This window comes from Lissotriton vulgaris, chromosome 10 (genome assembly GCF_964263255.1).
Source record: "Lissotriton vulgaris chromosome 10, aLisVul1.2, whole genome shotgun sequence".
Classification (NCBI taxonomy): Eukaryota; Metazoa; Chordata; class Amphibia; order Caudata; family Salamandridae; genus Lissotriton; species Lissotriton vulgaris.
In genome coordinates this window covers 694,026,126-694,170,304 of record NC_141698.1, presented here as the reverse complement: position 1 = coordinate 694,170,304, position 144,179 = coordinate 694,026,126, and positions in this window count along the sequence as shown.

Below are 144,179 nucleotides of genomic sequence, written 5' to 3'. Positions count from 1 at the left end.
CGCAGGAAAGTTGAGATATGATGTCATGTTGCCTTTGTTTGTTTTCCTTTAGGGTAAAGGAGGAATGTAGTGTTGTGCTAGGTGGGCGCAACCACCCTGGCCCACAAGCAGTGTTACTGTAATGTTATCTCCCTCCAAGCGTAAGTTAAATGGTTCTGCCCGATGTAGAGACGGAGGGCACGTTCTAAAAGATAATAAAAAGCCTAGGGCCCTGGGCATGGCAGGCATTGCACTGACCACTACTGTGACACTGTGTGGTCTCCTTCTGTGTAGCTAGTAGGCCCAACCAGAACACGACAGCTGCTATCTCCTGCCTCCTTCACGCAGTGAATAACCCCTATGTTGTACATCTTGCAAGTACGCAAGCACAAGACGTACACCGTAGGGGTTATTCAATGCGAGGAGGAGGCAGGAGAGAACAGCCATTGCGGGGAGGAGGCAGCCGAGGCAGACACAGCAGGTAAGTGCTTTTTAATTATTTTTAATTACTTTGGGAGGAGGGAGGGCGCAAAGCAGAGTGGAGCTCCACTGAGTTTTTTTAAAACTCTGTGGAACTACGCAGAGCACCACTCTGCATACTCCGCCCAGGTTACTTTATACCCACCTAGTAAAACTAAAAACTAGAGGTTTCAGTTTCTGCTAATACAACTCAATTCCTACATGGTATTACATAAAGCAACAACTCTCTGTGTCATAAAAATCAAATAATATTGGAATTATTGCTGAATTTTATTCATGGTCCACTTCTCAGCACATTTACAAAGGATGTGTGCATACTTCTATAGAATTAGGTCAACACTGTCAGGAATATATTTTTATTCATGTGCTCCTAATATTTTAACTCAGAGTAAGCTTGTGGGTATTGAACTCCTGATCTGCAGCCCATATTAGCAACATTGTGGGTAGGGCTCTGCTGAAGTTATACACTTTTGAATGTGCACTCTTACTTGCTGAGACTTTTCAGGAAAAGAACTATATAATCAATTTATATAATCTGTAGCAGCAAAGGACTGACTCTTTCTCGATTATTTAACAGGGACCATACCTCATATATTTTCCCCACTACAGAAGTGACAGATAAGTAGGAAAAAGGTACTGTTCATACTTACGTATCTATGCCAACCACAAACCAAGACTGTTTTTGAAGGCCCATGGTCACCACTCATGTTGTCTGCCACTCTCCCCAGATCCCCCGGTTTAATTGTAATCAACACGCTAGAAAAGAAAGGGAGGAAGAGGAGCAAATATGAAAGTGAGAAAAAGAGAGCAGGAATAAAGAAATGACAAAGGGTGATCAGAGGGGGCAAGAGAGCGGACTAGTTTGGCCATTTTTCACCTGGCTGCTTTTGTTTCCCAGGTCAGCCCTGCCACAGATTGTCACTCCCTGCCACATTCAGGCTTCAAGAACATGTCCTATATGTTACATTTAAGGCATTTTGTTGGAAACAACAGCAAATAGACTGTGGGATTGCACTCGATCCAAGATGGTGGACACACTTTAAGCTCCATCAAAGCATGCAATTTTCGCAAAAATAAGATGACGAATTGCAGTTCCAGTCCTCACTGGCTGCTTATATATTGGGATATTATTGCCTTTGTGGCGTACCTGATGCATTTTTCATGGTTGTTATCGCCTCGGTGCGCTCTTTTCTGCTCCTTCAGTGTTCCAGTCAGAGGCCTACATTGCTAGAGACTACATGAGAGAGACTATCTGAAAGAGGGTGGTCTCATCTAGCCCACTGCTGTTATTAAAGATACTCTTTCTGCCTTTTTCTTAAATCTTAAATGCAAGGAATGCAATTATTGAAGCTTGGCAACTATTAAACCTTGCTTTCTGCTCACTAAAATTTAGCTTGCCTGTTGCCTGTTTTCTCTGCGTTTTTTCCACCTAGTAGAGGATTTTGGTCCATGCTTTCATATTTTACTCAATTTTACCAACCTTTGAGAGATTTGTCTTAATAATGATGTAAAATTGATATTACAAATGCACAATATCCTCATAGTAACAAAAACAAGCAACTTCCCCACCCCCTGCCAAAACAAAAATGGTGGATTCACATGGCAAAACCTCCAGAAGAAATACAAGCCATACATAACAATACAGACATCATCTGCTCAGATATTAAGCATTTGCAGAGAGATAAGGCAGCACTCACAATTCAGGTATCTGACAATGGCACTAAAATAAAAGACAATAAGGCTGCGATTGACCGAATGTCTCATCATGTTAGTATTTTTGAGCCTACAAAGAAAGAGCTTTTGAACCTAGAAAACAGAAATTGCCAATATAAATTGAGTATTTTCAATCTGCCAGAGAATATTGAGGGACAAAATTGCAGATCTTTCTTGGAGAATCTCAATACTTCACTACTGAAAATGAAATTCTGTGGAAAATTTGAACTCAACAAGGCTCATTGAATTCCCTCTTATCATAACTCAATCAAACCAAGAAACATGATTTGTAAACTACTGCAACATCATCACCTCATACATGTTGGAAAGGCTAACATAGAAATTCTAATACTTATGGTTGGTGGACATAAATAATATATCCATCAAGACTTTGCAAAACAGACTGTAGTCATGCACAAACAATTCACTGACATGTGCCCTAAAGTGAGAGAAGCTGGATATAAATATGGTTTATTTGACCCTGCAGTGATGCGAATCTGGAAAAATGACATCACCAAGTCCTTCACCTCCCCTTCTGACTTAACTGCAAATCTTGATCTTCACACTCTAGTAACAATGGGATCTCAGTCTTCTACAAATGCTACTTGATATTTGTTACTTCAAAGCTAATATTATTTGTTTCTCTCATTAGAAGGCAGTATGCTCTTCAATGGATTCCTGAATTGTACCTTTGTAGTTTCAATAGTTCATTCCATGTGTTTTGTATTTCAATGTTATTAATGGTTATTTGTTCTGTTTGTGTGTCTGTACGTATTCACGAGCTACTTGCTTGTTCTATTCCTTTCTAGTTTTTCTGTATCCTATATGTATATCCCACTTTTTTCACTTCACCTTTCTGTCCTCTTTAAATTGTTATGGCTAGGAGTTGTAAGTTAAAAATTGCTTCACTCACTGTTAAAGGCCTATGCCATCCAGTAAAATCAGTGAAAATTCTAGATTACTTACGCAAATTAAATATGACATCTTTTTTATTCAATGAACCCATATTGATGATAACATTCTAGCACCTATGACTAAATGGTGGGTGGGTGTAAAAATTTCCTTACCAGCTTCTTGTCGTAAAAATGGTGTTGCTACCCTTTTCCATAGCAAATTACAATTTACCATTTTAAACTGCAAAGCTAATTTAGATGCCTGTTATATTCATGCCCATACCCAAATTGATAAGTCTTCTCTCCATTTAGCCAATATTTATGCTCCCACTCAAGATGACCCCCACTTTTGGGAAACAATTACATCTGAAATGCATTGAAATTGAGCATTGAGGCATTGAGGATTGTGTTACATCTTATTGACTGTAATCAGATGATGGAAGATGATGTTTGGATTGTATCTGAGACGGACAACAACATGTTGTTCAACAGATGTCTTAAATTTAAACTATCCCAGCATCAATCCATGTAGACCAATAAGAGATAGAAGCATGTATTTTGTTCTCGGAATTATACCATAGTGATGCATTTTAAGAATTGATGCATTTTATTATGAAATAATGCATCAACATTAGTGGGAGCATTTGTTGTTATATTTAGGATTGACAAATTGGACTCTAGTTTATGAAGATTTTTGGTAAGGATTGCAAGTAGAGAAAAAGGAGTAGCAACATTTCTCTCAACTAGGACACAATTTGGTGTATGACTAATGTCTATGTTTGTAAACCAATCATCCTCACTTTGTGCAGCTAAAAAATAGAAATGATATTTGTGAAAATGAGGAAGACCACAACCACTGTCTATTTATTTGAGAGTAGTAATGTTTCCTTGCAGGTCTGTTATTCCAAATGAATTTTGTGAGAATTGTATTGAGGGTCTTATAAAAAAAGATGTGGAAAATGGCAGAGGTAGCATCGATTGTATCTATAATATTTGCGGTGAAATTACCATTTCCATTTTCCCCCTCCAGGATCAGTGCCAGGAAGACCATTTGTCTAATTTCTCGTAATACAAGAAATTACTTTTTTTTACAATTTATGCCAACAGTGCCCTTAATTGAATTTTTATTATAAATTCCTAAGTATTTAAGACTAGATGAATATTGGTATCGCTAAGCATATCTATTGTACAATACAAATTCAGTGGAAAAAAATCAGTTTTATTAATATTCAATGTGTATCCTAAGAGTGAAGCATAATCTTGTATAAGTTTGGAGGAATTGGATTTTTTACCTAAGAAAAGGAATTCTTTTTTCTTAAAACCAAACAAAAAAACTCCTTTAATCCAAGCTCTTATATCATTCAATGAATATATTTAAACTTGATAAGATATGAAAACACATTCTTGTTAATATTCTTATATCAATCAATCAATCAAGCATTTGTTAAGCGCGGTTACTCACCTGTAAGGGTCTCAAGGTGCTGGGGGTGGGAGGGGTGCAGGTTCTGGTCCATCAAGGAGGGGGTTTGTCGAAGAGCCAGGTCTTGAGTTCTCTTACGAAGATGGGAAGTGATGTTATCTGTCTTAGGTGGTGCGGAAGGGCGTGCCTTGGCCGCGAGGAAGAAGAAGGAGCGGCCTCCCGATCTGGTTTTTCTGGTGCGTGGGACCACAGTGTAGGAGAGCAGGGCAGATCCTAGGGTCCTTTGGGGTGCATTGAACTTGAGTTGGCTGTTAAAGTATGCTGGTCCGGTGTCGCGGAGGGCCTTGAGTGCATGGGTGAGCTTCTTGAAGGTGACTCTTACCTCGATGGGGTGCCAGTGGAGTATGCGAAGGTGCTGGGAGATGTGACAGTGCTTTGGCAGGTTGAGGACCAGTCTTGCAGCAGCGTTTTGGATGTTCTGTAGCTTGTGGGTTAGATTTTTGTTTATTCCGGGGTAGAGTACATTGCCATAGTCAAGTCTACTTGTGACGAGGGCATGAGTGATGGTCTCGAGGGGGATTCATTTGAAAGCCTTATGTAGGAGGTGGAGGGTGTGGAAACATGAGGACAATACTGAGTTGATGCGGTGGTCCATTTTAAGCTCAGAGTCCAGGATGATTCCCAGGTTGTGTGCACATTCCGTGGGGGAGGGCTGTTTTCCGAGGGCCGGCGGCCATCAGGTATCATTCCAGGCATCGGGGTTTGGGCCCATGATGAGTACATCTGTCTTGTTGGTGTTAAGTTGTAGGCAACTGTTTTTCATCCATTTAGCGATGGCTTCCATGCCTGCTCAAAAGTTGTGTCTGGCGGTGTTGGGTTTGTTGGGTAGGAGGAGGATGAGTTGGGTGTTGTCTGCGAATGACACAATGTTGTGTCTGTTGGTATTGACGATGGGGGCGAGTGGAGCCATGTAGACGTTGAAGAGCGTCGGGCAGAGGGAGGATCCCTGATGGACTCTGCAGGTAGTTGGCATAGGGTCCGAGATGAAAAGGGAGAGTCTGACCTGCTGTGTTCTGCTGGAGAGTAAGGAGCTGATCCAGTCCAGGGCATTGTCTTGGATCCCTGCATAATAGGGTTTGTTGGGCGACTGTGTTGAATGCCGCCGAGAGGTCAAGGAGGATGAGGGCTACTGTTTCTCCTTTGTCCAGTAGGGTGTGGATGTCATCTGTTGCAGCGAGGAGGGTGGTTTCCAGAGTCGAGGATGTTGTGTTCTTCGACGAATGTGGCGAGTTGGCTGTTGATGGCTTTCTTGATAACTTTCACAGGGAATGGGAGCAGGGAGATGGGTCTGTAGTTTTTAAGCTTGGTGGGGTCTGCCGAGGGATTCTTCAGGAGGGGGTTGACCTCAGCGTGTTTCCAGTCATCGGGGAATGAGGCGGTCTCCAGGGATTGGTTGATGGTGTGGCGGAGCATGGGTGCGATAGTGTTGGAGGCTCTGTTGAAGATGTGGTGGGGGCAGGGGTCCGTGGGGGCCCTGGAGTGGATTGACTTCATCGTCTTCAGTGTGTCTTCAGTGGTGAGGGCTGCCCAGCTGTCGATCGTTGGCTTCAGGGTGTCGGGGTTTGTTGGTGGGGGTTCTGTGTGTTTGTTGTCTTCGTCAAAGTTGTCGTAGATGCTCTTGATTTTGTGATGAAAGAAGGTGCTCTGAGTTTGTCGCAGAGGTCTTGTGAGGGATGGATGTCAGTCGACTCGCTGGTGGGTTGGGCAAACTCCTTGATGATGTTGAAGAGCTCTTTGCTGTTGTGTGCGTGTGTGGAGATTCTGTCTTCAATCGCTTTTATTCTCGTTTCGCTGACGAGTTGGTGGTGGGCGTTGGTAGCGGCTTTAAAGTTGTTGTGGGCTTTTGTGGATTTAGTGTTCCTCCAGGTCTTTTCGAGGTGACGGCATGTGCTTCTGGACTCTTGAAGTTCGGAGGTGAACCATCTGGCTTTCTTGGTGTGGGTGTTGTTGTTTTTCTAGAGGGGGGCTATGGTGTTGCTGCTGTCGGAGATCCATCTGTGCAGGGTCCGAGTTGATGTGTTGGGGTCATCTTTTTCCACGATGGTTGGGATGAAGTTGCTGAGTGAAGAGGTAAGCTGGTCATCGGTGATTCCCATCCAGTTTCTTCGTGGAAGTAGGTACTGGTGTCTTTGAATGATGGGCTTTCTGAAGGTGAAGTGGACACAAAGGTGGTCAGTCCATGGGAGTTCGCTGCTGTGGCTGAGGTTGATGGAGTTTCCTGTAGTGAAGAAGGAGTCGAGGATGTGTCCTACTGATTGTGTGGGCTTGATCACGATCTTTCCAATGTTGTGTAGGTAGTAAAGGAGAGATGCCGTGTTGTGGTCCAGTTGGTTGTCGATGTGGAAGTTGAGGTCTCTCAGCAGGGTGTAGTTGGTGGATGCGATGGCATGCGGGGAGATGATGTCCGAAATGGAGTTGGTGAATGGTCCGCGGGAACCAGGGGGTCGGTAGTTGAGGGTTCCTCGGAGGGTGGTGATAGGGTTGGTCTGTATCTTGAAGTGTAGATGTTCCATCATATCTGTGGGCTCATAGGGGAGTGCGCTCAGGCGGAGTGTGGATTGGTGAACAATGGCGATTCCTCCTCCCGGGCAGGTGGGGTGGTCCTTTCTGGAGATCTTGTACCCTTGTGCAATGGCAATGGCCATGTCCGGTCCCGAGGTGGTGTTGGTCCAGGTTTTGGTGAAGAATGCTATGTCCGGGATGGTGCTGTCGAGGAGGTCCCAGATTTCCGTGCGTGTTTGTGGAGGGATCGGACGTTGAGGAGGATGCATTGCAGGGAGTTTGGTTCGGTTGTGTTCTTGTGGGCGGGTTGCGCAGGGTCCATGGTCTTGGCAGTGCTGCAGGTGTGCCGGCAGCAGTGACAGCTGAAGGGTCCATGGGTGTCGGCCGGTGAAGCTAGCTTACAGTTGTTTTTGTGGTCTGCGTTGAGTTTTTGAAGTGTTGCTGATCCATAGCGGTGCAGAGTTCCAGGGTTCCTGGCACTGGTGGCAGTCGGGTCGCAGACAGGCTTGCCTTTGGCGGGCCAGCAGCCTGCATTAAGTAGGGGAGGGGGAGAGAAAGAGCAGCTGGTAGGCGGGAAGGGCGGGAATCAGTAAGCGGGAGGTGGGCGGGGCCTGAGAGCAAGGGAAAAAACAAGAGAGAGCAAAGAAAATCAGGGGCATAAAATGAAGAAATTAAGTCAACACAAAGAAATTAGACCAGATTACACCAATGCAAGGCAAACGCTTACACCAATGCTTGGCTAAAACGTACACCATATGGCAGAAAAAAGGGCAGGCATGGAGAGTGGGTCAAGAGTGGTCTCGAACCCAGCTCTTCTGGCTCAGAGGCAGTGACGGCCAGGTGGAGCTTCCTGGAGGGGAAAGCGGTTCCCAGCCCAGAAGGTCAGGGCACTTGCTTATATTAGTATTCCATATGTAGCCCTGTATATGTGTATAATTTATATTCCTTTTTAATGCTGTTATTAATTTCAATACATTTCTTAGTGCACAAATAGATATCACATATATATATATAGTGGGATTGTTCACTACATTTTGCTGATATTTTTTGCATGTTTTCTTGTTAATGTATTTATAAAACTTGATAGCATTTTTAGGTCGAACATCAGCAATGACCTGTTGTATCTCTCTGTGGGGCTTTTGGTAAACCCACCCATTGCTATTGGCTGTTAGCTGCAGTGTTCACAAATGCTGGTTTCTTATTGGTGCATTTATTTTAAAGTCCCTCCTTTGTGTCTTTAGCTCTCTTTCCGGCGATTTCACGCAGAGAGCATTTTGGTTGGCCATCACACAGTACAACGTGTGATGGCCTCTCTTCCCTCCTCCCATCTGGCTATTGCAGGTCAGAGTATGTTTTTTTTGTAGTTTTATATAGCGCGAACCAGACCCGAAGGTCACCAGTTAAGGACACATTCATTATTTATTAGGCACAGGAAGATTAAGTGATTTGCCCAGAATCACAGTACAATCACTTATTTTATGGTGCTTGGTCCGACCGCAGCTCTGCAGTACAGTGATTTTCGCACTCACAGCTGGTTGTTTCTTTGGGTCTGAATGTGCTTTTAATGCAAAACACATTTGTTTAATGTATTTATCTTGTTTGTTTTTGTTTTTTATTGACCATGGCACCTGGTTCATGGTGCCTGCTTCATCTCTCTCGAAATGACCCTATCCTTTACTCAGAACTGGTTAATTGAGAACCAACACCTCCAAAACGGAATTCATGGTCATCTCCCCTCTGAACCACACCCCTAAGCATGACCTTTGGGTGAATCCCCTCACTGCCATCAACTGCACTCCTCTTATCATAGACTATGCCAAGTCTCTCAGAGTCACCCTAGACAAGCACCTCAACATAAAAAAATCAAATCAGTAATGTCTGTAAGGGAGCAAATCACATGATGAGGACACTCAGGAAGATCAAACCTTTTCTTCCACAAAATGATTTCAAGCAGGTGGTCCAAGCCCTTGTTCTGCAGAGACTTAACTACGGCAGTGCGACCCTCTGCGGCCTACCCAAATACCTCTGGCTCCTCTAAGAGTTTCGCTGAACTCCCCGGCTAGACTGGTTACAGGCTCAAAGCGAAATGAGCACATGTCCCCAGTCCTAAAATCTCTCAAATGGCTGCCCTATGAAGCACGTATTCAGTGAAACATTGCTGTTCTGAATCACAAAGCTCTTCACTTAAATACTCCCAGGTAACTAGCGCAAAAACTTGAGCTTTCTTGTGTGGCAAAAGCCTTAAGGAGCGCCAATACTTTCCTTTCGAAACCACTCATCCCTAAGAAAAAGTGAACCTGTCACAGAGCCTTCTCTGGCATCGCCCCAAAGATTTGGAACTCTTCCTCCAGAAGTAAGCAGAATCTCTGCAACGACTGCGTTCAATTCTTAATGAATACATTCTTACACTGATTGGGCTGGGCTCATCTACTTGAAGGCATTATTCCTACTTCCATTATACCATCAACCATTACTGCTCCTCTTTTCCATGCACAACTCTCCCCTCTGGGCCCGCGCAAACGTGTTTATTGTATGACTCTCCATGGTGCAACTGTCCCTGAATTTGTAACAATTGATCCTTTTTTTTTTATTACTACTTTTTGTCGACTTTGCAGTTATGTCCTCCTTCCATCCTAATGTAATGTGCTCTGATATCCCCCTGGATATTGTTTGCGCTACATAAAACGTTATAAATAAATAAATGGGCCACAATGTACAGATTGGTAACGTAATTCTGTCAGCATTGTGCCTAGACCAGCACCCAGTTACATGTTTTTTTTATTTTTTCAATGACCATGGCGCATGCTTCCCGGGTCACCATGCACAGATTGGAAACGTATGTTTTTTCCAACTCCTTTGTGCTTGCGAACCCAGACCTTGTGAACCTAGCGCTTTGCCTCCCAGTGTTGGTGCTAATACCTGGGCCCGGGGCTTTGGTTCAGTCACAAGAATCTTAGTTCGGGCGCCCAGGTGTTAAGCCTCTGGACTCTCCCAGCGTGGCAAATCCCCATACTGTTTGATGTTTCTGCACCAATGGACCCTCCTGTTCACTGCTAGCGGTAGTTGTTGTGGGAAATAATTTTACTAATCAAGGTGCCTGCCCGGACTTGTTTATGCGTGGGTGGTCATTAAAAGTTACCAACGCCTTTACATGCGAAATGAATAGCACCATTACCAGTTTGTCTTCAGTCTCCATTAGATCTATTGGCTTTGTCCATACTTGATTTTAATTTTTCTTATAACAGTTAAATCTTTCCTAAAATACCTCTGGCATGGTAGTGATTTGCCTCCTGGTTCTGGTGCTGATACTGGGGCCCGACGAGCTGGTTCAGTCACAAGAATCTTGGTTCGGGCCCTGGGTGTTAAACCTGTGCACTCTCCCAGCACAGCGGATCCCCACACTGTTGGATGTTTCCCCACCCTCCGAGCTTTCCAACATAGCCTTTCCATGCAAAATGAATATCGGCATTACCTGTTAGTCTGCAGTCTGCGCCTGATCTATTGGCTTTGCCCATACCTGTTTTTTTTAGGTCTCGGCTGGCGAACGCAGCGTGCATGCGCTGCTCTCGTCATATGAGAGCTTCTTGCAATCAATACAGATTCCAATGCTCTCGGAGGTGGAGTTGAAGCCCCGCCCACTTTGTAACTGGCTCAGGTAATCTTGCATTGTAAAGAAGGCTTCTTAGTACCTCCTTGTTGCCACCTTATCTCCTTTTGGCCCACTCCACCGTGATTTGATTTTTTACCGGCGGCAGTACGCACACTCCTTCATTAGTTGGTGTGCACTTTTTTCTTCACATTCGGATCCCTGTAAGAGTGTCGGCGCCGCCTGCGCTCTTTGCAGTCAGTCTCCTCTCTGGCTGCTGCAGTGGCTCTCCCTCACCCCCTCTCCATCCCTCCCTCCTCCTTGTTCTCCATTATTGCCCGCACAGCCGTATTACAGCTCCGAGTTGCACCTCCAGCGCGGGAGCCAGCAGCCCGGCTCCGCATCAACAACAGTAATGCCACCTAGGGCCGGGCAGAGGGGAGGGGGCAGGCACGGGTTGAGGGTGTGTGAGCTTGTGTCACACTGGCTGAGAGTGTGTGAGCTTGTGCCACCTGGCTGACGGGTTTGTGAGTGTGTGCCACACTGGCTGAGGGTGTGTGAGCTTGTGCCACTCTGGCTGAGGGGGTGTGTGAGCTTGTGTCACACTGGCTGAGGGGGTGGGGGGGCTTGTGGCACACTGGCTGAGGGGGTGTGAGCTTGTGCCACACTGGCTGAGGGGGTGTGAGCTTGTGCCACACTGGCTGAGGGTGAGGGGGGAGCTTGTGCCACACTGGCTGCGGGTGTAGGGAGAGCTTGTGCCACACTGGCTGAGGGCATGGAAGCTTGTGCCACACTGGCTGAAAGCTCTTTTGGGGCAGTTCCGGTTTTCCACCAGCTGTCCCTTTAGATTTCGGCAAATATCACTAATATCCCGGTTGTTTAACAAGGGTTGACTACACTGCTGCATAAAAATTAGTATAATAATATGACTTTTGCTGTATTGGACTCTCTTTTCTTAAAAAACATCAAAGGTAACTCGTGATTGGATCCCAATGTGACCCGGGCAAATGTAGACAGACATCACCACCACGACATTCTCACCCTCACATTCATGAGAGAATCGCATGCTCTGGTGTTGATCCGTTAACCTTTACTTCTGATCCTTCTGGTTCTGGCAAGTGATGAGTGGGTTTTCACGCTTGTGCGACAGGGCACATTACCTCTTTGAGTTAGAACTAGTGGTCCTTTGGAACAGTTACGTTAACATTGTTAAAAATAGAATAAACGATTTTAAATTGTTTACTCTGATTTTTAGAAAATTTTTAACAACAAAGATCAAATGAAATTGCATATGCGATCACACAATTGGGTGAAGATTAACACATTTTACATAAGCCATGCACGTTGTCACAGAAGGTATGTCATATAGGAGCTGACAATGGCATCAAGTGCATTATTTGTAGTGTGCACTAAATGCATATTTATGCTCCACTGAAGGTAAAGATGTAGAGGGACATAAGCTCCCGGTGGTGTTAGAAAAATACATTTGTGTGGTACAAAATGTTCCTGGTATAATCATAGGCTGGATATGAAACAAGCATTAACATTGTAATTATTATCGCCTTTCATTAAGTTAAAGCCATTTGCTATGCTATACAATACCATTAGCAAAGCAAATGGCTTTAACTTAATCAAAGGCGATACCTATTGCATTTTCAATGCTTGTTTTTCTTTTAACTGTTCTTTCCTAAAATACATCCGGCATGGTCAGTCTCTGGCTGGCAGCAGCATTTTCTGCATGATTGTGGCTTTGCTGTGCCTGCCACATTCCACCGCCTGTTGCCCAATTTGCAGAGGTCAACCCCAAGAAAATCTTTGTCAAACCGATTAAGTCACTAACTTATGTTCACACATAATTACAAAACTGTCAAAACGCTGCAAAAATGAGCTTGTCAACCCATTGCTTTAAGCAAGACATACGTTCTGAAGAGGTAAACACGCTGTCCATGTAATCAGGGTTTGCATACACAAGGGGTTCCGTCTGTAAATTGCTCATCATAAAAACTTTTTCAAGCTCATTTTTATTAGTGTGGCATGATGCCAGAGCCAGTAGTGTGAGCACGGCATCCTGAGGACCTGTTAATTTCTCCCTGATGTCCTAGGAAGAACATCATTGTTAACACGAGTACAGCAGAGCTGCCGCTTGAAGATTGCCTCTTCATGATAAACAACTAATGATAAACCGATATGACCATGTCATGTCAGTAATGGTGCCAAATCCTTGGCGCATGGCACGGTAGGCCGGGGTACCTCCAGCAAGTCTTGTTTTTATTCCCTGACCAGAGTCCAGTCTGTCGCCCACAGCGCAGCCCTCGTGACTCTCATTTTGTGCAGAAACACATTCGAATGAAGCTCCATAAACAGTGTATTTACACAATTTAAGGTGCCTAATGGATCTGTTTTACTCTATTTTGAAAACACTATCCAGCATGTAAAATACACACAAAACACCAGGCTGAGGTGGCAGAAGTAGGAAAATAGTAAGCAAGTCAAAGGAAAAAGCATTTACTGGAACACACACGCAGCCTCGCCAATTTCCTTACTTTCAACAGGAGTAATTGTATTTATATATTCGGTAATCTGTGGTGATTGCCAACTACACTACTCAGTCTCCATTGGCTGTCGAGAGGCATTGTTGTGCCAGTGGTGAGAACGCCCGCACAACTCACATCGGTAGAAGAGACTTCGGTAGTGATACAAATGTTATATTACCTGAACACCTCAATAAAACCATCTATCTGAGTTTTAGTTTTTTTGACATGTAATAATACAAACTTGTTCATATTGCGCTCACTGAAAGAGGTGTGTACTCTGAATGCTCAACAAACAAGAAGCCTTGTTAGATTTCATCAAAACGGTTCCTATGTTCCCATCCTCTGAAAGATGAAAGGCTGAGTAATTTGAAGTGATAAAAATGTGCTGCAGACAGGTTTCAACGGTAGATGGGAGCTTTACATTTAAAAGTAGCATCCTATCTAATGAACAGTCTAGTGGTGCTATAATACCCAGATCAAGTGGTGTAATAACGTCACTAGAACACCCTGTGTACGTTATAGGACCAGAATATTTGGGGGTTATTTACAAGCCATTTGCACCACTTTTGCGTGAATTTTAAACATGGGAAACGTGATGTAAGGGTGGCGCAAGGAGCTTGAAAATAAGCCCCTTGGTTTCAACTTTTACATCTTTATATTAAACAAAGAGGATTTTAAAGCAGTCGTTCTGTTTCCATTTGGTTGGAAATAAAGGTATCGTCATCAAGCTTCACCGAAGGTAATATCCGTACGGCAAATTTGCGGGACTAGATTATATGGTATAAAAGTTTACCCATTTTAACTTTCTCACATCTCCCGAACACATCTTTTGTATACATTTTTAAATTCAAATCTGCACGCATATATTTATACTATGTTCATATTTCTACAAAAGTTCAGGGATTTAGAAACAAAGCATCCCTCCTGCTTTTTTAATTATTGTATTATTCTTATTAAATTAGTAAGATGCTAGCAAAATGGTCCGTAGACTGCAACCCTGGCATGGGCGGTGATAAAGAGGGTAGTTTTTATGTTTTCTGCAGAGATATAGAGCTGTCCCCTCTAAATGTGAGGAACTTACCCAGTGCTGCCTTTTCCTTCCCTTTCGCACACTCTTGCCCTACATTTATAATGAAAAAAAATGCAAGCATCAGAACCCAAGAATGATAATTGGTCTGGAAGAGATGCTCCAATCCGATTTTGTAGTTAATTGGGCACGTTTGTGCATATATCTATGTAGCGCTAAAGGCTGGCTGTGCAAATGCAGCGAGGTGCTAAGTGGTCTTTGTAAATTAATCTGGGTAAAAACTGACCACTCCTCAATCTGCTCATCTGCAAGGAGAGCACTCCTGAAAAACTGTTGTGGTCTAGTGCAGTTTTCCAAAGCCCAAAAATGCTTCTTTGATGCCCTCTAGGCACTAAAAGATTTTGAAGCTGGTGTAGCTCTGTTTTCCAAAACAGAAAGCGAAGCATCTCTGTTAGAATTACTTTAGCTAGGCTCTTACCAGGGACTGAAGGCTGAAGCATCCAGTTAACCACAACATGTTTAAGTTGACATATCTGAAGAGGCATTAAAAATGTATGTGTACTCTTGGGTAAATAGATGACACTCGCTCAGACTCCTTGAACTGGAGAGGCTCGGATCACAAGTGAAGTAATTGCACTAGCGGCCCATCTTGGACCCAGTTCTAATTCAAACTTTCGCACTTGTCCAAAGTGTTGGATTCTGGACAAATCAAGGTATCCCCCAGAGTCACAAATCCCTTATCTGCAAACACTGAGAGAACTGTAGACTGGTAGGACTGGAGACACCCAAAACGACTACATGAAGCACAATGTAAAGTCGGCCGGACATTTCAAAATAAATTTGGTACCAACGCAGCACCACTTTAGCATCAGCACAGCACCACCTCAGCATCAGAGCACCATCACCTCAGCACAGCACCACCTCAGCATCACTCAACACCACCTGAGCATCACTCAGCACCACCTCAGTATCACTCAGGATCACCTGAGCATCGCCTCCACATGAGCACACCACCACCTCAGTACCACCTGAGCATCTCTCAGAACCACTTGAGTATAATTCAGCACCACCTAAGCATCACCTCCGCACCAACACACCATCACCTCAGCATCACTCAGCACAACCTCGGTCTGCCCTCGAAATCTAGCATCTGTTGATTCTCCGCTATTCCGCGCACACTGCCTGTGTTGTGATTCAGATACTATTTCCCAACCTCCACCCCCCATAACACAAGAAAAGCTATAACAATCAACCATTAGAACAGGCAGGAAGAAGTTGCTAGCATTGCAAGGACAAAAAAACTAGAAGATAATTCTATATTTTTTAATAAGGTTGTTCCATTGTACGTAATTTCTTTATGCTTATATATAGGATAACAAACATGCTATGACACTTTTTTGTTATAACTTTTCAACATGCAGCCACACTCGTCTACAACATAGCTTAAATATATTGGCAAAGCCAATAGCTCTGGCTATACACTTATAGGACCCAAAGGCACGACATATTGGCTATGCCAATGCTTGTTTGAACTGTAACCCATAGAAGGATAGAGCAGATCTGCTGTAGGCAGCCTTTTATATGGTTGTCTAGGCAGTAGACAAACAGGTGCATATGATAGAAGACAATAGTGGACTCTTAAAGAAAAGTGTCAGTAATAATAATGTGTAACACCCATAGGAAGATGTGCACCATCACTCAAATATAATACTTAAAAGAAAGCCCTACTATGAACAACCGACAGTTATGTAATTTGAGATGTCTTCAGTGATGTCATCCATTACGTGAGTGATGTAATGCGCAAGGCCATAAGCAGTGCATTGCGTGTGAGAGATTTATAGTTAACTCAGCTAACTATAACGGCTGAATTTTTCTGGTTTTGTATGAGTAAAATATAACCCTAACTATAAGGTCCCTGTAACCTTTGTTTTTTTGGTGAATTTCTAAGATTTTTTTAAATGCCAATTCCTAACTATAACGACCCTGTAACCATTGTTTTTTTTGTTTTTTTAAAAAGAGAAGTCGCGTTTGCAGTGTGGTGGAGAAAAGGGGCTGGGCCTCCGACCAGCTCTAAGGAATTCTGCTGTGTAGGGCATACAGGAGATACCAGGAGGGCTTCTTGTCTGCCAAGGTCCCTCTGGAGCAAAGGGGACTTTATCCCCAACAAGTAATGTTCCAAGATGCATGTTCGCAGAGTGGTGGAGAAAGGGGGATGGCCTCTGACAACTTCTCACCAATCCTGCAGTGTGGGACTTACTGGAGGTAAAACGAGGGCTACTTGGCCCATAAGTCCCATACAGTAGGATTGCTGAGTTCTGAAAGCAGGCCATGCCCCCTTTCTCCACCACTCTTCAAACGCACTTTCTTGTAAGCTCCTGGTTGGGGGATGAAGTGCCCTTCGCTGCTAAGGGTTCTTAGGGCCCAACTAGCCCACCTGTTACAAGGTGCGTTTGCAGAGTGGTGGAAAAAGGGGCATGGTCTCCGACCATCTCGCAGCAATCCCACTGTGTGGGGCTTACTGCAGGTAACAGGTCAGCTGGTTGGTCCCTAAAGACCCTCAGTGGTGAAGGGGACTTCATCCCTCAGCCAAGAGCGCACCAGGAGGCTTGTTTGAAGAGTAGTGGAGAAATGGAGCGGGCCTCCGTCGAGTTGCCGGCTTCTCATGTATTTCTTATTTTAGGAAAGAGGGCTGTGTGGCCCCCTTTGCTTGATCCTTTTGGGCCCCATTGACCTCATCCCCCCTGCCTCGGGGGCAGTCATCTGGCTGCCCCCGAGGCTGATTTCAGCCTAAGTATCCCTAACCCCCGGGGCTAGGCCTATCATTACATTTTAAATGTAAACGGAGGCTGGACATGCGCCCCCCGCTTCAGGATGATTGTAGCCCTGGGAACCCCGTAAACTCTGCTCTTAAATCTTTGTTTCAGATGACTTAGCTCTTTTTAGGTCTCCCTTTGGCAGCGCATGCGCTGCCTCTCCGAGGCATCACATAATCAGTATTAGTGGTGAAACTCCACCCATTGCGTTTCTATTTGTTTTGTCGCTTGCCATTGGTTATATCTGGCATTGCTCTTCTTATTTCGCTCATTGATTGGCTGGTGGTCTGATACGTCACTTCTGTTTTGCTTCCGTTTTGCAGGAAGCAGCACCGACCAACTACAGTTTAGTTCCACTACTGGGCTGTTATCGCTTTATTTAGGGACTACTTCCTTGTTTTGTACTGCTGCTCTTCCCTGCAGTACAAGCCTGTCTCATGTGTTGGGTGCCCCTGCTCATCAGCACCTAATTGCGCCATCGCTGCTCCGATCGACATGGCTGCAGCTGCGTGATTCGTGTCCTTTTTTGTCTCTACCCCTTTTCCGTGCAGTGCACTCCCCCACCATCTCCTGTCACTGCGCCTATCTCTATCCGCTGTGCGCTGCACTCACTGCTGGTTTATATGGTCTATCATTATGGCGAAGGAAGTAACTTTAGAATAGCGTCAATTTCAGCTCAATCAAACATAGCTTACCATTAATAAAGGCCTATTGGACGGACACAACATTTTCGTAGCTGTTTTATTAATGGGTCCTGTAGCGTAGATCGTAGGTGAGTTGCTGTCACTTTAATGCTGTTATCTCCATTGTTGGAGGATGTGCGATACCCAGTGGCTGTTGCTAACTTTTATGGAATGCTAGTGTTCACTAAACACAGGGCCTTGATAATATTGAAAAGAAACCGATTTTTGCACAGTCATGTTGATCATGGCATTTAAATAATATTGTTGTAAAAGAATACTGAGGACCTGGTTCTTTCAATGAGATATAGTGGTGCCCGAACAGAATGCCAAACATACATTTTTCGTGGTAACAGTCCCCCCCCCCCCCGCCCCCCACCCCCCACCCCCCGGGCACTTGGTCTTAGTCATGCGAAGGCTGCAGTGAGTCCCTGAGATGCTCCACGCAGGTACCGTGCACTGGTACGCAGGATTTTATGGAAAGAAATGCCAGTGCCTGCTCCGTGGAGAGGTGACAAGACTGTTGCACACTGCATGGCCTGTCCTCTTTGCATGTGTTCTATAGTGCTCATACTCTCTCCCTGCGCACCTCGTGTCTGGGTACTTGGCAGACTCTGCTTCAGGGTGTGTGGTATGGTGGCTTATCTTCTGGCCCCCATGATCCTTCTTTGTCTTTGGCTATGCTGTCTGAGGTTACTCGCGGCCTCTGCTAGTGTGCTTTCTTACCACCTCACATCTTTTGCTCTGTCTCGTGCCAGTAGCTATATTGAAATAGGCCATGGGTTTTCTGCATTGTTCTAATTCATTCCACTCCATGCATGCATCCTAAAATGACCAGGCCGCCAGCATCAGTCGCTTTATCAGGATTTTCTTTTTGGTCAGTGCTGTAAAGCATTGACAAAAAACTCTAACATAACCAATGGGGGGTGGGGTAAAACACATCTATTAGTCTTTCCACTGCTTGCTTATCTTTGTTCCAGTGCACAATGCCATATGCCCTGCTGCCTTGCTGTGAAAATAGGCTTTGTAAAATTGCTAAATAAAAAAAAGAAAATAGGATTCCTTTGAAACTGTGGATTGCAATTTTAAGTGCTGCTAAAATTAGTGATGAACAAGAGCAGAATATCTCAGCTCTGGATCCCCTCATTCCTAACTAACCATCACTACCAATTTAAAATGCCTGTATTTCGCTGACATAAGTAAAGATAGTATATGGGTAACTTAGGGATCAGTCTGTCACCCTGTTTTGTAATGCATGCTGAGGCTTTTGAAAAACTCTGTGCTGATTCTTTCCATCCTACCACAATCTATGTCTTTGGAACTTGCAAACAGATACATAGTTTATTTTACTGTTTGAATTGTTCTATAGGCTTCATTGTCAGCCGCCTAACAAGGTTAAGTTCCTCTGAAGAGACTAATGAATGTGAAACGGCATGATGTCAGGAAATAACCTCAGTGTTTCAAAGGTTTCAATAAAAGGAGACGTCTCTATTGAAAATTGATCAGCATTTTACTATGAAATGAAGACTGCCTATAACAAGCATTTGCAATGCAATAGGTCTCGCTTTCACGAGAGTTTAAGATATTGGCATTGTAAATGATGATGCCTTTTATTTACATTTTAAAACCAAAACATAAAAAATAAAAGTAATTGTCACTTACAATGCCAATAGCTAAAACTCATATAAATGTGAGACCTATTGCTTTGCAAATGCTTGTTTAGTTTCTCCTTCCTCACTGCAATTACAACTTGTTCTTAGACACTCACCGTAGGGGATACTTCAGTTGGGTGGAAGCTTGTGGCATGAAACAATGTGTTCCCAGATGTTGGTTTCCTATATAGTTTTGTTTCCAATTTTCCTTCTCTATGTGTGTACTGTGAGGTCCAAGAAATTAATGTTTCACACTGATGTCGCTCTTGAGTTTTAAATTTGACTCATTGACTTGAATTCTCTTCAGGAAGATTTCTGCCTCTTCTTTTGAGCCCTTCCATACTAAAAACAATCAATGAAACAACTCCAGTACATAATGTGGTTCTCCTATTCCTCTTGGAACTGTGTCCGGACCACCTGCTCCTCCCACCAGCCCATATGTATATTTGCGTAGTAAGGACAAAGCAGGGGCCCATCGCAGTCCCACATTCCTGATGGAAGAGCTCCTCATTGAACAGGAAGAAGTTGCTTGTTGTTAGACACTTTTTAACCATTTGCAATAGCAGTTGGGTGTGTGCCCATAATCTGAAAGGCCTTGCTCCTAAAAAGTGTTCGATGGCCCTCAGGCGATCTGCATGCCTGATACTAGTTTATAATATGGGTACGTCTATTGTAATCAACAGAAAATCTTCATTCCGCGGAAGATCATGAATCATCCGGAGAAAGTCTCCTGTGTCCTGTATGTAGGACGACAAAGATTCTACCACATTACATAAAAAAGAATCAACATATTTCGAAGTATGATCAAATGCGCTCCCTATAGCTGAAATAATGGGGCCCTGTGGGGGGGGTTTCTAAGTCCTTGTGGAATTTCAGAATTAGATACAACACTGGTGTCACAGATTTTTCTATTTTTAAGTACATGTACTCATCATGTTTCATTAGGCATTGGTCATACCATCGCTTTAGATACTTGTTATAACTCTGATGATTTAACAGAATTTCTTCTTTCTTGAACTTACTATAGCATGGCCTATTGTTTTGTTGTTTATATGCCTCCAACATGTATTTACTTTTGTCCCAAAGGACAATTTTGCCCCTCCTTATCAGCAATTCGCACCATACATTTATCGTTGGCATCAAGTTTGTTAATTATAGTAAAGTACATTTGTTGTTTCTGCATGTTAATTCTTTGTTTATTATTGCCAATCTGCGAGCAAAAGTTCTTAAATTTGTTGATTACTAGCTCATTATAGATATCTGCTGTGTCTCTTGTTGTAACTAGGATCAACCGTGAGGTAGGTCAAAAAACGTGTTAGTGCATCTTCAGAAATACCGGCACGACTATGACAGAGGGCAGATATTTACTTTTGCCAAAAAGGTTCGCATAGATAGGAATCGCTATTTGAAAGAGAGGGAAAGGGTTAAAAGATACTAACAATTCACAAGTGGGGATATTGTAGTATAAAATGAAAGACATGATTTCATTTGCTGTGTTTTTCATGATCACAGAGTGCAAAGTTGTAGAGTTTGCCATTTTATGGTTGCTTAGTTTTCACAAATCCTAACAGTGTCAAAACTATCCACAAGGAGCTAAAACAACAATATAGGGCCTCATTACGATGTCGGTCAAAAAGGCTCAGAATGGCATTCGATTTGTCCGAATCTGATTCGCTACTCTCCTTTTAAACCAACTCGGAAGCCCATTCAACTGACTGATTATGATAGTCAGAAACCGTTCTGAATTTCTGAGCCAGTTCTGACTCGGTTCTGAGCGGCATTCGAATGAACCAGTTCGGTCGGAGCTGACTCATGCAGGTCTAAGAGCCACGTTTCTGACCAATGAAATACGATGTCGGATTCGGACAGCCTTTCCAAATCAGTTGTTCTGACACAGATCGGCTGTCGGAAACTGACTTTGGGGGTCCATTGCAGGCCCCCCTTCACCTGGGGGCCTCGAATGAAGCCTCTGGGGTACCCATGGACAATACCATGCACAGTCCACAGGCTGCACAGTTTTCTGCAACCACGCTTTTCTTCAATGGGAGCATGTGTTGTGAAATTCAGGCTCCCATTAAAGTGAATGGAAGTCCAACTGAAAGGTGTTCAGTAGCTTCGTAATCAGTCAGTCGGACTTGTTGAATCCAAATCGGTCGTAAACCATTCCGACAAGTAGTTGGTCCGAATGCTTACTGACCAACATCGTAATGAGGCCCATAGTCCACAAACTGAATTCACTGGTATGCGCATAAACTTTAAATTTTTTATAAAAATTACATTTGAAATGAAGATGTATATGGTAGTTTGATAAAAAAGAGTATTACAGTGATATGAAAACATATATCAGATGAACTGTATCTATTAGAGGGTATGTGTTTAAGAGGTTAGTGGGGAATGTTTTGGAAAGTAGCAAAAACATGAATCAGTGCCTCTTTATTATATTGTACACTTAATTTAAAAATCCTTAGACATTCACAGAAAAAAAGCAATAGTTACAGGGACCTTATAGTTATCAAATAGAATTAAAAAAAATAGGAAATTTACTGAAAAAGCCATAGGTTAAAGGGACATTATAGTTAGGCTGACATTTCACTTATACATAGCCAGAGAAATTCAGCAGCTATAGTTAGCTGAGCTAAGTATAACCACACCCCTGCATTGTACTGCTTATGACCTCACATATTACATAACTCATGAAATGGTCAGTGACATCACTGATGACATAACTTATGACATCTCAAATTACATCATTGATGACATCACTGATGACATCATCCACAGAATCCCTGCTGCACCCACACACCCCCAATATAACTTTTCATACACCCACTCCATCTTCCACACTACCATTCTCAAAACCATTGACACACCCATAACCATACTTACACACCCACTCACTGATTCCTAGGTCTATACACACATCCACTCAGTCGCTCATACAGACACACATTCACCTGAGTCACTCACTAATACAGCCACTAATATATCCACTCATACACCCATACAGCAACTCACACACTGTCAGTCACCCATAGAACAACTCACACCCTTACCCACTCACATATAGAGTCGCTCAGACAGCCATTTATTCACCCACTCAATTATTCATATAGATACTAACACATACTCACTCACCCATACACTCCCTCACACACACACCCACTAACCCATATAGCCACTATCACAATCCTTAACTCACACATACAGTCACTCATATACTCCAACACTCACCTATACTGCCTTTCACTTATAATAATAATAATATACACATGTGCAAAGCGTGAACAATCACCCGTAAGGGTCTCCAGGCGCTGGGGGCCGCTGGGAAGATTAAGCAAGCTATTGCCCAGAGTAACATGGTGCTGGGCTAAACTGCCGCCGGCGCCGGGGATCGAACCGTGATACCCAGATTCCAGCATCAGTTGCCCTGGAAGCGGCGCCCCACCTCTCCCCTTACTCACCCATATACCACTGATACATCCATTCATGCACCGACACAGCCGTACACACACTCAGTCACTTATACAGCCCTTCTCTTATACACTGACTAACCCATACACCCACTGACTTACCCACTCACTCACCAATTAGAATACAGCTTGTGGTCTAGGAGGGCCACGGAGCTGCGTTGCAGAGTGTTGTAAAAAGAGGCGTGGCCTCTGAACACCTCTCTGCAACACAGCTCTCTGGCGCATACAGGAGATACCTGGTGGGCTAGTTGGCCCGCAGGGACCCTCAGGATTGAAGAGGAATTAATTCCCCAAATTAAAAAGCGCCACAGGGCGTGTTTGCAGACATGTCACCTCAGGCCCCGCCCCCTTCCTTCACCATTGTGCAAAAGGGTCCCGTGGCGAGTTGTAAGTTGGTGAATTAATTTTCTTTCAATACTGAGGGTTCCTGAGGGCCAACTAGCCCACTAGGTATCTCCAGTATGCGCCAGGGAGCTGTGTTGCATAGAGGTGTTCATAAGCCACGCCCCTTTTATACCTCTCTGCATCTCAGCTCTCTGGCGCTTACTGGAAGTACCTAGTGGGCTAGTTGGACCTTAGGGACCCTCAGGATTCAAGGGGACTTAATCCCCCAACTTAAAACGGCCACAGGGCGCGTTTACACGGTGGTGATGGGAGAGAATGGGGTGGGGCCTGAGGTGATGTAATAAAACATGCCCTGTGGCGCGTTTTAAATTGGGGGAAATAATTCCTCTCCAATCCTGAGAGCCCCAGGGGGCCAACTAGCTCACCAGGTGCTTCAAGTAATTGCCACTGCGCTGTGTTTTCAGAGAGGTGGTCCAGGCTGTGCCCCTTTTTACACCTCTCTACAAAGCAGGTCTGTGGCGCTTACTCGAGGTACCTAGTGGGCTAGTTGGACCCAAGGGACACTCAGGATTCAAGGGAACTTTATCCCCCAAATTAAAACGGCCACAGTGCATGTTTTCACACATTATTATTATATATTATTATTATTATTATTAACTCATTTGTAAGGCGCACAAATCATCCAAGGGGATCTCTGGGCGCACGAGGAACGAGGCACATGCACATACATGACACGGCCCAGGGCTAGACAGCCCCCGACCCCAAAATAGGACGGACGGCCCCCACCTAGCTGCGCCAATGAAGGAAAAGCAGAAGGAAACCCAAAACTTATATCAGTTCTACCTACCCTGTTTGTGACATCTCACTCATAACATCACAGCTTGTGCAGGACCCTTGTACCCTATCTGCCCCGTCCATTACCTCAGCAATGTCTGCAGACCGGTCCACCACACTGGGTTTGACCACAATTCTCCTGGCAACACCTTCAGGATACTGCAGATCGGTGCAATCCCTCACTACACCGGCCTGCAGGGGGATCAAATATTCGTAATACAGCACACTGTCCCAGTTTGTGCACAGACTGGAGTGTGTGCTGCGCCACAGACTGGGACAGTACTACAAATCCATAATATAATCCTATGGGTTTTGCATGTTTCAGTTACATTCTTTAGGTAACTGGCACCTCCATTCAATGGAAAAAAAGGGTGGATTCTGTGGTATGTTGTGGCAGATGCACTCGAAAAACAAGCATTGAAAATGCAACAGGTCTCGCCTTTGATTAAGTTAAAGCCATTTGCTTGGCTAATGGTATTGGCTAATAAAAGCAAATGGCTTTAACGTAATGAAAGGCGAAACCTATTGCATTTTCCCCCTCTGCATTCTATCCCAGTCTTTGGCCTCTTCCACTCCCCAGACTCTCCCTACCTAGAATCTTCACTTGCAGCCTCTTCCAGTTCCCAAACACTCCCCTCACCCTCTTCCATGTTCCACTCCTCAGACTCTCCCAGTCCCCAGTCTCTTCCACTCCACAGACTCGTCCTACAAACTCCTCGCACAGACGGCTGCATTCAGTGGGCTCTTCTATTCCGCAAATCACCTAGATTTTCAGGACTCTCCTCCCCTTCTCCTCTCTCCAGAATCTAAATCCCAACCCTCTTCCATCTTCGCGCTCTTTTAAGGAGGCGGCCCTCTTGCAAGGGAAGCAGACAAAGTCTCCAGTGCCCCCATATTCACATCAGAGCGCTTAGTGGCCTTGTCATGAGTATGAAGCACTACATAACGTACGATACAACCTTCCAAGTTTTGCGCTGTATAAGGGCAGACGCTACAAAAAATGCATATCTTCAGTTAGCTATCTCTCAAGAGGTAGCATTACCTTGCTCAGCCATCACAAACATGCGAAGAATGAGTTCATGAGCGCCCTCCTGGATCACTTTGCCCCTCAGTGCACTCTGAATAGGTGGAGCTGTTGCACTTCGAGGAGCCGATCCCCCAGCTCAGCAGTGTGTGCCTTGAAGACGTATAGTGCTTCCTATCTAGTCTAGTCTCTTCTGGTTGTAGGAGTAATTATGAAGTTTATTAGGACAAATGTCCATAAAACATGAAAAGCGGCATCATTAAAAACATGTAACAATCATATAAACCATCATCCTGACATGCACCATCATTAAAAAGTAACCCCTGGTCTTTAATAAACATTAAAAAAGTGCTTCTCTGCACTGTCTGGCCCGGCTCTGCTCTGTCCAGTTGGGCTTCCAGGACTGGTACCCGAGCTCCCTACAGCACCATGACGCTACCGGGCCCTGACTCGGGCTTTTCAGAACCTACAACTCCTTCACTACTGAAAGACACTGGCAAACTAAGCTTCGCAATCACGACCACAGGCCTGGCGCGGGCAGCTCTATGAAGCGCCTAGAAGCAATTAATTTACGCAGTACCCCCTACACAAGCAGAAGGATACAAATAAGTGAGCACTTGTCTAGACAAGTGAAATGTGAACCTAGCTTTGTGTGCCCAGCAATGTTAGAGCCCTCGGCCAGCAGCAACTTAAAAGCGATTTATTTGTCGTGGCACGGAATAGAAATACCTCTACTACTTTTAATAATACATGGCTTTATAGCGCCTGCTCCTACAGGTCGACCGATTGGAAATGCTATAAATGAGTGTTGTTTAGGCACCTGCCCGATGGTGCTCAATTTAAGCTCACCATGAATGAGGGAAGGCTGAGCGGGCACTGGTGCCAAGATTTCAAGTTGTGTGGGACTGCAGCATGGCCGAGTGCCCGCGGGAATCAAACAGGTGGCTCGGGTGCCGGCCTCGCCCTCTGGCCTGCCAGGCGACAAGTACAGGCCAGGGCAGGACTTTCTGCTTTTTTGCCAACACTGTGGGCAGCGCTGCCACAAGGATGCCCTCACCTTGCAGGCTCGAGCGCGTTTGAGCAGCACAGGGACTGGAGGCAGAGCTGAAGAACTCGGGAGCTTCCATAGTTAACTAACGCGCGTTGAAACTCTGGCCCAAGTCACGTTGGGGTCAGGAGAGCTCAAGGGCTCCTGCTCTGATGTGCGGTACGGTGCTGCAGAGAACAGCATGATTGCAGCAGAAGCCCTCAAGCATGCTGGAGCAGTGCTTGCAAACGGTGTGGCACTCGCCTGTTGCGGCGGCCTTGATAATTTATTTGAGGACACTGACTGACAGAAGTCAATGTCTCCAAATAAATTATAAAGGCCGCCGCAACGGGCCAGTGCCGCGCGGTTGCCACCCTCAAAATAGCGCCGCCTGGGGCGGACCGCCCACCCCGTCCCCCCCTAGCTACGCCAGTGCTCTTTAGAATAGCCAGGTCTTGAGCAACTTTTTAAATTGTGCAAAGTTTGGGCAGGCATGAAGAGATTCTGGGACCTCATTCCAATATTTGGGGGCCAGATAAGAGAACGCACGACCCCCCATTTAAACTTTCCTTATTCTCCTGCCACAGAGCAGGCTGCGATTACTGGATCTAAGTTGTCGTCGCCCAAGTTGGTAGCGTTCGATTTTGTTCGTCAAATAGGCCGGGCCCAGCCCGTGCAGAGACTTATAGACCATGCAGAGTAACTTGAAGATGGCACGCTTTCTTACGGGAAGCCAGTGTCGAAGGCGCAAGAGAGGGTGGGAGGAAGTTTGTGCTGGTTTGTTAGGAGCCAGACGGGCTGCGGTATTCTGCACCACCTGCAGCTTAGATAGCAGGTCTTCCTAATTCCTACCAACAAGGAATTGCCATAATCGAGGCAGCTCATAAGGAGCGACTGGATAAGGGTCTTTCTATCATTCAATGGGATCCAGGAAAAGATCTTTCTGAGTAACTGCATGGTCCCATAGCAGGTACCTGTGGGGGTTTTTAGCTGATCTTCCATTGAAAGTTTATTATCGACGTCTGGATATTTATGTATATAAAAAATGAAACTTAACTAAAAAACCTAGTGAAAAATTCTGGTTTACTAAAATAAGTAACCTTATCCAATTTCTTGTGTGTGAATTTCTTATATGAGTGTAAATTTTGTTTGTATGTTTGTTGATAGCGAGTAGATGAACAAAGAATATGAGTTGGTAGATTTATTCTGTTTGTAAATTAGTACACTTGGACAGATAATTTGTAGTATCTGTCTTTTGACTAGAAGGTTCCTTAGAAGAAATACCAGAGGCATCACTGTATTTATTTCTTTGTTACGTCCCAGATGCCTTTTGGCTTATTGGGTTTCCCCTGATATATATATAGCGTTTTGTAGGCGCGGCAGTTTTGCCAGATGCTAGACCTGAATCCCTGCATATAGAGCATTCCCATAAACCAGCCTCGATAAGGACAGAGCATGGGAAATAAATGGCAGGAGTTTCCTTATCATTTTCAGGATGTACCAGATAATGGATGCTAATTTGTTTGACTGAGCATCAAATGACAATTTATTGTCCAGTAGCACTTACTAACTGGGGATGGGCAATCGCCTAAACTATCTGGCCCATTCCGGGGACCAGATTTTCATGTCTGTCCCCAACAGCATGACTTCGCTTTTGTCTCTGTTTAACCACAATTTGGGTGTCGTCAGCATAGGAAACCGGTAGGAAGCCACAGTTCCTAATTATTGCCACCTAAGGTGCCACGTACAAATTAAAAAGAGTGGGACTTAACGAGGACCCCTGGGGTACACCACACGGAGAGTTAAATGGTTTTGATTTTGCCTTTCCTAGTTCCACTGTGAACGTTCTGTTAGACAGATATGAAGCTAACAGTGTTCGAGCTGATGCATGGACTCCTGCTTCGGCTAATCGGATCAGGAGTGTATCATGGTTTACCGCGTTGAAGGCCGCCGAGAGATCCAAAAGGATCAAGGTGGCCTTTCCTCCGGCATCTAGGACACACCTGAGTTCCTCAGTTGCCATGAACTGGACTGTTTCCGTTCCATGTCCCTCTCGGACGCCAAATTGCGAGTAGTCTAAGGCATTTATCTCGGAGAGAAATTGAGACAACTGTCTATTCAGTAATTTCTCCAGTACTTTAGCAGCGAACTGAATTCTCGCAATGGGTCTGTAATTACAGGGTTCCTGTGGGTCTAAACTTGGGTTCTTTAGTAGCGGCAACACTGAGGCTGTTTTTCATGCTTTTAGAAAGCAACCAGAATTAACTATTTCTGTGAATAGCAGAACTAATTGCTCGCTCAGTAGTTCAGGAAATAAATGCATCTCCTTCGGTAGGCAAGGGTCCATTTGGCCCCCAGATCTGGTTGACCTAACCACCTGAAGAATCTGTTCTACTGATTGTGGCAAAAAGTGAAATAAGAGGTTCTTCTTTAGTGGGAGTGTTACCTCTTTAGGTTCTGTGTTAGGCAGTGTGGGAATAGGTTTGGCTGTCATTTTAAAGGACTCATGTACTGCGGTGACTTTATCGACAAAATATTGGCCCAAATTGTTGCAAAATACAGAAGTAATTACTGTCTGTTTGAAGCTATCCATTTTCGAAAAGAGTTCTTTGATAGAATGTTTTGCCTCATTTATTTTTTTCGAGTGAAATATTTGCTTTTTTCTTCTAAAATTAATTTTTCATAGATGGCCAGGGAAGTTTTATAATAATCTTTCAACCGTTGATCATAGTTAGTCCTCCTTCTCTTTTCTAACTTTCTGCCGTTTTGCTTTTGCGCCTTTAGATAGTCAGTGAACCATGGTTGGGAAGGAGTTTTCCTCCTAGAGGTAACTTTTTTTTGAGGCACTGCTACTTTAATGGCTGAATTTATTTGGTTTATTGCTACATTACTGTCCCGTTCTAGTTCAGGAATTGACATTGCGAGCTGCTCCTTTAATTTAGGGGAGTCAGACTTTGACCAGTTAAGGTATGTGGCGTGCCTAAGTGGCAGGCAAGATACCACCACATCCTTTTTCATGTTTATGGTAAATGTTATTAACTTGTGGTCTGCCCAGGAAACCGGTAGGATTTCTAGTATCTTGATGTTATTATTGGAAGTAAAAATCCTGTCGAGCGTGTTCCCTGCCTTGTGCGTGTTATGCTTGACAATCTGTTCAATGTCTAGGTTGGACAGTGCATCGATCAATGTTACTGCACCTGTATCAGAACTCTTTTCTAGGTGCAAGTTGAAATCGCCCAGAACAGTAAAATCTGAGTTCTTCACGCTAGATTCCAGAAACGGGCTAAGCAATTGTGTCAGTGGTTTTTAGCCCTAGGCGGTCTGTATATCAGAAGGACTTTGAACGTATAGTTGTTGGTGGCGTTTATCTGAAAAAGTAAGATCTTGCAATCTGGGTTACTGCCCTGATCTAAGCCCTTAGTCCTCAGTTCATTTCTAGAGATGAAGGCCAGGCCCCCCCACGTTTCCCTTTTCTGTCTGCACTGATGATTGAGTATCCTTCCAGAATTGCTAATGCTGAATCTATATCTGAGGCATCGTCAGCCCACGTCTCGGTAATGAAGATGAGGTAGAGATTTTGTGTTTCTATCAGTTCAGCCATTTCTGAATTGTGCTTGACTAATGACTGAGAGTTAATTAGCCCAGCCTTAATAATCTTGTCATTCGACCTGTCTGGTTAGGTCTGAAAGGAACTCAGCCTTCTGCTCTGTGTGAAATTGAAGGATAGCTGACAGATCGGGCATTGTTTAACTTGGTTCCACATTATCAATGTGGGACAACAAGATTTAGGCCTGAGTGTAAGCAACTCATATCTAGAGTAGCTTATCCTCTCTGGGCCTGTCTCAATTTGTGTAGGGGTCCTCGCCCTGGGCCGGACCAGGGGCAGACGGGCTTGCCTTTCGGCGCGCCGTCGGCGTGCATGCTGCATGTGCCCCGTGACATTGGCTTAAATGTGCAAGTAACGGCGATCAACTAGATCGCTCTGTGCTGGAGATGCCCGTAAGTGTGCCACTCTATCACCCTCGGCACCCTACCTTCAACCAGCACTTGCCGTGACGGACCGGGGTGACTCGGGCACAGCTTCGGCCAAGCTTGCAGGAGTAATCTGGACTGTGCAAAATAGGAAGGTAAACGAAAATATTTTCCTTTTTTAAAAAGTATTAAAAACACTTAAAACTGGCAGGGATATCACTGTGTTTAAGAAAATAGATTAAGTGCAGCCTTCTTGTCTTGGCCGAGCCGCGTAGTCTCTTATTTCCTCCTGGAGGTTGATACACTAGGGCTCCTGTCTATTCAGTTTTAAGTCCTTGCTGTAATTTGAAAATCAACAGCTCTAAGTTGGGGTTAGATACAGAATCACGAGTCTTAATGTGATAAGGGGGACGCGTGGCGATCGCCAGCCCTCCACCCCTCTTTCCAGGGGTCTAATCGCACAACTGAGTAGTCCACTGGAAAGGCTATTGCCAGTGCCGGGGTGGCATCATTATTCATCCATGTTTCGCTGAAGAGAAAGATATCCGGCTTTGCATCATCTAACAGATCCCACATTTCGGCCACATGTCTTGGAATAGATCTGACATTAAGATAGATCCCATGAAAGGATGCTGCTAAATCACCTGCAGACTGAGTCATTACCCTAGAAGACTCTCTTCCCCCTAAATGGTACCTCTTCAGGGTGGTCTGAATGGTGCCTGACTTATATTCCGTGTACCTTGTTGACCAGCTGCAGTGAGGGCAATCCCAGTCTGAGAGGCTCTCGACTAATTGGGGGACATATCTTCCCCCAGAACAGGATGTAACAGATCCCCATTGCAACAAACTGTCTCGGATAACATATCCTAGGCATAGGACAAACCTGCAGATGAACGGGCAGCATTTCCTGGCAGCTGGCAATGACCAGGCGCGGATGGGCGCAGATGGGATTGGCCTTAGGCACGCCTTCGGTGTGCCAGTGGAGCGCGCGCTGCGTGCGTACGCTGCACGGCCGTAGGCACGGTGATCTTTATGCGCCCAAGTGAGTAGAAAGATTAGAGCGCTGACCATAACTAATGGCGCCCAGCACTTCCACCCACTGCAAAAAGCCGACTCTGTCCCCACAAACAATCAACTGTCTGATTACGGAGGACCAGAGAGCAGCAAGGAAGCTACAACAATACTCGGTAGGTGTTTCAAATACCCCCATCGTCCCCACAGTGCAAGATTGAAACAAATAATATTTCAGCTAAAAGCACTCAAATTGACTTTAATTTAAATAGCGGTGCGATTACAGGCTACAATTGTCTAAAATGTAGATATCTGCTTCTTCACCTCAGACCCCCCCTTCACCAGTGTGCAAACGTGCCCTTTGGTGCGTTTAAGAGGTGGTAATCTACAGAGGAGGCCATTGTAATCACAGGGGTACCCCAAGGCATAGTGCTCCCTAGTGTATGTAGGCATTTTCACCGTATTATAAGTGTGTTTTAGCATAGGACTGGCTCCAGGACTGCTTAGTCAGAGTCAGTTACAACCATTACCAATCTGAAAAAGTTGAAGGTACCGGATGCAACAAGGCCTCTTTCTGCTCCTCTGTTTGTTCTTTCTGCACGTCTTCCTTCTTCCTGCATTTTTGTCGTCTTTCAGGACTTCTGTTGTTTCTTTCTTCATTTCTTTTTTTCTTTCTGTGAGTCTTTTCTTCTTTCTTCACATGTCCTACCTCTGTAGGCATAGTTAGAAACTAGCATTTAAAAAACCTTTGAAATTCACTTAAAAAACCATAGGTTTCAGTCACGTTATAGTTAGAAATTAGCATTTAAAAAACCATTGAAATTCATTTATAAAAACATGGGTTTCAGTCACGTTATAGTTAGAAATTAGCATTTAAAAATCTTAGAAATTCACTGAAAAAACATAGATTTCAGGGGCGTTATAGTTAGTTGGACATTTCACTCGTTCAAAACCATAGAAATTCCCCCGTTATAGTTAGTTCAGCTAACTATAACCTGCGTGCCCGCAATGCACTGCTGATGACGTCACATATTACATCACTCATGACATCACTCATGACATCACTCATGACATCTCAAATGACATCACTGATAACATCATCCTTGTGATACAGTGGCAGACCTCCTCTGTCCCTAATATAACACACTCAAAAATAGAAACAAACATTTTCAAAACAATGGACATACCAATACCACTTACAACACACCTATTCAGTAATTCCAAGATCTACACACACCTCCACTCATTCACTAACAGTCCTATACAGTCACTCATACATGTACTCACTCATCATATGTACTCATACACCTAAATGTAAATGTAAATGTATTGGCATTTATATAGCGCACTACTTACCCGTAGGGTCCCAAGGCGCTTCGACCGCTGCGAAACCCTTCCTGGCTTCCCTGAGAGATGGTCCTTTAATGGGTATCTCCAGGGTGAGACCAGGCATCCCCGGCGGTCTGGTGGGGCCGTTAGTGAAGATGAGGCAAGCTAGTGCCCAGAGTTGCCGAGTGTGATCGCTGATCAGAGTGGGCACCGAGGCGAGAGAATTATCGAGTCCGCTGACCCTGGTCCAGAAACCTGCCGCGCCGGGAATCGAACCCTGGTCCCGGGCCGTCCTCTGCTCTCGGGTCTGCCGCCTCTAACCAGTGAGCCACACTACTTCACTCCTATACATTCTGTTACACACTGACACTCATCCATAGAGTCACTCACTCACATAGCCACACATGCAAACAAAGTATGAAACATCCATATACTTGCATATACAGTTATACACACACCACCACACTTACTTCTACAGAAACGTACACGTACTTACTCTCTTAAGAAACCACTTATAGATACACATACTAATTTATATAGGAACTCTTCCAATCTCTCACTCTCACATATACTGACTTATATATAGGGGTAGGCGGAATTTGCGAAATTGCCTTTCGCAAAATGTCACGAAACGGCAAAAAATCTCTGTGAACACGCGGAATTTTGCATGGTCGCGGAGATTTCGGGGGCGGGGCTTCTTTGCGAGTTCATATGCCTCTCTTGTGTTTATAAAAGGTCAGGGACCAATCAGAGCAGCAGATGAGGAGAAAAAAGCTAGTGGTAACAGGAACTGCACAGGGATTGCACTCGTGAAAGTCAAGGATGCAAAGGCCTCCGTCAAGTATCACAGCTAATTTTCGACTGTAGATATGCGGAGAAAGCACACATGCCCAACCTTGACAAAGCTCACGATTTTTTTTGACTGATTAATGAGTTACTGAATTTGAGCTTAACCTCGGGCACCTGCTTTATTTATATCTGCAAGTGCTTCCTGTTGAGCTTTAATTTTTGTGATAGGACCATCATCGTGCCAGAATGAATCCTGCCCTGCACATTTATCTAAGAATACGCCATCGTTTTGTGCGATACCTCTACTAAACTGGAGTACTTTCTACTGGCTAATCAGTAAGTGCTACCTCGTTGGGTAAATGTATAGTGCTTTACTGCTTTTCCCACACTACAGCTGCGTAAAGGGCCAGAAGAGTTGTCTCCAGTGACCATGTGTGTGTAACTCCGCCATCACGCCGAAGGGCGCCAGGGTCCCTTGAGTGAGCTGTCCATCATAGTGGGTAAAGGGAGGGAAGACTGTGCACACCGCTAGTGTGTGTGGCGAGGCCAACCGGGCGGGGCTTCTATGCGAGTTCACATGCCCCTCGTGTTTATAAAACGTTAGAGACCGATCAGAGCAGCAGATGAGGAGAAAGAAGCTCCTGGTCACAGGAACTGCACGGGGATTGTGCTTGTGAAAGTCAAGGATGCAAAGGCCTCCATCAAGCATCACAACTAATTTTTGAGGGTAGATATGGGGAGAAAGCACACCTGCCCAGCCTCGACAAAGCTCACAATTTTTTGGGGCTGATTAATGAGTTACTAAATTTAAGCTTAACCTCTGGCACCTGCTTTAATTATATCTGGACTGTAAGTGCTTCCTGTTGAGCTTTTTTGTGAAAGGAGCATCGAGCCAGAATGAATCCTGCCCTGCATATTTATCCAAGAAGACGCCACCGATTTGTTCGATACCTTTACTCAACTGGAGTACTTTCAACTGGCTAATCAGTAAGTGCTACCTCGTTGGGTAAATGTATAGTGCTTTTTTACTACACTGCAGCTGCGTAAAGGGCCAGAAGAGTAGTCTCCAGTGACCATGTGTATGTAAGTTTGCCATCGTGCCGAAGGGCGCCAGGGTCTCTTGAGTTAGCTGTCCATCATAGTGGGTAAAGGGCGGGAAGACGGTGCACACTGCTACTGTGTGGGGTGGGCTTCTATGCGAGTTCACATGCCTCTCGTGTTTATAAAAGGTCAGAGACCGATCAGAGCAGCAGATGAGGAGAAAGAAGCGCCTGGTCACAGGAACTGCACGGGGATTGCGCTCATGAAAGTCAAGGATCCAAAGGCCTCGATAAAGCATCACAGCTAATTATCGAGGGTAGATATGTGGAGAAAGCACACCTGCCCAGCCTCAATAAACCTCACAATTTATTTGGGCTGATTAATGAGTTACTGAATTTGAGCTTAAACTCGGGCACCTGCTTTATTTATATCTGTAAGTGCTTCCTGTTGAGCTTTAATTTTTGTGACAGGAGCACTGTGCCAGAAAGAATCTTGCCCTGCATATTATCAACAAAGATGCTTCCGTTCTGCCGCGGATTGCGGAAGTTTTGACATTTTGCACGTTCCGCAAGCGGAATAGAATTTCCTGCCCAACCCTCTTTATATACACCAATACTCACAAATACTAGTTTAAAACATATGTAGTTACTCATAAAGACACTATTGAGACAGTCAATCACTCACTAACACACCCATAGACACACTCATCCACCCATACAGTCCTACACACATGCTGTCTTCAACACATACAAACAGTAAGTCACTCATTCATGCATCTATGCACTAAGTAATATCCCCCACAAACTATACAGACACTCAAACACTTATACTGATACTCAAAAAACCAACTAATAACTAAGCATAAGCGGAAAATCTGTTCCGCTTGCGGATTTTGCGGATTTTCGGTAAATTCGCAATCCGCAAGATTCGCGAATTTCCCGCAAAATCCGCGAACGAAAATCCGCGAACGGAACGGATTGGATCAAAAGTTCAAGCTGACTTTTGTAACTCTTTTAGAATGGCGCCGGCAAGCTGCCAGAGCAGTTCTAAAATAGTTACATAAGTCAGCTTCAACAGAAAGCTCTAATAGATAAAGTAAAGCAGGTGCTGCTCATATTCAGTTACACAATCGTTAATCACCCCAAACTTGGGGTGATTAATGATTGTGTAACTTAATTCGACCTTCAACTGGAGCACCTGCTTTACTTTATCTATTAGTGCTTCCTGTTGAGGCTATTTCTAGCTATTTTAGAATGGCGCTGGCAGCTTGCCGGTGCCATTCTAAGTGGGGCCAAAGGCAGAAGGGCACAAAAGTGGGACAGAGGGCAGAAGGGGACAAAAAATGAGTGGGGCAGAGGGCAGAAGGGCACAGAAACAAGTGGTACAGAGGGCAGATGGGCATAAAAAACGAGAGGGTGGCAGTGATTAAGCAGGCAAAATAAAAACCTGCGAAATTGCGAAGCGCCTCGTGAAAACCGCGAACACGCAAAGCGCCTCGCGAACACCCGCGAACACGCAAAAATAAAAAAATCTGCAAATTCGCGAATTTTGCGGATTGCCAATTCGCAAATCCGCAAATTCACGAATTGCCAATTCGCAAAATTCGCCTATGCTTACTAATAACCTAGATAGACACTCATGTAGCTACTCACCAACCCATGCAGCCACTTATACACAAAGAGAGATACTAGTACAGATATTTACATGTTATACATTATTCCGTAACCCATGTATTCACAAAGATACACTTAATCAGTCTGTTATACAATCAATTTTACAAACAAAAAAACCCATCCATTTAGACACTTATATACCAATTTATTCTTCCTTTGACCTTGAGATATACATATATAAAACATATTTAGTTTTCAGAAAAACACACATTCACTGGATGATGTCATCAGTAATGTCATTTGAGATTTCATCAGTGATGTCATGAGTGATGTCACTGACCATTTCATGAATGATGTAATATGTGACGTCATCAGCAGTGCATTGCGGGCGCAGGAGTTATAGTTCGCTGAACTAACTATAATAGGGGAATTTCTATGGTTTTGAACGAGTAAAAATGTCCAACTAACTATAACGCCCCTGAAACCTATAGTTTTTGGCATAGAAGATGGTATTTATTAGCTGCAGCTAGTACAGTGGTCCTAGAAGTCGTCAGTACAATGAGATTCAAAAGAGACTGCCACTTAACTCCGTGGCGCACACGTTTATATATCATACAGCTTAATGCAAAAATGCAATCACACACGAGCATGAGCTACAAGCAAATGTTACAGACAATGTTTTAAAGCCAAAGCAACTCAAGTTCCCTGTTCTGTTTGTCATTCGACCCTTTAAGTAAATCAAAAGTGAATCCACACAATTCGGTTTACTAGCAGAGAAAACACAGCTGTGTGTCGCAGTAGGACAGTCGAGAAACAGGAGAATGCATGAGATGTATAGCGAAGGACAGCAGTTAAGATAACTTAAGGGAAACAATGGTGTGAAATGGCATGTCGTCCGGAAGGGGATTAATCAGCTCAGACAGGAATTAGTGTACTCGGCCAGACCCTGACACTCGTTAGTAAACATAGGCGAGGAAGCCACCTGACACGCAAAGCAGAAACAATAAAAAACATTGCGTTCGCCGAGCTGCCTGAGTGAGGGCAACATAAAATGGTGGCGATCTCAAAATGGAGGCTGAGCACGAACGAATTCATAAATTACAGAACTTCAGACCTTCCTTTTGCCATTACTCAGGCAAAAACAAACCAACTCATGCTAATCTGAGTCAGAGTCAACACTGATATTCATGAGATCTTCAAGTTGTTGCTGCACCATCATTCTAATATTCTCTGTCTTCTGAGCAGCAGATCGTGAAACACACAAGGTAGCCAACAGGCCACAAACTGCAGGACCACACTGAATGCACAAACAACAAGAGGATATGACAGCTAGAATTGCTCCAAGGAACGTTAAGATCTTCCATCCCCAAGTTGACAATATTCCCCAAAACCATCCCATAAAAGACCAATCTCCTTCATCCTGATGTATCGACTCGGAGACTGTGTGCAATTTGGAAATAGCTTGGTATACTGTTGGAGCGCCATCTGGAATATAAAGGCAGCAACTAGATCCGATCAATCTACAGACACCTCCTCGATCTGCTAGAATCACGTCTAGCGCAGTTCGGTTCTGAAGCGTCATAAGATGGTCCGTTTGAAGCTCTGCTGTAATGTTACCTATCGCACCTGCGGTAACATTAACAGTGGTCTCAACCACTCGAACCAATTGCCTAATGTGTCTACTGTTAACCATTGGACCCCAAAAGGGAAGGAATCCCTTAAGGAAATCTCCTCCCTCTTGCTCTGCCGTGTATTTGGCATCGAATACGCCTCTGCTATGTCTAACTTTGTGATGGTCTGACGAAGCCGTATATGTAGGGGGAAGGAGAAAAGCTATGTAGCAAGTTCCAGAAAAGTTAGAAGGTAACCAAGTGTAGGCTCGATCGTTACAAACAAAATACTTTCCTTGAGACGGAACTAGCGGAGGGAAATCAAGAGATGAAAGAACATATGTATATGTACATTTCTGGATATCATCAATTTTCTTGCTGTTAATCTGGAGACAAAGATTTCGTTTATGGGGCACAGTCCACACTGGGGAAGACTCACCTTTTCTAGTTTTATCGCTGAGAATGGAGACATAGTGGGTAACATTCCATCCATCATAAGCTTTCTTTTCATCCAATGGAATCTTACTCTTCTCCACAATCTTGGCCATTACCACTATGCTTTTTATCAAGGAGCTATGACTAAAATCTAATCCATTCCCAGGAGTTCTCACAGGGCTTCTAAGTCTGTTGTGGTATGCAGCCGAAAACATTGTCAAATAGGCCCAAGCTGAACCTTCGTATGAAAAAGGAAGAACCAGATATGGCATTCCCTTTTGTGTATTATGTGGTGTGAGTCCGCACACCCAACAGTCAGTCATATTAATGGCCTACTGATGTTGGTGCAACAACTGAATAAACATATTATTCATATACTCGGCTTTCCTTATCTGTTCATGTGGGGGTAAAGTTTGCATTTTGTGTGAAAAGACAGAAAGTCGAGAAGGCAAAGAAGTCGTAGTATTAGCAACATTTCTTGATTGAAAGATATGAACAATCCATCCTGTGCAGGCTAATAAAATACACAAAAACATAAGAACACACAAAGCTACGCCAAATCGACTACGTAATAATTTACAATATTTTGATCTCATTTCTTGCTTCCTATTTTCCCTATCTACAATTATTGTACCATCCATCTTTATCAAAAAAAAAATGTCGCTAACGGCACTCTTCTCCGATCACTCAGCAAATCACTTCTGTATACCTGAGGCACTAGCCGCTTATTAAAGAACAGAATCAGGTTACAGTCTGAGCCTCCTACCGTGACCCTGCGACGGAGACAGATGGCACATCTAATACTAATGTCACACAAAAAGGCAAAAAGGACAAAAGAATGTCTTTAATAAATAAAAAGTGTTCAAGAGTTCAGTTTGTTGGGTCTTTGTCTTAAATTGTAGTGTGTTTTGCTCGGCACGGTCTGATCTTTAAACAGTATTTCTGAGTTGGTGGCGTCTATTCGACGATGCACAGGCACAGCAGCTTGAAGAATATCGTCATCCGCTTTTTCAGACTGAGACCCATAAATCTGAGCATCACTGAACGGGACAAAACAAGGAACAGCTGCAGTGTCCGATTCTCTTACACCACTGCGAGTCCACTGATCAAAGGGTAATGGAAGTGGCACATTTCTGCAGTGCACTCCATGCACCCAGTTGCGCTTTCCCACCACCTTGACAGCCGTGCGAGTAGCGAGCAACACCTGCGTAGGCGGGGACCACCAAGGCTCCAAATTCTTGGTCCGTTGAAAATTCTTCACACAGACCCAGTCGCCGGGCACGATGATGTGACCTGGGTCTGTGAAGGCCTCTGGCAAAACCTGTTGACGAATAACACTTAATTTAGTAGTCAAATCGTGCACATAGTCAATTAACAGAGGATATGGTATGTCTGAGTATATTTTGGGACGAGGGACTCCCCAAACATTAGCTGGACGTCCAAATACCACCTCATATGGGCTAAGTCCCATACGAGAGTGTACAGTAGTTCTGGTTGACAAAAGAGCTAGGGGCAAAGCATCAGGCTAAGCAAGACCTGTACTGGCTTGAATCTTTGCCAGCTTAAGCTTGAGCGTACCATTGTAACACTCAACCAAACCCGCTGACTGTGGATGGTTTGCCGCATGGAATTTTTGTTTGATTCCGAGACCAGAACATACTCTCTGCATTATCTGGCCTACGAATTCACTTCCATTGTCACTCCAGACAATGCGCGGCAAACCAAACCTAGGGAAAAATTCCTTAATTAGTATTTTAGCAGTTGACAAAGCAGTGTTATCTTTCAAGGGGTAGGCCTCTATCCAGCGGAAAAAGGCACATACCACCACCAGAACATACTTGAGGTTGTTACAGCGATCCATATGAATGTAATCAATCTGCAACACCTCAAAGGGAGATTACGGGGGAGCAAAATGGCCTGCTGGAGTTGGGGTTATGCATTAAGCAAACAATGCAATGTTTAACCACATTTTCTGCACATTTCGGAATTCCTTCATTCTGCCATACCGGAGCCAAAAGCTTACATATGCCTTTTGCACTAATGTGAGCTGGGCCATGAGCCATAGTCACGACCGGCAACACATAAGCGTCCAGTAACAACCATCGCTGATGTTCTGACAACTCTGTCTATCATTCCTGTCCTTTCTTTCCACATACTCAATTCTTTCTCAGTAGCTTCTCCCTGAATCGTTTTCACACTCTCAATCGTGTCTTCACACATTCCAATTTCCCTCACCCAATTTGCAGGGCCTGTCACATACATTCGACTAGTGGTGTTTCTAGCTGTAGTTTTCGCTATCTCGTCTGCAAACGCATTCAACGACCCACATCATCTGTGATTTTCTTATGTGCGCTGCACTTTATGATCGCTATCTGTGCTGGCAAAGTAAGTGACTCAAGAAGATCAGTTACCAACTGACCATGCTGAATCTTTGTCCCGTGAGAGATGAAAAATCCTCTCTCCCTCCATAACTTTCCAAAACTATGCGCAACACCGAACGCATACTGACTATCTGTATACACAGTCACTCTCTTTCCCTTCGACAGTACACATGCTCTTGTCAAAGCTATCAATTCAGCTGCTTGGGCTGAATTATGTCCAATACGTGCCGTCTCAACAATAGTGCATAAGGTGGTAACAGCATAGGCAGAAGTGGTTTTTCCATTTGGAAGTTTAAAAACAAGAACCGTCCACCCATAGGATCCCGTCCGGGTCCTTGAGCGGAGTGTCCTTTAAATCAATCCTCTCCTTCGTTTCTTCTTCTGTTCGAAGAAAACAATCATGCTTTTCCTGATCGTCTTCTTCACCTGGGAGTGGCAACAATGTAGCTGGATTTAGCGTGTTACATCTTTTGATATGTATATGGCTCGTAACCAGACAAACGAGCACTCGTGAGATGCTGCGTCTTGGTTCTATTTAACAAGGTATCCACTGCATGTGGAACCATAACAATGAGTGTGTTATCTAATACTAATCCGGCAGACTGTCTAATAGAAATTGCGGCAGCTGCTGTAGCTCTAAGACAACTGGGCAAAGCTTTAGCTACTGGGTCTAATGTAGCGGAGAAATAGGCACATGGCCTTTGCTTATCTCCGAATTGATGTGTCAAGACTGACAACGCGCAACCTTCTCTCTCATGAACGTATAATGTAAAAGCCTTACTATAATCCTGGGTACCCAACACTGGAGCGGAACACAGGGCAGTACGTAAATCAACAAAACTTTTCTGACATTCATCCGTCCAAGGGAGCTGATGGGGCATATCATTCAGCATTAATGCCACCAATGGTTTCGCAAAGAGATAAAAATTGGGAATCCATTGTGTACAGTAGGAAGTGATACCCAAAAAGGGACGTACTTCTCTCTGTGTGGTGGGTACAGACATCTGTGAAATAGCATGAATACGTTCTGGGGTCAATCGCCTTCCCTCCTTTGACAAGAGATGACCTAAATAGGTCACTTCTTGTCGGACATACTGTAACTTGGAGGGCGATACTTTATGATTCAGAACAGCCAAATGATGCAACAACACAACAGTCACACTCCTACACACATCTTCCGTATCAGCAGCCACCAGCAAATCAACCACATACTGAACAAGCGTAGCACCTAGAGGCAAAGGAAAAGTATCAAGTTGACATTTAAGAGCTTTACTGTAAATAGAGGGACTTTCACAATAGCCTTGAGGAGCTCTCTTAAAGCGAAAACTTCTGCCACCTAAAGAGAAACCAAAAATATCCCTACTCTCCTCAGCAATGGGGATACTAAAGAAAGCATTCTTAAGATCGATCACTGAGAACCAAACTGCCGAAGCAGGAATCATCATCAATAAGGCTGTAATGTCCGGAACAACAGGAAACTGTGGTACCACTATTTTGTTGACTTCCCTTAAATCAATAACAAATCTATAGACAGGAGGCTGTGAAGGATCCGTCCTTTTAAGGATCTGAAGAACAGGGCTAATACAGACATTGCCTCTAGTCTCTTCGACCACACATTTCAGAATGAAGTAATCAACAATGGCCAATAATGCTCTCTCTCCATCACTAGAAATACGATATTGAGGAATGCGTGGCATTCGAACATTATCTTTAACTGTGACGACGTACGTGGGATCGCAAGACGAACCACGTCATTCGGACCCGTGGCCCAAAGACTTTCTGGGAGAGAACGTAATTTAGGTGGAAACTTGTCCCGAGATAAATACATAGGGGACATTAATCTTTTTCCCAATGTGAGATGCACATCAGAAGGGGAACAATACAATGTCGTATGCAACCTTTTTAACAAATCTAAACCCAATAAGTTCTCATTACAACCAGTTGTCAATATCAGTGGAGATTCCAAATCATAAGGACCAATCGAAACAGGCAGGGGGCAAGAAACCGTATTACAAACTGGAGCACCAGAAAATCCCACAAAAGTATTTATTAAGCCAGACAAAGGGGCCCCAGGGAGTTTAGAATGAATAATCAAACTTTTCATCGCACCAGTATCCAAAAGAAACGGTTCTGAGACACCCATTGTATTAACAGTGACATATGGCCCATCTTGATCTATTGGAGTCGACACAACTCCCTCACTTCGTCCTTGGCTGTCCTATTCGGTCTAAAAATTATCAGCCCTTTCTTCAACGTAATAATCATCATTGTAATACTGCGTAGACGGAACTGCCTGCTGGTCAAAGTAATTCGATGTAGATGGGACACAAGAACGCTGCTCTGAGAGGGCACACCTCGTCCTCTTCCCCTAGATCCCGTCTGAAAATTACCATGACCTTGAGAAGCAGACGACCCATTATTACGCTGTAATAAGACTGGACAACTACTTTTGAAATGTCCTTCCTCCCTACAATATGCACATTGATTAGGACCTAATGAAGGTCTCGGCGCAAAATACTCAGGTTTTTGCAACAGTCTCTGAAACTATGGAGGCTGCTGAAACTGAGTGTTTTGCTGATGATGATTCAAACGAGGCGGATACGCCTGCTGTAAAAGAACTTTAGTTTTCAAATCCTTATTTTTCTTCTCTTGCTTCTCCTTCTCTTCCTTATCCCTATTCTCATAATACTGTGCAGTAGCCAATATTTTGGCAGGAGAAGAGACAGCCCATGCACTTTCAGAACTCTTTAATTTATTCGATAATTCGGGGAGCAAATTATATACAAACTTGTCCACAAACAATCGCTGGCCACCCTCTGCACTCAAATCCTGACCGCTATGGTCTATGATCGTTTCTTCGAAACAAGTGAAAAAGTCTGAGACATTTTCATCTTTCTTTTACTTACACGTGGCCAACTTATCCCAATTTACTCGTACCGCCGGCATCATTGTCTTCATTAACTCGATTATTCTACCTGGAAGAGCCGTAATCAAATCCTCGGGTTTTGCACCACCCACCTGATTCGCATCCGCAGCTCTAATAGCAGCCCAATCACCACCTAATTCGGCTAAATGATCTTCCCTACGAATCTGTGCCCATATACCTTGCGAAACAACATTCCCAAATAACATATCAATGTCAGCCAAATTCATAATACAAGCATCAACTGTTTGGGACAATTCTTTATAATATCATGCAGGATTTTTACGGGGGTCGGGAAGACTTTGCTTAAGCGCCAATACTTCAGACCTCTTCCAGGGTTCGTGAACCCATATACGCTGGAAATGAGCAGGGACAGCAGGTGGACCAATCACTGTGTCTCTCCATACGGGAGGGACTTCACGCATCGGATAATTCTTGCTACCCTTTTTATTGACAGAATCAACCTCGGAAAAGGACAGGGATAGAAACATTGTTCGAAATGCAATGAGTCTAGTTACCGCCTCCTCAACTCGGTGTCCTACAATAAAACCCTTGTCAAAATCACCTTGTAATTTCAGGAGGCCCGAAGGGTCTGTATCTAACTCCATATCTTCCAAACCTCTGATAAGAGTTTGACACATGATGTTGAAAACATATCTCTGTGTGGGCTCCCCCCATTGATGAAAACAACTCATAATATCATCGGTACTATATTCTGGTCCATGCTCAATCCATTTACGATTGAGAGAACCCAGAGCTGCTTTCTCATCCGCAAAAGGAAGCTGACAGCGAGATTGTCGTCTAGAAAAAGCTGGAGACATTTTCAGAGACCTAACAAAAGGAGAGAAGAAATTTGTAACATCATCTGCTATCCTCCTCTGTGAAACAGGAGAATCCCTCGAAAGAGTAGGGTGTATTACAGATGTAGAAGGCAATGGAGACTTAGACGTAGCATGTTGAAGAATAGGAGCGGGAGAAGGCGGGGGCTGAAGTACAAGCTGCGAAGGCAGAGCAGAAGTAGACGAGGAAGCATTAAGGGGCTGAGCTGGTTGCTGGACAATTGGTAACTGAGCAACCGCTTGTTGAGCAACAGGAGAGGGTAACGGAGGTGCAGTCGCATTCTGAACATAGGGAGGAGGTGAATTCAATAAACAAGTCATTAGGGAATCTTCTTCTAATTCCTTACTCTTATCGGAAGAGGAAGTAGGCAACATCGGATAGCATCTATCTATCGCCATACAATGTTGTCTCTCTGATATCTCCTTCGCATCATTTACTTCGTTATCTTTAAACTGCTGGGCAGCCTGAAGGACTGGCATGTCTTGTGCTTTCTTATCATTTTTCGCTTGTTTAATTTCTTTCTGTTTGGCTACTTTACGCCAGAGGCGAAAGGAGTCAAACATAGCCGGCCGGGCTTTTCTTCTGAACAGAATTGTTTCCAAATTATCCAATATAGCTGGATCGAAGCGACCATTCTGGTGCCAACTCAAAACTCCACTATTTTTCGTATATCGGACCCATGTTTCGTTAAAGGTAATGGGACAATACCATGTTTCGAATAGAGCTCATAAGTCGGAGTTCCAACCGGAGGAATCGGACATGACTCCTCCAGCTGGAAATCCCTTGAACAACCCAAACAACGAAATCTTTTGAACTTACTCAGCCCAGGCATCGTCACTTCTCTAGACTGATCACAAACAACAAGGGGTATAGATCAGTGAAACAGTAGAATCGTACTTACCCCTTGGCTTCAGCTATTGCAATATCCGAACAGAGACTAAGAACAAAAACAAAACAAAGGTCTGTGGGAGCGACCCACCAAATACTTAACTAAAAATCGTTTTGCGCCAGGGAAGGTCCGTCTATTGTCTTGCTCTACCAAAACTTCAGAAGGGTCCAAGGCAGGGCGACAGTCAGGGCAGCAGTCATCAGCAGCGGTCGGAGAGGAGTAGCTGCGCCGTCAAAGACCTTCGGTCCACTTCCGACATGCAGGGGTCGATTACGTGGTGCGCTTCCTCCGGAGTTTTCTTGCGGGGCTCCTCACGACCCTCGGGCTCAACCGCTACTGCTGAAGTCGCCCCACGTTGGGCGCCAGTTGGAGAACCGCAGCCTTAGGGCCCGGTGGCGCAGGGTACGCCTAAATCCCTGGGATTCACCTGCCTTGTCAAAACAGAGACACAGACTCTTCGTCTGGCGTAGAAGATGGTCTTAGAAGTCGTCAGTACAACGAGGTTCAAAAGAGACTGCCACTTAACTCCGTGGCGCACAGGTTTATATATCATACAGCTCAATGCAAAAATGCAATCACACACGAGCATGAGCTATAAGCAAATGTTACAGACAATGTTTTAAAGCCAAAGCAACTCAAGTTCCTGGTTCTGTTTGTCATTCGATCCTTTAGGTAAATCACAAGTGAATCCACACATATCGGTTTACTAGCAGAGAAAACACAGCTGTGTGTCGCAGAAGGACAGTCGAGAAACAGGAGAATGCATGAGATGTGTAGCGAAGGACAGCAGATAAGATAACTTAAGGGAAACAATGGTGTGAAATGACATGTAGTCCGGACGGGGATTAATCAGCTCAGACAGGAATTAGTGTACTCGGCCAGACCCTGACACTCGTTAGTAAACATAGGCGAGGAAGCCACCTGACACGCAAAGCAGAAACAAAAAAAAACATTGCGTTCGCCGAGCTGCCTGAGTGAGGGCAACATAAAATGGCGGCGATCTCAAAATGGAGGCTGAGCACGAACAAATTCGTAATTTACAGAACTTCAGGGTTAGCTGGACATTGCACTTGTACAAAACCATTGAACATCCTTCGATATAGTTAGTTGCACTAACTATATCTCGCGCGCCCGCAATCCACTGCTGATGATGTCACATATTACATCATTCATGACATGGTCAGTGACATCACTGATGACATCTCAAATGACATCAACGATGACATCACTGATGACATCATCCAGTGAATGTGGTTTGCTTCGTTATTTAAATATGTATTATATATATAGCAATTTGCATTGAAGAATGAGTGGATATATAAATATAAATATCTGGATGGAGGATTTAGTAGCAGTGTGATTGACTATTTACTTGACTGATTTAAAGTGTCTCTCTAAATATATTGGATAGTGACTAAACTGTGTGAACATCTGTATCACTTTGTCAGTTGTTGTAAAAACTACTTCTCCAATTGGTTACTAGCTATTTGAAAGTCTATATTAGTTATTGATTAGTTAACTGAGTAGTTGTATGGGAGAGTGGATGTGTATGTGGTTCGGTGGGAGGTGTGTGACTGCCCAAAGATGTGCGAATAGTTGATTTAGTAGGTATATGATGTTAAGACTACATGTTATAACAATTGTTTGGGTGAGTGAATATCTTTATGGGTGTGGTGATGAGCAAATATCTCTCTTAATGGTACATGCCCAACAAAGTAGAAAAATAAAAGGCAATGTATGTGTCAGTTGCTGTTTATAAATAAGTATAAATAAGACTCAGTGATTGTAAGCGTGACTGTATGGATAACTGTATACTTGTAATAGTGATTTTATAACACACTAAGCATAATTTACTATCTATATGAATAGATAAAGTAGTGTTTGTATAGATGTATAGCTAAGTAAATGTAGGTATGATCCATTGTTTGCATAAGTGAATAGAATGACTTTACAACTGAATAGGATGTGTGCTGGTGTGTAATGTCGATATAGGTGGATAAGTATATTTGATAGTGTTCTATTGCTCATTGACTGCATGTATGAGTGAATCTGTAGGTAAGTGATTAGATGTGTGTATAGATCTAGGAATCACTGAGTGGGTTTTTAGAAACTTGTATTGGTGTGTCAATGAATTCAAATATGGTACTCCGTATTTTAAAGTGAGTGATGAAAGGATATACTAGTGTATGATGAGGTGTATCGTCGCATGGATGATGTCATTAGTGATGTCATCAGTGATGTCATCAGTGATGTCACTGACCATGTCATGAATGATGTAATATGTGACATCATCAGCTGTGGTTTGCGGACACGCAAGATATAGTTAGTACAACTAACTATATCGGAGGAATTTCAATGGTTTTGTACGAGTGAAATGTCCAGCTAACTATAACACCCCTAAAACCTACAGTTTATTCAGTGAATTTCTAAGGTTTTTTAAATGCTAATTCCTAACTATATCAGGCCTGAAAACAGTGTTTTTTTCAGTGGATTTCAAAGGTTTTTAAAATGCTAATTCCTAACTATATCAGGCCTGAAACCTATGTTTTTTTCAGTGAATTTCAAAGTTTTTTTAAATGCTAATTCCTAACTATATCAGGCCTGAAACCTTTGGTTTTTTCAGTGAATTTCGAAGGGTTTGTAAATGACAATTTTTAAATGTATTAATTGTTATATTTTTTTGTATACTGATTTACTACATTTTTTAAACTATTTATTTTTAGATGTTTCTATTTTTTAAATTACATTATACATTACATTACAAAATATACTTTCTCAGAATGAATTACTTTAGTTTAAATACTTTGCAAATAGGTAATAGACTTTTAAGTACAATAGTTACAGTTGTTGCAATGGGCAACACAATTTCAAACACAATGCAACATTGACCTCAATGTGTTTTTCTAGTTAAATGCAATTAGTTACTTTATGGATTACTTTTCTAACCACTGGACTGGATCCTAGATTCAGTCCTTGTACATCTCATTAAACGGTTAAGTAAAAGTGCTTTAGTTACAGTAGTGATTTTTATGGAATATTATTCTATTCTAAAAGTTGACACTTAAAAATGTTATCCTATGGGAGGAAATTCACTTAGCAGGTAAGTAGTGTTATCATTACTTTTTCTTACTCAGTGGTGGATTCTGGTACCAGCACTGGTGCATCTCCTGTAAACAGTTGAAAGAATGTGTTTAAGTAAATCAGGTGATTTTTAGGAATATTTTTACTTTGTGAAAATAGACACAGAAACTTTTCTGGTGAAAACCAAACAATGGATTCCTATGGAAGGAAATTCAAGTTACTGGTAAGTATAGTTAGAATTACTTTTCAGGATCAGTACTGGGCTCAAAGATGCAGCACTGAGGTCTCTCCTGATAACAGGTGAGTAATTCGGAATTCGTCGTTCGGCTGCTTTTAGAGGAATTTTTTAAAGTTACAAAACTCCACACTTACATAATTTTCAAGTGAAACCAGCCAATGTTAGCCTATGGAAGGAAATTCAAGTTACTGTAAGTATGGTTGGAATTACTTTTCAGTATCAGTAGTGGGCTGAAAGATGCAGCACTGAAGTCTCTCCTGATAACAGGTGAGTAAATCGGAATTCGTAGTTCAGCTGATTTTAGAAGAATTTTTTAAAGTTCCAAAACTCCACACTTAGGGCGATATGTAGGTGGCCGAATACCGGTCGGTAACTCCGAAAATTGGCCTTTTTCGGTGTTACCGACCGATATCCAGCCATGTGAGATGTACGTAATACCGAATGCAATCGTTATTAACGAATCAGAGAAAAATTACCGATTCCTTATTTACCGATTCGGAAATACCGAAACAATAATTACCGAATCGGAATTAACGATTCGGTAAAACCCCCAAGACTGCGATGTAGCAAACGTCGGTAACACCGAAAACAAGCAGAATCGGAAATAACGATTCGGTGTTTACCACGTTTCAAGAGCATGTGGTAATGAGGTGCAGTGCATAAAAAGCGCCCCAAAATGCAATTGTGTGACCACAATGGCAGCCCTCTACGTCATTGCAAGGCGGCTACGCTTGAGAGCAGCAGGAGTGAGGATCTGGAGATGTGAAGAGCGGGTGTACAGAGTACGCATCACATTGTTCCAATTGACAGAAGCTGAAATCCATGAACGATACAGACTGCACCCAGACACCATCCTGGACCTAATCCGTGACCTAAGACCCTATCTGGAGCATCAGACACCAGGGGCCTCATTTATGACTTTTTGCCGTTGAGGAAATAGAAATTTTATGGTCAGGAATGTTCCCTAACGTGTACCCCACCGTCTCCATGTACGAGCTTAAAGTGCATGTAACTTCCCTCCTGTGCCAGCTATGAAGACGCAAATACATTTGCGTCCAACGTTAACATGTTCTCTTTCAGATCCACCCTAAATGGGTCGGATATTCCGTTCCTAAGTATGCCTTGCCACCGTCTTTGTATGGTGCACTTCCTGTATTCCTGGCTCTGTGTGAGCTAGGCCCCGATTTCTGTCATCGAGCCTTTTCTTTTACAAAGTCATCTCTGCCTCCTGAAACTACAATGTGGGATGCCCCCATGAACTCTGTCCTACTCCCTGCGAGGCGAGCGGGGCCTGGCTCGGCCTGCTTGCCTGCCAAAGACAGTATTTTACCTTCACGTTATCAGCATAGCCAAGCTCAGCTTCCCGAAAACACATTCCAGTCTAGCAGGGTAGATAAACAACCCCTCAGCTGCAGAGCAAAGGGCCCGGCCTTTCTGTCTCCATGTAAGTAATTCATAGCTCCCGTTACCATGGTAGGCCCATGGCCCCCTCGCTTTACACACAGACACGTAGGCACATATGCACGCATTCATAGTCAGTATAGGATAGCCTCTGCCCAAGAGACCTTTCCTTCTAGATAATATGGTTCCCAAACATCAGATATCAGATATGATATAGGAACGAGTTGATCTGACATGCCAGACTTCTGTCTCTTTCCTCTAGTGTAAATGTCAAGTCCCCTGCACCCTCCAGCTTCACGTCAATCACACGTCATGCAGCTGCGCGCGCATCCAGACCCCAGATTTCTGCTGACATTGCAAGATTCTGCTATGTACCCACCCACTTGTGACACTTCCATGTGACGTTTCTAGCACACACCCCTGTGTACGCCCTAGTTCACGCCTCCTGATTACGTATTGCTAACACGTGTGTGTTCTTATCTCGTTTCTCTCAGCTGTTACACCTTCTGTATTGGTTACCATTCTGTACATTAACTATAAATGTTGTGTTTTGTCAAAAAAGTATGCTCTATCCCTTCCTGAACCCCAGCGGTGTCAGGAACATGATATCCGGTTCAGAACCATTCCTTTTTAAGGAATAAAACCCCTTAGAACTCTAACACCACGGACTCTGTCTCTTTCTTTCCGACTGAGTTATTTTATAGTACTTACCTGCATAGAAATTAGGACGGTAATTAAATATTTACCACATTAATTTGGCGCCCGAATAGGGACCCCTCCCCCACCCCACGCACCGGTAGGTGCGTTGCAGCCTTTGCCCCCTGCCACAGTCAAGACGGACAATTACGCGTACCCGCAGGATTTCCTGTATCTCCCTCAGGCCTACGGAGGTGACGGAGACTGCGATCAGCACCCAGACGAGGCGGTGAGGAGTGCGGAGGATCCCGACCAGAGCCTAGCTGAAAGAAACAAGGTCCGAGGTGTCAAGAGGCCCACCAGTTCCGAAGTATTCACGTGTCGAGTCGAGTCCAGTCCGGTCCAGTCCAGTCGAGTTGTCCGAGGCCTTCCGTTCCGTGCTTCCCGGTGAGTACCGTTGCTGGGGACGCATCTAGACGGGTGCATTATTATGTATCCGGTAAAGACGGGTTTGGGTACACAAACACGGTCTGCACTGTTTTAGACAGTGTATCTGTACTGTTTAGCAGTACATCAGGCATTGAAGTTCTTGCACTGTTTTTGGCAGTGTATCTGTACTGTTTAGCAGTATATCAAGTACTCAAGGGTTCGATTTTTTGTTCTCGTTTTCTGGAGTTCAAGGGTAATCCATATGTGTTCAAAATGTTTCCTGTGATTAATGTCGTGGTATGAGTGACTGTTTTGATGTACATTATTGTGTTTTTATATATTAACTGTGTTCAAGTTAGAGTAAGTATCGAGTATCGAGTATCAAGTACCAAGCAACAGGATGCCATTATTCAATAAATTAAGACAGTTAGGAACTAGGAAAGGGATACTAGAGGAAGCGATTCCTGTCCCACCTAGGGACACTCCCGGAAATTTTATGTACCATAAACATGGCCTAGATGCCATACTGTATCTAGATTTATGGGCCGATTATACCAAGCACCTAGAAGAGAAACATAGGTGGCCTGTTACCGGGACATGGGATGCCGAGTGCATCATGAGAGTAGAGGAAGCACTATGGAAAAAGAAAGCCAGACAATCTCAGAAAGACGCCTTAGAATTGTGGCATAAAGAATCGCATAAACGTGCAGAAAAAGCATTCCGAAAAGCAGAAAAACATAGAGAAGAGTCGGATGAGGTCCGAGAAAACGAATTAGTTGCTGAAGGTATCCGAGTACAAGCAGAACAAGTAGACCGTATACGAAACACTCTTGCAAATGGCATGTATCTAGTGGCCGAGGGTTCGCCTAAGGCCACTCCAGAAATACCGAAAGATCTGCCGCCACCATTGGTTCCGACTAAAGTAAGGCACAAAACCACAAAAGACATATTCCTTTCTTCCTATCTAGACGATGTAGCTCCCGCTTATACAAATCCACGTGCCCACGTACCGCCTACTGACGGTGACGGAGATGGCAACCTACCCCAAGACAATGCCCAGCCAGTACCGCAACAAGCTACACCCGTTCAACATCCTGTACCACCTATTCCCCCACCACTTCCCGCTCCTACTATTAATCCACTGAATCCTTTTGGGCCTGATCCTGGTAAAAGACAAGTTCCGTTACACATACAGACTCCACAGACAAGCCATGTTCAAGCCTCCGCCTCAGGAGGTGCGACAGGAGGTTACCAGACCCCGCCACAAACACACAGATTGACCCTTAGGGACCTAGCAAAGCAACGTACACCCCGAATACAGAGTTACGACCTACTTAAAGAACCCCTTCCAGATTGCAGATACGATCCAGTACCCGGTAAAGCCGATAGAATGGAGCTAGCATCACTACGCCTACGACGAGTTACAGATTATTTAATGTTATTACCAGGAATGACTGATCATCTAGACAGAATATATCATTTTATCCAGACAGGGGAAGGTCCTGAAAGTATTAAAGAGGCCATGGCTCACCAGAAAACTGACACTCAAGGTTGTATATTACGCTTCTTCATAAATTGTCTAATAAGAGAACGAGACAGGCCTGGTGTAGACAAGGACGAGATGGATGCACTAAACAAGTGGGGCCAGAATATAGCCGACGGAAAGCATGATAAACAGAGTTGTATAGCAAATATCTACAAAAGAATCAGGAAAGCAGTAATAGAAATACATGAAAGAAAGGAACCAGAAAGGGAAGGAGATAGCGACAAGATTGAATCCTCAGAGGAGGAAGAACCAGAGGATAACGACACGACCAAAGAAATAATAGCATATGTAGGTAAGGGAAATTACCTTAAGAAAGGCATTCGTCCAGAAAGCAAGAGAGTTTTTCTCTCTGGCATCTCAAAAACGAGCTCTCCTGAATATCTGTTTCAGGTTACCGATAAAATACTTCAAGAACGAATGGGGTACCATGTACTCAATTCTATGGATGAACAAGAACTAGCCCGGTCAGCAGTACAATGGGCTGACAATCCTAGTACATATAATGATGATACAGTAGCTCAGACATTTTTAAATCTTTCCCCAGACGAGCAGAAATTAGCTGGTATGTACATGATTCAGCATCTCATTACGTTATACAGAAATCAACATTCTGATCCAGGTCCCCTACCTGATACATTAGAAGCACTACTTTTAAATAGATGGAGAGGCCTAAGTACCAATTTAATTAGAATAATTCTAGAACAACGGCACAGATATAACGCTTTCTTAGGCCCACAATATGTTTCAGCTCCGCCCCCAGAAAGAAAAATGTTTTACCTCGACAGACAGAATCCTTTACGAGAAGTACATCCAGTCAGAAAAGATGATAACACGCTAGAACGCGTATTTGTATATACACCTTTAACTAAAATGGAATTACTAGAAATGAAGAAACTAGTACCCTGCCACGATAAAGACCCGGCAGGTTTCCACCGAGAAATTAAAGACATGTTACTCATGGGAGATTACACGTATACGGATATTATGAAAATGTTAAAAGTACTGTTGCCCACAGGCATTTACGAGAAACTCAAGGAAAAGGAATGGGAGGTGGGAGATAAAAAGATTATTTGGACTGAAATAGAAGACGAGGAAAAAGGTCGCACTCCAGGGCTGGGCCTTGGGGAAAAAGCTAAAGCATTACCAGGTTTAATAGTACAGGTTTTGCCAAGACTATTGACAACTAAAAAGGAAGACTGGGACGCAATCTCAGCCTGTAAACAGAAACATGATGAAGATACTAGTGATTTCTATTCAAGATTCGAGAAATGTTTTATTATTAATAGTGGCCTGAAACCAAGTAGCGAGTCATACCCGCACCTTTTTGTAACAAAATTAGTCGAGAATTCCCTGACACAGGTTAAGAATCGTGTATATAAAGTCGAAAGCACTTGGCAGGCAAATACGCCATCCCAGATGTTACAAATGTTACAATATCACCAGAACAGAATTAGAGAAGAACAAGATCACGAACAGAGACGTATGAAAGACACGAAAATGAAAATGCTAGTTGCCCAGTCAGTTCCAGCTGACGGTCAGAAAAAGGATGTGACACAGACAAGTAATTCAGCGGCTCCCGTTAAAGGGACATGCAACTATTGCAAGCAGCCAGGTCACTACGTACATGAATGTTCGGTCCTAAAACATAATATAGCAACAGGTAAAACTAAAGAAAGACCACGTCAGCCTAGACAAGATCAGGTCCAGCAACAGACTTCACAGAACATACAGCCTATGCATGCTCCACCACAGACAGTACAGACCGTAGCGGTATCACAGCCACAGCCTATTGCCGCGACGCAGCAAGTTTCACAGCAGATGTACCAGTATGCCCAATCGGATTATCCCGATTATCAGCGATACACATGAAACAGCCTAGAGAGGGAGGTTGGCTTGCCTCTTATTGAAATTCCTGTAGATCAAGAGGGTCCTTATGTACATAGTCAAGTATTGGGAAAAGACAGAAAGTTTCTAATTGACACAGGGGCAAGTCGCACCACGATCAGTCATGACGAAGTTCCAGGGGCACCCCTCTCAGGCTCACAGAATGTTTCCCTTGGTTTTTCAGGACAGCCTATTGTAAATGAAGTATCAAAACCTGTCCCCCTAGCAGTAGGTCCATTATCACGTGTTACAGACCTGTTACTCAAGAAATCATGTCCAGAAAACTTGCTAGGTATCAAGACACTGAAGGCTCTAGGAGCAGTGATATGTTGTTCTCCGGAGGGAGTTAGACTTTTCTTACGTGACTTTAAGGGTCACTATGTACTGCGAGAGTTTGATGTCAGATTGAAAAATGTACCGAAACACCTGTGGGCACAAGGCCCAACCGATGTAGGTTGTATGCACATCACACCATACCGTGTTACACTCAAGCCAGGAGTTGTATTACCACGAATCAGACAATACAAGTTACCACCCGATGCTGTAGTGGCTTTACTGGAAATCATTGAAGAGCTCATTGCCCAAGGAGTGGTCGTAGAAACCGACTCCAATATCTGTAATTCCCCTATCATTACGATTCTTAAACGTACTAATCCCAATGCACCGCCTGTATATCGGCTGGTGATTGATTTACGAGAACTAAATAAATGCATTGTACCACAGTATCCTGTGGTTCCCGACATCTCATCATTATTGACTGCTATTGATTCAGAGGCGACGTTCTTTACTGTAATTGACCTCAAGAACGCCTTCTTCAGTGTACCCATTGATCCGGAGAGCCAATATCTCTTCGGATTCTGTTTAAATGGCCGAAGCTTCAAATTTTCACGCGCACCTCAAGGATTCACAGAAAGCCCCAGCATCTATAGCCAAGCACTGAAAAGACAACTTGACTGTATCCAAATGCCAGTTAACACTGCCTTACTACAGTACGTCGATGATCTGCTGATCACCGCACGAAGTGAACCCGAATGTGAACAAGCATCACTGACAGTTTTACATTTTCTGGCTGACAAGGGACACAAGGTGTCTCCTTCGAAGCTACAATTCTGTGTTCAGCAAGTGGTGTACCTTGGGCACTTGCTGTCCAAGTGGGGGAGACAGCTCACACCTGATCGCATTCAGTTAATTGCACAGTTACCACAACCCAAGACACAAAAGGAAGTGCGGGCCTTTATAGGCCTCACCTCGTACTGCAGACAATGGATTCCTCAGTATGCATTTCTAGCTAAACCACTGATACAGTTGACAACACAGGAGGCAGCGACTTCGACTGTCCTCCCTTGGACTCAGGAACATACACAGGCTTTTGAGGAATTAAAGAAAGCTTTATGTCAAGCACCAGTTTTAGCAACACCATGTTACAGCAAACCTTTTACACTTTTTGTTACCGAACGTGATGGTACAGCATTGTCTGTCCTCACACAAGATCAAGCAGGTTCACATAAGCCTTGCGCTTATTTTTCAAGTACATTAGATCCAGTGGCCCAGGCTCTGCCTGCGTGCTTAAAATCAGTTGCAGCGACAGCTCTAGCAATCAGACAAAGCGATTCAATAGTATTAGGACATCCAATGACAGTACAAGTTCCACATTCTGTAGAAGTCCTGCTAAATAGAACACAGACGCAACACCTGACTATAGCACGACTGACAGGTTATGAATTGACGTTATTCCAGCCACACATAGAAATCAGACGCTGTAACATACTCAATCCTGCCACATTGTTACCCTCGATTATGACAGATTCAGCCCCGCATGATTGTATAGAGATCATTAATGCAGTAACAAAGCCCCGACGAGACTTGACAGATGTTGCACTGACTAATCCAGACCTGACACTTTACGTGGACGGTTCTTGTATGAGAACAAGCACAGGAGAATTAGTGGCCGCATATGCAGTGACCACTGAAACTGAAGTCAAAGAAACACACCGTATTGATATACTGTCCGCTCAAGCAGCAGAGCTTATCGCTCTGACCCGAGCCTGTATACTAGCCAAGAACAGGAATGTTAACATATACACAGATTCACGTTATGCCTTCGGAGTTGTACACGACTTCGGAATGTTATGGCAAGAACGAGGTTTCTTGACCTCTCACGGAGCCAAGATCCAACACGGTCCCCTCATTCAAGCACTGTTAGAAGCAATACATCTGCCTTCAGGCATATCCATCATGAAGTGTAAAGCACATACTAGAGTTACAGATTCTATTTCCCAGGGTAACGACCTGGCAGACCAAACAGCAAAACATACAGCATTGACTCACACCCAGACAACTGATGTGACAAAGACAATAGTACCGACACATTGTATGACAGTTAGGGATCCCAGACTAGATGTAATTGATATTCAGACGCATGCTACTCCAGACGAAATCAAGAAATGGACTGAACTAGGAGGGATCCAGACAGACCAGGGATGGGTGACAAAAGGGAAAGCCACATGGTTTCTCCCCGACTCGATGGTTCAAGTCATAATTAATACAGCACATAGTCCGGCACATTTAGGAGAAAAAGCTATGTTAGACAGTTTACAGAATCTCTGGTACAACAAACATTTACGAGCAGCAGCAAAACAGAAAGTGCGTACTTGCATGATCTGTTGTCAGTTCAATCCAGGTAAAAGCGTACCTGTAGAGCAAGGTGGATTTCATCCTCCCGATCACCCTTTTGAAGTCCTCCAGATGGATTATATCCAGATGGAACGTTGTCGAGGATTCAAGTACATCCTCGTAGTTGTTTGTGCACTTTCCCGTTGGACAGAAGCATATCCAGTCCCAGATTACACTGCTCCGACCACTGCCAAGCAGCTGGTTCGAGAATTCTTCCCACGGTACGGCTTGCCTCGTATCGTGTACTCAGATAACGGACAGCCATTCTCATCCGAGCTTATGAAGCAGGTTTCACTCTTGCTAGGATATCAGTGGAAATTCCATTGCGTCCGACATTCCGAGGCAGCTGGCCTTGTAGAAAGGCACAATCAGACACTGAAAACACGTCTTGCTAAAATCTGTAAAGAGAAAGGGGTCGACTGGATAGTCGCCCTGCCAGTTGCACTATTCTATATGAGAATGATCCCACATTCGAGATCAGGACTATCCCCGTATGAGGTGGTCTTCGGCAGGCCACCAAATATGTGGGGGACGCCCATGCCTAAGAGAATAACTGATGTTGATTGTAATATGCTGACAGATTACCTTGCCTCCTTGATGTCTGCACTCCAATCATGTCGTTCACAGGTTGCCGCAGCTTTTCCCGACAACACTGATGTAAAGCCACACGATGTCCGTCCCGGTGATACTGTCCTAGTGCGAAATTTCGATAGGAGGAGTCCGCTGGAGCCCCGCTGGCAGGAGCCGAAGCTCGTCCTTCTGACCACGAGGACTGCAATTAAAGTTGAAGGCCGTAAGGGGTGGATCCATTCGAGTCACGTAAAGAAATGTAATGAACTGTTGCCAGAGACTGACTCTTCCACCCCCTCAAAGGACTCCCCAGATTCTAGTGACTCTAAACTTCCCATGGTAGAGAAAACTCCGCAAGAGGAGTATAAATCAAAGTTGCGGTCTAGCAAGTCAGACAGTTTAATTGTTTAAGTCCTCCCCTAGGTGAATCGGTTAAATAGTTTCTGACATGTATCCCCTAGACCCCAATGGAGAGAGAGATAGAGAGAAACAGATCAAGAAGCAACGATATTGCAAATCTCTCAAACGTTACTGTATTGTTACCTTATGGATCATGTTTTCTTTAAGTCTTACGATTATTGTCACAAGTGTAATTTTGCATATCTATTTTCCTATTGCATTCTTTCAGTGAATTACCGCCTCACGAGTTGTCTTACCGACTTGCGCTGCGCAACAATACATTCTTTAGTATGTTACATCACTCTCATCAGACCAGCAACGCTACCAATTGTTGGATATGTGGCCGACTCCCTCCCTACCAGAAATATAAGGGAGTTCTGCCCCTCTTCCCGTACCCGTTCACACACAATGGTTCATGTGGCGCATGGTTTAGTTTGATTAATTCTTTAGATTCAAATTCCGTAGTTTATCAGGGTAACTGGGTATGGGGAAACCTGAACACAGTTCTGCATAAAGTATGTTATCCTGACAAGGAGGGACTTCCTAAAAGGACAGGGACTGATCTAGAGAATGAAGTATATGGATTAGGAAATTTTACACTTAACCTCATGATTCTGAATGTTGAATCCGAAACCGAGCCAGACTTGCCCACTATGTCAGTATTACCAGTCAAGGGTGAATTATGTGTCAGAAAGAATGGTTCAGTACACCTGGGTCATAGTAAATGTACTACTGTGATCGAATTTAGTGATAAGGGCAAGTCCACATTCATAGCTACCCGTCATTCCTATTTCATTTGTGGTCAGACAGCATACATACGTTTGCCACTAGATTGGGATGGTACCTGTTACATTGGATTCTTACTGCCACCTGTTTTCCTAGCTCCACCCGATTATCATAGAAATTCCCGTCTAGTTCACAGACCCAAAAGAAATCTCCCAATTGTCGACTATACTGAAACAGCATGGGAACAGTACACAGATTTCAATAAAGGTTTCTTTCCCTATTTAGGTGCTATCTTTAATAGTAAGTCTATCCGTCACTTGACCAGAACTCTCGAAGCAGTAGTGAAAGAGACTACTTCCGCCCTAGGAAACTTGACCGAAGAACAGTCTGCTATGAGACTTGTCGTTCTTCAAAATCGTCTTGTTCTTGACGTCATACTAGCCGATCGAGGAGGAGCCTGTAGGGTCCTCGGGTCAGCTTGTTGTATTTTCATTCCAAATAATGCTCCGTCCGTATATAAGGCTATTACCCGTCTCCATAAGATAGCTAGTCTGATACATCAGAACCCAGGCACCTGGACTTGGTCCGGTTGGCTCTGGACTACTATTTCAGCTTGGGGATGGAAAATACTGTCACTCCTTGGAATAATACTACTTATAGTATTCAGTTGCTGTCTATGTTTACAATGTGGGCCAGCGATTTGCGGCTTGTGCGCCACATCATGCACTCCCCATTCAAGTCAACGTTCTAAATCCCGTTTGAGAAAGGATGAGCAGATGATGCTCACTACACAGATAAATGGATTAATGAAGATTGATATATCATGAAGGGTCCGTAGGGAACAAGGAGGGAATGAGGAAATAGAAATTTTATGGTCAGGAATGTTCCCTAACGTGTACCCCACCGTCTCCATGTACGAGCTTAAAGTGCATGTAACTTCCCTCCTGTGCCAGCTATGAAGACGCAAATACATTTGCGTCCAACGTTAACATGTTCTCTTTCAGATCCACCCTGAATGGGTCGGATATTCCGTTCCTAAGTATGCCTTGCCACCGTCTTTGTATGGTGCACTTCCTGTATTCCTGGCTCTGTGTGAGCTAGGCCCCGATTTCTGTCATCGAGCCTTTTCTTTTACAAAGTCATCTCTGCCTCCTGAAACTACAACGTGGGATGCCCCCATGAACTCTGTCCTACTCCCTGCGAGGCGAGCGGGGCCTGGCTCGGCCTGCTTGCCTGCCAAAGACAGTATTTTACCTTCACGTTATCAGCATAGCCAAGCTCAGCTTCCCGAAAACACATTCCAGTCTAGCAGGGTAGATAAACAACCCCTCAGCTGCAGAGCAAAGGGCCCGGCCTTTCTGTCTCCATGCAAGTAATTCATAGCTCCCGTTACCATGGTAGGCCCATGGCCCCCTCGCTTTACACACAGACACGTAGGCACATATGCACGCATTCATAGTCAGTATAGGATAGCCTCTGCCCAAGAGACCTTTCCTTCTAGATAATATGGTTCCCAAACATCAGATATCAGATATGATAAAGGAACAAGTTGATCTGACATGCCAGACTTCTGTCTCTTTCCTCTAGTGTAAATGTCAAGTCCCCTGCACCCTCCAGCTTCACGTCAATCACACGTCATGCAGCTGTGCGCGCATCCAGACCCCAGATTTCTGCTGACATTGCAAGATTCTGCTATGTACCCACCCACTTGTGACACTTCCATGTGACGTTTCTAGCACACACCCCTGTGTACGCCCTAGTTCACGCCTCCTGATTACGTATTGCTAACACGTGTGTGTTCTTATCTCGTTTCTCTCAGCTGTTACGCCTTCTGTATTGGTTACCATTCTGTACATTAACTATAAATGTTGTGTTTTGTCAAAAAAGTATGCTCTATCCCTTCCTGAACCCCAGCGGTGTCAGGAACATGATATCCGGTTCAGAACCATTCCTTTTTAAGGAATAAAACCCCTTAGAACTCTAACACCACGGACTCTGTCTCTTTCTTTCCGACTGAGTTATTTTATAGTACTTACCTGCATAGAAATTAGGACGGTAATTAAATATTTACCACACCGTAGGGAAGCACAGCAGGCCTTCCTGCTGCGCTTCCCTACGGCAAAAGAAAAGGGCAGAAATGCGCCGTATCTATAAGATACGAAGCATTCCTGTCCTTTTCCCCTTTGCCAGCGCACAATGGGCTGCCTGCGCCAGCGCAGGCACCCTTGCACAATGGTGCAAGGGTGCCTGCGTTGCGGGGAAGATTATTTTTGTACAGGAAGGGAAACCTTTCTGTACAAAAATAATCACAAGAGGCTTTTCCTCTTTCTATGTGTGCTGTAGAATGCAGCAGACATAGAAAAAGGAAATACGAGGAGAAATAAAGACATTTCTCCCTGTTGCGCCTCCCTTACGTCTCCCCTGGGGAGGCGTAAGCTTTTGGCACTGCTTCAGAGTTACGATTTCTCGTAAATCTGGGGCAGTGTCAAAAGGCCATGGATGTTGCTGGGAACGCCCCCAGCAACACCCATTGCACGCCCCTTTAACGCAGAACACTGCGTTAAAGGGACTCATATTTATCAGGCAGCAGTACGCCACAAAAACTGGAGTACTGCTGCCTGATAAATACCACGCAGGCTTCTGCGCCACGGAACTTCATGAAAAGTGAAGTTCCGATGGCGCAAGGGGCCTCATAAATGAGGCCCCAAGGGCCCACGCTATCCCCACCCATGTCCAGGTACTCTGCTGCCTGCACCTCCTTGCATCAGGAAGTTTCCTGGGTGTGATAGCTGTAGTGGGTGGAGTGTCACAGAGCTGTCTATCCCGTTTCTTCAACACCTTCCTGGGTGCCATGATGGACAGAATGGAACATTACATTTCCTTCCCCAGTACACAGGCGGAGCTGCAGAGAACCAAGCTTGAGTTCTACCAACTTGAACAGTTCCCACACGTCATTGGATGCATCAATGGAACACACATACCCATCTGCCCACATGCAGCAAGCGAATACATATACCGGAACCGCAAATCCACCCACTCCATCAATGTGCAGGTGATCTGTAATGCCAAGCACATCATTACTGACATTGTGGCTAAATTCCCCGGGAGTAGCCACGACACCTACATCTCAAGTAACAGTGGCATCCATACACGTCTGCTTGATGGCAAATTTGGAGACAGATATATACTAGGGGCCTTATTTATGAAGGCCTTGCGCCACCGGTGCGTCACTTTTTCCCATGTTAAAAGTGACGCACCGGCGGCGCAAGGCCTTCATAAATAAGGCCCTAGGTAAGTACATGTGCCACACCCTTATGTACAGCCTGCCTCAAGCTGTTGTGCACAGTGATCAATACCAATTACTTCTTCACATAGGTGACAGCGCATATGCCCTCCGGCCTTATCTGCTCACTCCATATCTGAACCCAACCACCCCAAGGGAGAGGAGGTACAATGTGGCACATAGGAGCACACGCAACGTGGTTGAGCACACATTTGGATTGCTCAAAAGCAGATTCCGTTGCCTCCACAAAACTGGAGGTGCACGTCTGTACAGCCCCCTGAAATGTTGCAAGATCATTGCTGTGTGTGCAATGCTGCACAATCTAGCCACAAAAAAAGGTACAGCAGTGAAACTAACTGACTCAGAGGATGAGGACAACGACAACCCTCAGCCAGAGCCCTGCACAGCTGGTGGTGCAATTGAACAAGATGGGAGACAAAGTCGGTCAGAGATTACGACAAACGTTTTCTGAGTGAGTGACGACACTGAGCCATTACCTGTTACTTGTAAAGGTGTTTATTGTGCACACCTACACTATAGTGAGCAATGTCCAATTGGACATGGGTTACATCACCCATCTCATTCATGGAAACAGCCATAGCTCTTCACTTCCTGCGTCCACGCGCTGCTCGTCCACGTTCCCTTTCGCCACTGTCTGGTGTGGACGATTGTTCATGTGCAGGCACGTTGCGTTCACAACGCCTCCTGCATTCAGTGGATGAGGGCGTAATGCCACCACGGCTGGTCACCTCTTCACTGTCCCCCCCCTTCCATTGTGGCCGCCTTAGCATTCTGCATGTGTTGTAGCACAGAGGTAATGGACACCATCCCCCTGGCCACATCCCCGCTGCAAGGCGCCATCTCCTCCTGCATGGCGATGGACCTGCGGCACATTACTGAAGTTGTAGTGGCCAGCCGGTTCACCGACTTGGTATAGGGCTGGAGCCTCTGTCTCTCCCCGCGCCTGCCAAGACGTTCCTGCTGAAGCTGGCTGCAGAGGTTGTCCACAGAGTTAGCTACTCTCTCCATTCCCGCACACAAGTTCTCACCCATAGTACTGATGCCCTTCTCCATCCTGAGCATATGCTTGTTCAAATGTGCCACCTCCCTGTGCATTGACTTCATCTCTCTCCATTGCAGGCGCTGGACCTTCAGCATGTTGCCTTCCAGTCCAGCAAACACACTGTCACCCTGCTCGGATGCAACTGGACTGTCCAGCCTCACCCTGCGGCGTCTTGATGTGATGTGGGAGCCATCGGATGCAGCACCAGCCCTCTCCCTGTGGTATCGATCAGCAATGGGACTTTATTCGCCGATTCTGCCCTCCTCCTCCGACCCCTCCATCTGCCTGAGGCTGGCCACGGCATGCCTCCTGCCTGACTGTGGTGGTGGTGGTGTCGGTAATCGTGGCTCTGGGGACTGTGTGAGTGGGGACTGCGGCCTTCCCTGGCGCGGTGGTGATGGCTGTGCTGGAGGAATGGGTGGCTGTGATGGCGCCGTGCTTGTTGTCCCTGAGGACATGCTGTCATCTTCATGTTGGCTCCCCTCTGGCCTGGCTGACTTGCCTCTGCTGGCCTCTGCTGCACTGCGAGATGACTCGCCTGTAATGACACAAATGTGCATGTACTCAATGCTCTGTCAGCAATGGTCTTGCATTAAACAGCATGCCTATTGTGCACAGTGGTTGTCCTGACGTAGCCAATTCCTTTCACATGGTATTGTACTTGATAGCCTGACTGACCCAGTCATGTGTTCCCTTTGACTACATCACCCATCATGCATTGTAGGTTACCAGTAAGACATGGGGTGGAGTGGGTGTCCCTTTGCCACTATGGGGATTGGGGTTGGGGAGGGGGTAGCATAGCATGTTGGGCATGCTTCTTACCTTGTTTTCTTGCTGCTCGGGCGGAGCTGTCTGCGTCTCCCAAGCCGCTCACACTCTCCGGCTCTATGGTGGACTCCGCCATCAGTTCAAGTGGTGTTGGTGCTGGGGCTCGGCTTTTGCCTCCACCTGTAAGGCCAGCCTGCCGGTGTCTCTCTGCCATCCTCTGTTTTGCTGCTTTCCTGAGGTTGTACCACCTCTTCCTGATGTCCTCTATGGTGCGCTGAGTGACACCTATGGCATTGATTTTGTCACGAATGCCACTCCAGATTTGCCTCTTCTGTGACTCAGGCACTTGGTGGAACTGGGCTCCAAACAGCTTGTGGTGCGCTTGGCTGATATCCTGGATGAGGACCTCCAGCTCCTTCTCACTGAACTTCAGTTTGCGTTTTCTGTCACCTCCCTCCTTCTCCTTGTCCTGGCTTGCCATTTCACTGCTTTCGGGTTCTGTCTTTCTTCGTGGCTGTGTGGCTGTGTTGCTGCTGCCTCCTCAGCTCTCCTGGCTGACTGCCTGACTGCCTCACTGTGTGCTCCTGGTCCTGTACACCTCGCTGGGTGTGCCCACTTCCTGTTTGTGAGGTAATTGGTTGTTGTGGATTGGCTGATTCTCCTACGTACGATTTTTTGAATTACCGAATCGGTTTTTACCGATTCGGTAATGGATTCGGTAACACCGAATCGGTATTTCATTGTTGGATAGTTGATTTTTTTAACGAATCTTTCAGATTCGGTATTTAATACCGAATCTTAATGAATCAGTAAACTTTACCGATTTTTTACCTACATCGCGTTTTCCAATTTCTTAATACTGATTCGGTAAAATTCGGTATTAAGAAATCGGTATTCGCCTTTTACCTACATATGGCCCATTGAAGAATTTCCAAGTGAAACCAGTCAATGTTAGCCTATGGAAGTAAAGTCAAGTTACTGTAACTACGATTAGATTTACTTTTCAGGATCAGTAGTGGGCTGAAAGAATCAGCACTGTGGTCTCTCCTGATAACAGGTCAGTAAATCGGAATTCGTTGTTTGGCTGATTTTAGAGGATTATTTGTACGTTTTAAAAATAGACACATAAACTTTTCTGGTGAAAACCACGCAATAGATTCTTATGGAAGGAAATACAAGTTACTGGTAAGTACGCTTAGATTTACTTTTCAGGGTCCGTACTGGGCTCAAAGATGCAGCACTGACGTCTCTCGTGATAACAGGTGAGTAAATCGGAATTCGTAGATCCGATTCACTGATTTTAGAGGAATATTGTACTCAATAGTGAAGGAAGGGGGCTGGGCCTGAGGTGACATGTGTGCAAACACGCCTTGTGGAGCGCTTTAGATTGGGGAATTAATTCCTCTTCAATCATGAGGTCCCTTGTGAGCCAACTAGCCCACCAGGTACCTCCAGTATGCGCCAGGGAGCTGTGTTGCAGAGAGGTGTTCAGAGGGCACGTCCCCTTTTTACAACACTCTGAAACGCAGCTCAGTGGTGCTTAATGGAGGTACCTGCTGGACTAGTTGGCCCCTAGGGGACCTCTGGATTGAAGAGGAATTCATTCCCGAACTTAAAACGCGCCACAGGGCATGTTTGCACACATATCACCTCAAGCCCCACCCCCTACCTTCACCACTGTGCAAACGCGGCCCATAGCACATTCTAAGTTGCGGGATTTAGTCCCCTTGCATGCTGGGGGTCCCTGGAGGCCAACTAGCCCACCAGGAACCTCCAGTATGCACCAGGGGGCTGCGTTGCAGAGAGGTGTAAAAAGGGGCGTGGCCTCTTTGCACGTCTCTGCAAGGCAGCCCCCTGGCACGTTTGCAGAGGTGGAACTAATTTCCCTTGAATACTGGGGGTCCCTGGGGGCCAACTAGCCCACCAGGAACCTCCAGTATGCACCAGGGGGGTGAATTGCAGAGAGGTGTAAAAAGGGGCGTTGCCTCTCTACACGTCTCTGCAAGCAGGCCCCCTGGCACATTTGCAGAGGGGGAACTAATTCCCTTTGAATACTGGGTTTCCCTGGAGGCCAACTAGCCAACCAGGAACCTCCAGTATGCCCAGGGGGCTGCGTTGCAGAAAGGTGTAAAAAGGGGCGTGGCCTATTTACAGTCTCTGCAAGGCAGCCCCCTGGCACGTTTGCAGAAGGGGAACTAATTCCCCTTGAATACTGGGGATCCCAGGGGACCAAGTATCCTACCAGGAACCTCCAGTATGTGCCAGGGGGCTGCATTGCAGAGAGGTATAAAAAGGGGCATGGCCTCTTTACACGTCTCTGCAAGGCAGCCCCCTAGCGCATACTGGAGGTTCCTGGTGGACTACTTGGCCCCCAGGGACCCCAGTATTCAAGGGGATTTATTTCCACCTCTGCAAAAGCGCTAGGGGGGTGCGTTTGCAGAGTGGTGCCTTAATGGGTTTTTTGGGATCAGCAGGGTACGCGTACCCTGCTCGTATCTCAGGATTTTTTCAAATTTAAAAAAAAAGAAATTGGCCTTGGGGGTCCTTGTGGGACCCCCTGAACAGGCCTAGGGGGTCAGGAAGCTCCAGTATGCGCCAGGGGGCTGCCTTGCAGAAAGGTGTATAAAGGGGCGTGGCCTCTTTACACGTCTCTGCAAGGCAGCCCCCTGGTGCATTTGCAGAGGGGAAACTAATTCCCCTTGAATACTGGGGGTCCTTGGGGGCCAACTAGCCCACCAGGAACCTCCAGTATGTGCCAGGGGCTGCGTTGCAGAGAGGTGTAAAAAGGGGCATGGCCTCTTTACATGTCTCTACAAGGCAGCCCCCTAGCGCATACTGGAGGTTGTTGGTTTACTTAGAGGCACACCTATTTTGCAAATCACAACATTTGTGAGCATAGAATAGGTTTGCACCTCAAGCCCACTGTCTTCTAGTGTGGCTGAAAATGTGTCCCCTAAATTGCCTTTATTATGTTTTGGCTCTGTTGCCCTCCCAGCCGTACAAAATCATCACTGTTGGGTTAAAGAGCAAGAAAATGTTCTGTTTTCAGTTGTTGATGTCCCAAATGTAAATATGTCTAGGGACTCGAGTAACTCCCATTCTTCTTTCAGTCCCTCTACCCATAATTCTGACTTTAGAATTGTATTGGTAAGTGAGTTATTCACTACGGTTCTTGTAAAACATAACTGAATTAACCTAATAAAGTCCACAGGAAAACAGTAATTCTCTGCAGCCTCTGAAAAACCACGTGTGGGTGGACTCTACAAATACTTCTATGGGAACTGAATAATCAATCCAACCTGCTTGTAAACTGCATCTAAACTGACAACTCCGATTCCTTTTACCAACAAACTCACAATCACACTCTTTAAATCATGTTTAAATCAATCCAATCATTGGTTATGTAGCAGAAAAAAAAAACGTTGTTAAAGAGGAGTCGTGTTTGGATATGTTATGGTTATGCAATAAAAGATAAAACGACTGAAAATCGAAGCTCAGTTGAGCAATATAGCTATCAATGTAACCCCACCAAGCACTGTTCAGGTCTTCACATATTGCATTACAAAAGATATCAATTACATCAGTAACAGCACCAAGGACAGGGCTCACAGTTGAACGAGTTTGACAATCACAATGGGATTTCTAGAAGAAGTATTTGTTTTTGTTTCTCATAACCAGTACACTTTTAAGGGAATTTCTGATTTTAGGAAAACAATTGTTTTGTAACTTGCTAACAGAAAACAACATTTCATATTGCTTTTTGCACTTTGGTTTTGCATGGACGTGTCTGTTACTGGCTTTTCTCTTACCTACTGATTGTGTAATATATGAGGAACACAAACATACAACATCATATGTTCTATTTAACCTCTTCACTGCGGCGGCTATTCCGCCGCAGTGCTAAGGGCCCATGCGGCACACCCATGCTGGTGACGGAACCGCTCCGTCACCAGCCGCGGTTGCGCTGTGCTCATGACAGAGCGGTTCTGTCACGGCCCCGCCCCCTCAATGGAACGCTTAGTGCAGGCGCGGAATCCACGCCGCACAGGCGTGCCGAGCTGTCCGTGACGGAACCGCTCTGTCATCAGCACAGCGAGACCGCGGCTGATGACGGAGTGGTTCCTTCACCAGCAGGAGAGGGGTTAATTTGTGACTGTGTGTGTTTCTGATAGCTGACTTGGGTAATGAAAGGGTGTATGTTTAAGATACTGAGTAACTTGCAACAAGAATAGTCTTTTAAAAATCTAAAGTCATCTACAAAATCTATATAAAGCACATTCCACCAACGCTCTCATTGGGACACAAATTGTACACATGTTTCCGAAGCAAGTAATCATTCACTAAGGCAAAATGTCAATATGAACATGGTATTTTTTATTTAGTTTAAAGCTAGGAATTGATTAATTTCATTTGTACGTAAGTAGTTCAAATGCACTATTTCGTCTATAGTTTTTTAATGTTTCATTTTAAATTAGCAATATATAAAAAAAAAATAACGGTTGAAATGTTTTGCTGTCATTAATATGAATCAAGTTAAGTACATTTTTATCGGTGTTTTTGTCTGTTTTGTACTGATATTATGCTCTTGTCTGTGTGTATCTCATGCTGGCGCCTGTGTTCATTCAAGCTTCGGAGCAGCATTTTGTGTTGCAGCTGGCTGAGGTTGAGCCAGCCTTGCTGTGCCTGTCTTTGATGGTGAACCTGTTCGCGCAGCCCACGATGTTTGTTTCTTCCTCTTTTCCCCTCTGCTTTTCCATGGGCCTGCATGCCTACTGAAGGTGGCAAACCGTTGGCACGCCAGCTGCCTCGCCAATCAGAGGCTGGGGTTGCCACACAGAGCAAAGGCCGGGGGGAGCTGGGGATCTCTCTTAGTTATTCTTTACTTTCTACTCCGGCACTCGTCGTCAATCTATTGTCCCACCCATCATCAACCAAGTTCTGGTCCTAGCTGTTAGCAGAAAACGTGATCCCAAAGGGGAACTTTGAACCCTAACATGAGTTTTCAGCTTGTGGAGTCCGACAAAGTCATGAGTGCCACCAGTGCCGGTTCACGACAGAGGAGGACATGTTTCTACCTTAAGTTTCAAATTCAGTGTTAATCATCTTATACTAGGGGCTCACTCAGCCTTCAATGAACTATTTATCATAATCTTTTCACCCATCTCAATAGTCACCACGATTAACAACACCACAGAAGACAAAGTAACTCAATAGTAGGGATTGTTTCTAACTTGACATTTTGCAATCAGTATGATCTGGGAGAATTAAGGCCTGATACAAGCTAATCAAAGTACCAAACATATAAACCTTCTAACTTAAATGTGATCAGCTCAGGTTGTAATACTTCAAGTATCTTTCTATCCCAATACTGCTTTCCCACTAAATCAATAACGACAGTGGCCAAATTAGTGGCCCCCTGCCTAATGTAACTTCAATCAATGAACAGTCAGAAAGGGACTCCATATAGGGAGTAGACTCCATGGACGAGGAAAAGAGTAACACAGAAGTTGGCTCAGCAATACCAATGAATATCTCCTCATATAACTCACTTGCTAGCACCCTGGATAATACATACTTATTGGAGGAGCTACCTGATCGAAATGGCCCTCTACTAACTGAGCAGCATTACCTTCAAAGCAACAGCTCCATTCTGGACGATACTCCTACGCCACCAATATACACCATTCTGCAGGCTACGGGAGTCATCATCGCAAAAACTTACCAACATGACAAACTATGGGAGAGCAATCAACTATATTGGCAAAGCAAATAGTCTTATTGAAGGAGATTGAAAAAGATCTTAATGCAATCAGCTCTATCTGTTTAGTACTTCAAAACGAAGACACAATTTGACCAACAGCGGACTCACTTTGGCCAGGCTCTGCAATAAAATTGGTCTTCTACAGCTTTTGCCAATGAGGCTATTATCCATTGAGGCTCTCCCTCCTCAGAATTTGATTACTCCTTTCACACAGTCGGCACTCCAATAAATGTTATTTCTAATGCACCAATCTCGGGTATTAACCAACTGAAAGATCCTTGAAAGTCTACCATTGATGAATCTTGTCTAAGAATAGGATTAAATTCAGATCATATGTCGGTTCACTCAGATGTACTTGACCTTGAGAATTTACCAGTAGATTCTGCAACAAACAACTGTACAACATTGATACATACAATGGCAGTTGCAGTGGAATTCCAACCCTATGTCAGTAAATGGAGCTTAAAAAAAAGTTAAGAAGGCTAAACAAAGCTATGCAGGTAGGAGTCTCGTCATAAAGTCCTTATTCCATCAATGATCTCCTTCAATGTTTGTTCAATATTCAATAATGTAAGGCCCCAACAAGGGAGACAAGTTCCCTAGCTTTCAACCTAGGATTTTTAATGTTATCCTGGCAGAGGTCCATCGCCTAATACACCTAATAACATTTCAAGATGTTCTCTGTCTACTTTGAGGAAGGAATGAATTGTTGTCTCTACCAAAGATCTGTTCCTTTCACAGTGGAATTGCGACTGTACAGGTCCAGTTGATATAGGTAACATTCAGTCTGCTGGTGTAGATAAACTAAAGAAGACTCTAGTTGTGATACAGGGAATCAATTGAATACATAAAAATATCCAATATTAATGTGTTCTACAAACTGCACTAAATCTGATTCACTAAATCTGGTGAAAAAAATTGCTAATGGTTTTTTCTTCTGTTTCATGAATTTACACTGAATAAAAAATCCAACAGGATGTAGTTTTCTATGTAGCATAGTTACCCTATCCGTCAAAGTTTTTCACATGATTCCAAAGTGGTCTTACCAACAATATCACCTAACAGGGCCCATCCACCAATGGCTCCTTGGGCTAAAATCCCACGGACTACATTCAATGGAACAACAAAATTGTTGTCCCTTTAACATTTTCCCCAATGAGGCTCATGATTGATACAGCTTTGATTGAATTCCTGATTACATGTCACAGGGTCCCCAAAATATTTTAAATCATCACAATATATTAAAATTATGAACTCACCTTTCAGAGATGCAAAATATCAATACATCAGATTTAATAGGTGTGAAGTTCCTTTGGGAACCAATGGGGGGAAACTGAGATTTGTAGGGCCTCATGGACATTGAAAGAAATAGGAATTAGCCAACTTGGGAATTTCTAAATATATTTAAATCAAGCCAAAATACCTGCACATACTACAAAGTCCAAACAGGAAGGAGGACCAAATTCCAGACCTAGAATATAAATACTTGTACAGATCTAAGAAACATTTCAAGGAGCAGGAAATTAAATATGCATGTATCTAAAAATAATGCCAGTGGATATTGCGCGATCTTGACAGATTCAATAGTGGGTGGAGTAATCCAAGATTCAATAAACCTGTCTCAAACCTAAACAACAGCAATTCAATCATGATTCACTCCACCCTGAACTAGTAATATATTTCCGGCAGATTGCCGGTCTAGAATATCTTTTGGCTTCTAGTGGGTCTAGTTTTGTTCCCTTTTTATCAAAACATTATGCTGTTTGTCTGCAAGAGACATGACACACCAGCTCAGATACCTTGCCCGATTATCACACATATGAATGCAGTGCAACCCTAAGCAAGATGGGAGGACCAGCTCGAGGGTTCATACTATTGATCAAAAGCTGTCTAACACTAAAAACTACAGGTTTAAAACAAAATTGGATTCTGTGTTACCAGTATTATCAGTTACCATTATTGCTCGGCTATAAAGACAGAAACAATTATTGATATTGAATGTATATTTTCCACCAACATTAATACAAGACAAAACAAATACACTCAGTGCCCTCCAGGAAATTGAGGATTTCTTAGATCATCTTTCAACTGCCACTCTGTTGACCAATGTGAGTTTCAATAATAACTTCCTATCCAATTACTGAAGTAAAATATCACCTGAGGACTTACCTGACTCACTTGTCAATATTCAAGTTCAAGTTCAAGTTCGGTAATTTGTATAGCGCACTACTCACCCAGAGGGTCTCAAGGCGCTTGAGGGAGGGTGGGTGCATTACTTATCGAATAGCCAGGTTTTTAGCTGCTTTTTCCAGCTGCTTATTCCAGCATTCATTACTGCCAATTGGTGGGGATCTAAGTGGCCTAAAAGTAAGTAAACTTGTATTTGCCTTGGGCTTCTGGACATTAAAGGGGAGGTTCCCTGCTGGACTACATTTGGTTCACATTATTCAAAAAGCATAATTGGTTATACATTAATACATTTCACAACCCTTTCAATCTGCAAGAGCAACGTAATCAGTCCAAGAAAGCAACCATAACCTTCAACCAGTCACTATATAATTTGATTATAAAACCTGGGACACAGATTCTTCTTAAATCAAAGGCTCTATAGTGACTATTGATCAAATAACAATTAGATGAATTGATATGCTACAAGTCAAGTTAAAGCAACATGGACCAAAGGATTTCATGTTTAAAATACTCAGGAATTGGTACGATAACAATGAGAATCATGCAGCCAATTGGTTAAAAAACTGGGAATAAATGATGTTCCAAATTTAGCTTTTTATTGCCTCAACTATAGTGTATGTGACACTTAATCAAAGGGCCTCTAGCAGCAAGAATATTGCAATTGCAAAGAGAGAATATCGGAGGCAACTATGATGACTTTTAATGGGGTAACCTTCTTCACTCCAGGACGTAGGAATAAAAGAAGCAAATAAATATCAAACGAAGAAAGCACATGAACTTCACCGTGTTCATAAAAATGTGACATGGGCACATTTATATCTTGCAATTAAAACGGACAATCCTAAGCCTTTCTGGTCTTTGATCTGCAATGGTCTCAGGTGTTATCACTCTGCAAATGATCACTTCATTCCATTAGGCAAATGGGTGGTGTATAATAATGACATTTATGTTAACAAATCCATGGTTGCAGACCCATTATCCACTTATTCTGTATCAGAATTGAGCATTACCACCAAGGAAATATTGGAGTTGATAAAGAAGTCATGTCCATTAAAGGTCGTAGGGGCGAACGGAATTTCTAATAATATCTTAAAAACCAATCCTAATCCCTGCGCAAAAATTCTATATAGATTTTTTCATTTATCCTATAATCAGATCAAATACTAATGTCCTGGAAAAATAAATGAATTCATTACATTTATTTAAAAAAACAACAACAAGACCCAAAAAACGATTGTATAATCACCTTCTTTGTCTCAGAAGGGAAGCTTTTTGCAAATGTTTTAGTATGTATGTATGCATGGTACATTTATATAGCGCAAAAACTGTCACCCTACGGGTATCCTGGCGCTTTAGATTTGGTGATGGTCAGCACGTTACCAGCCCATAGTAGGCAATGAGAGGACTAGTTTTCCATCCGTGGGAACAACTATGGGAGAGCAATCAACTACATTAGCAGAGCAAATAGTCTTAATGCAGGAGAATGAAAAAGATCTTAATGCAATCAGCTCTATCTGTTTAGTACTTCAAAACGAAGACACAATTTGACCAACAGTGGACTCACTTTGGCCAGGCTCTGCAATAAAATTGGTCTTCTGCAGCTTGTGCCAATGAGGCTATTATCCATTGAGGCTCTCCCTCCTCAGAATTTGATTACTCCTTTCACACAGTCGGTACTCCAATAAATGTTATTTCTCATGCACCAATCTCGGGTATTAACCAACTGAAAGATCCTTGAAAGTCTACCAATTATGAATCTTGGCTAAGAATAGGATTAAATTCAGATCATATGTCGGTTCACTCAGACGTACTTGACCTTGAGAATTTACCCATAGATTGTGCAACAAACGACTGTACAACATTGATACATACAATGGCAGTAGCAGTGGAATTCCAACCCTGTGTCAGTAAATGGGGCTTAAAAAAGTTAAGAAGGCTAAACAAAGCTATGCAGGAAGGAGTCTCGTCATAAAGTACTTATTCCATCATGAGCGCCTTAAATTAGCTGCCATAGACTGGACTCTCTGCAAGCTCTGTAAAATGTATTGTGGGTCCCCCAGATACAGAGCATTGCAGTAGTCCAATCTGCTATGAATTACACTCCTCACTACAAGAGAACAGGTTTCTGTAGGTAGGGACGGAAGAATTCTGTTGCAACATCCGCAACAGAGAGAAGCAGACGCTGACAGTTTTATTTGCCTGAGACTCCATTTGGAGACTACCATCCACTAATACCCCCAAGTTGCGCACTGTTTTAGCGGGGACAAGGGGATCCTCTTCTGGGGAAAGCTTAAACTCTGGTATCGAACATAGCTGTAAAATAGTGGGAGTAGGGCAATATATCTCCTCTGTCTTCCCCCCATTAAATTGTAGGGAGTTTTTCCTGAGCCAGCTTACTGTCTGGCGCATGCACTCCTGGAACGTATCTATGGACACCGCCTGTTTCCCTTCCAGGGAAAACATCAACTGGGTGTCGTCTGCGTAGTTAATCAAGTCTATTCCGAAGGACTTAACAAGGGAGAGTAGAGGAGGAAATAGATATTAAACAGGATGGGGCTTATCGCAGATCCCTGCGGAACCCCATGATGTACCGGAGACTTATTAGACTCAAACGGAGGCATAGTCACCTCCTGTTGTCTCCCTGATAGATAAGATTATAGCAACTGCAGGGCTCGTTCTTTAACCCCCAGGCTATTCAGTCTTTCCACCAGTATGGTATGGTTCACCGTATCAAATGCGACTGACATATCTAGTAACACTAGCATCTTATAGTATCTTATTTTCATGACTGGGCATTTACCAACAAACTCAATCTCATTAAAAAAACGGATTTTAGATCAGGCTGTGCATAAGTGATACCATCACTGCATTTCAACATCTAATGGATGAGAGATTAAGAAGACTTTTGTCATTATATGTATGTTAAATTGACCATTCTCAAGCCTTTGATAAAGTTAACCAAAGCAAACTGTGAGGCAAATTAAAAAGATGGGGCATTATTCAAACTTTGTGTTATTTTTTGATGTTACTGAATGACAACAAATGGCTACAAATATCACTTGCACGGGGGGTTATTGCAGACATTCAATGCTACAAATTGTCTAAACAGGGGTGCATTTTGATGCCACTGTTACTTTAACTATATATAGCAAACGTCTTCCAGTACTTGGATCATCCAAACGACCTAGCTCCCAAACTAGCATTTAAGGCTACTATTTATCTTGCTTTTGCTGATGATATTATCCTTTTCTAGTTAACGCCAAGAGCTCTTCAACTTCAATTGAAAAGTCTATGTGAGTTTATCAATCTGAATAATATACAAGTTAATTGCTACATGACTAAAATTATGTATTTTGGGCACGCTAGAAGAAATGACACATTACAACTATTTGAGTGTAATAATTGACAAAAAGCTCACTTGGGTAGACCACTTAGCTAATAAGTGAATAAAAGCACAGGGGCATATTTTCAACAAATAGCGATAATTATCCCTAAATGAGCATAGCGCATTTTTTTTAGCGCCGCGCATCGCCGGATATTATCGCTGAGATAACGTGCTATTAGCAACGTTTATCTCTAAAGCGATAAAATATCCGGCGATAGTGGCTCAATGCGTGAATGTCGCTGAAAATCCAACGATATTCAGGCATTATCGCTAATGGGAACTTAACCTGAATATCCACCTCCCATTGGATATACAGGTTAAGTCCTGGTCTGGGCAGGGGTTATTTTCTAGCAATATTCAGGCTTACGCACATATTTTAATCGCTTCGCCTGCCTAGCTAATAGCTGTGTTAGCGACTGCTTTCAGTCACTAACAGGTTGGGTATGCCCACTTTGCATGTCATTAGCGATAAATATCGCTGAAATGCAAAGCGGGTCCCAAACCTGTAGCTATCGCCTATAAGCTGTCGCTAAATGCTGTTAGCAACAGCTTGCTAATAGGGCGATAAAAATATTGCCGCTTTAGCGGGAAAAGGTCCTGCTAAAGCAGCGATATGGCCCTTGATAATATGCCCCACAGTGCATTACTTGGTCACTGAAAACATATTTTAAAACCTATGATGGTCAGGGCATCACTTCAGTGATTGTGGCACTCAGTAGTAAAGGTATTCCAACTCTCTTGCATGACTTCATAGTTTTTAATGATAAAATAATTGTGCAGTTGGACAAACTTTATACTACCAAAATTAAGCTTCTACTTGGACTCCACTCCTCAACTCCCTATTGAAAAATGTGGCTGAAGCTTGCCTTAACTTTGTGAAACACACAAGGGCAGCTTTAAACTATGTGTGCAACTGTTATCAATGCTAGTGAAGACTCGCTGAAACAACATGTAAATAAAGAGTTGCAACCTCACCTGACTTCACTTCTGCCAAGAGCTGCAGCTATCAGTAATGCAATGAGTCAGAGCAACCTACCCTTATTACCACAGATTTCCAGCATGACACTTTTGGCACAGAAATATCTCATAAGGCAGAGCCTGAAGATGAATTTACAACAGTGGAATTTGACCGGTCTAAATGTTTATAAGTACTCAGATTATACCTTTGAAACGTATTCAGATACATATCAGAGTTATTTGTTTCACATCACACCTTAAACCCAGGCTATGAACTCAAGTATCTGATGTTTCACCAATTGCACAATTTGAAGGCTCGAGGAATAAATAATGTCTCCCAAACAGATCGGTTCCACTGCGTGCTCATGCCCAATATTATTTGGGCATATAAGGCAAAAATGAAAAATACCTGACACCTAAAGTCTGGCCTTATCAAAGCAAACTGCAGAACAATACATGAAGCAGTTCAATATTGTGTTTCTATGAAAGACAGTCAATTTATCGGGAAGCTTTTACATTTTCTAGATCTTGTGAAATGACATTTTTGAATATTTACTTGTGCATTTAAAATTTATATTTATAATTTTACAGATGTAAAACATTTTTGTATCTCTGGTATTTTTGATGGCTTAAAATGATTTTCTGATGGTAATTAATATTTTATTATATTGCTGCAACAAATATTTACATACACAGTGTTTTTCTTAATTTCCAGCGGCCCTTTGAATTTCAATTTCACAGCTATGAATCATCTGCTAAATTCTGTTAACATATAATTGTTAATGATTGCATGGGCGGCAGACTGCAGTGTTGTCTATTCATACTTCTACACCGTCAGGGACGCAGTTTCCCCAGGACCAGATTACAATAACACAGTTGTACTGGCAGTCGCCTGACAGTGGATCCCGAGGGGCGGTAGGCCTCCGCAGTACAGTCTGAGCAAAGCACCAGAACACTGCCCATTGGATGGATACAAAATCAACACAGCTGATATCCATTGGCCAAGTGTGCACACCTACAAATCATACCATAAAACACACCCCATCCCAGACGATGATCCTTTGCCTCTCCCCTGCAGCACAGCAAGATAGAGCAGCAATCACTTTTGTTCCGATCAGACAGCCCTTTTTTCCCTATCGCATTTAACAGATGATTTAACACTCTCCACTCCCTTTTTCTCTATTTTTTTTCTCATTTCCTTCTGTAGTTTTCGTATATTGTCTATATGATTGCCTAGGAATTATCCCTTTACTATAAGTCTTTTGTCGTCAGGGTCTTGATTATCCAGGTTATGTTTTTTTTATTAATGGGTGTATGTCTGCCTTTTTTAATTCTTCTGGGTAAACATCCTTTGATAAGAAGTGGTTGATGAGTGTTCTGACTGAAATGGCTGCTGAAGTTTGTAAAAAAGTATTTGGAAGATCTGAGGTGGACATGGGTCAGAGGGGCAGCCCGCTGGCTTGTCAATTTGACAAGAACCAGAATTGCAGGTGTGTGTTCTGTGAAGGAGTGCATAATCTGTGTTTGCCTTTCCCTGGAGGATTTTGTTGAAATGGGTTGGAGCTGTTGTTTTCTTTTATTGATTTGTTGTTTTGATCTAGGAAGAGGATGTAGCCTTACGACTAGAGCGGTCGCGTCAAAGCAGGGGAACCAGGTTCAAGTCTCGACAGGGACACTCAACATCCTGTGATTCTGGGCAAATCACTTAATCTCCCCGTGCCTAACCCACATTTTTTTTTTAATGAATGTGTCTATCTGTAACGAAACTGGTGCTCATGTAAAGCACTTTGATACCTGATATCTTAGGGTCGAATTTGCGCTATATAAACCTCTAACAATTGAAAAAAAACGCATGAAAGATCCAACATATTTGTTTTAGTAGTGTAATGATTTGCCAGTTTGGCACAAACATCATGAGAAATTGAACTGGTAGCTTCAGTGAATTTAGGCTACCGAATTCTATGAGCATTTTTCAAATATCTTTATTGGCATATTTTCCATTGTGGATTCAGGTGGCCTAGAACCGTTTTTTTAGCTTAGTTCATTGTTGACTTTAATATTGTGTTATGTTTGAGAAGGCGTATCTTGTCCTGAGGGTTATTTGTTTTGAACCAGCTGTCTCGAAGTTTAGCAATTTTCTTGTACCCTTTTTTACTTCTGCATTCATTCAAAGGATGTGTTTGATTTTGTTATGTGTAGATTATTTCAGTGAAATTAAGAGATTAAAAGCTTCATGGCGATATTAGTAGAGTTTTTGTATAGTATTTATTGTGACCAGGCAAGTAGCAAATAAACAGGTTTTCTAGTTCCTCCAAATTCAGCATGTAGTTGTGGATAAAGTGAGTTTTAGCTGGGGTGAGTTGTAGTGACTTTGCTAGAAAGCATCCAGGTAGTTGCCTGATCTTGTGACCGATGTAATCTTTTGGAACATGATCAAGTCCAGGTTGCTGAAATTAACATCTAAAGGGCTATTATAGTTTGTGTGTGTCTAGGCCAGTAAGGATGATTCAGGGCTTTGGCATATTCGGTTTTCGAAACCATATGTCAAGGATGCATTGGTTTGAATATACTGCAAGAAGGTGAGAGACAGTGTCTTAAAAATTGCCTGAGAATGTTCCATTTCCATTCTCAAGTGGTGGTCTGTAAAGAATGAAAAAATGACAGGAAAATATTGATACAGGGTTGCATTTTCCATAGAGGGTCTCACAACCTTGTAAAATCATTCTTGGGTTTGGTGAGATGTTTAGCTTCCCTAAATATGACAGCTAAGCATTCTCCTCTTTTCCCTATGCAAGTTTGTGTCTCAGTTTAGTAGCCTGGCATTTTCGAAGATGTTTTCCACCAGCTAACAGAAGGTGGAGATTGTATGTAAATTAAGGGCCTGGAATCTAGGAAGTACTTGCTTTAAAGGACCCGACAATTTGGAATCTGCAGGTAATTTCCCATTCTTGATGGAAATCTCTAAAGAACTCAACTTTCATGTATCTCCTTGTCATCTGTGTGGAACAGCGAGTAATTGTTGTTTATGGACAGGAGTTGGATATAGGGCTCTAACTTTATAGGTTACAGGCAGATTCACACACATCTTCTGACCTGAGTAATATAAAAGCATCTAATATAGCCTTTCTTGTCTTGGCATGTCTGTTTTCTTTAATGGGCCAGGAAAACATGATTCCTTCCTATTTTGGAGTTTGCCAGACTTACATACTGTCACCTCCCCACCCATTGACAGGCTCTTCAGAGAAGACATGTGTACCTCGGAACAACTTGTGATGCCCTTTCTTTGAGTACATAGTCTTTCTGCACGGGACAGGAAGCAGAATGAGTTCAGTCATAAACCATGCACGTCACAAGGGGCAAAAGAGTAGTATTCATTGGATAGTTATTTGAGTGATGCTGCATGGCAATCTATTAAAGAAAACTAACCATAAGCTTTTTTTCAGTGCTGTGTGTCTATACATTACTGTCTGGACACTGTAAATTGATCAATACATTATATGACAGCATAGGTCTGAAAGAGAAGGTTACTGGGCCATATATACAATGCACTGGTTTCAAAAAGCCAGTCACAAATTCCAAACAGTATTTTTGTGATCAGCGATGAACTTTGCCAACGAACCTTTGCAGTAATCAGCAGGTTTGGAAAATTCCAATTCAGAACCTGTGGTGATCCAATCAACCTCATAAATATTAATGAGGTAGTTTGCATATTTCACCATTGGATGCCATCATATGGTGGTGGACTGCTGGTGTCAGCAAATCACCATATTTGCGATCACATTTAAATATAGCAAACTGTATTTTTTTCAACTGCAGCCTGTAAGGTAAATGCAATCATAGGGCCTCATTTATGAGAAATGACGCATCGCTGCGTGAAAGCAGCGATGCGTCACTTCTCAGTGCACACTCCTTACGACACCAATGATGCGTCATATTTAATGTATGACGCATCATGTCGCAAGGACTTACAGATACGTCAGTATTTCTGACGTATCTGTAAGCGCAAAAGTGACGCATTGCTGGAGTGTGTCACAAAAGTGACGCAACTCCAGCAATGCGTCCTTTCACATGGGGAAAGCCCCATGTGAAAGGGCTTGCGTCATTCTTACGCCTGCTGTGAGGCAGGCGCAAGATTTTGACGCAACAGCGTCCTAAAAATGACGCAGTGAAATCTCATAGATTTCACTGCGTCACTATTACGAGGCTTTTTGCGGGGGAACACCCCCACTGCATACATTATACCTGACGCAGGTATAATGTGGCGCAGGGGTTTAAAAAGTGACGCATCTACCTAGATGCGCTACTTTTTAAATATGGAGCAACAAGGCGCATATTTTACGCCGCTGGCGAGAGGCAAGAGAGGTACAGAAAGATGCAAGGGAACTGCAGAATCAGGCAAGAGAAATGCAAAAAGAGGCAAGAGAGGAGCAGAAAGAGGCAAGAGAGGTGTAGAAAGAAGAAAGAGAAGTGCAGAAAAAAAGCAACAGAGGTGCAAAAAGAGGCAAGAGAGGCACAGAAAGAAGAGAGGTTTGTGCACCATTAGTACCAGTTTAACACCCACATTTTGCAATAAGTAACACATGACCATTCCATCTTTTCAAAGGGTCTTCCACCATGCTGTAACACATGACGCTGCATTTTTGGAAACATTTGAGCCGTTTGAGCTAGAAACAAGGTTTTTTTTGTTCAAATATGCAGATTAGGCAGCAGATGATGGAATATTTGGCAAATGTGAAAACATTTTAATTATGTGAAAATTATTATTATTATTATTATTATGTCACATTTTGTGACGCACCAGCGGCACAAAATGTGACGCACCGGCAGCGCAAAACTGACGCAAAGCCTCATAAATAAGGGCCAAAGGGAGGGCGGTCTGTAAATGCGAGTAAGCCAGGAAACGAAGATGCATTTGTAGGAAAAAGGTTGTGGTTCTTAGAAAGTTTGTTTGAGAATAGGCAGTGGTCCATTCGCTCCAACATTTTTTCAATTCACAAAGGGAAAGGGGGCCCATGGGGGACTCCTTCCCATTAGTAAATGCATTATCATGCCACCTCTGGTGGCTGTACAATGTCAATTATTCTGTGACCGAATTACAGTTGCAACAGTGGTACATCACATATCGATGAACATCCCATTTTAGAAGTCGATAAAAGTTTTCCGACTCCTAAATTGAGATTAGTACTTATTAGAAACATATTTCTACTTAGAGGCACACCTATTTTGCAAATCACAACATTTGTGACCACAGAATAGGTTTGCACGTCAAGCCCACTGTCTTCTAGTGTGGCTGAAAATGTGTCCCCTAAATTGCCTTTATTATGTTTTGGTTCTGTTGCCCTCCCAGCAGTACAAAATCATCACTGTTGGGTTAAAGAGCAAGAAAATGTTCTGTTTTCAGTTGTTGATGTCCCAAATGTAAATATGTCTAGGGACTCGAGTAACTCTAATTCTTCTTTCAGTCCCTCTACCCATAATTCTGACTTTAGAATTGTATTGGTAAGTGAGTTATTCACTATTGTTCTTTTAAAACATAACTTAATTAACCTAATAAAGTCCACAGGAAAACATTAATTCTCTGCAGTCTTTGAAAACCACGTGTGGGTGGACCCTACAAATACTTCTATGGGAACTGAATAATCAATCCAACCTGCTTGTAAACTGCATTGAAACTGACAACTCTGAATACTTTTACCAACAAACTCACAACCACCCTCATTAAATCATGTTTAAATCGATTCAATCATTGTTTATGTAGCAGATAAACAGACTCTGTTAAAAAGGAGCTGTGTTTGGATATGTTATGGTTATGCCACAAAAGATAAAACGACAAAAAATCGAAGCTCTGTTGAGCTATATATTTATAAATGTAAGGTTTCAGAGCGCCGTACAATAGAGCTGGTTACATTACAAGAGAAAAGTGGTACAAAATAGAATTAAAAAGACTAAAAATGAAGGGTACACAAACACAAAATCCAGCACGCAGGGGTGAGAAATGTACAGGAAAAAAAGATATCAATTACATCAGCAACAGCACCAAGGACAGAGCTCACAGTTGAACGAGTTTGACAATCACAATGGGATTTCTAGAAGAAGTATTTGTTTTTGTTTCTCATAACCAGTACACTTTTAAGGAAAGTTTTGATTTTAGGAAAAAATGTTTTTTTAACTTGCTAACAGAAAAAAAAAATTCATATTGCTTTATCCACTTTGGTTTTCCGTGGACGTGTCTTCTACTAGCCCTTCTCTTAACTACTGATTGTGTAATGTATGAGGAACACAAACATAAGACATCATATTGTTCATTTATTTTGTGATGGCGTGTGTTTCTAATAGCTGACTTGGTTAATAGAAGGGTGTGTATTTAAGATACAGAGTAACTGGTAACATGATTAGTCTTCTAAATCTATGAAAAGCACAATTGATATAACATTCCACCAAGGCTTTCGTTGGGACACAAATTGCACACATGTGCCTCAGTTTCTGAAGCAAGTAATCATTCACTAAGGCAGAATGTCAATACGATCATCGTATTTTCTATTTAGTTTTATGCTGGGAATTGTTTAATTTTATTGGTACATAAGTAGTTCATGTGCACCATTTTGTCTATAGTTTTTTAATGTTTCATTTTAAATTAGCACTATATAAAACAAGCATTGGCATAGCCAATAGGTCTCGCCTTTGGGACCTTGTAAGTATTTAGACATGCAGCACCTTACAAGAAGTGAAGAGAGGCACACGTTTATTTGCAGGGATTGGCATGTACGGTGGAGCAGGGCAGGAGGAATAACTTCTCAAACAGGAGCCAGAGGGCAGCGGAGGAGGGGGTGGGGCAAACCATCGGGTGGTAAAGCAGGGAAGGGGAGAGTGAAGGAGGAGGAAAGGATGGACAAACGAGGAGGGGGAAATGAAGTGGGGGTCAATGGAACAACCCCTCACATCATTAAAATAAGAGTTGCTATAACAGTCAAAGTCATGACATTTCACGAGATACTTGCACTCATGAAAAGAAGTTGTCGATGAGATCTTGAAGCAAAACAGCTCCTTCCTCTTCAGCAGTATCATCGTCATTTAATATTTCACCTTCCTCACCCATTAACACTTCAGGGTCTCAATCCTCTGTCATATAAGGGATGTTCTGTCACAGGGCGATATTGTGGAGCATGCAGCAGGCCACGGCGATTTGACATATGTTCCTAGGTGAGTAGAGGAGGGCTCTCCAGTATTGTCCAGACATATAAATCTGGCCTTCAGGAGTCCATAAGCCCCTTCCACTAGGTGCCATGTTCTTCCATGGGCCTCATTGAAGCAGACTTCCCCTGGTGTAGTTGGATTCCTTAGAGGTGCCAACAAACATTGACCATTGGGATACGCTGAGACTCCTAGATGGAAGACAGACAGAAGTACAACAATTAATTACACACCTTAGGATTATAGTATCTGACAGCAGGCATTCAAAGTTAGGACAGATCATACTTCCCAACAAGCCAGGCCATGAGCTGGGGTATGGTGCTGTTCCACAGTATGAAGGAATCATGTGCTGATCTTGGAAACCGAGCACAGACTTTTGACATGTACAAATCCGCTAAGCAGACAACTTGCATGTTGATGGAAATTAAGTGCATCCAATTCCGATAAACTTGTTCCCTGGCTTGCTGTGGCACTAAAGGAATATGGGTGCGATCAATGGCTCCAACCACATGTGGGATGCAACCAAATCCATAGAAATCCCCATTCACATTGGCTAAATCCTCACTTCAGGGGAAGTAGATGTAGCGCTCAATGTGTTTCATAATTGCTGAAAGTACGTCTTGTAGTACACCACTGAACATTGGTTGTGACATGCCAACAGATATAGCCACAATGTACTGAAAGGAACCTGTAGCCATCAAAATGCAATACTGTCATAAGTTTCACAATAGGAGGGATACATGTGTGATTAGTGTTTTGAGGAAGGAGATCAAGCTCCAACTGATGACATAAATCCTGCATTGTTTGCCTATCTAAACAAAATTTCTTGATAACCTGTCTTTCTTCCATGGTCTGAAGGTTTGGAAATGAAGGCTGTCATCTTCTCCACCTCCCAAGGTACCTATGTGTGGAGTGAAAACAGTTTATTTTAACATTGGCCCTAATGTCCAGAGTAACATATGTGAAGAGTCACCCAAAAGTAATGTGACAACACCTAACTGGTCAGAAAGCATAACACATTATCCACATGATAATTGTCTACTGTCCAACATCCACCAATATTCCCCATTGTGGCCTTCACATGGGTCTGTAACATAAATATGCAAATTATACATTTAGAAAGTATTCGTAGGACAATCATTTTAATTTTAGGATATTTTAAGTCAAAAACCATCAACCACAGTGCACAGAGCACCACACACATTTCGTGTTTATGCACAGTAATACACTGCACAGACTTTTTGTGTCATGGAACTCACATGGGAATGGAGTAGTCCATATGTAAACATGTTAGCCCTCACTTGGAGTGGTGGTGATGAACTCAACAGTAACCAATCATGTACTTACAACTGCTAAAATGATGGATGCCTGATCTTGCATATATGACATTCTGAACCTCCCACCGCTGGCGGAAGTCAACTGTGCAGTGGGCGCTTTCATCCACAGTGAACACAGCCTTTGGCTAATCTTGGGGATTGTGACAGTCATGTCCCACTGGCTGTGTCCGTCTATGCTGGTGACCGTGGTGTACATGTATGCAGGGGTTTGAAAAATAACTCCTTTGCCTCCTGATAATGCTGCTATCACAAGCTCCTCTACTTTAGCTGCTGTGTGTCACCTATGGGGAGAAATCATGCCTGGGCAAGCATATGTGAAGACCCCTCACTTCTCTCCAGAGGAGTGGAGAAATTGGTTGAAGAGGTTCTGCCCCTGTATGGCCAGGTCTAAGGCTCACCAGAGGAGCAGGTAACTATCTCACATACATATTTTACTCAGTTTAACTCCATCCTTTCCATTCCCACAAGCTACAATGTGCCTTTGAGTCGCAGAGTTAATTCAGATTACTGTTGTAACATTTTGTGGTCCCTACGTAGGACAATTATGTAATGAATTGTGGAGTACTGTACTTAACATCAACATTGTGTTGTTTGTTTTGTGATAAGCCATAGATTCTGCTTGAGGTGCATGCATATATCTAAGCAGGTATACAATTAATGGAACCTATGATATATTTGTCAGATCATGGTAAATGTGCAAACAAATGTCTAGGTTTTATAGCACGAGCTGTCTTTGCATACTGTAAGAAGCAATTGAGCATGAAGTTAGCAATGTCTACAGTCCCACATACCACCCATGTCACATCAGGCAATGCCAAACTATTTTCTATGAGCTAGCCATACCTCACAGACCCCTTCAGAATGCCACACAACCTTAAAGTCAAATATTGGATGTTCACAAGATGTACTTTAATGCATTGCAGTGGTGGAGATGTTATGTTCATGTGAGATCAGTAGGCTCAGCCTGCAGAGAGAAAGGCCTGACAATAAATTGTGCCCAGGCTGGGGAAGAGTTACTATGGAAATACATCTGATGCACAGAGTAATTTCCCTGTAGACCTGCAGATTCTTGGATGTTCCCGAAATGAGATTTCTGAACCAATAGTAGCCCTGTTTACCTTTACATTGACTACATTTGCAATGGTGACTGAGGTAACCTTCTACCCCGATACTTCTTTCAAATGACCAACATTGTCAATGTTTGACAATGTTGTCCTCTTACTCCCACAGGTCTGTTGTCACTTTTACATAAGTCATGCTTGCATTGTACAAGTCTATTGCTCATATCACACATTAACAGTGCAGATAGTTGGTTACTTCAGAAGACAGTTTGATATGCAAATCATCAGCTTTTCTACAATCAACCAATTCAACAACACATACAATGGTATGTTGAATGTCACATATGTCAAAAGGTGTGTCCTATGATGGAAGCAGGCGTGGCTCCTCCATTATGGCGGAGGAGCATAGACCCCCTGCTGAAAGCCAGCTGAGGCAAATGACAAAATAAAATTATAATAAAACATTTTTATTATCATTTTATTTTTTGTCCTGCAGAATGGAACTGTGAACTGAGTGAGGGGCATGGCCACTTACACTTACACTGCAGTTGCAGCACCAGGGAGCAGGGGGAAGTGGTGGGGCCGGCTAAACTGCATACCACTTGGCCTTTCTCCACCTAGTTGTGTTGTACAGCTGGGTGGAGAAACCTACTCAGGCTCCCAGTCTATGTCTGAGTGCCAAATCGAGGTGCTCAGGTCAAACTCAGCGCTGCTCACATGGTAGGATTTGGAGCTGCGAGCCTGCACAGTAGTTCCTGGATGTCAGGGCGGTGAGGATCGGGAGGACGGTGGCAGCCATCGGAGCAGGTAAGCGCATTTATCTTTCTTTATTTTCGAAAAAATATTGTCTGTGTTCCCTTCGCCCCACCTTTTCGTAACACGAGTTACTGCTCCTGGATGGCAGTACATACCAAACAAACTCAATGTAACATAGTATCCCCAGAGAGGAAGATCTCAGTGACACAGATGCCAGCCCTTTCATTGTGACCTAAGTCTTAGGATTTACTCTATACTATGGTACTAGCCTGTATGAACCGTATGAATCAAGTCAATGGGCCTGGCTGTAAAGGTGTATGTACAGTCATTCACAAGTAGTTTACCTTTCAGAAGGTAACAATGGTGTGTTGAGTTTCATAGTAGCTCACATTACAGTATGTGGAGGATGGCCCTGGGCTACATGATGTTAGTGTGCTGGCTTAGTCAGTTTAGGCCATGACCGGGGTTGAAAAAGGCGTGTATTCATGTTTTTTTTTGTGCTTAGCATGTGAAAAGTACACATGTTGTGTGTTAACTATTGATTAATGCTTGTGTTAGGTGTATTCAAAATGTGTGCCAACAAAATCAATCAATCATTGCATTTATAAAGGGCGCTACATACCTGTGAGGGTCTCAAGGCACTAGGGGGGGGAGCTGATACTGTTCGAAGAGCCTGGTCTTAAGAAGTCTCCTGAAGGTTAGAAGGTCTTCGGTTTGCCGCAAGCCGATGGGGAGGGTGTTCCATGTCTTGGTGGGGAGGTCGGAGAATGATCTGCCACCGGCGGTCATTCTTCGGATGCGGGGGACGGTGGGAAGGGCGCGGCTTGCGGGGTGGATTTGGTAGTTGGGGGTGTAGAGGCTGAGTCGGCTGCTAAGGTAAACTGATCCGGTGTTGTGGAGTGCCTTGTGTGCGTGGGTGAGGAGTTTGAAGTTTATCCTCTTGTTGATGGGGAGCCAGGGCAGGTCTCTGGAGTGGGGTGTGATGTGGCTGTGGCAACGGATGTCGAGGATCAGGTGTGCGGAGGTGTTCTGGATGCGTTGGAGCCCTTTCAGGAGTTTGGCCAGGGTTCCTACGTAGAGTGCGTTTCCGTAGTCCAGTCGACTGCTGATGAGGGCCTGGGTGATCGTCCTTGTTTTGGTGAGGATCCACTTGTAGATCCTATAAAGCATGCGGAGAGTATTGAAGCAGGAGGAGGATACGGAGTTGACATGCTTTGTTATGGAAAGGGTTGAATCGAGAATGAACCCTAGGTTGCGTGCATTGTTGGTGGGTGTATGGGGTGCTCCTAGTGCAGACGGCCACCAGTAGTCATACCAGGCTGAGGGGGTAGCTCCGAGGATGAGGACCTCAGTCTTGTCTGAGTTCAGCTTCAGTCAGCTGTTTCTCATCCAGTCGGTGATGGCCTTCATTCCTTCACGGAGGTTGGTTTTGGCGGTGAGGGGGTCTTTGGGGAGGGAGAGGATCAGCTGGGTGTCATCGGCATAGGAGATGATGTTGAGGTTTTGACGTCGTGCGACGTGGGCGAGTGGTGATCCTTGGAGCACACCGCAGATGATCTCGGTGGCTTTGGAGCAGAAGGGGGAGGCGACCGCTCTGTGTTCAGCCGGAGAGGAAGGAGGTGGTCCAATCAAGGGCCTTCTCTTGGATTCCGGCATCGTAGAGGCATGTTCGTAGTGTGCGGTGGCAGACCGTGACAAAGGCGGCTGACAGGTCCAGGAGAATGAGGGCCGCAGTTTCACCATTGTCAAGCAGGGTCCTGATGTCGTCGGTGGCGGTGATGCGGGCAGTTTCGGTGCTGTGGTTGCTGCGGAACCCAGTCTGGGTCGGGTCCAGGATACTGTTCTCCTCGAGGAAGCTGGTCAGTTGTTTATGGACTGCCTTTTCGATGACCTTCACCGGGAATAAGAGCAGGGAGATGGGCCAGAAGTTCTTGAGGTCTTTGGGGTCCGCATTGGGTTTCTTGAGTAAGGCGTTGATCTCTTCGTGCTTCCATAGCTTCGGGAAGGTCGCTGTCTTGAAGGAGATGTTGATGGTTTTCCGGAGATGGGGTGCGATGGTGTTGCTGGCTTTGTTGAATAAGGGGTGTGGGCAAGGGTCTTCAGATGGTGTTCATGATCTTGAGGGTATCGTCATCGTCGATGTTGGTCCAGGCGAGCAGGCGGTTGATGCGGGTGGTGGTCTTGGGAGCGGGGGTCTCAGCGGTTGCCGGGGTGGTGACGGCATCAAAGCTGTTGTGGATGTCTGCAATCTTGCGATGGAAGAAGGTGGCCAGAGAGTCGCACAGGTCTTGCGAAGGTGGGATGTCGTTGCTGTTGGGACTGGGTTTGGACAGTTCCTTCATGATGTTGAAGAGCTCTTTGCTGTTGTGGGCATTGTTGTCTAGGAGGTCTTTGAAGGAGGTCTTTTTGGTGGATCTGATGAGGTGGTGGTACCTGCGGGTGACGTTCTTCTGGGCTGTGTAGCTTTCTGGTGTTCGTTCCCGGATCCAGTTTTTTCGAGTTTTTTGCAGGTTCGCTTGGAGGCCTGGAAGTCTTCAGTGAACCAGCTGGCTCTCTTGCTGGTGTGGGTGTTGGAGGGCTTCTTGAGCGGCGCAAGGGTGTTGGTGCAGTCATTGATCCACTGTCTCATCCAGAGTCCACCTGCAGACCCTACCGACCCTGACGCCTCAGCCGTCGAGGTCGGTAGGGCCTGCAGGTGGGCTCTGGATGAGGGTGGTGGTTAGCTGGTCCTTGGTGACTGTGCTCCATCGATAGCGAGACATCTGCTGGGTGCGGTGGTGTGTGGTAGGTTTCTGGAAGGTGAAGTGAATGCAGCGGTGGTCGGTCCAGTGGAGTTCGGTGGTGCGGTTGAAGAAGACGTGGGAGCTTCTTGAGAAGATGGGGTTCAGCGTGTGGTCAGCGGAGTGGGTGGATGTTGTGACAAGTTGTCCGAGTCCGAGGTTGGCGAGGTTGTTGATCAGGATGGAAGAGTTGGAGTCGTTGTTGTTCTCGAGGTGGAAGTTCAGGTCCCCGAGGAGGATGTAGTCCGTGGAGGCGAGGGCATGTGTGCTGATGAAGTCGGCGATGGAGTAGCTGAACTGTGGTCAGGGTCCGGGGGGTCTGTAGATGAGGGTTCCTCAGAGGGTGGTGTTGGGGTTGGTGTGGATTTGGAAGTACAGGTGTTCAGCAGTGCTGAGGGTGCCTGTCGAGATTTTGAGAGTGTTCCTCCTCCCACTCCGTTGGTGCGGTCCTTGCGGGTGATCTTGTAGCCTTCCAGGATGGCTATGACGATGTCGGGTGCCGAGGAGGGGTTCACCCTAACCCTGGGCGAAGGACTTCGCTATGCCCACGGTGTGGGCGTAGTGTTGCCTACTTCGCCCTTTGCAAAGTAGGCGTAGCAGGCAACACTATGCCCACTCCGCGGGCGTAGCGAAGTTGCCCGCCACGCGCCTCCCTCCCGCCCTCCCCTACATACAGATTTGTAGCTCAAAAGTGTTCTGAAATAAAATAAAAAGCACTTACCTTGTCTGCCGTGTCCCGGGGCTCACTCTTCTAATCGCGCCACTGTGCTCTGCCATCTTGGATACCAATGCGCATGCGCGGCGGCTCGCACATGTGCATTTCTCGAAAGAACTGCGCATGCGCGGCCACCCGCGCATGCGCATTGGTATCCAAGATGGCAAGCACAGCGGCGCAATTAGAAGAGGGAGCCCCGGGACGCAGCGTACAAGGTAAGTGCTTCTTATTTGATTTTAGAACACTTTTGAGCTAAAATTATGTGTGTAGGGGCGGGGGGCAGGCGGCGCATAGTGGGGCTACGCGAAGTGCGTAGGTGGGCGTAGTTTCTCACCCACTTCGCGTAGCTTCACGAAGACCCACTACGCCCACTACGCCCACCCTTAGTTCATCCAGGTCTCCATCAGGAAGGCGACTTCTGGGGTGTTGGTGTTGAGCAGGTCCGGGAGTTCGACAGCATATTTGTGGGCGGAGCGGGTGTTGTTGAGCATGATGCATGTGAAGAAGTTGGGTTCTTCAGTAGGTGGGTTGGCGCGCTGGATGCTGGTGAAGCTGCAGTTCCAACAGGAGAAGGGTCCTTAGGTGCACTTCGGGAGGCCAGGCAGCAGGTGCTGTCATCCACTTTGAGTATGTGGAGGGTGTTGAAGTCGTAGCTTAGGCAGGTCTCATGGCGTTTGGGGGACCAGGGGTTCAGGTGCTAGGCATGATCCGGGTGTGGCCGGTTCCAGACGGGCGTGCCTTAGTCGCACGCCCTGCAGCGGCCGCCATACAAGGGGATGTGGGAGGGAGGAGCAGCTGGGAGGAGGATGAGGGGCGGCGAATGAGAGAGCGAAGGGGTGGGGCCGCGGGGAGGCAGCGGCGGGATTGGGATTAGAGAAGGCAAGAGGCAACGGGAGAATGGGCAACCACAATACGTGTGACAAGGGCCAACAAGTGAGAAACGCCACAATACAGTCTAAAGAGAAAGAAAAACAATCTAACAGTGACAGTAAAATAAAATAAAATAAAATAAAGCAGCACAATACCGTTACCATGTCAACACAACAGTGCGAGCAGAGAGATGCACACAAGGGAGGGGGGAGCGGCGAATTTATGAAGCGGCAGCAGCGGACACAGAGGCAGGCACACACAGGTGGAGCTGTGGGGTGGGGAGTGGTGTTTGCGCTCTTCGGGACTATTCCAACTTGTTGTCCCTCGTTTTAAGCTCACCAGATGGGGAGCCAGGGCGTTTTCAGTCGTTGCTCCACAACTCTGGAACAACCTGCCGATGGAGATGAAGACCTTACCCTCTCTAGCGCTGTTTAAAAAGGCCCTAAAAACGTGGTGCTTTTCTAGAGCCTACACAGGTTGAGCTGCAGGGGCTTTGTTATGAGCTGGATTTGAATTAGGTGCCTTGACGCCCACTGGGCTATGTTTGCGCATGATAAGACCCCTTTATTATTATTATTATTATAGTGGCCTAACATGCAAGCACCCTAAATCCTAAAACATGCAGTAACAATCTGTATATTCACCTATTAAATTTATACAGATCAATGCCTATTAGAAGCAATCCATTTGGAAAGCCATTGCCTGGAAGGTTCAGGTGCCTATCGCTGGTGTGGTTCCATTTCCATAAGCGGTGGGAGGACCTGGGGCACCCGAGCCTGAAAATGTAGATGGGTCGCAAACCGGACTCTGGCTCCACTAATGGCCTGAATACTGGTGGTGACCTACCCGGAGCTTGGTAGGCAGTTGAAGGTCCAACAGCAGTGACCAGGGGGTGAGGACTGGCCAGAATCAAACAAGTTAGATTGGCACATGTTTTTTGTTACATTCAAGCATTTCCCCATCATTATTGGGGGTGGGACATGTGCAATACAAAATAAGAGTCCTTGATTGTGTAGGTCTAATAGTAGGTGCTGCTGATGTGCTTTGACTATTTTTTATGAGAAGGAACACAGCAGAGTCCAGTCCACTACCAATTTACTGTCTTGAGCAGACACATGGTTGAGTAAATGGGTTAATCAGCTTATATTGTTTGATGTTGTAGGTGTCAATTTTACCATACAGGCCACTTGTCTTCAGTGTGTCAGGAGTGTTGCTCCCTCACTACTGTGACGCATGTGATTGTGGCCCTGTTACATGTGACATAGCATATAGTGCACTTTGGATGCAGTGACTGAGCAATACCCCTTGTTAAGTTGCGGAATGTACAGTAATATGAGATAGAAAACAATCACTTGTGTAATCAGCATTGGTGCCTTCCTGTTGCCATGTGTGCCTTTCCTTGTTGTAGTATCAAATGCACTACTATTTCATACATGATCTATGTGTCTACATAGGTTGATGTCTGATTCCATCACAAATGTGTGTGTGGGCAATCTGTATTTGAAAATAGTTATTTGTGATGGTCTGTCTGCCACAGACAGGAATGTGTAGACACTCGTGGCTGGGTGACACATAACCTAAGAAATTACTCAATGTCATTAGTCAGATCTAATTGATGAGGCAATGATGAGGCAATGAAGGATATGACAGTTAAACCTACAGTAATTTGTCACAATGTCAATTACCAGGTGGGAGTATTCAGTTATGTGAATTGCACATGTGGATTTGTCATGGTTAATCCACTGACTAGTGACATGCATCAGGGAGTGACATGCAGAAATGTAAGGATCATATTTGAGAGTCTTCCCTGAGTAATACAGTTGAATATGTGTTTGCGATACAAAAGGGTACTGTGATGTGCCTTTACATTAGGACACAGGTTAAACCGCCTCTTCATGTAATTGAGATTCCCTTAGCTTCAACAACCTTCAATTGTCTATTGACTCTTAGATATGCAATGGAAGAATGGTGTTCTCAGCAGTACTAGACTGAATTGGGAATGCCCTTAGGCCTTGCTGATTCGTTATGCTGTGTATACCTGCAGATAAATCTCCTAGATATTTGGGCCAGATTCTATCCAGTTTACTTTTTTGTACTACATGTGATTCATAGTGAAGTTACTTAAGTACAGCTTTCATGAGACTATTCTAACAGTAGACATATGAGGAAGTTTCAATTACGAAGTGTCAACAGTGTGAAATGAGCATTTCCATGTCACCTTCTCCCTGCTAGTGTACATATAGCAGCAACAGAGCTGCATTAATTGACCATCATTTCATCATGATGCGGTGTTAGGGATATGACCTATTGCCTATTACAGGGCCTTGTGTGGAATCTGTAGGAAAGAATTTGTCATTGAAATCCTATTCAATGACATCAGGTTACTAAGGTACACTACAAGCGCACCTATATAAGGTGATCAACTCTCTTAGTATGGACATAAGGATCAAGTCCATCAATGCATTTGGCGCTGTCTGGGGTTATGACATAACTGGGACCAACTATTTCTAGGTTAGGTAGCATGCATGCAGGTACTCATGCTAATGTTGAAGCCAATATAATGGACCTTGTAGCTGAGGTCTTCTATAGACTTTATTAATGCTCTGTGATCAAAGCTGTTGGCAAAGTGGCACATTCAATAAACCTATTTTAAATGTCATGTCAGCATCATCCCAGGCAAGTGGAGGGGACAGGGCCAACGTCTTTGGGAAAGCAGATGGTCACAGTTGTTCTGGATGTGAGAGTACAGACACATAGGGACCAAGTGACCGAGAGGGTGTTGGAAGTGCCACGGAGGACAGAAGCTCAACTTCTTCATCATCAGAGTCATCCTCCGGGGGACACTCCAGAGAGGTGGGGGACCCCACAGGAACAGCTCCACCTCCATCCTTGTCTGTCATACTCAGTTCCATCTCCAACTTCCCTATTGCGCCCCACTGAGCTGGCCATGCCCTTTCCCACAGGAGGGGAGCCATCTCCTTCACTCCAGGCACCTCAGCTCCTGCCCCTGTTATGACCACTGCCCTGGGTGAGGAGGCTATTGACCTCCTGAGAAACATGTTTGTGGGTCGGGCAGCACTACTGAATGCCATCCAGGTACAACGCAGCCAACTGCAACAGATGGTGGCCTATCTGGAAGCCATCCACAGTTCTATGTCTGTCCTACAGAGATCATTTCAGGCTATGACCTCTTCCCACATGGCAGCCTTCCACCCATCCCAAACTTCCACCCCAACTCCTGCCTCTTCACTATCAAATTCCCTATCCCTTTGCCATTCCAAAGCATGCTTACACATACAAATGCACACACTTCAAGATCGCCAAGCAGCACACTTGAACACAAACACCATGAAACACAAAAGCACGCATCCATTCACATTTCACCCACCACCCTCACCACCATCCCCACCAACATAACCACAGATACCACTCATGCACCCACAGATCCATCCACTAACTCAGCATTACCGCAGACGCCACACCAGAACCCACAGCCCTATCCACCATCCCTAGCATTGCCCCAGCCACCATACCTGCACCCACAGTCCCACCCACCATCTCCAGCATTACCAAAGACATCACACCCACACCCATAGACCCATCCACCACCCCCAGTACTTCCCCAGACACCACATGCTCACCCATATACCCATCCACCACCCCAGCATACCCAACATATTACACATCCCCAAAACACGCAAATGCCCACATTCAACCACTCAACAGACACCTACAACGCATGAAAAAGAAACATCAGACACACAGACACCTGCACCAACAACACCCCCACCCACAACAAACACTTCCACTTTCTCTTTCTCCCAACCCCTTCTACCTCCCAAACATCCTGCCAAATTTCCCTATGAAAGTGTTCTATTTGCTCTTTCCCTTAATTCTTCCAAACCTGACACGCTCTCACAAAGCCAAAAGGACCTCATCCACACACCAAACCATCCCTTCCATATCCCAATACACCCCGAGAGACCTGATCCCCAACCACTAAACCCAGCCATACCCCTTAGAAGGCTAAAACCCCTCCCAAAACCAAGCCCACCCCTCCTAAAATACGGTACGTGTTATTTAGACTGTAAGCACTATTTTATTTAATGAGGTTCTCCTACTGATTTCTCTATTCCCCCCTCTCTCCCGTTGTCCGTGCCTTCTCACCCTCTTTCCTGCCAGCACTCCCATTGTCCGTGCCTTCTTGCCCCTACTCCCCATCCCATTTCCCACACTTATTGTCCGTGCCTTCTCGCCCCCTTCTTGCCCTTCCCGCACTCCCGTTGTATGTGCCTTCTACCCCCTCCCCCTGCCTGCACTTCTGTTGTCAGTGCCATTTCTTCCCCCTCCCTCCCTTTCTCTGTGCCCCCGTCCCGTCCTCCCTCCAGTTGTCCATGATCACTGACGTTTGCAATGCAATAAGTCTTGCGTAAATGCGAGTCCTCTTGCATTGCAAATGCTTGTTTGTCTCAGCTAAGTACAGATGTGAACTAGCACTTGGCTGAACTGACAGTAGGTTCCTCTACGCGGCCTGCACTGATTTCCCTTTTCCCCAGGTGGAGGCCCTTCTCTGATTTCACACATGGAGAACATCAGGGTCACCCCATGATGGCAAGGCTACTGACTTGGGAAGGCAAATAATTTGGGGTGGTGGGAGTGGTCCACCGCACCCCCTTCCTTTGGCAGGGCAGCAGTGGGTTTCAACAACAGAAGTGCAAAACCCAAGAGGAGCTGAGGCAAAAATCTCCTATGCGAGATACACCCTGAAGTCCAGAACACTGTACTGCGATATTTACGTGTGATCTTCGCCTCTTTTTTAGTTGTGCCCCGATGAATGTTGCCGTGCTACGAAAAACTGCAAAAGCATTGTAAATGAAGTGGTAAAACCATAATCAAACTGTATGATGTGATAAACACTGACTCTTGCGTAGGAATCCATGCGCCAGTTGTTGCCAGTTACCAGTCTGGGTACATTTCAATCCGCTTTTGGAACAGCTCTTTCCTCAGTGGATTACAGTCGCCATCCCTGTAGGGTCTGGACGGGTCTTAGGACTCTGATGTTGGCTACTAACTCAGCCTATGTATATGCTGTGTACATTTGCCATTTACCTAGATGTGCATGAAATGTTTGCACACTTATGGGTGTGGGATTGTCCTCCAAGGCGTTTGCCATGTACATGCCTCCAGAGAAGCAGGTGGAGCCATTAAGTTTTTTTTTCCATAGTTTTTATTTATGCAAAAAACAACTTTTGAAAACCGTTCTAAAATTGTCCTGTGCATTTTGATATTTTCATTACGTAGGTGTTCAAAAAAGTCTCGAGGCATTTCCAGTACTCTGAAAATCCAAGCCTGGGAAGTTACTTTGTTCAGACAAAATGTCAGAAATCATAGTTTAATGAGGATGATTCAAGAATTATGTAAATGAGAAATTGTCTCAGTGTCATGTAAATGAGACATGAATACCAGCACTGTTAGACCTGGCATCATTGGCCTGAGTCTCCCTTCCATTTTGACCGATTGTCTCCTCTGTTTTGATATGTTTTTGCTGGTTATATGCTTTGTTTCAAAAGACAATGGTCCCTAGGCAGTCAGAGATAATCATGAGAAATAAATGTAGATCAAGAATCGATTCTATATTGTCTGTCCAGCCGGACATGGTTTAATAACGCATAAAGTTATGTAGTCAGTTATCTATACAATATCAAGTGGGACACGGCCTGTGTCCTACTACCACATATAGACAGGTGTGACATACATAGAGTGTGGGTATCAGGCAAGAGGAAACAGTCTGCATACAATCCAAATTAGCAGACTAATGATTCACGAGTACACTATTGTGACTTTCCATGTGATATAGTCAAAAACATATAGTGTAGGCTGTCGATGACGTTTCGATCCCTTTTTAAGGATAACAGGATTCTCTTCAGGACATTGTGATTCATGCCTTATTTACATTTCTAACATAAAGTCAAGCCCAAACAATTTGGAGTAAGACATTACAATAATTGTTTTACATGGGAAGAAACAGGGAGGGTAAAGGGAGCAAAAGGGAGATATATACATGAGATTATTGCCTTGTACAATATACATATAGTTTAGACATGTCTAACCATCAAGTTATATCAAGTAATTGGGTGAGCTGTTATAGTTAGTGGGTTGTTGGCGTGGGTTGATATGCAATATATACATATTGTACTATTACAGTGAAAGAATCAGCGGAAATTACATATTGTGGACAGTGAATGTCCGTGTTTATTCGGTGCAGTGAGCAGGTTAGATATCGCAATGTGAGGAAGTACTTGGAGCAGTTAGCAAAGTTGCTGGGCGGTTTTGGAGTTTACTAAACGTGAAGGCTTGTGGCGAAACGGTGGTGGCGGTAGTTTAATTTAAAAACGCACCGAAAATCAGAAATTCTCATTGTGCATGGAAGTTTAACAGATGCATGCGCTTCGAAAAATGAGACGGACGCTGGTGTGGTGGTATTAAGGTGCCTATGTAGCGGGAGAACGAAGTGTGCCGAGAAGGGTGCGTCGGTCAGAGTGGGAGACCGGAGAGAAGAAGTGTGATTAGAACTTGCGGGAGGAAAAGAGTAGTGAATACAAAACTCTGCGTACTGAGGGACGTATTCAGAGAGAAAAGCCTATATAGCGGGAGAACAAGGTGCGCCGAGGGGGTTTACATCCAGGGTTATCTAGCTTACCTCGAAGGATTACTTGGAGGCGTCGGTCAGAGTGGGGGACCGAAGAAATGAAGTGTGATTAAAACCTGCGGGCAGAAAATGGTAGTGAATACAAGAATACGCGTGCTATACGAAGCATTCAGTGAAAAAATTGAAAACAGGCTGGACCTTACCGCAGTCAGAATATTTGAGCAAGTCAGGAGATATAAGGATAAAATACCTGGGAAAAGGGAGAGGCGGAAACGGGTTAGCCTCTAAGATCGGTGGATGAAACTAAGGGAACGGCCGGGAGCCAGCGATCGCGCTTACCGAAGTAGGTTGTGGAAGGAGGTCCTCAATGGGAGTCCAATCCTGCAGACAAGCCGATGCTCATAAAGACTGTGCGGCGGTTGGAATATGGCCTCCATTATCTTTTCCACCTGATCATGTGACTTGGCACATGTGACTGGGCGGGCCTGTAGTCAGTACAATCGAGGAAGTGGATGAAAACGGCGGCCATTTTGGAAGGTGCATTAGGAACCACTCGTGTTATGCTATAAACAAGAGAGGTGTGATAGCATTCTTAGTGGTGGGGGTTATACTACGGTGGTAATTATAAAGGGTGAGTGTAAGCAGTAAGGGTTGTATTACATTGGTAATCATACAGGAAATATTGTAAGCAATAGCAGAAAAATGGAACCTTGTGTGCAGTACGTCAGAGAATCATTACAAAACGAACAGTTTGACAAAAATGGGTATGGGAAAGTTAGAATCAGTATACTTTCTGAGATATAAGATCAAAAGGAATGTTCATAGCAAGGAAGTCCAGTCCTCGAGACGATTCAGACCATTGTGGATACTCTTTGTTCTCTGTATCCATTTGAGTTCTTCTTTGTTCATGAGTGTGCTTAAATCACCACCCCTTGGTGGGATTTTGATTACATCAATGATTGTCCATTGTAGGTCAAGTTCACTGTGGTTTTTTTTTTCTGTGAAATGGTCCACCAAATGTACGTTGGGTGTTCTGCACCGAATCCTGCTCTTGTGTTGACAAATTTTTATGCACGTTTTTTGCATAGTTTGTCCTAAATATATTTGGCGACAGGGACAGAAAATTGCATCTATAACATTCATGCTATTACAGTTCGTGAAGTGCTTTCTCTGGAAGATTGTTTGCTCCCACGATTGACAGGGCATGTGAAATGTGGCTCATGTATGTAGCATATGTGACTGCACGATTGAGGGAAAGGACTTCATCTTTGAGCAAACAACCTTCCAGAGAAAGCACTTCATGAACTGTAATACGTCCCTCAGTACGCGGAGTTTTGTATTCACTACTCTTTTCCGCTGGCAGGTTCTATTCACACTTCTTCTCTCCGGTCTCCCACTCTGACAGACGCACCCTTCTCGGCGCACCTCGTTCTCCCACTACATAGGCACCTTAATACCATCACAGCAGCGTCCGTCTCATTTTCCGAAGAGCATGCATCTGTTAAACTTCCATGCACAATGAGAACTTTTGATTTTTGGCGCCCTTTTAAATTAAACTACTGCCACCACCGTTTCACCACAAGCCTTCATGTTTAGTAAACGCCAACACAGCCCAGCAACTTTGCCAACTGCTCCAAGTACTTCCTCACGTGAGATATATACCCTGCTCACTGCGCCGAATAAACATCGACATTCACTGTCTACAATATGTAATTTCCGCCGATTCTTTCACTGTAATAGTACAATATCTATATATTGTATATCAACCCACGCTAACAACCCACTAACTATAACAACTCACACAATTACTTGATATAATTTGATGGTTAGAAATGTCTAAACTATATGTAAATTGTGTACGGCACTAATCCCATGTATATAGCCCCCTTTTGCTCCCTTTACCCTCCCCGTTTCTTCCCATGTAAAACACCGATTGTAATGTCTTACTCCAAATTGTTTGGGCTTGACTTTATGTTAGAAATGTAAATAAGGCATGAATCACAATGTCTTGAAGATGATCCCGTTATCCTTAAATAGGGATTGAAACGCCGTTGACACCCTACACTATATGTTTTTTACTATATCACATGGAAAGTAACAATAGTGTACTCGTGAATCATTAGTCTGCTAATTTGGATTGTATGCAGACTGTTTCCTCTTGCCTGATACCCACACTCTATGTATGTCACACCTGTCTATATGTGGTAGTAGGACACAGGCCGTGTCCCACTTGATATTGTATAGATAACTGACTACATAACTTTATGCGTTATTAAACCCTGTCCAGCTGGACAGACAATATAGAATTGATTCTTGATCTATATTTATTTCTCATGATTATCCCTGACTGCCTAGGGACCATTGTCTTTTGAAACAGTATATGTACCCAAGGTCTCTGACCAATCGCTCAATTGGGTTTCCCTTGTACTTTGTAACACAGTTATATATGCTTTGTGCACTGTCCCACAGCTATTCAGTGCCACAGTGCAAGTGTTCCCTAGGTTAAATGTATGTACTAATTGGTGATTCCATGATTGGGTTATTTGATTTACCTGTCATGCCCTAGTACAGTGCACCATGTGTGCCTAGGGCTTGTAAATAAAATGCTGCTGGTGGGCTTGCTGCACTGTTGTGCCCCCACAGAGGCAGTTTGTAAAAGTGTGTCTCAGGCCTGCTATTGCAAGGCCTGTGTGTAGTCTAGTACTTCCATGTCAACTTGGCAAGTGCACCCACTTGCCAGTCCCTAAACCTTCCCTTTGCTTCATATTAGACACCCCTATGGTAGGCCCAATGGCAGGGTGCATTGTAAGTATAAGGTAGGACATGCTCTGGTGTGTGTAGCATGTCATAATAGTGAACTACAGCCATTTTAGTTTTTCACTATTGCAAGAAGGAGCAGTTAGATTATAACATTCTTATAATCCTAACTGACTCAGGGAACATGGTAGAAATTCAGATTTAGTATGACTGAACTCAGAATGATAAAAAAACATTGTTTAGTAAAGTTGGTTTTAATATTCTGTGTTTGAAAATACCACTTTTAGAAAGTAGGTATTTTCGTGCTGTCCGGGCCTGCCTCTGCTAGGTTCTGTATTCTTGTCTGGGTTCGTGAGTGACAGGGCTGGGGGATTCCAGGAGACAGGCTGGGGCAGCCCAGTGGTGAATAGAGAGATCTGCATCTAGATTGGAGGGAGGAGTTACACCTGGGACCTGAATAGGGCTGGGCCTTCCCTCTACAATGCTGGCTCCACCTCCTGTAGCTTGTCTGATGTCTCTGCCCTGCACTGTGAAAGGAGAGAAGGAATCATATCAACAAAGTGCTCCAGAGCTGTGCCTTCCCTCCCCTGTGCTGGCTCCACCTCCTGTGTGGCTCAGGAACTGGTTTGGACAAGGCAGAGGCCTCTCTGCCCTCAGACAAGAAAATATTTTGGGGTATAAATATTGGGACCCAGTCCCAAGAACTTTAGATCACTTCTGGAACAAGAAACCTTTTGCCAAGGAGAAGAACCAAGGAAGCTGCAGGAGTTTGACCCTCTGCCAATGTGCTGTTTGCTGGCTTGGCCTGCAGTGGTTGCTTTATTGCCAAGGAAAGGAGAAGGAACTTTTTAACGACTTTCATCATCTACAGAATTTTCTCCAAGGGCTTGAACTGTGCTTGCCTCTTGCTGAAGTCTCAGGGACAAAAGACTTCAGGCTAGATGTAGGTAATTTAAATTTACCGATTGAAAAAAACCGAATTTAATTGATTCAGTATTTTCGAATCGGTAAATGCTATGTGGGTAAAAAATCGGTAAAAAATACTGAATCGTTAAGATTTGGTATTTACCGAATCGGTATTTACCGATTCGGTAATTGCCATTCATTCCTATGGGCCTTCATTCATATGGCACTGGTGTAAATGCACAGATTTGCATTTACAGAGGTATTCGTTATTTACCACCAAATAATGCATGGTGGTAAATAACAAATCCTTAAAGCACAGAAGCACTCTTTAAAGTGCTTCCTACATGCCATTTACCAATTCGGTAAATACTGAATCAGTAAATGATGAATCGGTAAATACCGAATCGATAAATACAGATTAGTTATTTACCGAATTGGTAAATTTGCCACCATCGGAAAAGGCTACTACCAGTCGGTAACAGACGATTTTGACCGTTACCGACCGGTAATAGCCTTCCTACATCTGGCCCTTCATCTCCAGCTCCCCCTGTAAATTTCCTTGCTGGGAATTCTACCTACAGATATTTGCGTGTCGCTGGGAGCTGGAAGCGCGACTCATCGAGAGGAAGCGTGTCACCGCCGCAGCTGAAATCATCGCATCGCCGGAGAAGCGAGCCTTTGCCGCATCTCCCTGGAATCGTGTGTTCATCGAAGCTGCCTGCTGTCGCATAACCGGGGAAGCGTGACGCCATCGAGAGAGTCACCATCGCATCACCGGAGAAGCATGTCGCAGGGCCTGTCGCGGCTCCAACGTACAGAGTCGTCGCAAGGCTGCCAGGGCGCCTATGTATCATCATCGCAGCGTCATTGCATCGTCGCATCAAGGGCGCCATCTTCTTACATCACAACTGGAACATCGCATCGCATCAAGGCGCCAGCTTGCGCACGGCAACGGGCCCGCAGGCCGAGAATCTACGCATCACCTCCGCACCGGTGAGGATTATGACGCATACCCTACTCTGCACAAGCATTGAGGCACGGCGCATCATTTCCCCCGGATCACGGAACCGCGCATCTCCCCTTTTGTGAACCTTTTGTTCACTTTGCGTTACCCATCCAGGTACTTTGTTGAGAACTTTGTCGCATTTATCATCAACTTGAACTAAGTAACTTTTATTATCTTTAAAGCAATCCTAAGTGTAGTATTGTAGATGTTTGTCCTTTGTGGTCTTGTGTTTAAGTCTATATAAATAATACTTATTTTTATAAAACCTGCGTTGTGTCCATCTGTAGTGTTTTCACTGTATTACTGGATATATTCACAAATGCTTAACACACTGCCTCTGAGATAAGCCTGTCTGCTCGTGCCAAGCTAGCAAGTGGGTGAGCAGGGGTTATTAAGGAGTGTAATCCCCTTATATTGACTTAAAAGTAAGGGTCCCTATGTTGACAAAGGTGAATACCATTGCCAACTGGAGACCCCCAGATCTAACAAGCACTTTTTAAAGGGGTCACATTTATTTCTATTCTGTCGTCGAAGGGAAGGGAGAGGGTGGGGGTGAGGCTTTGATACTGAAGGTCGAGGCTGATTCGAAAGTTACATGGGCATTTCCTCTTAGATGAGATCTCTTTCTTTCTCAACATTTTGTCACAGGCTCGCACCCTGAAAATTAGGTATTGGTGTTGCTACAGTACTGGGCCTTGGTAGACACAGGGTAGTAAAATGTAATACTCCAAAACGAAATGGTAACAGAATTTTCTTTTGAAGGGCCATATACAATCACCAATATCTGAATCAGACCATAGCTGTGGAGGTTTGGGGGACGCACTGCCATAGCAGCTACTTTACAGATCAAAACTATTTATCATTTTCCCCAGTCAGTGAATAATACCTCATCCAAGTCTCCTTAGTTGTATCATTATCAGGAATCGACATGGCACGCTCTGATTATGTAACACCTAGAAGAACAAAGTCCCCGATTATTGGTCTTCCCTTTCATGAGAAAGGCCACAAGGGGCGAGTATTCCTGTAAATTGCATGCTCATGAAAACAACCCAGACGTCCAAAAGGCTACGAATTGGCCTTTCTAAAGTGTTAAGAGGGGACTATCCACAGGCAAACATCACCATACACCCACAGGCTGTAACAAATTCTTGGATTGGATTTAGGGCCTGGCACGTTCATGGGGGGCTCGATTTGTAGTAGTTGAGATTAAGCAGGTGGAATGTCCCGAATAACCCTGGGCGTAGGACTTTGCTATACTTGCGCAGTTTGCGCAACTACGCGCTACGTGAATTGCCCGTAGCACAGTGCAAAAACACATAGCTTAGCGAGTATTTTTTGCAAAATAACATCACACGGAGACTTTTTCCATGCTTGCGATCGGCAACTCGATGTTGCTGATCAAGAACGAGGAAAAAGTCTCCCACAGAGATTTTCAACACAGGGAGGTCAGGTTTCTCATTGCGAGTGGTCGCTTATGCTCGCGATGAGAAACTACCAGTCCACACTGAGAAAGCTGCTGCTCGAGTACAAATCTACTTGAGCGACAGAAAACGACCACTTGCACTGTGCAAGATGTGGTTTGCAATGATTGCACAATGCGGACAAGCATCCGGCACTGTGCAATCAGTGCAAACAGCATTTTGCACAGTGCACTACACAGTTCGCGTAGCTTGCGTAGTGTGAAGTGCACTTCGCTTAGCTAGGCTTAGTGCTACTACGCAAACTACACCCAGGGTTAGTCCTGAATCCAATTATGCAGCGGTTTGTCCAGGAAATTTGATTCACATACACGAGATTGAGGCATCCCAGTTCTGACTGATAATTTCGAGATTCTGGAATTTGCAAGGGAACCGGTTCTAGCCAGTAGGGCGTAGGCTCTTGGATATTCGGTGTACATGAGACTGAAGTGTAATTTCCAGGGGTCTCAATTCCTATAAAAGAGACAGAGGCTTTGGTTGTTCTGGGCGTAGAGTCTAAGGATGAGATTGAGGCAGTGGGGTGTTAAGGAATAGGTGTAGATGAGGCTATGGAATGTCTAAAAGCCTCTTGGTGCAAATGGTGAAACGTAGCCTCTATGATTAAAAAATGGCTGAAATCTAAGCTGGAACAAGACATTTCATAGAAGGGCATGGGCCCTTTTGGCTTGTGGGAGCACACTATACAAAACAATTGGCCTCTGTTTATTGTTGTATACCTTTGAATAACATGGGAGATAATTCGGGTTGCCTTTGTTTGCTCTTCAATTCCCCCTTGGAAGCTCGTTCAGATATTCTCTGCGTCAAATCCTGGGAAGATTTTGCAAAGGACTTTGCTCTGTGCACATCTAGAACTTGATTTCATGCCTCTACCACTGCAACCTGAAACAACGGAAAATACTGCACCATTAAATAGGCACACAGTAGAAGTGATGTTGGGGAGATGGTTATTAAAAACCAGCAAGAAGATTAAATCTTCTTTAAACGTGGTCTCCTTCCTTTAATGAACGCCACCATCTTAGACTGGGAGATGGGGCATCTTTACTTACACTGTATAATTACAAATGTTTACATTTTATTCATCTCTAGTGAGATTGGAATGACAGCCATCAGCCCTAGTCCACAATGTGAACGTTCTGAATTTTTTTGACAGACATAGGGCCCGATGTGGGTAGCCCTTTACCGATCGGAATCGGCCGAAAATACCGATTTTCGGCCGTTTCCGATCGGTAAAGGGCTATCGAGATGTAGGGGCACATTTTCGGTAATTTTACCGAATCGTTATCATTACCGAATCTGTAAATTTACCGAATCGGTAATATTTACCGATTCGGTAATGATAAAGATTCGGTAAAATTACCGAAAATGCAATGTAGGTAGCCAATGTCCCATCAGCACATGGCTTACAGAATCGGTATTTTACCATGGAATACAAATCCATGGTAAAATACCGATTCCTGTGTACATGCACATCTGTGCATGTACATATGTGCCATGTGGCAGACAGACGTGCCCTTAGGGCATGTCTGTGTGCCACATTGCACACATGCCCGTTTTGGGGGTGCTAGAGGTTGTCAAAGTGACATCCCCTGCACCCTTGCCAAATTCGGTATTTACCAATTCGGTAAAAACCGATTCGGTATTTGACTTTAATCCTATGGGCTTCAAAGGCCCATAGGATTCAATAGCAAATACCGATTCGGTATTTACCGAATCGGTAAATACCGAATTTGTAAGGAATCGATAACGATTCCAGATGTTGGGACCTACATCCCATTTACCGATTTTAAAATACCGAATCGTTAAAATTCGGTATTGCACATTCGGTAAATGGGATTTACCTACATCGGGCCCATAGTTTCCAGTCATTAACCATCTTTTTTTTCTCAGAGGGAAAAAGTACTGTGCAAAACATTTTACGAACACTTGTAAGAACGCAGCAGTTTGAGCTTTTTCTCCAATTGTACGGAAGCTGCTAATGCAAATGAGCATTGGTTAAGAGAGCTGGCCACGCCATATTGAACAAGCATTTGCAATGCTCGTTTAAGCTATTGGCATTGTAAATAGCAATGCGTTTTAGGTATGTTTCAAACCACAAAACATAAATAAAAGACATAGTCATTTACAATGCCAATAGCGCAAACTCGCGTAAATGCAACACCAGTTGCATTGCAAATGCTTGTTGATTATCTGTGTAGAGTTTCTCTGGTCCAGATACTTGTAAAACTATGAAATAGAATAATAAGAATACAAAATGTTAGAGCTGGCTAGGGGACTTGAATCTTGGGGCAGCAGGCGGGCTATTTGAATTTGCGTGGATGATTAACTTTGTTTTAATATTGAAACTTTAATTCAACAATAGTTTTTCTTCTGGGAATTTTTACCTATGAAATGCAATCCTTCAAAGAAAGAAAGAGGGTAGGGATTAGAAATGAAAGGGTATGTCAGGGAAAGCAAGGGCATTGCATATTATCCTTAGTCGACATCGTGTGCTTTAATGGATTTCAATATGTATGAGGGACAGACTGAAAGACCTGGGAGGAGGCAGAAGTAAGTGCTGGACCGAATGAAATATTTCTCATCTTCTCACAGCTCATCTACATCAATGTGCCTGGAAGAGGAGGTTGAGTACAGTGTGTGCCTTACCTTCAGCAAACAGCTTTGGAATGTTTAACAATATACAATATTTCTAAAAGACTATACTTTTTGAAATGCATGCATTCACAAACAGAACCATATATCCTACATAAAAATTCCCCTACTGTTGACTTTACCTCAGAACAATTGTGTTTTACTTTGCAGGCCTAAAAACATAGCCCCCCTGTAGGTTTACAGCCACTTTGCTTTGCAATAATTAAAGGCTCTGCTCGGTTTCACTGCTTGAAATCGCATCCTTTAGACGTGGTAGTCATCTGATGCACTGGGGTCATGTGCAGATGACACATACCTTGTTAGTTGACTGCTGTAATTTGTACTAAGTCTCCGAGGCTGTTTACACGGGAAACAAAGAGCAGCTGTTTGTATTTGGACGCGTCTTGCACCACATGACAGATAAATCAATGCCTCTTTTTTACTGGCGCAGTCAAATCAAATTAAACCTTGTGATGGCGCTTTAGAAGTCACAGCTAAAAAATGCTGTAATCACATTTTTGAGCGAGATGAGCATTTTGATATAGGCTTGTGCTTTTGATGTAGACTTGTGATTTAAATTGCAACTAAACGAAAAGTATTTAACTATTAAAGAAGAACACTGTGTTCAAGCTGGTCACATTTGACAGCTGATGCTGCAATGTACCTAAAGAGTTCTAGCACCTCTTTGAAACTCATTAATTATCTCTTACAGGGTCATGCTGCAGATTAGAATGGGTGACAGTGATGATCTGCTGCACATCCCAGGAGCTCTGTGTTATGATTCCTTTCACCAGGGCACTTTAGCTTACAAAAAAGCAACGAAATCAGCGAGCAGCATAGTTTTTCTGAATTCATGTGGAAAATGGCAAAAATTATCCAGCTACATGCTCAGATTCTGTTTGTACCGTTTGAAACAACGTAAAAAAATATACATATTCAGCTCCAAACAGAAAGTTGTGAAATAAGTTATCAATTTCAAAGTGTAAAAGAGGTTAGGGGAAGAGGAGCAGGGAAAGGACAGAGAAGGAGTGCCCTAGGCTGGGGAAATGTCTTCTACTGGACTACAATTAAATCTCTATTTAAAGAGGTATCTTATAATCAAAGGACAGTCCGTTCAAGTAGGGTGGATTTGGAGGCTGGTTGTATAAAAAAGAGTAGTCTATAGTGCTACGTACTTTACCAAATGACGAGTTTACTTTCAGGCTCCTGGTTCCCATGCACATTATGCCTGCATACAGGCAACATTCATACAAAACGCCAGTCAGTGACTTTGTGGTGAGTGGGGTCACAAGGCCTCTCTTGGGAAACTGCCAGTATACTAACATATGTATCTAATTCCTGCCGTATTCGACAGACTCAACAGACCTACAAAAAAAAGAGTTTCGTCATGTCGGTTACACATCACGAAGTAGTGGAAATCAAGAATGAATGCCACACTTCTTGGTTTGCCACATCATGCTAGGACTGCACCAATACCAATAAATCGGTGGTGGAAAAAGTACGCAAAACTAACATTTGGAATTGTAATTGCATTTATATGGTGCTTACTATGCTTTTGAGAGGGATAGTGGAGGGATAGAAGAGGAAAAATGGTTTGCATTTATATAGCGCTTGCTACCCCTGATGAAGTGTTGAAGTGCTTTTTCCAGAACCTAAACAGGATTAGTGGGAACATGTATAGGGAATATGCAATTCATTTGAGTGGTGGACATGTAAGTCTGTTATTGAAAGGAATAGTGATGGGATAAAAGAGGGAAGGGTCTAGATTGTAACATTTGTTTGGGAGTTTATAGCCATAGGAGTGCGTTTTGGATGAGAGGAGGTGGGAGGGGAGTTAGTATAGGGAATAATGAGATTAATTTTAGTGGTCTACATGTTAGTCTGCTTTTTGGATTGAAAAGGAATAGTGGAGGGATAGAAGAGGGAAAGAGGGATAGAAGAGGGAAGGGTCTAGAATCTTTTTTTTGGAGTTCATAGTAGTAGGAGGGGGTTGGGATGAGTAAAGGGGAGGTGGAGAGAGAAGAGTCAGAGCTAAGGATGTAGAAATGCTATGAGATGATTGAAGGAGGGGATGAGGAGTGGAGAGTCTAGAAAGGGTTATTTGGGGATCATAGTAGTGATATGGGGTTTGGGATGATTGAGAGAGTGGAGATAGAGGATTTACTGATAGAGGTATAGGGTGAGAAATAGGGTGGTGCATTGGAAAGAGTAGTAGAATGTTGTTTGAGATGTCAGAGAGTTGAGGTAGATGATATATTGAGAGCAGTATAGGGTGAGAAATAGAGTAGTGCGTTGGAGATGCTGAATTAGAAGAACAGTAGTTAAATATATATATATATATATACGTACATGTTAAGTTAACCTCGCTGGGGATATTGAATCTAAAGCCTGATCATTCATGTCATATGTTACTGTTTGTGTGATATTTCCCGTACTCTCTGAAATCTGTTGTTGGTTTTTTTTAACTTACTGTAGCATAATATACACAGTCGCATTTTTGATGTGTATATCTTTTAACGGCACAAAGCACATATTTATCTTACATGCACTTTTTATTAGAACCAGCTAAGGCACTGCATTGATGATCTTATCAAATATCAATACATACAACCCTCGAACTTTAGGGATATACATCTTCCCCCTCTTGACACAGTTGTAAAATATAGAGGCACAGTAATGTGTCCGTGAACTGAATAAGGAATTTATTCCGGTACTTATGCCATGTTGTGTATCATCGTAAAAATGCCTTTACAGATTTAAATTTTTATACCATTACCAGTCAATATAGATTTATATTTATGTTTATATTCTTGTATTATATATTTATATATTTATACATCATTGCTGACTTTTAAGAATATGCTTTTAAACAAATTCTTGTATTTTCTGAAATGTTTTTAGCATGACTCGAATATCAATGAACTTTATTCGGGGTAAATGGTATCTGTAAATCGGGCATCGTTTAACACTGTATAATGCACTTTACATGTCGAATTACACTGTGTCTTTAAAAATTATAAAGTATTAATACAATGATTAATTTTATATGTAACCTAGGTCGTATTGACTTGAATAACTAGCTGGGTTAAACGTGCATAGTTTCTCTTCAATGTCTATTACCATCATGTGACTGGGGAGAGATACGTCATTCTCACAAAAAAACACACAGCGGCGGACAGCGTTTCTGTGAGTGAACAAGGGTACCTGTTACCCGAAACGCCTCTGACGGTGGTGGCAACTGAAATAAAGACCTGCTAAAATCACATACTACTACGGAGTCCGTTTCCCGTTTTTTCCGTGACGAGACCGGCTGGGAGCGCTGAAAGAAGGGCTGGAGATTTCAAAAAGGATATATTACCTACTGGCGGTTGCCAGTAGGTAGTTATAGTTAGGATTATTTTGTATAGGGAAATCGCAACATTCTATTGGGAATAACTTTGGTGCTTATTGAGGGATCTGCCTGTAATTTTGCTCAAATTTGCTTCGCTGCGCTCCCCTCCATCCCTGAAAGTTTGGGGGGATTCGTCAAGCGGGGCCGAGATAAAAGTGGGGTCCCAAAACGTGTTTTCCCCATGTTAATTTCCATAGGGCGGTTGGACTCAGTTTTAGACCGAACGGCTGAATGGATTTCCACCAAACTTGGATAATTGTAGGGACTGGTGGCCCGATGTGCCTTTGCTATGTCTCAAGATATGTGCTCCAGTGGATTTTGACTAATATAGGTTCAAAAAAATATATATATCTATAAGCGCGCCCCGGTACGCGCACTGGGGCGCGCTCCAGTGCGCTATGTGAATTCGCAAGCAGAAAGCTGATTGGCTCTCGGGTGTCTGTCAACATTCCAAACAGTCCGGAGCGGCCGCCATCTTGTGTCTCGGTAGGATCGAGACACAAGAGGTGGCAAAAACAAAGGGGGAAATGACCAAAAGGGGGCAGGGTAGACCCCCCTGACTCCCTAGGTTTAATGTGGGGGCCATAAAAGGGCCCCGCGGGGCAAAAAAAAAATAAACAATTGTTCGATTTTCGCGGGGGAGCGCCCGGTACGCGCACCGGGGAGCGTACCGGGGAGTGTACCATGGGGAAAAAAGAATGACAGATTTTTCAAAAAATTTAGCATTTTTTTATAAATTTGAGGTAGTTCTAAAAAGAACTGTTTTTTTATTCTTTTTGTTGTTTTACATTTTTTTTTACATTTTTTACTTTTTTTGGCTTTAATGAACAGATTTATATTTTTTTGTAATTTTTATGAGGAGAAACAAAAAACAGGGAATTGTAAAAGGCTCAACTGGAGCAAAAAAAATCAGGAAAAAAATTAAGTTTTTTTTTCTGCAGATATGGTTATCTCCTGCACGGTTGATTAGGTTTATACTTTTTTCACCATATATAATTGTAGTCCCACAATAGATACAAACAATTTTAACATCCAAACTTGGTTTGGATGTTTGGGACCATCTCCCTTGCCTCCTGACCCGATGGAGTGGGTTCTTTGCTTGTTGAGGTTCTGGAAGAAGATTGGGGAAGGTTTCAGGACAGTTCTCTCACCTCTACCGCAGAATAGTTGTTAGGATGCTTGCGTTGCATGTGGCGAATCATGGTGTAATTACCAAAAGAATATTTTTTTGTAGGGTTCCCCCTGGGAAAGTTAACAGCCACAGATCAGACAAGTCACTTTTGCCGCATTTACTTTCTTCTGGCCTTTTGGGAATTTAAAAAACTCCCACACAATGTGCTCTCTCGGTTTGTAAGGGGGATTGTCTTCAGGAAGGAACGTCCTCTCCTCCTCCTCCTCTTCCTCCTCCTCCTCTTGTTCACCTCCAATGTGGTGTTGTGGTGGTCCTTGTGGTGGTGGTGGTGGTGGTGCAGATGCTCCTGCTGCTGCTGCTACTGTAGCCATTTCTCAATGAATGAAAACAGGTCTTCCTCACTCAAAGACAAAGTGAGAATGAGAAAAAAAGTTGGGGTCTTTCATCATTTGGAAAACAAAACTGTTCGGAACCAATGAAAAGTGTTATTTTCAGGTCACATGACCCGGTCTTTCATCATTTGGAAACCAAAAGTGTTCTGAACCAATAAAAAGTGTTATTTTCAGGTCACATGACCGGTGCGCTTACGCTACGCAACCGGGGCGCGCCCGGCGGCGCTTACGATGCGCGATCGTATGCGCTCGGGCGCCTCCGGGTGCGCTTACGCCGTGCGTCATAAGACGCATCACACAGTTACGCGATACGTCACGATGATGTTTTCGTTCGCGGCAATAGCGTTAACGGGACGCTCACCGGTACGCGCATCGGGGCGCGACGCAAGACTGCGCTCACCGGCGCGCTCACCGGTACGCGCACCGGCAGCGCATCAAGGCAAAAAAAATACAAGAAAAAGGGAAAAATATACATAAAAAAATAGTATTACATAAATATACAATATAAAATTCATTAGCAAAAATATTACATTTCATACCTATAGAGATTTGCTATTAAAAAACCTTTGAAATTCACTGAAAAAACCATAGGTTTCACACCAGTTATAGTTAGGAATTAGCATTTAAAAAACCTATTAAATTCACTGAAAAAACCATAGGTTTCACACCAGTTATAGTTAGCTGGAAATTTTACTCGCATAAAACCATTGAAATTCCCACGTTATAGTTAGTTGGACTCACTATAACTTGCGCGTGCAATGCACTGCTGATGACATCACATATTACATCACTCATGACATGGTCAGTGACATCACTCACTACTCACCCCTAGAACCCAAGCCTAGGGCTGACGGGGGAGGCAGAGTACATCGTTGCTCTATGGCTGCGGGAAACAATAAATGTAAGTGGCCTGTATGCCAGTGGTATTTCGCTTACCGGGAAAAGCAGGAAACTCCGAATCTCAGAATACTCACAGTGGGAGGCTGACGACTTGCTTTCATCCTACCCTATGTTCTGGGCCCTGTAACGCTCGCTTCCAGGGACCAGCTATTTATAGGAACGTCTGAAGCGTGAATAGGCTATAGAGTTGACTGCTCCGGCCATCTTGGGTGTGAGATTCGAGTCAAATTTATTGAGACAGTTATAACGGGCAATGGACTTGTGTATGGCGCTACATTGTGAGCACACATAACAAATGTATATCAAGTTAATTGGGATTGTTCGACAATTCAATTCTAGGACAGTGTTTCTCATAATGAGGATTCCTCAGTGCTTAGTGGTGAGTAAGATTATGGACAACCCATGGTCAGTAAATTTGTTGGTTCCAGGTGCTGATCCATGCATTGTCTTGAGAGATTTACCTGATAAAGACAATCCAAAGTTAGATAGGTCACGATCACTTCAACCTGTACCACACTCCATTGCTGACTGTGTTGTTGTAGAAAAAGAAGGTATGAGGGAATCACTTTCTGATTCAAGTAGTATATTACGTGCAGAGTTTAAGAACGTTTTTGCAGAAAAATTGGGTTGTTTATTAGGTTACACTCATCATATTGTTCTGAAATCCAACTTCAAGCAGGTCACGTGTAAGGTTCGTAACGTTCCTTTGGCCATGAAAGACTCCATGTTGTGTGAGATTGAGAAATTGAAGTCAGAGGGCCACATTGTGGAAACTAAGGCGAGTGAGTGGATCTCTCCTGTTGTTTTAGCCCGCAAGGTTTCGGGCGAGATTCGTTTCTGTGTTGACCTCCGCGCCTTGAATCGGGAAGTTGTCTCAGACAAATATCCACTTCCCAATATAACCGAAATGCTGACTCAGTTAGAAGGTTCTTGTGTTTTCTCTTCCCTGGATTTACGTGCTGCTTATCACCAGGTTAAGATTGATGAGGAATCTATGGAGTTAACAGCCTTTATAACTCCTTTTGGAACTTTCAAGTTTACTCGTCTTCCCTTTGGGTTGGTCTCCGCCGCTTCCGTCTTTCAAAGGGTAATGGAAGATATTTTGGCAGGGTTAACCGAGGTTAAAAATGATCAAGATGATGTGTTGGTTTTTGGTGCTGATCAAACTGAGCATGATGCTAGGTTAAGGTCTGTGCTGGAGCGTTTCAGTTTAAGAGGTCTCACCTTGAGAGAAAACAAGTGTAAATTTAATCTTAAAGAGATTGACTATCTAGGTCATTGTTTGACTGGTGAAGGTGTTAAGCCTAAAGAACGTTTAGTTAGGACCATTGTTGACTCACCTGTTCCGCAGTCAAGAGACGAGTTAGTAACGTTCCTGGGGATGACGGAATACTATAACAAGTTTATACCTCAGTTAGCTTTACGTACTGTTGAGTTAAGGTCTCGTTTAAAGAAGGGCGTGAAATTTTCTTGGTCCTCTAAGTGTCAGGTGGAGTTTGATGATGTTAAGCAAGCCCTGGTTTCGGCTTCATCCTTGCATAGTTTTGATTCTGCTTTAGAATCTATTTTGATTACTGATGCCAGTTCACATGGGTTAGGCGCGGTTCTTAAACAAGTGAAAGATGGGAAAGAAGTGACCATACTCTTCCTCTCTAGAGCTCTTGTTGGTCCAGAGCTCCTTTATTCGGTCATAGAGAAAGAGGCCCTGTGCATTTATCAGGAAATAAAGAAACTCAAGAAGTTCTTGTGGGGTACTGACTGGGGCGTAGTGTTGCCTGCAACGCCTACTTTGTAAAGGGCGAAGTAGGCAACACTATGCCCCAAAGTCCTTCGCCCAGGGTTAGTTGTGAAGGGTTCCATTGAGGAAATTCTTGATGATGATGACACTTGGGAATTTGATGAATTCAAATTTTGTGAGATTGTGGACAGTGTTGTCTCTGAAGCTGATTGGAGGGAGTCATTTAGACTTGACCAATCTCTGATTGATGTGTGTAGTTTGGTGTCTGGTGGTTGGACTAACGTTAAGACTTTAGATTGAAGAGGTTAAGAAATACTGGAATGTTAGGTTTGAACTGTCAGTAAAAGACGACTTGCTTTGGAGGGGTACACGTTTGATTCTACCTAGTTCCTTGAGGTGAAAAATCGTTCAATTAGCTCACATGGGACATCAGGGAATTTCGAAGACTAAGGAAAGGATCCATTTGCATTTTTGGTGGCCAGGTATTTATATTCAAGTCGAGCGCATGGTAAGGGACTGTGTAGAATGTACTGCTTGCGACAAGATTTGTAAGAGTAGGGTTCAACCCATGTTAATGCGTGAGGCCCCTACTCGGTGTTGGCAATATGTTCCTTTGGATCTTCTTGTTCCGATTTCTTCAAAAGGCTCACAATTTTACATGTTGGTACTAATTGACATGTTTTAACGTTGGCCGGAAAAAAAGGTTACGCAGAATATTGAGGCCAAAGATGTTGTAAGGTTCCTGCTTGATATTTTTTAGCAGAGAAGGTTTTCCAGAGTCACTGTTGACTGACAACGGTGTACAACTGATGTCAAAAGAAATGGAGACTTTCTTGATCCAAAAAGGGATTGTCCACAAGTGGTGCTCTCTCTACCACCCAGGGTGTAATGGGATGGTGTAGAGGTTTAACCGCATACTTAAGGAGGCTATTCAGGCTATTCAGCTGGCAAAACAACAAGGTAGAGACTGGAAGGCTGCTATGTTGGAGAGGATGATGATTTGTCGTTTAACCCCACACACGATCACCGATAAGATCCCTTTTGAGCTTTTCATGGGACGGGTGCCTAACACTTACATGTTCCAAACTTAGATGAGGAGGAATCTTGTTTCTTCAGATAATAACAGTGATCAGGGCTGGGTGGAAAAAGAGAAGGTTAAAGTTCTGAAAAGAAAGATGAATTTGGATAAAGGACATGCTGTTGCACGTACTAAGGTGGCAGTTGGAGATTACGTTAGAGTCAGGCTACCTCTTAGGGCTGGAGGCAAGAAATATTCCACTCCTTTCTTAGTCACTAAATTTTTTCTTAATGCTGTCAATTTGGAAAATGGTCGAATTTGGAACTTAAACAGGATTTCTCCATTACGACATGGTGTATCTGATTCTAACATTCAACATTTTGTTAAAGGTGAAATTCCTCTTCGAAGGAGCACACGCTTGCATAACAAACCTGCTAAGTTATCTGACTATGTTTTAAAGTAATTACATTTTTGTTTTATTTATTTAAAAAAAAATCTTTCTCTTTCCTTTGTTTGTGATCTCTTTTCGCATTTTATTGTAGTTCATTTCTTTTCATATGTTCTTTGGGGGAAGGTGTGTAGTAATGCAATGTTGTAATGCAATGTCTTTAACCAATGACTGTCCTTAAGAGAACCTTGCTACTCATATGATCTAGAATGCAATAACATCTTGCCTGAGCTGTGGTCAGTTGTAGCGGAGTTCTCTGTGGATAGGACGCTGTTCTAATCTATCCTAATAAAGAAGATTCTTACATCATTTAAGATGTCTAGTGGCTTTTTCACATGAAGCTTTCCCTTTGCCAGATTAGTACAGTCCAGGGAGAATTGGATGTTCCTATCTCTCTCATTAAGCCATGTATGTAACATCACAAGATCTTGTTTTGTGCCTCTCCATATGAGAAACACATCGTCAATATAACGACGCCAAAGATGGATACTTTCTCTATAGGGATTGTTCTCACAAAGGACAAAATTATGTTTGTATGTGTCCATATAAATAATAGCCAAATTCGGGGCAAAACCTGCCCCATGGCTTCTCCATTCGTCTGTACAAAATATTCTCTTTCAAAGATAAAGAAGTTACGTGTCATAGCAATTTCAAGAAGATTGATTAAAAAGTCCGTAGGTACTCTGTGTGGTCTAGTCCTTTCATCTAATACCCTTGTAATTACCTCAAGTGCAACCTGCTGCGAGATATTGGTGTACAAAGATGTAATATCCATTGTTACCAATAGTTCTTGTTCTTGATTAAAAGATTTTTCGTCCACCAATTTTATCACCTGCATGGTGTCCCTAAGATAGCAAGGGGTGTCTTCAGCTATAGGCTTGATAAATAGGTCAATGAACTTACGAAGTGGAGATGATGGGGGGGTTGTTAAGTCTCCTGTGCACCTTTGGAAGTGTATAAATTGTGGGAAAACGAGGATGGATGTTATTTGAATACTCACATTCGTGTTTTGTTATAAACCCCTCCTGATATGCATTGTCAGTTACAGTCCTAATGGTGCGGGCACTATCTTTGGTAGGGTCAGATTGTAACTTCTTATAATTTCCTTTCACAGACAGTTGTGTGAATCCCTGTTTTCGACCATCATACCCCCATGTTTTGAGGCCAAGACCTTTACAATTATGTTCCCTTCCCCTCCTTTGTACAAGCCAGTATTTAAATTTGTTTGGGTAGGCCTCTGTGTTTTGTTCAACTAGAAGAATTGTTATTTTAGTTGTACATAAAAATGTGAACTTTGTTCTTCAAATTACCTTTCCCTTTTCCATTCACTTGAGCACCCCCTTTATCTTCACTGCAATCAGCAGTTCTCTTCTTTATCAAATTGTTTTTATAAAATGTTAGAAATAAATTTTGAGTATACTGACTGATTTAGAAATTTGTCTGCCTTTTGGACTTATAGAGTTTGGGTACGACACAATTATATGGATTTCTGGCTTTGAAAAATAATTATATCTCCATGTTTTTTGTTATGGATTAATCTTCCTAACTACATGAATAACAAATAATACATTCATTGATGTTTGATGATATGTTTGGAACCACAGTTGTCTTATACTAATTGATACCCAGGTCCTTTGACTTATTGGGGTTCCCCCATTGAATTAATGTTTTATTTGCTGATATAGCATGGCACAAATTATGGTATATTATTATCTCGTTAATGCTGGGTGTTTGCACATCAAGATTTGACTGGCATGGTAGATGCAGGGAGGATGGAAGTAGGCTGTAGTAGAAGGTCAGAAGGTGAGTGGCATTAACTGTGCTATATTATGAGTTGTCTGAAAAAATATTTTGCCTTTTTTTCTGAAGAGTTGAAGTTCTGTAGATTTAAAAGTTAGTACTTTAAGTAGGGGCAAAAGAGAAACTATCACTTAGCAATGAAATATCACTAACGGAAATTCTGATTAGAAAAATTAAAGACAGGGGTCATCTCCATATAAATGTCAGTCAATGTAGTTTAAGTTGGTGGAGGATCTTGTTATTAGAGCTCTCTGCATTTGCTGTACACAAGACAATTGTAGTATTAAGTCAGTCATCTCCACCTTCCTCTTTAGTGCCAGTCCAAAAAAATCTAGTTTATTTGTGGGCCTGCAGACAACTTTTATTGGTGCCCACAAGTGGATCTGAATAATTTGTGTTACCTGAAGATTCTGAAAATGTCCTTGTTTTTAGTTTTTATATTGACCCCATGGATGTTGTGGACCGGGCAATTGGTTGGTCTGTGATCCAAAATTCATAGAGAAGATAAGGATATGTTTTTTTCTATATAGTCTTCTTAAATTTTGGTACTCTAATTTTGTACGATTGTGTTGAAATCTGAGACTGTTTTCTGAGCTTGTCCAACACAATCTTTGCATTAGTGACAGCGTTGGATTCCAAAATTTGTTTCTCCAGGTCATCAATGTTTTCTAGCTCAATTGTGTTGTTTACTACAACTGTGTCAATGCCAAAGACCATCCAGTGTCTTGTGCATGGCTTTTCAAAGTAAATAAAGCTGAGGCAAAACGTGTGGTCATTCTTGAAGATCACTCATATATTATGAACTTGTAAACCTAAAGGAATGACACTTGCTTTGAGAGCTTGGTGGGAGCATACAAAGAGATATGACTGCTTATTTTCAAGTTTTTCTCATTTGTCCAACGGAACCTGGGTGATGTAATAGGACTGTATTAGAGGATTGTCCTATTAAAGAGTGACCACTAATACATTGTTGATGTATTCATTAGAGTATTTGGGAACTTCTTTATCATTCATAGTAGTAATCCAGGAATTGAATATGTAATCCTTCAAATGTTCAGAGTTTTTCAATTTCTTGTTAAACAGTGGTCTAACAGTCCAATGATTGTTTTTGATAAATTAGAAGACAACATGAGCTATTCAGTTAACCTCTAGAAAAACTTGCAATACAGCACCAATGTTTAATTCAGGTAACTTTCAGTGAGTAATTAAAACAGTTATTTAGCCAAATATCTTGAAACAATAAACAATGTGCTTGTTATCAATATAAAACAAATTGAACCACCAATACAGATTATAATGAAGCTAAAGCAAGATCTGAATTTCTTGCTAGGTCCTTATATGGCCACTTTCATATATCCATTCAGTAGGCCTCACTCTCCTATACGTGCAAGGCAAAGCAAGTTGTGTGCACTTTTCTTCTTTCAAATGAGTGCAATAAATCATATCTTAAACAGCTGGTGAAACATTATGTTCTATATTGAAATACAGGGGTGAATGATTGTTTGAATGAAAAACATGAAATGAAGGAGTCATTTTTGAAAGCACACATATTTAAAGCAGTTGAAAAAATCTCAGAATGGTGTTTTTAATAGATAATTCGATTTTTCAAAGCTAAGTCAATCTAGACATTGGGATTTACTAGAGGATGACTGTAGGAATGTACCCCTTTTTGGCATGGTTGCCCCCCAAATTTTGCCTAATGTTGATGTACTTTGCCTGAGGGTGCCCTGGAGTCCTGCCAACCAGGTACCCAGGGCCTATGTTCTTTCCCTAAACTGTATTCATGGAAAACCCAATTGGAAACTCTCTGGCCACATGTAAGTCCCTGGTAAAAAGTACCATAGGTACCAAGGGCACTGTGTCTAGAGAAGGCCCCTAAAGGCTGCAGCACTTATTGTGCCACCCTTAGAGGCTGTGTACCTTCACACACACACACACACACACACTGCCATTGCAGGCTGTGAGTTTGTGTGCAGAACAAAGTGGAGAGTCAGCATGGCACACATCCATGTGTACCATGCCTACAACCCACTGCCCTGTAATAGGTAAGCCACACCTCTACCTGGGTGCACTATCCAAGTGGTGAGGTTACAGGTGCATGAGCCCTGTACACCTTCAGTGCATAAGCCAATTCTTAGACATTGTGGGACTTATTTACAAGCCTCTTGTGCCACTTTTGCGTCATTTTTATTGGAAAAGTGATGCATACGTAGCACAAGGGGCTTGCAAATAAGCCCCCGTAAGTGCAGTAAAAGTCATAAAGAGTATATGGTATGGGAGTTTGTCATTACGTACTCCACAGCACCATAATAGCTTTACCAAAAACTTGGTATCAAACCTCTCAGCACACTAATCCCACGCTGATTCCAATATGGGATTTAATGAAAAATGCACTCAGAGGGCATATTAGAGATGACCCCTGAAAAACAACCTACTCTAGTGTCTTGGCTGAGTGGCTGCTCAACAGCTGCCACAACCAGACATGTTTCTGGACCCCTGGGTTGAGAGCCTGCCATTCATGGGGTCCTGAAGCAAAGCACATCCTGGGACGAGGTGCCAAGCCTCCTCCCCCAGGATGGGCAGGGTCCATGAAGTGGAAGCTTCAAAGGCTTGCCACCTTTGTGAGCTACCCCAACCATTTGCTGCTCCCAGCAACTGGCCCCCACCGGTTCTGACCCCACTTTGGGCAGGATAATCTTTGGGGAAACCAAGTTAGAAGGAGAGGTGTGCCCACCTTTGCTAAACCCACCCCTCAGGTGGAGGCGGCGAGTTGAAGCACAACTCTTAGTCCCCACCATCTTGCAGATGGAGGGATCCAGCCAACCAGAGTGAGGTTTATGACCCCCACCCACTGGAGGGTTGTATAATAGGGAGTGTACCAACCCCAAGGAAGGGACCCATTTGTCCTGACCTGTACCTACCTGTAACGCCCCTAAATTTAGTATTTAGGCGCAATTCTGAACCCTGCCTCATCAGACAAGAAAGAAGTAGGACTGAAGAAGCTGTGCTGAAAGAAGAAGAGGAGGACACCAATTGACCTTGTACCTGCTCCAGTGAAATCCCAGTGTGTCCTGCAGCCAGCAGCCCGCAAGAACCTGCCCTGCCTTTCCAAACCAGGCTTGCCTCCCGTGAGCACCGGATCTTCTCACCCACAGACTCTGTCTCCAGCTAAATCCACGAGTCTGGACTACTCTGCACTTGATGCCCATGGTCCGAGTTTGAGTGGCCAACACCACAAGAAGGTCTCCAACCATTGGTATCCCGGCATCCCCAGGCATCCCAACTTACCTCTCCAACTAGTGGTCTCCTCCAGAAGATCATTGTCCCCAGCCCTGAAGTGCTTGTTGTAACCAGAGAATCCCCATTGAAACCAACCGGACACCCCATGCCAAAACCGCACCCTGCACCCGGCTGCCCCTGTGCTGCTGTGGTTGCACCTTGTGTGCTAACCCAGACCTAACACTAGGAGCTTTGCTCCCACAACCTTGTAGCCAGCTAGTGAGCAGCCACCAACTGGAGGCCCCCTATCTCCATTGGATAACATTGGGCATCAGCACCTTGCACCCGGCCTCCCTAGTGCTGCTGAGGGTGCTTTGAGGGTGCATCCTTGACCCTGCGGGAACTCTGTTTCTAACCCCAGAAAACCAACTCCAAAACCAAAGTACTTACTGTTAAACCGATAACATTGTTTTCTCCCATAGGACTGCTTTGGCTGCTTTTCTGTGAAAAATCTTCCAAGTGTGGAGTTGGCTAGTATGAAAACCTAAGAAACTGCAAATGTACAAAAACTGAAATACTTGCCTTTTCTGTGGGAAGTGTCCCAGTGTGATATCTAGGCATATCAAACTGAGTAAAGAAAGTAATTAAAAAGTAATCTGAAAAGTAAAGTACAAAGTAATCACAATAGTAACTGAAAAGTAATTTTGAATGTTGGCTTACCTGTAAACAAGCTGATTGTATTCTACAGCATTTCAACTGTATTTAACTGCATTATTCTTGCAAAGTATTACACTTATCTGTACCAGGCATGGCTTGGTTCCAGAAAATAAAATACAACTAAATACTAATTTTGCACATACAAATTGGTCTGAGTTCAGAGTTTGAGTTTGTGACTTAATTTCTTGCCTGAGTGTGTACAATAAATGCTTAACACTACCCTCTGATAAAACCTTACTGCTCGCCCACACTACCACAACTAGAGAGCAAGGTATTATTTACTTTTACCTCTGCCTACCTTTGGGGATCCACTGGACTCTCCGCACACTATACCTTACTTTTGAATATGACACACAGAGCCAGCTACCTACAATAGCGAGTTAGACTCTGAGGATTCTCATAGTATAACTAGGGATATCTGTCATTCTGGTCCTCTATTCTCCCTGGATTTCTTTTCATATGATAATGCGAAAACCAACAGAACAGCACTGTTTTCACAGATTTCAAAAAATCGATGGCAGTGGTAACAGCAATGGAGTATGAAGCCACGCTTGAAATGGGCCTAAATGTTTATAGGCAATGCAAATGTGTACGGCACTGTAGACTTTGTATTGTGCATCCAGCCAAGAAACTCACAACTGACTCCCACCTGAAAGAAGTTGCGTAGGTTCTGCAAGAGTTTATCTGCCCATCCATCACACATTTTTATCTTATTTGTATGGCTGTTAATGTTCTACACATGTTCTTGTTTTTCTTAAGCAGATATCGCACCTTTGTGGTGTTGTATTATTGGCCTGCCTGATTTAATCCATGCTTCTGTGTTGTACGCACTCTTCATTTTTTGAAACATCGAAGAGCTCATTGGTTAAAAAGCAAAAGTCTGAGGGGCGATTATGATCTCGGTGGGAAAGCCTCTGACCTTAGATCGGAGGCTTTCCAACCGAGATCATCGGTTTCACTTTTGACCGCCTAATAACAATGTAGGCAGTCGGAAGTGAGATGGGCCGGTCATTCCGTCGGCCAGTCGGAACCTGGCCTGCAATCCATATAAACGGCATTTTACGCTATCCAGCTCATGATACAAGGTTTCAGCAGGGCCCCCTTCTGTTTGCAGCCTTCAGTTGGGGGCCGAGGGGGGCTTAGTGGGCACCATGTTGATCCCTGCACCGTGTGGCAGGCAACTCAGGGTGTATGCCACGAGGTGGAGGGATGAACACAACCTCCCATTTCCCTATGGGAGCTTGTAGCTTGTGCTACGACCACTCTTTGTAATTAGGTGGTCTAGACTGCCGACCGGAGGTCTCTCGTTCTCGTTTACGATGATTTAAACTACATAACAGTTCACAAAAATATAGGAATAAACATACATCAAATACACAAAACATGAAATATGCTATTACTTTCACAAATATACACAAAATCTAAAGTTCCAATGAATTGGAAAGGTTGGGACTATTCTAAATTCAGTTGAGGTTACCTATCATCCATACTATATTCTGATTGCTGCACTTGCAATGCTCCCATCAATATATTTGAGGATACCAACTTAATTTTTTTAACCTTCACTTTCAAATTCCCTCAACTGTAGCGAACGTTTTAACATTTTCAATTTGACATTTATTTATTTACATTTTATTAATATGTTAACAAATGTGTATTACCTAAGCAGATGTGGGTGCCCTGTGTAGGTGTTGCAGACCCCAAAAGGTGCCTGGACCACACATTAAGAACCGCCGGTCTGAATACAACTATTGTTTATATTAAAAAGTTATGTTTTACTACAGAATGCTGGACTTTGTATGAAAAAAAAAATGTGTTCTCATTAATCTATAACCTGGTTGGCTATCAAGCAAAACGTTTGTGTTAGGAACAAAAAAACATTGATATATTATGAAGATCTTTTTTGCTGAACAAGAAGCTTCGTGCATTATTATAATTATACATTTATAACTTATAACTAGCTAATCGTAATGATTAACAGACAAATAAATGCTTGTATTATGAAACAAGGTATTAGTTTGGTTGTAAAACAGAGAAATTGTGTGTTAAGATCATTCAAGTAAAGCCAACCTGTATTATTAACAAAATACATATAAAGCCGGAACGTTATTGGCTTACCGGTAAAATGCAGCTTTCACTATTAAATTAAATGATTTAGTCACCAAGTGAGAACTGTCTTGAGATATGAAATTCTGAGCAGTGTGATAAAAAGCTATTTACTTAATAATCCCAAGAGAATTATTCAGGGCCACAAGAATGATCCAATTCTGTGGCCACAGCATTTTCCAAATAATTATGGGTTTACTACATGTGCCACATAATCCATCATCTGTTGCATAATCTACAGATTTAAAAATGAATCAAGTTACTAAAAACATTGCAGCACATGCTGCTTCATAGTGGAAAGCACTTCACGAGGGTTGAATGGTCACCTGTCAGTTGCTGATTGCAGTATTTGCTGTTAAACTGGTGCCAATGAGGTGAAGCCTTTGTCCAAACAGTATTAGCATAGGAAAAATTTCCAAAATAATGAAAGAATTCTACCACAAAATGTATCGTATTATGTCTGTTTGGGTTTTATCTTATGTTTTAATTCACTTCATTACTACTATGGTACTGCATACTACTTTACAAATTGCCCCTCAGTTAAGCCTGTCTTCTATGTGCCATAGCTAGCAGAGGGTTCAGCACTACTTAATTTTGTGATTTTAGTGATTCCCCCTAATAAGAATTGTGTCTATTGCTTGTGGTTGGTCAGCACCTCTCTTAACGTAATACCACCAATGTGTTACAATAATAGTAATTTGACTACAGTGCAAAGGAATTCAAACAAACATTATCATATATACTATTAGGATTTATTAAAACACATGGTGCAAGTAGCCTATACTGTGTTAGTAAGATTTTAAGTTTAAGGACATACCCAAGTGTGCACACGTTCACTTACCACTGGCCAACTTGTCAATCTAGGAAAATATTTCTTGCAGATTTTAATGTTAATGTATACGCAGTGAAAGTCAGGCAACTGACTCTTAAGGTCCACTTCATAGCACTGGGTATAAGTTGGAGTAAGTCCAGCCCTTCAGGTCTTCACAAAAGTCAGAGACAGCAGGTCCTGTCCTCTTTTGTTTTCTGCAGGTCCAGATGTGTTCTGATGTGCTGTGGGTGAGGTATTAGTTTTGTAGGATGAAGTAGTCAGTAGGTAGCGTTGACACCTAGACACAGCCTGGCCAATAGCAAAAAAAAGGTCCCCAGGGCCAACCTTCCTCATTTGCAGCAAATTATGTGTGCCTTACTGCAAACTATCCCATAGAGCATTATTGTTAGTAAATTCTGTCCCTAGAGGAGGCTGATAGTCTAGCCAGGGGTGTGACTAGGGAAATGAACAGTCCGCTGCTTCTCCACTACAACAAAATTGTCCTGGGTTCCAACTTCCCCTCCTGCAGGAAGGGGCTAGGCTGGTTACTGTGAACCCCAGAGTTTAAAGGAACAGGTTTCGTGGTGGTCCTTTTCAGGTTAATTTCCTGAACAAATACCATCTGCCATTCCGGGGAGAATATGAATCACATTCCTCACACTCCGGTGTTCCTTTGAAAAGGCCCAAGCTTTTGTTTCTGCTCTGGGACCGGATTGTTCCCTTCATTCGGGGGAAAGCACTGATGGAGGGGCAAGTGTTGCTAGGGTGATGCTAGTTAACCTACAGGAGTTCCAAACAGGCAAAGTTTAACTTTTTATGTTACTTTTCCTACCTGTTTATTAAACTTCTAACTTCTCAAACAGTGGTTGAATGAACTCTGTAGATTATTATTAATTAATATTAGCAAAGATAGCATTTTAATTTTACTTTAGTTTTTTTCATAGCCACAACCCTACACTGTGAAAATATTTTTATGAGTAGTTATTTTAGGATGATGACAACATGAGATTCTCATATGTTCCACTTTTAAACACTAGGCAAACTGTGATTTGGCCTACAAGGCCTACTTAGGGGTGACTTATTTTAAATTTATAAGTAGGATTCTTTCCTGCCAAAGAGGTTCATTTTGACAAGATAGCCTGTAAAGGCTGCAACAATTAGGTTACACATGTATCCATGATTTCCTTGTTAGGTTAGTGCATGGCACAATATGTACTGCAGTCCACAGGTGACATTCAACTTTCCATTCTTTCGGTTTAATCTCATTAACTGTATACTATGGCCTTGTTGCAAAGGTAAATATGCTAATGGGATTAGCCAATTTAACTATGTTTTTATGGGTCAGAGTATATACAATTGGGCATAGTTAGCAGTGCCTTAGAGTGCAGACTTCGAATTCTAGAAATGGTTAGTTTTTCGCTATTGGGAGTAAACCTAAACATACCTCCAGGATCAAGTTCTCAAACCATTCTCCAGAGGTATACCAAGTCCTAGAAAAATATGAAGCTTTCAATATTCAGGGACCATCTTTTCCAGCAACTAATATAGTAGATGCACATGGGCGATTAAGGCTTGAATTTTTGAGAAACAATTGCTGTTAAATCATCAATGGAAGAATTATTCATGACATTCTCGCTCAGTGGACCCATAGTTGTAAATAAGGACTGAGAGAGCGCAAACTGATCAAAATGTAGAAGTGCACCACACTTACACGTAGTAAGCATAAATCATGAAGAGAAATGCCATGAGTGCTGATAGTAACTACATCTATATTCTGAAATATGTAGTTAACTTAGAGAATGCATATAGAAGTGGAACTAATGAAGACATGAGTGCAATGTATAACTTTATTAGATGTGATTAATCATGGTTCATGTTAAATGTAGCTGCTAATAGGAAGATGGCGTGCTGCGAGCACAGAAAGAGACAGGCCTCATGCATGGCCATGACAGAAGGAATCAGACTGGTATACCTTTCATTTCTTGGACCGCACTCATGTTATGATTACATTATATTATTCAGAAGAGCTATATTATATAGATGTGAGTTCTTTTATTAATTCACAAAATGTGATACTATGTGATTTTATTCAACGTGAATATTCTTGAATCTATGTTGTGCAGCTGTTAAATGTAAGATGGCATACGGAAACGTAGAACGTGGTAGGCCTCAGGGCCAGAGCTAGGAGGGAGGGGGAAGGCGATTAAATTGCATAATGTGGATGGCACTAATGTTTAGTAATAATGAGTAGGGTTTGATTTATAGATGTGTTTACTTAATCAGTAGAATAAGAGTATTAACATGCTAACAATTAAGAAGAAGTTGAATATTATAAAATTGTTGTAGAGCTGGAAAGCCTTAAACGTTGATTTACACATATTAGTCTGGGCCGGGGAATGTTGCAACGCGGTTGGAAAACCATGAGAATTGTGATTTGGCTCCAAATGTCTGTCTGGAAGAGAAAAGGGGGTATTCAATTATTCATAAATGAATAGAAGCTTGTTCGTGAAATGGACCAGACATGGAGGAGGGTTCCGGAATGTTTAAGGGGTATCAGCGGGCCGGAGAAGAGTCTGAGAAGCAAGGTCGAAGCTAACCACAAGGCCTCATCATGGAAAAAGCCAGAAGCTACACCACGTGAGGGGCGTCTCACGAGGGGCGTCCTAAATGTTATTGGATTTTTGTATTAGGGACAGCACCCCTGGGGGGAGTTAGAGCAGAAGCCTGAGGACCCTTTAGAGAGCGGATGGGTAGGCAGAGAGGGGCCATGACTGGAGGACTTTAGGTTTTCACCAAGAGTTTAGAGTGAGTGACTTCCCTCGGGAGTCATTCACTGCTGACACCTTTTGATAGGTTGAGACCTGGTTAAGTAGGGATACCATCTAGATCAGGGTAGGGAAAGCCTAACCTGTATTTTCCCTCCGCCTGTAATGACCGACAGATTTCAATATGTGTCTATGCTAATAGCACTATTGTTTTTAGAACTGGTATTGGTAATTTCCGTTGTTCGTCTGAGGGCTTTCAGAGAACACATGTACGTAGTTGGGCCTGTGTATCTGGTTAATCTCATTTTGAGATGTTTGTATTTGCAACTTATCTTGACTTTATAATAAACCTTTGAAAGCTAGAAGTTGTTTGTGATCCTTTGAGCAGAGTCCTTTATTGGGAGATCTAACTTGGTAAGAGATGCACTTTCTTTCCTCAAAGACAGGCAATAAAGGTTCAGTCGACCAGATCGGGGTTTTAGATCGATAGTGATAAGGTATTGATCAAAATCTCACCCTTCCAGTTGGTAGCTATAGAGAATGGTTGCCTTCTTGAGGAAGGTGATCTAGGCCAGGTTAGATTACCCCCAGGCCCCTAGAGATCGATGATCGGAAGAACCGCCCGCGGAAGAAGGACCGGATGACGTGAGACAGAAAAGCAGCAGTATCGGTCGAGAGTGAGTATAAAGGGTCATGCGTGTTAAGATTGCGGTGTTTTGTATTGTATCTATGTTGTAATGTCTGGCGGAGTTGAATGACTGTAGAGAGCCTGTGGAACAGGTTGTGAGCGCGCGCAACCGGTGGAAATCTTAAGTTCAAAGAGAGCTTAAGTGGTTCGGGGGTATCGGACGCCCAGAGTAATTGTTAACTAGAGTGAAGGGGGTCATGAGGTACCAATGATCACCCGAAGGACCGGATAGGGGGAACGTAAGAGTGAGTGCGTGAGTAACGGACGCTGGTCGGAAGTTACTGTGTGTGTAAAGAACCTATCAGAGAGACGATAGACATCTCGTCAGTTGTGTTGACAATTACAGATAGACTGTGGACGTACAGTCGAGAGAAGTGACCGCTTGGTCGGAAGTAGTCATTTTTCGGTGGGTAAATGGGACGCATGCATGACCGCGAAGAGAGCTGAGAAAGGAGGGGTGCTGCTGCGAAGCGGAGACTAGTGACGTCAGGAAGTGCCGCGCTGGGATTGGCCGGCCGGTGAAAGACCGCGCTGCGATAGGCCAGCTAGCAAAGCCGCGCTAGGATTGGTGGATTGTCATCAGGAAGTAAACAAAATATTCAAGCTGGAAATTTTGCGCATAATTATGAAGTGTTTCAAATGGTTAAGAGCGCTGTTTAAAAGAGAGCGCAGGGGATCGTATGAAGGGGAAGAAGCCCCGCCAGAGGGTACGCCAGCGCATTTCATGGGGACAAATGTTGGGTTGCACACGATTCTGTGGATCTCAGAGTGGAGTAGGATGACAGATGGAAATGAGGAACTCACGTTCCCGAAGTACGGGACGTTCAGATTAGAGGTGTTGCACAGATTAAAAGCAATTATGACCGCAACTAGACCCTTGCCTAGACCAACTCAGTTTGAAGCCCTTAATGCGTGGATTAGGGCAGCGCATGAAAAGAACATGAACAAACGGCAAGAAAGAGTGAAACGTTCGGTAAGGGCAGTACAGGACGCCAAGTGGGATGAGGATGCTAAAAGATGGAGGGTGCATAACATGGAAGTAAATAAATTGTATCCAGTGTTAGAGATGCCCGGGAACAAAAGCCCCCTAGAAGAGGATGACGAGAGCGAGACAGAGGACAGCCTGATAAACAGATTATTGACAGACAGGCCACCCCCGTATAACAGAGCAGGGGGAGATGCAGAGAACGGCGAGAAAGGGGGGGGCAATGCAGGAGAGCATGGGCCGCTTCCCAGTTCCGATTGGAGTCCCGCTGCAAAGAGAGAACTGTCCCAGCCTAGCCAAGTGCAACAGGTGGTCGGGAGGTTTGTGGTGCAAAGGGCGCCAGAAACGGCGTGTGCCACATCCTACGCATTACCTGATGCACTACAGGTACCTGTTACCATAGGTCCTATAGTGTCGGTATATGACCCAGACAGGGCTAGAGGGGAAGAACGGGTACGAAGGGACAGAGAAAGAACAGAGATGGCAAGAAGGAAAGATACGATCAACTCCCCAAATCAGTTGCCGATACCAAGGGATTGGAGCACCCCAGTACACACCACAGGAGATCTGGGGGACATTAGATGGCCGGAGGATATGAGGGGACCAGGACGGGAATCTTTTCAAGAGTTCAGAGAGTACATGAAGAAATGGGATGAGGCAGTCGAGGCTCAAAAGAACATTATAGCGGCAGAAGCTGAAAGGGAAAGTCAGGACAGCAGAGCCCGGACTCACTGCGGGGCTGAAGAGAGCAGTCCGGAGTGGGACGGAAGGGAGAAAGACAGTAGGGGATTCACCCATTGGGCCCGGAGTGGAGGTAGATCAAACCTGGAAAATGAGGGCCCAGAGAACGGGGGGGTGTCTCGCCCGATACCTAATGAAGAAGACAGGAGGGCTCGGGAGTACAGGGATAGCTTTAAGTGTATCCACTGTGGGCCCAGCAGGAGGGAACAGAGTGGGAGTTGCGAGAGGCCGTACCATAGTCCTTGTGACGACGGACATGAGCGCAGCCCAGGGAATATGGGAAACCAGGAGGGATCGTATCAGATACTGAGTGATACGAGGCCAAGGGAGAATGGAGACCGAAAGGAGAGTAGCAGAGAGACTTACTGTGAGAAGAGAGAAGAGAATGGGCAAAATGAAAAGGGGGGTAACAGGCCCGTGTTCCACCACCTTCCAAGATCGGATGGCCGAGCATGGGATCTGGAGAGATGGGAACAAGAGAGAGCACTCCCCAACTCTCCAGGACCCAAACGTAGGGCCCGAAGTTGGGATGGGAGAGACACCTGTCAACCTCCCTCGAAGGAATTATTGCGAGCAGAAATAAAAGCCAAAAGACTCGATGTCTCCAGCTTAAAGTCAGATCTGGATGACATGGTAGACGGTACCCTGCCCTTAGAAAGAATGGACATGTATGAGCAGGATGAAATTCTGTTCATGGCAAAGGACGTAACTCGAAAGGCGAGAGCAACACATGAGAAATTAGTCGAACTAGCAGGCAAATATATGGTAGACTTGTCAAGAACCAAAGCGTTACAGGGCAACCACAGGCTACATTACACAGACCGAGATCTAGATGAGAGGAGGACCATCGGATTGAAAACACACATAAGGGAACTGATCACTGGAATAAGGACATGGAGGGCCCTAGATAAGTGGGAGGAGAGGTGGTCCAAGAGAGGGACCGTTAGGAGAAGTACACTTGGGATGACACCAGGAGGACAGCAGGGAGTAGAGACGTACCCTTTGAGGGAAGTCGCAAATGGGACCTATGTTCACGTCCCTTGGAGTAGGGGGGATTTGGCTGCTTTTACCACCTCTTTCCCCAAACTGCGGGAAAACCCTGTGGAGTGGTATAAGCAAGTTGAGAGATTCGTAAAAATCTCAAAGGTCCTATGGATAGATTTGAATACGCTGTTTGACATAGTGGTGCCAGGAGATTTGTGGACCGCATGCAAGGTTAGCGCTGAGTGGCCCAACATAGAGCCAGAGAGAGATGCAAAGACTAATGGGCCGTCCGAGAGTGTGATGGCAAAATTCGAAAGAGTAATGACGTGGCTGAAAGAGAAAGTGCCAATGCAAGACATAGATTGGGTAAAAATTGACCGAACGAGACAGGAACCCAAAGAGACGGTACACGAATACTATGAGAGATTGCTGAAGACGTTTAAACAGTATAGCGGTCTGGATGTCATGGATCCGAGGGACATAGGGCAGTTTGTGTCCAAGTTTGTCCTAGGCCTGAGACCGGATATTAGTTTAATGATCCAGCAACACTTGATTTGTTGGCAAAATAAACCCCTGGATGAAATACTGAGGTATGCCAGGTACTGCTGTGATGAGATAGATTCTAAGGCTAAGAAACTAAAGGAGAAACTGATGGTGGTACAGATGCAGGCAGCAGGAAAGGGGGGACAGCAGCAACAACAACCAGGAACCGGTACTGGAGGAAGGAAACAATACAGCCAGAACAAGGGCAATGAGGAGAACTCCACCTTTAGACCTAGGATAGATATAGCTACCTTAAAGAAAACGACTAGGTGCCACCAGTGTAACGAGCTGGGGCATTGGAAACGCGAGTGTCCCTATAATATTGAGATAGGAGACCAAGAGGTGGAAGAGGAAGAGACTCAGAGTGCGCCTACAAGAGGGATAACGCAATACCAGGGAAAGGTGCTCAAAGGGGGGCCTCCTCCCCGAGCCCAGTTCCCGCAGGCACCCAGAGTAGGGACTATGGGTAAGACATATAGACAGATGCCCCTGTTTGTAGGAGGAGAGGAATGCTATTATGTGGACCCACTAACTGGACAGAGAGTGGAAAGAGATGACTGCATCCTCGGGGCAGCTCTGGAAGTAGACCAAAGGGGACCCTATGTTGAGGCCGAAGTGGCAGGGTTCCCCACGACATTTCTAGTGGACACAGGAGCCACTCGATCCACGATCAGATCAGCCGCAGTCCCAGGCCTGCCCATGTCGGGGGAGACCATACAAGTGGTGGGGGTCGCTAACAAGAGAATGACCAGTCCCTTGACTGAGCCCGTGCAGGTGAAAATAGGGAAGTACAGTGAGGAGCACCAGTTTGTGGTTTGCGATTCTAGTCCTGTATGTCTGCTAGGAAGAGACCTTTTGTGCAAATTGAACTGCACTATATACTGTACTCCGCAAGGAGTGGAGGTACTGACAAATGATGATGATGCAGACTTTAAAGTCGCGAATTCCAGAATATGTGTGGAACTGTATCCCACTCTGACAGTAGACGAGCTCCCCTGGGACTTAAGGGAGACAGTCGCTCCAGAAGTGTGGGATTTCACTGGGGAAGAGATTGGGTTGGTCAAAGGGGTAGACCCAGTGAAAATTGTAGTGAAACCTCATGCTGAGTTTCCAAGAACCCCTCAGTATAAATTGACTCCAGAAACGATTGCAGGCATAAAACCCGTGATTGAGTCCATGATTAAGCAGGGAATACTGAAGGAAATCGTGGGTAGTCCATGTAACTCCCCGATTATGGGTTTGCAGAAACCAAATGGGAAATTTCGGATAGTGCAGGACCTCAGAAAGATTAATAACATAGTCGTTTCATGTTGTCCAGTGGTACCGAATCCATCAGTGATACTGTTTCAGATACCGTTCCAAGCAGAATGGTTCACTGTGATTGATCTTTGCCAGGCTTTCTTTTCGATCCCTTTGGACGAAGAAAGCCATTTTCTTTTCGCATTTAAGCTGGAAGGTCGCGTCCTAACATGGTGTCGTATTCCTCAGGGGTATACAGAGAGCCCATCGATCTTCAACCAGCTCCTGAAGAAAAATCTTGAAAGTCTAGTGCTGCCCCAGAGGTCAGTTCTGGTCCAGTACATAGACGACCTCCTTGTGGCGTCAGAAACAGAAGAAGCTTGCAGGGAAGACTCTATTGCTTTGTTAAATCACCTAGCTGAAAATGGGCATAAGGTATCCCCGGGGAAATTGCAGTACTGCCTGACAGAAGTACAGTACTTGGGACACAGAATTGAGAAAGGTAAGCGAAAGGTGTCACCAGACAGGATAGAGGCAATCATGAAAATGAATGCGCCTAAAACACAGAGAGAAGTCAGAATGTTCCTAGGAATGGTGGGATATTGCCGACAGTGGATTGCAAACTTTTCACTGAAAGCAAAGCCCTTGCAAAAACTGACGCACAAGGAAGTGAGCGATCCGGTACCATGGGACAAAGACTGTTTGATGGCGTTCCTGCAGCTGAGAGAGGACTTGTGTCGTGCTCCGGCTCTGGGAATGCCGGATTACGATAAACCATTCTTGCTCTACTGTTGTGAGAGAGAGGGATGTGCGCTGTCTGTGTTAGTCCAAATCCATGGGAATGCCCGTAGACCAGTCGCTTATTTTTCGGCTACTTTAGACCCAGTAGCCGCAGCGTTGCCCGGATGTCTCAAATCCGTTGCCGCAACAGGTGTCAGCATTGAGAGGTGTGAGAATATAGTTATGGGGCACCCGTTAGAGGTACATGTGCCCCACTCTGTTGAACTGTTGATGACCAGGACCAAAACACAGCATCTGACAAACAGCAGGCTCACGCGCTATGAGCAAGTCATTCTTGCTGCAGAGAACGTGACCCTCAGGAGATGCTCTGTTTTAAATCCTGCTACCTTGATGCCACTTCCAAACGATATTGAAGATGATGATGAATGTACAGACCATGACTGCCTCGATGTGACTGAACTATGCACCAAACCAAGACCCGACATCGTAGATGAGCCACTGACCGACCCAGATGAAATTTTCTTTGTCGATGGCTCATGTGTAAGAGACGAAGTTGGGCAGTTGAGAGCAGCTTACGCTGTTTGCACAATTACTGGAGTAGTGGAAGCTGGATGCCTGGAAGGAGTACACTCCGCTCAGGTAGCCGAGATTATTGCCCTGACACGTGCCTGCCTGGCAAGCAATCAAATTCGAGTCACCATATACACTGATAGTCAATATGGTTACGGGGTAGTTCATGATTACGGGCAGTTATGGTCTCAAAGAGGGTTCATGACCTCTTCAGGCTCTCCCATTCGCAATGGCGAGTTTGTGCGCCTGCTGTTGGAGGCATTGCAATGTCCAGCAGGTATTGCAGTTGTGAAGTGTACCGCGCATACCAGAAATATGGACTTCGTGTCACAAGGCAATAGATATGCCGACGAAGTCGCACGGTATTGCGCGGAGACAGGATACTCTTTCACAGAGGTGGAAGTGGGTGGAATAAATGTAAGGACTGAATTAGCTATGATATTGGAAACTGTTGATACTTGGGACGAACTGAAGGAGATGCAAGAGAATGCTCCTGACGGTGAAAAGGAAACATGGCAAAAGGCAGGATGTGTGGTGGGTGAGGCCCATTTCTGGGTCTCAGCAGATGGCAGAGCAGTGTTGCCCAATGAGATGGTGAGCCCAATGGCCCGACACATACATGGTCCTGTCCACTTAGGAAGAGATGCTATGCTGAGAGTGTTTAGACAGACCTGGTACAACCCCAAGTTCAGAGTAGCAGCCGAAGCAGTGTGCCAGCGTTGTGTGACGTGCCAGCAGTTGAATGTAGGGAAGAAGACACCCGTTACACTGAGCCACATAGGGAGGTCAGGAGGTCCATTCAATAGAATGCAGATAGATTTTATCGAAATGCCAAGGTGCAGCCGCCTCCGTTATATCCTGGTGGTTGTCTGCGTTTTCTCCAGATGGGTTGAGGCATATCCTACACGCAGGTGCGACACCCTCACAGTGGCTAAGTTACTGCTTAGGGAGCTTATACCGCGCTTCGGGGTGCCGGCCTCTTTGGAATCAGATAGGGGAACGCATTTCAACAGCTCGCTTGTAAAAATGATTTGTGCCGCTTTAAATATAGACCAAAAGCTACATTGCAGTTATCGACCAGAAGCTTCAGGAATTGTGGAGCAAATAAATGGCACCATCAAGGCCAGAATTGCAAAGGTGTGTTCATCAACATCCTTGAGTTGGCCTGATGCGTTGCCATTGGTTCTTATGAGCCTCCGCAGTACCCCAGACAGAAGAACGGGGCTGTCACCACATGAGGTGTTAATGGGAAGAGCAATGAGGTTACCTTCTGTCCCAACTGCTGCACTGATTAGCATCACAGATGATATGATCCTGGACTATTGTAAGGGGCTGTCTGACGCCATTCATTCTGTGTCCCTTCAGGTGCAGGCTGCCGAGGTACCATCGTGCCAGGACCCTTGTCACGATTTGCTTCCTGGAGATTGGGTCCTGGTGAAGAAGCACGTGAGAAACAGCTGCCTGGATGTTCGTTGGCGTGGGCCTTTCCAGATCATCCTGACCACAAATACGGCAGTGAAGGTGGGAAGCCTGCCCAACTGGATCCACGCGTCGCACACGCGGAGAGTTCCAGCACCTCTGGAAGAAACAGCTCCTCTCTCGGATAGACGTCCAGCTGCGGACCGAGAAGCCATAGAGGGGGCTAGCCAAGCTGTAGAGGTGCCAGCGGAAGCAGGGAACGAATCTGACCAAGCTGAGGACGGTCAGTACAACAGCGAGACAGACGACGCTACTGAAGGGGAAAGTAGCTGGGAGTACGAGTCAGACGCTGACAGGTCTGACAGAGAGCGGGAAAGAACAAGAAGAAGACGGAGTAGAAGGGTACGTGGAGAAGCTGATTGGCCGCAAAGAAGGAGCTCTAGCCTAAGGTCAACTCCGGAGAGAACCCTTCCTCCGATATCAGAAGACTCAGACCCCGAAGAAGGTGCTCAGGGCGCTGAAGCACCGGAGTTGAGGAGGTCAAGAAGAGTGCGTGTGCCTAACAGAAGATACTCCACCCCTGAGTGGACATACCTGGCGACAGATGGCTTCGAAGCCAGTGACAGGGAGGATCCGAGCGGTGGTGGTGTCCAGTTCTGAGCCCATCGTAACAGTGGAGATACGACTGTTAGTACCCGGAGTTGAACAAGAAGGGTCACTGACATTTATGCTTCCCCGACCTCCCCGCCTCAGCAAGATAAAGGACATGTTTCTCACAGAATTGCAATTCCCCGATTTTGGTACAAAGATATCAGCAGCAGAAGAGCACAATCTTCGTCTGGAAATATTGAATTTTGCTGTTGAAGCTGCAGGCGAGCGCCTGATAGTGGATGCTTAAAAGACTTTGTAAATAAGCGTGAAGAAAAGAAGATTACCTAGCGCCTAGGAAGCAGAGATTCTTAGGGATACTCCCTGAGATGATGGAGAAGGGCTAGGGTTGTCTGTATTTGAACTAAAAGGAACTTTGGCGGAAAGGGTTGTCAGCTTCCAGTTGCGTGGTTCTCAGGACAAAAGGAGTAAAAGAGACAGTAAAGGAACGAAAAAGAAAGGAACTTTGTGCTGAGTTAAGAGAGAACCACACTATCTGACGAAATGGAGGCCGGTACCCAGAACCGCAGAGCGAAATGTATAATAGGTACACTAATAGTAGGAGTGATAGTACTAATAGCTTTAGTGGTAACAGTCTCTTATGTAAAGGGACGTGAGGAGGAGGCAAAGGTAACTGATGTGGCATCTGTAGAAGCGCTTACACCCACCATTGCTGGTGAGAAGGGGGAAAACACACACGAGAAAGCGTTATTGGCTGCAGAAGCCCGCAGGTTACACGTGGATGAGTCCCAAGGTGACTTTAGGTCAAATGCTTATGCTAAATTATTATATGAGTATGTGGAGGCCATGGAGGTGAAGGACTGTTACGTCTGCATGCAGTTGCCGGCGTCTGTAGATGAAGGCATTCGATACCATCACCTCCCGCTGACATATGGCATTACTTGTAGCTTGTTGCTTAGTATATTTTATGGGAGAGATAGTTTTGACTATTATTTCTCCAATTATGATGCAGTGTTACCAGAAGTCCCAAATTATAAACAGATGAACAAATGGGACTACTGGAAGAGTGAAGACAGGTTGGCAAAATTTTTCATTCCTTGGATTACTTTAGATACTTCACATGCCCGCAGAAATAATCTGACATGCAAGGTGTCAGAAGTCGAGAAAAAGTTTATAGGGCAGGTGGATGATCGGAATAGGAGACAAAAGATTTTGAAAAAATCAGGACAATGGAAGACAGATTGGACCGAAGAAGAGAAGGCACACAAAAGAAAGGGTAGTAGTGGTCCAATAGCTTTAGATAGAACGCAGAGAGGAAAGTTATGTCTTCATAGAGCCAAAACGTATTATGAGAATGTATACGTGGGAGAGGTTAGTTGTGAACATGCCTTCAATTTGGAGTATTACACCAAAGACTTCCTGAAGGGAATGCAAGTGATTCCTAACGTATATTTTGTATGTGGGAGAAATGCCTACGTGAGGCTACCTGATAATTGGTATGGCTCATGTTACTTGGCAATTATCTTCCCTAAAATATATCATGCCCAAGACTTAGAGATCATTGAGGGCAAGACATCATCAAGAGGAAGGAGAGATGTGAGAGCAGAAATGGTTGGAGATGTCTTTGGAGCTGTGTTCCCACTTCTGGGATTAGCTCTTAATGATGTTAAAATTAGACGGCTAGCAACCGTCGTAGACAGGTTGTCTGCCAGCACTGCTCAGTCCTTAATGCTAGTAGAAGGAGAGATGCAATCGATAAGGGCTATGGTTCTTCAAAACCGCCTTGCGTTAGATGTCCTATTAGCAAAAGAGGGCGGAGTCTGTAAGGCTTTGAAGGTCCAAGAATGTTGTACTTACATTCCAGACAATTCGAAGCCCCTTGAGAAAGTTATTAGAAATATAACTGATATTCACAAGGAGATTGAAGACCTGAGCAGAGAAAATGTCTGGGAAAAGGTGGGCCAAGGAATGAGTGAAGCTGGAAGCTGGCTCACCGCCTTAGGCAAAAGCTTTGTGTGGAAAATACTAAAACCTATCATCATAATATTGATCTGTGGAATCGTGTTATGGGGTTTGGTGAGGGTATTTAAATGGAACAGAGCCAGAAGGTCAGAGAGAGCTCAGAGGAAACAGCTGCAGAGATTGGCTGCCATACAAGATAGTCAGTACCGGAGTCTGAGGGCTCTGGAAACACAGAAGCGAGTTATGCTAGCAATCACCGCAGTTTAAATATTTAGTGATGACCCCGAGAGGTCATCAAAGGGGGGAACTGAGAGAGCGCAAACTGATCAAAATGTAGAAGTGCACCACACTTACACGTAGTAAGCATAAATCATGAAGAGAAATGCCATGAGTGCTGATAGTAACTACATCTATATTCTGAAATATGTAGTTAACTTAGAGAATGCATATAGAAGTGGAACTAATGAAGACATGAGTGCAATGTATAACTTTATTAGATGTGATTAATCATGGTTCATGTTAAATGTAGCTGCTAATAGGAAGATGGCGTGCTGCGAGCACAGAAAGAGACAGGCCTCATGCATGGCCATGACAGAAGGAATCAGACTGGTATACCTTTCATTTCTTGGACCGCACTCATGTTATGATTACATTATATTATTCAGAAGAGCTATATTATATAGATGTGAGTTCTTTTATTAATTCACAAAATGTGATACTATGTGATTTTATTCAACGTGAATATTCTTGAATCTATGTTGTGCAGCTGTTAAATGTAAGATGGCATACGGAAACGTAAAACGTGGTAGGCCTCAGGGCCAGAGCTAGGAGGGAGGGGGAAGGCGATTAAATTGCATAATGTGGATGGCACTAATGTTTAGTAATAATGAGTAGGGTTTGATTTATAGATGTGTTTACTTAATCAGTAGAATAAGAGTATTAACATGCTAACAATTAAGAAGAAGTTGAATATTATAAAATTGTTGTAGAGCTGGAAAGCCTTAAACGTTGATTTACACATATTAGTCTGGGCCGGGGAATGTTGCAACGCGGTTGGAAAACCATGAGAATTGTGATTTGGCTCCAAATGTCTGTCTGGAAGAGAAAAGGGGGTATTCAATTATTCATAAATGAATAGAAGCTTGTTCGTGAAATGGACCAGACATGGAGGAGGGTTCCGGAATGTTTAAGGGGTATCAGCGGGCCGGAGAAGAGTCTGAGAAGCAAGGTCGAAGCTAACCACAAGGCCTCATCATGGAAAAAGCCAGAAGCTACACCACGTGAGGGGCGTCTCACGAGGGGCGTCCTAAATGTTATTGGATTTTTGTATTAGGGACAGCACCCCTGGGGGGAGTTAGAGCAGAAGCCTGAGGACCCTTTAGAGAGCGGATGGGTAGGCAGAGAGGGGCCATGACTGGAGGACTTTAGGTTTTCACCAAGAGTTTAGAGTGAGTGACTTCCCTCGGGAGTCATTCACTGCTGACACCTTTTGATAGGTTGAGACCTGGTTAAGTAGGGATACCATCTAGATCAGGGTAGGGAAAGCCTAACCTGTATTTTCCCTCCGCCTGTAATGACCGACAGATTTCAATATGTGTCTATGCTAATAGCACTATTGTTTTTAGAACTGGTATTGGTAATTTCCGTTGTTCGTCTGAGGGCTTTCAGAGAACACATGTACGTAGTTGGGCCTGTGTATCTGGTTAATCTCATTTTGAGATGTTTGTATTTGCAACTTATCTTGACTTTATAATAAACCTTTGAAAGCTAGAAGTTGTTTGTGATCCTTTGAGCAGAGTCCTTTATTGGGAGATCTAACTTGGTAAGAGATGCACTTTCTTTCCTCAAAGACAGGCAATAAAGGTTCAGTCGACCAGATCGGGGTTTTAGATCGATAGTGATAAGGTATTGATCAAAATCTCACCCTTCCAGGACTTTCTATATTTGATTAATCAATTTTATCTTATACTTCATTTGGCTTTTATCTGATATGTCTGTTGTACATAACTCAATGTTCGGCCTAAAGATCGATTATTTTGTATTGATTTGATGTTAGATGACGCAACCTCACAGAACTCAAAAAGAGTCCTGGTCTCCATGAATAAAAACAGTCTCACAAAATGGGAAGAGGGGAGTGTAGCCACCAAGCACACAGAGCTAATAAATGTTATTGAGGGTGTATCTTGCTCAAACATAAATCAGCTAAAAATGTCTGAACATCATATGAAGGGCTTCGTAGGAGTGAAAGAGCCAGTTGTTACTTGTTCAAAGCATAAATTCTTTCTAAAAATCCCCTAATTTGAAAGTAGATTATCTACAGAAATAAACCGATTGACTAGGTTGCAATTTCAATCTTTTTCTATTGTAAGGAGAAAAATAATTAATTTCCTGAAGAAAAACGAAATGCTGATCAAAAAGGGATCGATTTTAAGGAGGCTATGATTTCCGTGGACTCTCGGAGATTCTGGAAACTGGTTGCTAAATCTACAACACCAGAATGCCTTCCCAGTTTCTATTAGTAATAAAATGTGCATGATATACATAACAGCTTCATATGCAGATAATACTGTGTATCTCCTAGCATTACCACCTTCGGCTGCTTCTAGTATTGATAGTATGAGGTACATATTTACTCATCTTTCTGGCAATGCAGGGCTGTAAGCAAAGTTGCTGTGCTGTGTTGCGTAAAAGGTAGAGAGCAGAAATGTTCCATATTTAGAAAGATATGGAGCATTTCTGGTCTCTCTTTCCAATGGCGCACTATGCTAGTGCTAATACAGGCACCCTTGAACCATAGTGCAAGGATGCTTGGGTTACAGGTAGGATTGGTTTTGTGCAGAAACGGACACCTTCCTACAAAAAAACTAACCTTTGAGGCCTTGTCCTCTTTCTATGTGGGATGTGGAATGCATCTGAGCATAGAAAGAGGAAGTAATAAGGAAAAATAAAGATACTGGCCTCACTGGGAAAGGCATTGAATCTTTACACAATCCCTGGTTCCCTAACTTCAATAAATATGTGAATGCACCACAATCCATGGGTAGTTGCATGGGGAAGCCCATGCTCCATCCATGGAACGCCTACAAGATGCAGTGTAACGCAACACAACCCAAGGGGCTTCATGCATTACTTTTTCTTTACAAAGCCGTACAAGACAACGCAAATCGCCCCCTTGTATTGCTTAGCAAATCCAAGTTCTGCGTACATCTGGACTTTAGTGAGTTTTGTCCACCCTCCACTATAATGATCAAGACTTTCATAATAAAATCAGGAGTCTTAGGTGCAATAGGACTGTTTGAAATTCCAATTGCTGCCATAAAATAGATGCAACTCTCTGGTCCTCTATGTTAGCTCCTATCTTTAAATACTGTTACAAATATGGATTGATTCCTTCATCCTGAATTAGGAGTATGAGAAATTGGGTTGTTGGTTGACTGGGATGTGAGCCCTGGTCAAGCAAAAGCCATAATCCCTTGCAGGGTGAACAACAAAAATGTAACTAAATTAACCTGTGATTAACCCTGAGTAGCTTGCCACAAAAAGCAGTCAACCTTAACTTAGAGGCAATATGTAAAATATGTATGCAGTGAATGAAAAATAATCAAGCAAAAAAAAACACAAGAAAAATCCCACACAATTTAAAAAAATAGATTACATTTTGTGAAATTATTTGACATCAAAACATCAAACTTTAATCAGTCCAAGCAGAGTTGTGAATTTTTTTTACAGTTTTTAGTAAAAACAAGAGCCTAAAGATCAAAGGGCCGAAGTTGAAATATATGGCAGACCGCAAAGGAGCTCAGTTGGGATACAAGAAGTGAATTGGGTCTGGTTAACACTTACCTTTGGTCTTAAAAGGAAATTCTGAGAAAAAGTGTTGGAGCAGACAGATAAAACTCACACGGGCAAGGCTGCAGCAGGTGTCCGAGGAGGGCGCATCATAGTTAGATGTAATGTAATGTAATGGGCACTTCTACCGCGCTACTTCCACTCCAAGGAGTATCTTGGCGCATTACACAACTCAGATGGAGAGTTGGAAGGAAAAAGATGTCTTAATCTCTTCACACACATTACACCAGAGTCCGGCACACGGCATCAGGCAGAGAGAAAATCCAGGTTTTCAATGCCTTCCTGAAGGAGGCTTCTTGAGAAAAAGACCGCAGGGAGAGGGGGAGTTTATTCCAGGCCTTAGTTCCCAAAACGAGGATGGATTTGCCACCTTTAGTGGTCAGTTTGAAATGGGGTGTAGAAAGTAGGTTCTGGTTTGTGGATCTCAAGCAACGCGCTGGGTGGTATCTTTTGAACCCCTTCTGTAGGTAGGTTGGTCCACATTGGTGGAAGGCCCTGAAAGTGATTAGGAGAAGTTTGAATAAAATTCTCTTCCCAATTGGCAGCCAATGCAAAGTATTCAGGGCTGTTGAGGCTGACGATCTGCGGGGCAGACGCAGTACAAGACGGGCTGCCGTATTTTGGACCATCTGCAATTTGTGGAGAACGATCTTATTTGCTCCAGCATAGAGTCCGTTGCAGTAGTCTAGCCTAGAGTTAATTAAGGCCACTGCAACTGTTTTCCTGGCCGAGAGGAGTAGAAGGTCAAAGAACTTCCTGAGTGCTTTAATAATTTGGAAGCACATGCCTGCTACTGCTATAGCCTGGGGTTTAAAGGATAATTTGTTATCAAATTTTATGCCCAGGTTCCGGGCGGATACAATTGTATTAGGTGGCACTTCAGCATCTGATGGCCAGCATGCTATCGGGGAAAAAGGGTTGTTTGTCCCTACAGGTAAAATTTCCGTTTTACCGGCGTTGCACTTTAAATGGTTGTTGTTCATCCATTTAAAAGTTGCTGCAAGACAGTCCCTAAGGTCTTCCTCGGCACCTGGCCGTTCTTTGTCCAGCACCAAAATCAGTTGGGTGTCGTCAGCGTATGAAATAGAACTGATCCTAAATGACTCGATCAAGTTCATCAGGGGTGTCATATATAGATTGAATAAGACAGGGCTCAAACTGGAGCCCTGTGGCACCCCTGAGCTGACGTTTTTAGCCTCAGATTGATATGGGCCTAACACTGTTATTTGGCGTCTGTCAGTGAGATGGACTTGGTCAGAACCCACTGACCAGATGTTCTAACTTAGTCCTGCAAGCGGAAGTTGAAATCTTCAGTGGGATGAGGCTGAAGGCAGTTCCACAAGGCCAGACACCCCTTTGCGAGGGACTGCTGAAAAGAATTTGCTGCTCTAGAGAAGAAAGTAGTGGGAGTAGCAGCAAGTCAATCCTGACCGGGGATGCATCTCAGGGGCATGGGTGAGCAGGTTGGTCCAGGTCTCCTCTTTGTTCTCAGAGCAGTTTTTGACTAAATATCCTTAGTTTTAGGATTTGGCCATCTGAGCACCTTTAACACCACAGCCAAGGATCCAGGACTGGTAGGCCACGTCTTAGGTGCTCACAATTCACTTGCCTTGGTCCAGGTGTGGGTTCAAGATATTAGGAGCTTTTTGTGTCCCTGTGGCTCTGAACAGGTGGCCAGAAAACAATGCCCTTGGAGTCACTCTGGTGGTCCTGGGTGCAGGTGAAGATGCAGGACTCAACAGCAGGGCTGGCCTCTGAGGGTTCAAGGCAGTCATGTGACCCAAGACAGGATGCATGCACAAAATAGCAGAAAAATGCCAACTTTCTAAAAGTAAAAGAAAAAAATGATGGACGGAATGCAAACATAAACCCCCAGTCTCAAAGATATGGGTTTAATCCATCATTTTATTGCTCACCACCCCACCCCAGTTTGGACACAGCCATATGCAGATCAGTCTTGGCCCTGTTGGGAACAGTCCATCACCTACAGCCATGCCAGGTCCTTCCTGGAATGGAAACAAGCATCCCAGGACCAGTTTCGGTACATCACCCCTCATCAGCCAGGCTAGCTTGAAACCAGTAGTGCAGTGAGCACAGGACCCACGTCTAGTCAAAACAACGGATTTAGGCCCAAATCTCTGTACTGGGGTGAATGTTTGACATTGTTCAACATATTGTCCATCAATTGTTCTTTTTGCATCTGTCACCCGAGTGGGACGGGCATGCTCATACATGCGTCCCGTGCTCTCCATGCTACTGGATTCAAGCTAGCCTGGCAGATGATGTGTAATACCCTAAAACTGGTCCCAGGATGCTTTTTTTTGGTCCAGGGCAGACCTGGCCTGGCAGATCAGGCCGGACTGTTCCTATAGGGGGCAGGGTCAAAGCTGATTTGCATATGGCTGGGTTTAAACTGGAATGGCATGGGGAGCAAATACAAAATGGATTTAGATCCAGATCTCTGTACTGGGTGATGGTTTGACTGTGTTCAGCAGTCTGTCCATCATTTGTTCTTTTGTATTTATCACCCTGAGAGGGACAGGTATGCCCAGACGTAGGTCCCATGCTCTCCATGTCACTTGAGTCAAGCTAGCCTGAAACTGGTCTCAGGATGCTTGTTTCCAGTCAGCGGAGGACCTGGCCTGACAGTTTGGGCTGGACTGTTCCCATGGGGAGCAGGGTCAAGACTGATTTGCATATGGCTGGTGGTGACTGGATTGGCATAGGGAGCAAAATAACAATGAATTTAGGCCCAGATCTCTGTACTGGGGTGAATGTTTGACATTGTTCAACATTCTGTCCATCAATTGTTCTTTTTGCAACTTTCTGAAAAAAGTGGCATTTTGAAAATTGTAATAAAAAAACCTGACTTGACCATTAAATAGGGTTTTCATTACAATTCCAAAGACACCAAGTATGACATAGCTACCTTCTACCAAAGGGAATCTACAGCTTATTACATGTAATAAGGAACCACCAATGTTTTACTAAGGGAGGGGTAGGCTTCACTACCAGGAAGTGTAAAGCTAAAATGTATATGTCCAATCTTTAAATTACAGGGCACCCTGCCCTATGGGCTGCCTAGAGCCTACCTTAGAATTGACTTATATGTAACCCTAGGCGTAGTGTGCATAGTGGGGCTACGCGAAGCTACGCAAAGTGGGCAGAAACTACGCCCACCTGCGCACTTCACGTAGCCCCACTATGTGCCGCATGCCCCCTCCCCTACATAGCTAATTTAATTAAATGAGCAAAGATAAATAAATAAAATACACTTACCTTGTCCACGGTGTCCCGGGGCTCCCTCTGCTCGTTCACGCTGCCATCTTCTAACCAATGCGGATGCGCGGGCGGCCGCGCATGCACATTTCTTGCGAGATTTGCGCATGCGCGGCCACCCACGCATGCGCATTGGT